This window comes from Melospiza melodia, chromosome 20 (genome assembly GCF_035770615.1).
Source record: "Melospiza melodia melodia isolate bMelMel2 chromosome 20, bMelMel2.pri, whole genome shotgun sequence".
NCBI lineage: Eukaryota > Metazoa > Chordata > Aves > Passeriformes > Passerellidae > Melospiza > Melospiza melodia.
This window is the reverse complement of record NC_086213.1, coordinates 4,704,053-4,807,820: the sequence shown is the minus strand read 5'-3', so window position 1 is coordinate 4,807,820 and position 103,768 is coordinate 4,704,053. Positions and strand designations below refer to the sequence as shown.

At 46.6% G+C, this 103,768-nt stretch overlaps 8 protein-coding genes and 1 long non-coding RNA gene across 15 annotated transcripts; 5 read left to right on the top strand and 4 right to left on the bottom strand.

Annotated features, from left to right (window-relative positions):
- Nucleotides 1-31,912: 31,912 nt before the first annotated feature.
- Nucleotides 31,913-35,980, bottom strand: LOC134427407 (uncharacterized). Its single transcript, XR_010030150.1, has 3 exons — nucleotides 35,946-35,980; nucleotides 33,520-33,578; nucleotides 31,913-33,315 (listed from the first exon to the last, which is right to left on the bottom strand). It is a non-coding gene; the product is annotated as an uncharacterized LOC134427407 (long non-coding RNA).
- Nucleotides 35,981-44,551: 8,571 nt separating this feature from the next.
- LOC134427221 (cytochrome c oxidase subunit 6A1, mitochondrial) lies at nucleotides 44,552-46,153 on the top strand. The gene is made up of 3 exons (XM_063172870.1): nucleotides 44,552-44,696; nucleotides 44,979-45,118; nucleotides 45,884-46,153. The coding sequence occupies exons 1-3, from the start codon at nucleotides 44,591-44,593 to the stop codon at nucleotides 45,962-45,964; spliced, it is 327 nt and encodes a 108-aa protein (XP_063028940.1). The 5' UTR covers nucleotides 44,552-44,590; the 3' UTR covers nucleotides 45,965-46,153.
- A 1,687-nt stretch (nucleotides 46,154-47,840) lies between these two features.
- Nucleotides 47,841-49,375, bottom strand: TRIAP1 (TP53 regulated inhibitor of apoptosis 1). Its single transcript, XM_063172871.1, has 2 exons — nucleotides 49,189-49,375; nucleotides 47,841-48,489 (listed from the first exon to the last, which is right to left on the bottom strand). The coding sequence occupies exons 1-2, from the start codon at nucleotides 49,333-49,335 to the stop codon at nucleotides 48,406-48,408; spliced, it is 231 nt and encodes a 76-aa protein (XP_063028941.1). The 5' UTR covers nucleotides 49,336-49,375; the 3' UTR covers nucleotides 47,841-48,405.
- Nucleotides 49,376-49,420: 45 nt separating this feature from the next.
- Nucleotides 49,421-51,783, top strand: GATC (glutamyl-tRNA amidotransferase subunit C). 2 transcript variants are annotated; one of them, XM_063173217.1, is made up of 4 exons: nucleotides 49,421-49,564; nucleotides 50,309-50,472; nucleotides 50,855-50,958; nucleotides 51,339-51,783. In XM_063173217.1, exons 1-4 carry the CDS (start codon nucleotides 49,421-49,423, stop codon nucleotides 51,395-51,397), a joined length of 471 nt encoding a protein of 156 aa, XP_063029287.1. In that variant the 3' UTR covers nucleotides 51,398-51,783. The 2 variants fall into 2 exon arrangements, with proteins under 2 accessions (XP_063029287.1, XP_063029286.1); XM_063173216.1 differs by having other exon boundaries at nucleotides 50,306-50,472.
- A 3,213-nt stretch (nucleotides 51,784-54,996) lies between these two features.
- LOC134427591 (dynein light chain 1, cytoplasmic) lies at nucleotides 54,997-57,339 on the top strand. Of its 2 annotated transcripts, none has more exons than XM_063173585.1 (3): nucleotides 54,997-55,152; nucleotides 55,693-55,833; nucleotides 56,950-57,339. In XM_063173585.1, the coding sequence occupies exons 1-3, from the start codon at nucleotides 54,997-54,999 to the stop codon at nucleotides 57,085-57,087; spliced, it is 435 nt and encodes a 144-aa protein (XP_063029655.1). In that variant the 3' UTR covers nucleotides 57,088-57,339. The 2 variants fall into 2 exon arrangements, with proteins under 2 accessions (XP_063029655.1, XP_063029656.1); XM_063173586.1 differs by having other exon boundaries at nucleotides 55,089-55,152; nucleotides 55,696-55,833.
- LOC134427592 (dynein light chain 1, cytoplasmic-like) lies at nucleotides 55,127-67,571 on the top strand. 3 transcript variants are annotated; one of them, XM_063173588.1, is made up of 3 exons: nucleotides 55,127-55,152; nucleotides 65,050-65,190; nucleotides 66,965-67,571. In XM_063173588.1, exons 2-3 carry the CDS (start codon nucleotides 65,059-65,061, stop codon nucleotides 67,100-67,102), a joined length of 270 nt encoding a protein of 89 aa, XP_063029658.1. In that variant the 5' UTR covers nucleotides 55,127-55,152; nucleotides 65,050-65,058; the 3' UTR covers nucleotides 67,103-67,571. The 3 variants fall into 3 exon arrangements, with proteins under 3 accessions (XP_063029658.1, XP_063029659.1, XP_063029657.1); XM_063173589.1 differs by lacking the exon at nucleotides 55,127-55,152 and adding an exon at nucleotides 64,417-64,540; XM_063173587.1 differs by lacking the exon at nucleotides 55,127-55,152 and adding an exon at nucleotides 64,437-64,540 and having other exon boundaries at nucleotides 65,053-65,190.
- On the bottom strand, nucleotides 57,453-62,340 carry COQ5 (coenzyme Q5, methyltransferase). The gene is made up of 7 exons (XM_063173584.1): nucleotides 62,193-62,340; nucleotides 61,653-61,802; nucleotides 60,940-61,167; nucleotides 60,123-60,229; nucleotides 58,473-58,561; nucleotides 58,161-58,272; nucleotides 57,453-58,044 (listed from the first exon to the last, which is right to left on the bottom strand). Exons 1-7 carry the CDS (start codon nucleotides 62,338-62,340, stop codon nucleotides 57,943-57,945), a joined length of 936 nt encoding a protein of 311 aa, XP_063029654.1. The 3' UTR covers nucleotides 57,453-57,942.
- Nucleotides 67,572-70,535: 2,964 nt separating the features above from the next.
- On the top strand, nucleotides 70,536-90,495 carry RNF10 (ring finger protein 10). Of its 2 annotated transcripts, none has more exons than XM_063173373.1 (17): nucleotides 70,536-70,722; nucleotides 75,709-75,911; nucleotides 78,416-78,615; nucleotides 79,593-79,683; nucleotides 80,697-80,881; nucleotides 80,958-81,094; nucleotides 82,416-82,576; nucleotides 82,901-83,029; nucleotides 83,185-83,443; nucleotides 84,073-84,206; nucleotides 84,735-84,852; nucleotides 85,143-85,244; nucleotides 85,722-85,856; nucleotides 86,696-86,793; nucleotides 87,018-87,078; nucleotides 87,229-87,387; nucleotides 88,276-90,495. In XM_063173373.1, the coding sequence occupies exons 1-17, from the start codon at nucleotides 70,563-70,565 to the stop codon at nucleotides 88,350-88,352; spliced, it is 2,409 nt and encodes an 802-aa protein (XP_063029443.1). In that variant the 5' UTR covers nucleotides 70,536-70,562; the 3' UTR covers nucleotides 88,353-90,495. The 2 variants fall into 2 exon arrangements, with proteins under 2 accessions (XP_063029443.1, XP_063029442.1); XM_063173372.1 differs by having other exon boundaries at nucleotides 70,583-70,722; nucleotides 86,681-86,793.
- A 322-nt stretch (nucleotides 90,496-90,817) lies between these two features.
- On the bottom strand, nucleotides 90,818-92,336 carry POP5 (POP5 homolog, ribonuclease P/MRP subunit). Of its 2 annotated transcripts, none has more exons than XM_063173376.1 (5): nucleotides 92,283-92,336; nucleotides 92,072-92,214; nucleotides 91,786-92,001; nucleotides 91,276-91,359; nucleotides 90,818-91,096 (listed from the first exon to the last, which is right to left on the bottom strand). In XM_063173376.1, exons 1-5 carry the CDS (start codon nucleotides 92,300-92,302, stop codon nucleotides 90,993-90,995), a joined length of 567 nt encoding a protein of 188 aa, XP_063029446.1. In that variant the 5' UTR covers nucleotides 92,303-92,336; the 3' UTR covers nucleotides 90,818-90,992. The 2 variants fall into 2 exon arrangements, with proteins under 2 accessions (XP_063029446.1, XP_063029447.1); XM_063173377.1 differs by having other exon boundaries at nucleotides 91,852-92,001.
- Between the last annotated feature and the right edge of the window lie 11,432 nt (nucleotides 92,337-103,768).

Here is a 103,768-nt window from a genome sequence, read left to right as displayed (position 1 = left end):
AGGCTGCAGGACCCGGGGCAGAGCTGCTGCCGGGCACCGCGGAGCCCCGTAGAGCCCCGCAGCACCAGGTATGCACAGCCCGGCCGCTCTTCTCTGCCCGCGGCTCACTGGGAAGGGGGTAGGCTGGTCCCCAAGGCACCGCGCAGTTTCTTACTCATTCAGGCTGACAGACTCGTGCTGAGCTCCATTCGAGTTCCACTGCCACACAAGTTCATTCACATGCTGCTTCTCGAGCAGGTCTGTGCACTCTGCTTCTGCTCTTGGGCAACCTAGCCTGGGTGGCTGGAGCAGCTCAGCAAGGAACAAATGAAATACCTGTGAAGTTGGAGTCAAGAAGAGAGCTGAAACTTTGCCTGACTGTACCAAGCATCTCTGGGAGAAGGCACTTGTTTGCATCTGTGGCAAATCAGAACAGAGCAGTGCTCAAAACCTCTGGTCACAGTGCTGTGACCCCTTCTCATGCCAAGAGTGTATCATTGGATTCCAGGCATATGCTACTGTGATGCCAAATACTTCCCACGGGCATCCCTGGTTCTGCTCCTTCCAGCATGGGTCCCCCCTGTACCCTCTCACTGCCTAAAGCAAGGTACTGACAGCTCAGGTCAGTGCCATCCTCATTTGACCATTCTTCCCCTTCTCTCATGACTGTTCTACACGTCCCGGTACACATCCTCTCCTTCCCCGAGAGGAACCATTACACCTTTGTTATGGCAATACTTTGCAACAGTATCTTTTGTTACACGGGCTGCAACTCTGAGTTAAATTCATCCTCTGCCCATTAGCTCTGCCAAACCACCATTCACCCACCCCATTTCCTGAGCTGGTTCAGGATCCTGTCCTGGCCCTGTGCTTGGGCACAGCAACACACCCAGCACCAGAGCCTTGGTAGCTGCCCCTGGGAACTGAGCTATGCAGCATCCCAGCTCCTGCTGCCACCAGTCCAGGCTGAGCTGCTTCTCCAGAATAACCCACTCTTCATTCCACAGGGCTGAAGTCATCACTTTGGGTGGAGGTGCCCTGGGAGGCAGCAGGGCTGGTGCAGCAGGGAAATATAAATAATGACATGCAGAGGTGGTACTGCAGCAGTGCAGAGCCAGTGGAAGCAGCGGTGCTGGGGCAGCACCCCAGCCATCTCCCCCTGCACCTCCTGAGAAACCTGGACAAAGCTGGGCCACCACAGCCACCTGCCACACTGCCCAAACTCAGGGCTGTTTTGCTCCTTCCCAGCACTTGCTCTCTCACATTTGGAGGGCAAATACTTTAAAGGGGGAGCTAACTAAAAATTTCAAGTCACCTGGCACCGGTTTTATGTTTCATTATTGCCCAACCTAGGCACACTACTAATGCTAATTAAAAACAAGAGAAAAAAAAAAGAAACAAGAGCTCAGTGTTGGACTCACTAAAGGATAACATCTCTTGGTTTGCTACCAGTGCATTACTATAATTTTAAACGTGTTATTTTTAAGACAGTACAAGTTGAACACTCTGAGGGACACTGTTAAGATGCTTAATTGTCTTTTTTTTTAATGTTTATTATTTTATTTACTTTTTCTGCACCAAAATAATATTGGAGAGGGGAGAACAGGATCAACATGAGTTAACATCTGTGAAGACCAGAAGGAAAAAAATGAGCCTTCAGAAAGATTTGGGTGGAGGATGTGGTTGGACTTGCATCACTGGCAATGACACAGTAACCTACCATGTAACTTATTCCAAGGTTGTTTCCAAAACATACACATGATATTTTGTATTTCCACCTTGGGACCCCCAAGTGCTTTGTAAGTATCAATTCATTTATCTCTGTAACGCACAGGACAGTGGGTTTTGAAAAATCCTCTGATTAGTGACAGTAGGAAGCTTTCCTCAGAGAGAAGTAAACATATAAAACATTCCAGACCTTATGATTGGAAAGATGATCTGCCGAATATAAAATAATGCAGCATTGTGTTCCTGGGGCTGCAGACAGACAGCTGTAGTGCCTCTGTGGCTGCTGCTGAGAGGTTGCCAAACACCAGCGAGATTAACAAAACTGCTCAGTTTTCTTGCTGCTATTCAGTGTCTCATGTGTGGTAGAGTGACACTATCAAAATCATGTCCACTTCCTGCTGAGGAGGATGATTGGCAAAGCTCTGCCCAGCACCAGTGGCAGACACTGGAGTTATTCATGGTGAGAGGGAGGTTCCAAAAACTGGAGGTTAGGGGAGGGTCAGGGAGAGCAGCCGCCTCTTTTCCTCCCTCATCATATAAAGCTTAGGGAGAGATTGTCTTGGAGACCTGTCTCTTGCTGGGAGATTTTGGCAGTCAGGAACCACGAAAAGTTTTGCTTTTCATTTCATTTGGACAGTTAATAAACAAATTTGAACTGGAATTGAAATGTTTTTTGTAACACTCGCATTACAGTGCTGAAGATGCAAACCTGGAGGGTATTAACTGTGGCTGCATGGGCAGCCTGGGGGCATTGCCTGGCTCTGGCAGTGCCTTCTGGTGGTTCCCATGCCTGCTTTAGGAAGGATGCTGACCCTCTGGAAAGGCTGATGGCAAAACTCTGCCAGCCCATGCATGAGGCAGCCAGGGGTGTCTACCTGGAGGGGAACTCACTGCTCCAGCAGCAAACTGCCTGGCAGGAGCTGGCTTGGGGCAAGAGTCAGGTACACAGGCAGAGAAGCTATTTAAGGAAATTAAATTATTTAGATTCCACTCAGGTAGGGGGAGGGACAGAGTCAGCAATAGGAAGAGGCGAATGACTGCAAATGCACCAAGGACTTCTTTAATTCATATAAGAAACCTCAGGAGCAAGATTCATGGGGGTTTACATGGTGCAGAGCACTGAAGAACAGGATGGGTGGGAATACAGAAGAGGAACAGGGTGGCATGCAAGAGAAACATAGGTGTTAATAAAGAGCAGGAGAAAGGGGATAGCACGAGTAAATAGAGACAACTGGGATAACTGGAAAAGGAGTGAGGAAGGAAGGAGGAGACCACCCCAATTACCACAAAGCAGCAAGAGGAACTGGAGCCTCACGGGGAAAAAAAGGAAAGAAGTCTGCAGGGGATGAAAAATAAAGCATCAAGAGAACTTGCAGAGTAGTAAATTCAGTGTAGGGATTCAGCATAAAACAGCAAACCCAGAGAGAGGTCTCTGAAGGACAGTAGGAGATTGCAGGCTTCCACCCGCTGTCCTGGAAATGATGGCTAAGGGAAAAATCAGAGAGCCCTGCCTGCTATTCTCCCTCTCTACAAACTCTAAAAACTACTACGTGGCGTCTAGTCTCCATGATCCTATCTAAATCAGTCCAGCAAAGAGGGAGGAAGCCCTGGCTGCTGAGCTGTAACACAGGAGCTGTTCCATACATGGAGTGTGCCCAGCAGCCAGGTCCCACCTCCTGCAGCAGCCTGAAAAGGACACCCCTCCCCAAGGAGCAGATGGAACCATTTTAATTTCACCTTAATTTATTTTTTTAGATACTCCAAAGACGCATATCAAGTGACAGAAAGCAACAACAGATTTAGAAAATGAGACCTCTCTCCTTGAAAGTGCCCTGAGCTCCACCTTCCCTCTAACCTCTTAGTTTGTCCCAGCCTTCCATCAGGCACTGCTTTCTGCTCTGTCCTTTCTCCTACCTAACCCCTTCCCAGTCTTCACTTCCTATGGAAAAGGGACCTATCTTAGAGCATCCACTGTCAGGAAGCTCTTCCTCAGCTGAGAAGCAGAGCATTGCTTCCCATTCTTCCCCTCCTCACAGGGAAGCTCAGAGTTTCCCATGGTGGGATACACAGGGACTCATTTCCCCACCATTAGAAAAGAGAGATGAGGATGGATGCAAGCAAAATCCACCACATGTGCTGGACTCTTTTAAAGAAGATTGATTAAATTGTTTCTAATGCTTAGTGAAGGTAAGGCAATAGGTTTAGTTGACACAGAAAGAGATAAATGTTACATATCAGGAGAAACTAGCAACTGTTAGGATGGCTAAAGATGGGAGAGGGGAGCCAGGAAGGCCAGGGAATTCCCATTCATAAAATTTCGAAGAATAAATTAAACAAATGTCAGTTTGGTGATTATATCCTGTTTTGTTCTTGCACATTACATGCATAGATGGTGCCTAGAGAAGAGGAATAACAGAGAAATTTAAGGACTTTGGTCCCTGGGTTCATACCAGGGCAAGTGACAGTGCAGCATGGGGCCAGGCTGACCAAGTACCACCAGACTCAGAAGACATTTGAGAAAGAGCTGGGTGAAGAGGGGTAACAGAAAAAGATCTGAGTCAGGTTTGATAGCTGCCAGACACCTTATACAAAAGGGATTTTCATATTAACATTTCAACAAAGTATTAAAGTTCTGAATTAAAAATGAAATCCTGTATCCCAGTGGAAGAGGGGCAGGGTGAGCCCCAAACACCCCAGCACAGCCAGCACACATTTGCAATGTCTCCTTGCAGGGACAGGGCTGTGCCCGGGGTGCTGGGCTCCAGCAGCAGCTCCCCAGGCAGGGATGCTGCACTGCCCTGCACCTGCACATCTCTGCAGGTCTGACGTGTGTGTGAATTATTAATCTGGGCATGGAGTCAGCATCATGTCAGGGACCTCTAAAATCTGCCTTAAAGAAGGTCGAGTCCAAAGGAATAGAGGAACAAGGGGAGAACAGGACTCAAGGGAAGTGCTGGATTCCCTGCTGAGATGCTTGCAGGAGGCAGAAATCTGGGTCCTGGCAGTGTCCCAGAGCAGCACCAGAAGGAAGCACTCAGAGGAGCAAACAGAGAACTTTTGGCTGAACACATGAACAGGAGCTGAGCAAGCAGAAGCTGTTTCTCCATCCCCTCTCTTTCAGGATATAATCGATTTCCTACTCTGCTACAGCACTCGCACTGGCTTTTAACTCTCCCATTTCTTCAAGACTTATTTTCTAATCTAAGATTATGGGACCTCTGCTCCACAAATCCCAGTGGCACTTCTCAGAGGATGACATTATAGCATCCAGGTACTATGATGGTGTAAAGTAACTGGGGCTGAGTAACTGTTAAACTTAACAGCACAACATTGAGAAGGTTTGCAGATTATTTGTAGGAAAGAACAGAAAAGAGTATCTTTAAAATCCAGGGTGCATGCTGGAGCTCCTGAGATGAGAAAGGTTCAGACCAAGGCAAGTATACAGGACAGAAATACACACTGTAAATCTTCCTAAGCAGCTCAGCCTGTCCTGGTTCCTCAAGGTTTTGCCAAGGTATTTTGTTTGCACTTGTCACATAACTTCCATCAGGCATCACATCCTAATCAAGATGGACACCAGTGTCTTCCCAGGCAAAGCTGCCATGCTCAGATTGCAGGAGAGGCTTAGCTGCTCTGTACACGTCACTGCTGCCTGAGCCCCCTCCCTGCTGGAGGGGAAAGGAGGTGAGAGCCTGCCAGGGTCCAGGTGCACGCATGGTCAGCCATCTCTGGTCACTCTCCTGTTTGCTGTAGAACAGGCTACTGCAAGGCAAACTCACCCTGTGTGTGCTATACTCAGAACTGGTTTTCTACACCAGTGCACCCAGCACAGATGCTCTGGAGCAGGAGTGGTGTCCACCAGAGAGGAAGGGCTTCCCTCACCCCAGGGCACATCTTTACTCAGGCTTACAGGCTCCCAATCCTTCCAGGCTAGGGAATGTGAAATGAGATGGCTGTTACTAAACACTCTAGTTTCAGCAACCTTCACAAGCTTTTAAACGTGTTTGGAACTAGAAAAGGCTCAAGATCTGTTCTTTGGTCCCAAGACACAGCGATTCCCCTGCCCACACACCCTGTGAGCTGACTCTAACTGAAGAGAATCTCTCATTCTGCACTGCTCAAAGTCTAGTGGGAAGTACTTTGCTCATGCTGCTACTTGTCCATCCTTGCTCATCTTTTTCTCACTTTTCACAGCCTTAAAGCATTTATCTTTTCACGCCTTTGCCTGCTGTGGATTTCCCTCAAGGCTGATTTTGCTGCCTTAGGGTCCTTATGCCCATTTTTTTAATCTGGGGTTTTTTTTGTTTGGTTTGGGGTTTTTTGGGGGGAAGGGGGGGTGGTTTGTTGGTTGGTTTTTTTGTGTGTGGGGGAATGTTTGGAGGTTTGTTGGGTTTTTGGTTTGTTGGGGTTTTTGTGGTTCCAGGCAGAAATTTCCCCACCTACCTCATGCCCATGCAGTTCCATGAGCTGAAGTAAACTGAGTCACTGACCCTTTTCCCACCAGGAGTAAGCAGTGATTCACAAACTGTTCCTCAGAGCTCCCAGCTGGCTGGTGGCCAAGGCACTGCAACAGGGCTAAGGACCAGCCCCCTCCAAAGGAGCTGGCCAAGGCATTATTTAGCACAAAGCTAGGACAGACAACATGGAGATACTCCTTCAAAAGCAGGGACACAGAGGAGCAGCAGGAAACCTCTCACAGTGGAGGTGTGAAATGTATACTGAAACCATCCCTTTAGTAAAAGTATAACCTCTACAATTCAAAGCTTCTGACAGATACATTAATCAAAATGGAGAATAGTAATGTTAAATATTTAAGTAATATTAGTATAGTAACATTAAAAAATGCTTAAGGCTCAGACAAAAATGTGTTTAAGATTTTAGTTCCATCTCTATGCCATATTCCCAATTATTCAATGAGCAATTCTGCACTCCTTTGTGCAGGAATGATCAGTGCCTTTTTAGAGACATCACAGGAAAGGACTCTCAAGAGTTACACGTGAAATAGAGGGATCATACTCTGGTTTAAGACATCTTGACTCACTGGGCTTGTAATCTGATTATATGGGTGGTTTTGGAATCCCTGTGCAGTATGTCCTGCCCTGCTCTAGCCTTTCCCTTCTGGAGGTAACCACGTGCACTCCTTCACAGACACCCTGGGCTTTGGAACCTGCCCACTTGTGATGGATGGAAACAGTGAGGCGTCTTCCAAAACTTCCCACTGATTTTAAATGTTTGAAAGAAGCTGGGAAAGAGTAAACATTCCTCTTCCAAAGAAGCCCTGGGAAAGCTCTCAGCACACAGCATTTTCTGCAAAACAAGCTCATGGTGTCCCTTGGTGCACACACAAGGTCTGGGATTGTTAGTGGCACAGGTGACCAGGCTGAAAGCACAAGGCTCAGTAATTTACACCCTCTCTATGGTTTTATCTGCCAGGCATCCTGGCTCTGTTTACTGCCACTCTGCTGGACACCCAGGAAACCAGTAGGAGCGTTTTGCTCTCTCAAATGCTACAATGATCCTGTAACAGAAAGTGTATTTAAATCACATTTTCAAGGGTGAATCTAAAAGGGCCTCTCTGATGTTTGAAGAAACCTGGGAATAGAACAGACAGCAGCTAGCAGAGCAGCTCTGGAGTAAAACAAGGTTTTGAAGCAGGAAAGCTGCTCTTACACACTCCTGCTGTCAGGCAAAGCATGCTCAAATGTGCTGGTCATTCTGGAGCCCTGAAAGCAATGCAGTGTGTGGCAAGGTCACTCCCAGATGCTGGGAGAACAAGGGATTGTGGGAGACAGTGTAAGATGGGGAGGGATTTACAGAGAAAAAGCAAATCAGTGGAAGTTTGTTGAGCCTTACTTCCCTTTTGGTTTGTTTTTAGTGAGGCTGCAGTAGGGAAAAATTTAAGATTTTATGCCTGTGTTGCTTTAAGGACAGGAATGCTGGAAACAGAGGTATTTGATACCTTTGCTGCTAATTACAGTGCAAGCTCCCAGTGTCCTGACAATGCCCTTGTCCCTGACCTGGAGGGGCCTCACTGTCTCAGGGTCAGCTGTAATTTAGTTTCAGGTCAGACCTGGGACTCTCCTGCCAAACCAACTGCACTTTGTTTTGAAGTAGAGACCATTTACTAGTAAGTCTGAGACCATCAAACTCATTTCACTAACAAGAAACAGGAACAAAGTGCAGGGCCCCTGAGATGAAGGTCAGTGTTTGACACAGGGAGAGTTCAGCTGCATCATGAAGGAAGGGGCTGTTCTGCCCACTGAGCCTCACAACCACGGCAGCTCAGATCTCCTGCTCTCTCCAATTAAGTGAGTTTATTACACACAGGCCTAGGGACCAACCAAGCTGTGCCAGGCCCTGGGCAGGCAACAGCAGTGTCAGGCCCCACCTTGGAGCACTGCTCACTGCTCCAGGGCTGCTCCATCTCACAGGAGGCTCCAGAGGAGTGAGCTCTTCAGTGAAGTCATAAGTTGTTTGTGCTGCTCCTACCTTTCTCACAAATTGGCCAGGTGATTTGGGCCAAGAAGATTCTCTTTTTCTACTTGAAAACCAAGGGGATTTCGCCCTACCTAAAAAAAAAAAAAAAAAAATTCAAGATCTTCAGAGAGACCATGCTGCAGAAAATAACTCAAAGCTGGAAAGGGAAATACTTTTTATCTTCCCCAAATAATCAGCCCTCTCTAACTCAAGGGAATGCAGTATTTTTTCAACAGACAAATAGATTTTGATTCTGATCTTCTTCCCCTTCACCATACTGATGGAGAGATTCTACTGTCATGACACCACATGGCATTACCTCAAATTAACTTGTCATTTAATGAACAGTTCTTTACAATTTATGTCTTAGTCTGAGCACCTCAAGCATTTTGCATGTTGTCAGACATTGTTCTTTTGCTTTTATGTAGACATAGGGCTGGATATGCTAAGGGATAATCCATCCACAGCACATTTTCTTTACTTTTAACTCTGCACGTCACTGCAACAAGAGGCCAACTTAAAGAAAAAAAAATCTGGATGAAAAATTGGTGCCAATTTACAAAATAGTAAGAGGTTTTTGACATCAAAAGAAGGTTCCATGTCCAAATCTATAAATACATGAGTGAGACAGACAAGTATAGACCCAAACATACTTTGTGGAAACAGTAAAATATATTCGGCTCTAGTTGATAGCCAGAGTCGGGGTTGTCGGTAAGATGTGAGAGACCACAGCTATAGCAAGGAACAGGACTTCTAAGGGGTGTTCAAATCTTTCTTTCATAGAAGTTGACTAGAAGACTGCAACACACCTTGAGGTACATTAACACTTGTTCCCTGCCATGCTGGACAGCTGAAAGCAGAGTGGCAGGAAGAGTTACCAGCACCACAAACTACAGATGATTCAAAATGCAATATTTCTGCTGTCAGACATCACAATTCCCTAACTGCCTGTACAGTTAGCTCTAAGCATTGGTGCCTCTAGAAACCTGAAACCAGCTTCCAAGAGCTCATCTCAGTTGCCAGAGCTCTTTGTGGGACAGGTCCCAGCTACCCAAGAGCTGGCTCTCTCCTTTCTGGCTCCCTGAGAGAACCACGTGTTCCAGGAGCAATGGAGCTGCCATCCAGCAGAACAAGGCTCTGGAGCAGAGCAGATAGCTTCCTTGGCAGCTGGCCTGCAGTGGAGGAGCTCACTCCCAAGAGAGATTAGAGGCAGAAAAAACCTCATTGCCATCACAGCAAAGCGCTCAACCTGCTTCTACCAGAGATTTCTCACAAGAGCAAAAAAAAATTCAAAAGTATCTCTGCAAATAGGAGGCTGCAGGAACAGAGAAAAGATAACCCAGTTAATGTCATGCACACAGCTTTGCTACCAGCTCAGGCAACCCTGATCAGTAAAGGACAGGCAGAAGCTCTGAGCAGAGCCTGTTACACCTGGAAGATTACCTGGCTAACATCTGGACAGAGAATTACCTCCTACTTAAAGCCACCCAAGCTCCAGATCTGCAGCTGCAAAGCTTATGAGTGAGGTTTTTAAATTTGGAAGTAGAATAGCATGAGGTGTATTCTATCCCCCCGATGACCTTATCCAAGCCCATTTTCAGGGCACAATAAAGGACAGAAATTACCCTCAGGTTCCCAGGTAGTGCAATTTATACCCTGAGGAAGATGAAAGTACAGACTACATGGATTCACATAGACTTTGTGTGCTTCTGGACTTCCCTGCTACTTCAGGTGTCACTACATTGGCATGACCCCCACAGTGACAGGAAAAAAGAGAGGGTTTTCACTCATTTCAAGGAAGGCTGAGCTCTGACCACAGACAAGGCAATTTTCTGTCTACACACAGAGGACTCTGCACATAGAAGCTGTTTCCCAAGGGCACAGCAAGAGATCCTTTGCAGACAGCTCCCAGGGCTGGAGCTCCTGCAGGGCACCACGTGGGCTCATGCCCAGCCTAGGAGGCTCCTGGGAACAGGGACACAATGGGCATGGACTGCCCAGTTAACCATATGGAGGCCATCTCCCATCCTCTGCCTCACTGCAGCAGGACTCTGCAAGGTGAAGCATGAAGCTCTGGGCAGGGCTGTGCGGGTGGCAGCCCAGCCTGGGAACTCAGGAGCAGCAAGGAAGGAGAGGATGCTGGAGTGGAAGTGATTTGAATTAGAACAAACTGGCTGCTGAATAGAAGCTTTTATTCCAGCATGGAGAAGGCTTTGTTAGTCAAGCACATGTGATGCACAAAAGCCTCCACTTGAATTCATTGAGTTTTAATTGGTTCTCAGGTGGGGGAGGAGATGGGTGTTAGGAATTAGGGATTCCTTAAAGAGGCAATATCATTAAATCTTAACGCCTCTTCCCTCTCACCCCCAGCTTCGGCTTAGGAGTCTGGCCTCATTCAATTGTCTCATGTTAGAGAATCAGAAAAACTGAGGGAGAGAAAGGGTGGGAGGGAGAGTCACTAATAAAGCCTAAAGGGAGATCAATGAATGAGGAGGGTGAGGGGCAGGAGGAAGACTGAAAAAAGAAAGAGCCTGGTTGGAAGAGGAGGGAGGTCACAGGCAGGCAGGGAAGACAGGAGAACCTCAAAGGGATGCTGGAAAGAGAATGATGCCATTCCAGTCGGTGCTTTCTTTTCTCCCCGCATTCCTTCCTTTATTGAACACTTAAAACTTCCCTTGGAGATCCTCTCTCTTGGCTCTGTAAGCCTGTGCTTCAAAATAACAGAGTCAATCACCAGAAGGAAGCAAGCAAATCCTGGGATGAGTATGGGGAGCATGGTGCATGTGCAAGGGGAATGACAGCCGTGAGAGAAACCTGCTTGGAAAGACCTTACAAGAGCTGCTGCTTGTTTTGCCAGACATAGCACTTTTCAAACACAAGTTTTGTTACTGAGAGCCTGCCACAGACATAGCTGACTCAAGGTCCTTGTGAGTGAAAAAAAGAGAGTAATCAGGAGCTGAGGAGATTGCACAGCCAATGCTGCAGGAGGCTCAGGACTCTGCCTGGTGCACAGAAGGGACCCTGGGTACCTGGGAGCCAGACCCTGACAGACAACTGCTATGCTGTGATGTGGAACACACATCTCCCAAATGTGCAATGATTTCCATCAGCCCAATACATCATAGGAGAATGAATTAATGTTGATTTAACTACTACACTTGGAATTTAGATAGTTAAGTGAATGACATACCAAATGCACTGCCAGCAAACACCAACTCAAATGCATTTTCATTTAGAGTTCCTGACAGAAGAACACTGTTTCTATATTTAAGCCAGACAGTTTATCCTGTAAAAAGCCACACGCAGGAGATATTTTTTGCAGGAAGCACTGCCTACTGTTTTATTATAATTCTTCATTACAAAATTAGACTGCACGATCTCTGCTGTAGACAGCATGGCACTAAAACAGTGGCACAGCAACCAATTACTATAAAACTCAAATGGGAGGTCTCTGCCTTGTGTTCAAGGACAGTGTGGGATGCTGAAAGCAGCATTCCCATGGTGGCTTCTCTCTGAGAGACTGATCCAAGTAACTTACTGTGTTGTGAAATCTGAAGGAAACACAAGATGCTCCACTGACATAGTTGTGGAACAGAGCAGCTCTCATACACTTTGGTTATTCATGTATTTCAGAGCAGGGGGAAAAATGAGTGATTGGTGAATTCTCCCATTGAAAGTGTCATAGGATTCAATTTTCTAAACCTCCTACCTGAAAGAGGAGCCTAAGAATCATTTAGAAGTGCCATAGAAAACAAAATCTCATTTGGTCCTTAACTCCAAGTAAAAGCAGACGTGGTCTCCACCTGGCAAAGGCATTTGTGAGCAGTGGGCCATGACAGTGCCTGGCACCAGCTACAGAGAAAGCATTTAACCACACATGGAGAAGAGCTCACAGCACTTGCCTTGATTTTTAGTACTCCAAAGTCTACATGCAGACTCTGCCAAGCTGCCTACTGTCACCACTTGACCAGTGACAACCCACGAGAGCCCTGCCCTTCAGCAGCAGCAGGGCTTTCCTCCAACAAGGAAGTCTCCTTTGGACAGCTCACATAGGAAAATACAAACAAAAAAATTCCTATTGCAGAGACATTATTTTTCCTTTTCAATAAATGTTTCCTGTGTGCTTCAGCTTGTCTCTTCTCAGAGTACACCTGCACTACAGGTAACAGATTTATTTCAGTTTTTATCTTAGGGGTTTTAAATACTTCATATAATTCCAGGCATAATTTCAAATCATATCTGACTCACTTGAAGCAACCAGCTGCTCCCCATCAACAACAGTAACATGGGTGAGTCCATCTCATTGTGCATAGATCCCTGCCCTGTTGGAAAGCCACATCACTCTACACAGGACTGAGCAATTGCACTGTTTTCCTACAACCCTGCATTCCACACTAGAGATAGAACAACTCCTGTTAGAATCTTCCCAGCAGCAAAATGTAGGAAAAGGCTGTTGTAGTAAGGATGGGCAAGGTCATGCCTCCAAGACTGTTCCTTATATTTATCCTAGACTTGTTGCCCTGGATGCATTTGCCCTCTTCCCAGCAGTTTGCTAGTAACAGCCTTTCCTGTAATTGTTTTCTTCTTTTTCAGATATGTTAGGTTTATACTTGAGTGCTGGAGTATTAGTTTTCATGATTTCACCTTGTTTCTCAAGAATCCCCTATTTTGTAGCTCTCAATAGAATCAGACTATTTATGCCTTTGGAAAGAAAAATAACAGGGGAAAAAAAATGTCCCAGTACTCTCAAATATCTCATTGCTCTCCTATGGCTTTCAGTAGATGCCTTTGGTAGTTGGGATCCTCTTGCAACATATTTCCTAGCAAGAACCATTTCCACAACCTCTTGGTATGCGACAGCAGGCACTTCTGAACTGCTTCACTACACAAGCCACAGATTTGTCTGTCACAAACAGTGTCAGTTATCACAGCATCAAATTTGCTGTGTGCAGCAGGTCTCCAAGACTGCCATGAATTGAAATTTTTTTTGCTACCTCTTCTCAGTGCCTGATGGGACAGGTATCTCAGCAATCAGCAGTGGCTTTGGGGCAAAGTGTGACTGACACATCTGTATCAGCTATCCTGTTAATTTTATTCCTGGCCTGTTTCATTACATTAAGCCTCACGATGCTCACCATATTTCCTCCTTTCCAGGCAGGAGAGATAGCAAAACCATCCTTTCAGCTCCAGAAGCAGTTTAGCTACGGCTGCTCCACGATTAGACTGGCTTCACCTCACAGGTCCTCCTGCAACCAGGAGATTGCCTCTTTCTTTTTGAGTACTAAAACCACAAAATGAGACCAATCCTAAGCAAAACTTAGCCTTAACAAGGTATCACTGACAATTTCAGCAGGACCACAACAGAAATATCCTGTGCCAAGCTACTGGTCAGGCACAAACTTTTACTTTCTGTTATCCTCTGTGAAGAGGTCGATTTCTGTGGCTGCTGACAGTTTCAAGAATATGAAGGCCACGTACAGCACAGGTCTTTACAAAGCTGCTCAGAACGTTCAAACCAAAACAAGCCCTGCCATCCTTGGAAATCACTTGTTTCTGCTCCACTGGACAAGCCCTTGGAAGGACACTGGGAGCACCCATCCTTTGCTCTGTCAAGGGCCACATTAGCATCGAGTGCTGAGCCCAAGGGTTTCCTGCAGATTGCAGCTTCTCATGCTGCTTCATTTGAAGCTCCAGTCCCCAGGCAGGCTCCATACACAGGCTCCTGCTCCAGCCCATGCCAGGGCCGTAGTACCTGCAGGACCAACCACCAGGGCACTCACAGCTTCTCTGGGCCCACAGGCCACATCCAAGTTTGTGCAGGAGGAAGGGAGAGCTGCACTGGAGCCAGGCACTCTGTGTTACAGACAGAATGAGGCTAGGATGACTAATGAGAGAAGCCAGCACTGCAGAAGCTTTCCAGCCCAGTGCCCTCACAGGTTTCTGTGTGAGATGATAGCATTTGCACATTTATCAGTGTGATAGTGCACACTTACTCTTCTTTAAATTTGAACAAACCTGCACCTCCATTGCTCTGCTGGTCAGTGGACCTTGCTTGGAAAGAGCTTTACAAATGCACATCAGTACTGGTAACAACACACAGGTTTCCACTGGGAACTTCAGGGAAGAGCTCTGCACTTTGGTACATTCACTCATTGTAGCTAAACATGTTATTTCTCTGAATGACACCAGTGCTGTGTCTCCTGTGTTTTGACAGGTAAGTAGATGAGGGGCACTGTGACTTTAAGAAGGTCATTTCCACTGTCCTGCCGCTGTAATTAGCCTGCTAAAGAAAGGGCAGAGGCTGGAAATTGGATTGAGCAAACCAGGCTTTAGCCGCAGGATGAAGGCAGAGCTCCGGGATTGTTATGTTAATCACCTGAGCTCAGCAGTCCCTGCCCTTCAAACAAGCACAAACCCGGAGCAAACCCAGGACCTCTCTGCAAAGCAAACCCAAAGCGTGGCTCAGGCTTCAGCTGCCCCACGACATCTCCCTCCAACGCCTGGGATGCAGGGGTCACCCCTGTGAACAGGCCTGGTGGCACCTGGAGAGGATCCTCTGCCTGGCCACAGCCTCAGCCCGTGGGCATACAGCTCCTCTGACCCAGAGCAGGACATAACTGCAGCGGTGGGACCATTGAACGGGGTCACAGGTGATGCTGTGAGCTGATGGGCCAGGGCTGCTTTGCACCATCGGAGCATCCAACCCCAGCAGTGCTGAGGCAAAAGCATGTCTGAAAGCACAGATTGCTTACTGCTACTTCACCGATGAAAAACAGTCTTAAGAACAATAGGCCAGATTCGTATTCGGCATAATAATGGCTGTAGGCAGCAGGACTGCAGGCGGGTGTCAGTCCCTCTGCAACAACAGCACAAGCCCCCCAGGTCCCTGGGCCACTGGCTAGGTGCTCCAGTCCAATGTCTTCAGCACCAGAACCACCCCAAGTGAATCCCTGGAGCAAGTCCTGGGGGTACAGCCCCCAGCCTGCCCCTGAACTCTCCCCAGGAATGCAGCCACACTGTGTGCCAGAGCTGTCACCTGCACCAGACAGTGGTGTCACCTCAACAAGGGGTGCTGCACAAGCCGGCAGCAGTGGCAAGCTTGGCCCAATGTGCCCCGTGTGCTGTAAGGACATGTTTGTGGCACAGCCAGTGAGAGTTGGCCATGAATTGCTCCCAGCCAGCTGCCTGCTGCCTCCTGTTTTGTCCTCTCCACCTCTCCCCTCCACGGGGAGGGTTTACCTCATAGCACTTTACTAGCTTGTATCCCTGGGAAACGTACCATTTTGTCTCCTCTCTGCTCAGAAACTTTGGGCTAACAGCCCTCACCACCACCACCCACCCTCTTTTTAAGGCAGCAGCCCAGGCTGGCCATTGTCCCCTCCTTTTGCCCCTATTTTCTTAGGGCAAGCTTGTGCTTCTCCCCCGCATCGGGACAGCTGGGGCTCCGCGTTACCTCCCTTGTTCTTTGGCACATTTTCTCACTGCACCCCTGCGCTGCTGGGGAGGGGGAGGGAGGGGAGGAGGATGGGAGGGCAGTGTCTGGCTCTGCACCCAGCACGCCGGATGGCATGGTTTTGGAGAGGCCTGGCTTAGTGAAGTTATTCAAGCCAACGGCAGCCTGGCAACCGGGCGGCCACAATGGGAGTGCAGGAGGAGGAATGTTTCCACATGCCTGATCAATGGGAGCAAGGGAGACAGCAAAGCAAACAGAAGCTGGGAAAGAGACACAAAGAGAAAGCAGCCTTTTCTCTGCTCAGTTCCTTTCATTTGTCACAGCTCTTTGTGCGGCTGATGACAACGGAGGCCCTTCGGAGGCTAGTTTTGGGAGTTTGGTTTTTCTAATTAAATAAAATGCCGTGTCCCTCTTATTCACTTGTCACCTTCCCGCTCGCCAAAAAAACCCCAAGAGCAGCCCCATCAGCACCTCAGCCTCCAGCTCCATGCACCTCCAGGAGCCCCAAGCACCACTTTCTCCCTGGGAAGGCGGAAAGGCACAACCATCACCCCCTCACCCACTCAAGAGCAGCTCCTGGATGCGCTGCCCTGCCCAAGCGCCGCCAGGCCCTGCTCAGGGCTGCAGCTCAGGCCACCCGTGGCCCCCTGCCTGCTCATTACGGGAATAAAGAGTCCAGCCAGGACAGCTCCTCTGGAGGTGGCGTGCTCCTGCAGCAGCTGCTGACCAGACTAACGGGCAACTTTCTATGGGAACCAGGCAGTTCAAAACAGGGTGAGGGGACAGTTGCCTTGGAAACTGAGGCCATTTCTGCTGCGGAGCTACGATTTCCCTCCAAATGTCCCAGACAGGATTTACCTGGGAGCTGACTGTGGGACAGAAACTCTTCAATCTGCAAAGCAGATGCTTAGAGAATGGATGGAGGCAAACGAGGGGTGTCAGAACAGAGGCACCAGCGTGTTGGTGCTGGGTTGTGTGGTGACAAACAATCCAGCCCTGTTGCATAACCAGTGGTGGGAGCCCAAAGTTGTTTCCTCTAATTACTATGCAAGAGTTCACAGCGACAGGCCTCCTCTTGTGCAGGAGTTTACAGGAAAGGTCCTCCCTGGCTCGAAGGCATCACCAAGCAAAGTCGCAGGACAGAGAGTTTAGGGGTAAGCTTTCCTCCATCGAGGCCAGAGGAGAGATTATTAGGTCACTTTTTTAAAAAGAAGTCTAGCTGAATGTATGTAGCCCTGAAGAGCAGAGAAACCTCCTGGATGCTGAAGAACAGGAGGCAGGACATCTGCCTCCTCCACACCTCCACAAAATCACAGGCTTGCCCCTCCTGTAAACAACTCCATCCCCAAGCAGACAGGGCTGCAGCAGCTCAGCTCCAGCTCCCTGAGCATCATGAGTGCAGGAAAAGGACTGTGATGCTGCATGTGTCTTAGGAGGAGGGAATTTCTTTAATGATCATGGCAACATCTGGGATCTCACCAGGCTTTTGCTCAGAGTTAGCATCGAGCTGCCACCAAACCATGAAAATGAGCTCCAGCAGTATAAGTCAGTGAATGACAGCATGAGCTCAAGGACATAGAATGAACCTTGGTCCTAATCATGGATGTAGCCTTGGTTCAACAGCACAGGAAAATCCCTGCCCACTTTCAACATCCAAAGACACAAATAGCTAAATACAGGCTTCCAGTCCTCATGGGCAGGTCCAGACTGCCCAGGAGGACAGCAAGTTCTTCTGTCAACACCTCCTTCTATTCCCAGGAATTACAGTGAGCTCAGGACCTTTTGGGTCCTTAGTAGTCTTGTGTCTCAGTCAATCAGTGGGGGCAATATTGGACCAGACATTTTGGCTGGCAGGATCTGAAGTGCTAAGGACAGGATGCATAGCCTTATCTGCTTCCATCATCACTCCACCTGAATTGCACCTCACACCTTGCTTCTCAGCCCAGCCCTCTCCTTTGGGGGTTCAGGCACATCCATATAGGCAGGTTAAGGAGAATCCCACAAACCATTTTTCCACAAAAGCTGAATTTCAGTAGTGCTGGGGTTTCTTCTGCCTCATTCTGGAGGTATCAAGGAGGTGTCATGTGTCCCACAGCATCACACGTAATGCTTTGAGGGCTAATAATGTTTGTGGTTTCATTTAACAATGTAATTGCCTCTAAATAATAATAATTACAATTACTTAAAAAGAGGATTCTACCCTACCCTTAACACCAAGTTGTTTGCTGCCATATAATCAGCAAACTTGCTTTTGGGAGGTGTCTCAATTTCCATAGTGACTTTATCATTGTTGTCCCAGTGCTGCCTGGCTCTGCCACTGCCCCCAGACATGTGCTAAATGCCAATCTCCAGATGAATGAATGGGAGCCTCCCCTCCACAACTTCAGAGAGAAAACTAACTCCACAGACATCACCTACACCTTCAAACTTATTCTGGTGTTCCTTGAGCATTTTTGTAAGGAGGGAGAAATCCACCTTCACTTCTGCTCAAAGGATTGCTTTCATTAAGGCCTCTGTAGATTTGCAATGGCAACTATTTGACCTGCTTCAAAAATATTCATGAGACTCACATGCATTCTGTAAGGGCAGACAAGCAAAATCCTCAGCTCATGTTCTCCTGTGGTCTCAGGGTGCTGATGGCAATATACATCCTAATTACAATATATAACACATTGAGAATGAGACCTTGTCAGCTCTGGTGATGCTTTCTTTGAGTCAAAGAATCTGGAAGTGATTGTGATTATTTCTCAGTAGATCAGAAAAAAGTCTAACCACGTGCAAATATTTTTAAGTAATTGCCCTTTTCCCTGGCCTCAGTGAGAGGCTTTCAAGACAGGCCACAGGTAACATTTGAACTGTACAAGAAAACTTAGACAAGTCTGTAACTGGAGTTGTGCAGAACAGCAAATTGGGCTGCTACTATGCATTAAAAAAAAAAATTCTCAGGTATGCAGACTGCCAAGGCAGTCCATTACAGCATTTATTAAGCTCCAAAACAGAGATTGCTCTTCTTTACACCCAATGCATGGTGTAATGTGTGTGGACAAAACAAAAAGGAAAAGCAGCATTAATTCCCCACAGAATTCCAAGCAGTTACTGCAGACTTACAGAAATATTGCAAAGCAGTACAAAACAAATGCAAGTGGTCCCTTGTGAGGAAGAAAAGCAAAGTGTACTCCCTCTTAACATGATCACTGCAAGGCAGAGCAGGTCTTGCAGAGCTGGTGCTGCTCTTTCACTCCTGCACCTGCTGTGAAGACACCATCCCAATAAGTAGCAGCACTCTACAGCTCCCTGCTCTGCCTCTCTCAACAAGATCCTTCTGTGCTGCCTATGGATTCATCTCAAGATAGCATTCTTTGATAGAAGGACAACCTGCTGATGGACACATGCAATTAGTAGCCTGCTGACAGGAGCCCTTTCAGCCTGTCTGTGGCCCCTTCTACTCAGGTAAAGCTGGCACAGTGATCCAGCCACTCATCCTTTGTTACAGCTCTATAAAGCGGAGGAAATAATTTAAAAAGTCTTAAAGGGAACCTCAGGGAAAGAGAAAACCTGACAGGTATTCCATAACTGAGGGAGAGGCACCATTTTATCACAGAGGCATCATTTTATGACACAGCTCCCACTACTGAATCAATAAGTGCTTGAGCTTTTTATGATCCTCCTTAGCACAGGTAATACCACAACAAGGCAAAGAGCTACCTCCTGCAACCACATAAACAAGCAAATCTCAGAGGGGAGAAGGAGTGGGATGGACAGAGAGCATTTCTCTCAGAAAATACTGTGCTCATCCCAACTGAAAGGGGAATACTTCCTCCAATAGCCTTTCTTTCATTTCTGTGACAATGTACCCTGATGCAGACAGTGCACAGGTGATGGAGAGAGCACACATAAGACACCTGGGATGGTGGGACAGCCCCACCAACCTGCTGGCCTCCTGCAGGTTACAGAGTACACACCACACCCGGTGACCAGATCTCCCTGCAGTCTAATTACACAACCTTGCCACAGGGGTCAACCCCCAGGAAAGGAAATTCCTTCGGACATATCACATCAGATCTTCTTGAGATCCTTCCCACTTATTTAAGTCTCAATCCCACTGGCACACATGTGCCACAGCCTTGTATAGTTGTTTTCTGAACAAAACTGGAAGCAAAATTATTCCAACTCATTTTGGTATGCAGCAAGAAAAACAACTTCACGTGGCTACAGGACAAACTGCAAATGTTTACTATAACACCCTCTTCCACCCACAGCCCCACATCCTGCTGAAAATCAGAGAAACCCATGCCTTGGGTACAGCCTGTTCTTGGCCACAGCACATGTGGGTGCCAGAGACAAAGCACAGGGCAGATCCAGCCCTGTTTACTTCATCACTTGAGACCCTGACCTTGATCATTCCCTTGGCAGAGGATGCATGTGGTGCTCAGAGGTTGCTCTTTGCAGTGTTCAGGCTTTTTCTCTTTGCTCACAAATATGTTACACAAAACACAGCCTAAAGTTACACCAGGTTTTCACAGTTGTGAAAACCAAACATCCTCTCTATGAAAATCCATCAGTTTCCCTTTAGCCTACCACAGCCCGCTCAGACATTCCTACAAACCTAAGGAAAGTGGCTTTTAATCTGTTCTCATTTGCAGACCCTTACAAGATTTTCCCTAGAAATCTGGACCTACACACGGTGACTTCCAGCCTGCTGCAAATACACCACATTTCTGTTGTCAAACATGTAGCAAGAATCTTTACAAGCTGCAGGAGCAGATATTAAGCTGGGTCAACCAGGACAACAAGAAAAGATTACAATTCATTCTCTTTACTTGGGAAAGGAATGCTCCTCAGTTCCAGTAAAAAAACCTGAGAGTTGCAGAGAGTTTAGGCACACTGACTTATGTAGCCCATGCCTCATTTTGCAGTGATCAGCCAGGCAGTGCAGTGCAAAGGAGGAATCTCTGCTGGTTTGCTCTCTGTCTTAGAACAGGGGACCAAAGGGCAGACATGTGAGTGCTATCCATAAACTCCACTGAAATAAAAAGCCACTCGTACAAAGCCATCAGTACCCTCCTATACCCTGCCAAGGTCTATGGCCAGGCACAGAAGTGCCTTCCTAATGGCTCTGCAAATTCCCCTTCAGAAAGGCTCTGACAGCTGATCTGTTACAGCACTTAGCACCCGATGAGCAGCAACCCGGAAGGGGATGCTTACAGGCCACCGCGGTGTGCCATGTGCATCTCAATACAGGGGCCCTGCCAGAGGCAAAGTCCTGCCCAGATCTGGGGGGAAGTGGATTTCATCACTCCGAAACTGTGTCAGTGCAGCAGGTGAGCCCTCTTCTGCACTGTCACTCTGTCCAGCTGTTTACAGACAGCGGGCTTGAACACCAGGAGCAGAAAAGCCACTGTGTTATTTCCTCTGTCATCTGTATTGTCTTGGCTCTAAAAGCCACGTGAACTCACAGAGACAAATCCACCCATCTCTGCAATTCCAGAAGTGTTTGCATCCCTCTATCATACTAAAACTGCCACACTAATGGTGCCTAGCAGCAATTCCCCATCCTGCCTCTTGGCCAAGGTGAAAATAACTCTGTCATGCTAGAGGAGTTTGTCAGCTTGTCTCACACCCAGTTCTGGGGATACTGGGTATGGAAAAGGCATCTCTCAACAGCCCATCATAAAAACAACCACAGGGCTGAGTACCGAAACCGGCCATGGGATGTCTGCCCACAGCTCCAAGGAGCTAATTTGAACCAGGCCGAGCTGTATGGACTCAATAATTAAGAAAGAATGTACATGAAGTCAGTATATTAAGGGGTGAGAATGCATTTCAGGTCTAGAGAATTAAACCATTGTAATCAGAGAAGAAAAAAATATGAAGTCAAATCCTTGCATAGACCTTGACTATTCCCTCGGCAGGACAAACCTGATGACTAGTTGTTGTTTACAACGATAAGGTCAGAGGAAAGGCCATTTCCTCTCAACAATTGTCAGAAAGGATTAAAACCTGCATTCAGGCTCGCTTTGAACTAGCAGGTACTCCATTCCCCGATGGTATCAGGATCCATTCAGCGAGGTCTCCGGCAGCCTCCGGGGCATGTCTCCATAATGCCCCCATTGTGGAAGTATGCACAGCCCCGCTTCCTGCGCTCACTCCATCTTTATGAAGCTTCACCCTTGTGGTCTGATACCCAGGGCAGGAAGCAATCCTGCAATCATTGTTTAATTAGTCATTTCCCAAGTCTGCCTCAGTTGAGAGTTGCTGCTGCTTGTCAGCTTCTGGAGAGGGAGGCGGGGAGACAGAAACATCACTACCAGATTGTGAAACAAGGCTTGCTCTTAGCTTTGAGGCGCACTACACCACAGATCGACAGGCTACACTCTCCATTTCCACTTCTTTTTTTCCAAGCAGAAGGATTTGAGCAGATGAAGGAGACATTGCACCTTCTGCAAGTCAATACAAAAACTGATTTATAACAAAAGTGACTTTTCTTTTGTTGATTTGTTGTTATGGGCTGGGCTTTGGTTGGCTTGGGCTTTGTTTTATTTTATTTTTTCCTTGAGAAATAGCGTCTTTGATACAAAGCACCTACTGCAAGAGAGGTCTGTTCCAAGAATTCCGGTTGCATACTTTCCTTTGTGGAAGTCAGTACTGACCTGAGAGATTGGATACACGCAGCCTCGGCTTTTCCAAGTGAGATCACTGCAAGAGGAACTTCTTAACACACAAAGTCACCCATTTGAAAAGAATGAGAGTTACATAGTATTAAAATATTTGTCTAGATAATGAGTGTTTGTGCGTGGATGAATGCTAAAGGAAAAAATTTCTTTGTTGAAGCCCAACTGTTTTGAAAAACTATGATCTCTGTTTAACAAAATTAATGTGCTATTTAAATAATGTAAAAAAGGCCTATTTTGGCATTTTTGATGTACTGCACATATTTGAGGAAAGCTTTCCAAAATAAAAAAAATATATACAATTATATAAAAAGCTAGACTTTTTTTTTTTTTTTTCAGTTTAAAGACACTGAAATCAGAGGAACTGTTCTGATCAAAAGAAGACAATGTTTCCAGAGTTGAATTTTGTAAGAAAGCTTGATCTAAAATGTAATATACTCTGGAATGATTTTGAAATCTCAAAATTTCCCAGTAAAATGAGAACTTCTCTCTTTCTTTAGTCCCAGTTTCCTTTACTGTAATAAAATAAGTGGAAAAGTTGTGTATGCAAAAAATTTCCTTGTGACAGTAGGACAACCCTGCTTTTGGCAAGTGTGTTGTGAAGCAGGAAAAAGAAAATCAGAAGAAGAAAAACCCCAGATCAGTGATCCCACTGAGGAATTTACATAAATTTCAAGAAACTGGAATTCTCAGAAGACACTGGAAACTGACTCCAATGGGGAGTAGAACTGGTGAGGGAATTATGAATTTTTGTTGTTATCATGTGAAAAGTTCCCACTCTCTCTGCAGTTCTAGCATGTAACTTCTTATAACCTTGCTCAAATCACATCCTGTAATATGCTGGATCAGTCTCAGTACAGGGCTAATGCACACAGCTTCCAGCAGCTCAGAGTGCAGGCAGAAACAAAACTTATTTGCTACAAAAAACAGTGCAAGTATGTCCTCAGAAGGGATTCCCCCCCCTTCTTTTTCCCACTAAGACTATACTAACCTTGGCAACAAAATTGAGAAGATACGGGGATGAGACAATTTCACATGAGCACCCTCTCTCCTTAGCCACTCAAGGAGACAAGTGGCATCTTCTCCATGCTCCTTTCCTCTGATTCCATGACACTTTCCCTTTCTGCAGTGATGTTTCTGGGAGCACGCTATGCTCCTCTGCAATGTGATCTCCCTCTTAAGCTGAGGTTTCTTGCAAAGTGCCAAAGCACAATAAGAAAAATGATTGTTAAGACTGACATGGATGAGAGAAGGGTGCACAAGAGAGCTGTGAGAGAGGCCAGGAACACCTGTGAGGCTGTGGGCTCCATCCCCTCACCTGGGGGAACAAAGGCTCAGCACCCAGCATTGCCATAACACCAGCAGCCATCAATAAATTGCTCTTCTAAGAAAAGAACAGATGTGACAAAGATTATTCCAGGGTCTGTAGCAGACCACAGCCAAAGCAGAAGAGTCTAAATGTGCTGGGCTGGGATGGCACGGGAAGTCACAACTGGGTTCAATCTAGGGGGAATTATTCTTACACTCAATTCATCAATTTATGGGCAAGCAATTCCACAGGCAACGTTGACTTGATTAAACAGAGCCATAATGACAGTGAGTGTAAGGAAGCATCCAGCCAAGTATGCAAACTAGCCTCCTCAGCCTAGAATAAAAGCTTTCCAACCAATAATTTCATGCTTTTATCTATACGATCATTAATACAGATACCAAACAATGCCAGCTCAACGTGGTGTCAAAGGCTCTGACAACCTCTAATTGATAATAAATAATTCAATTTCTGTCCCAGTCCAAAACTGCTGAATCTTGGGACATGTTCCAAATAAATGATTAAAAAGAACTTTGAATGTAATTATATCTAACACAATTGGGGATATTGCCCAGATGAAATTTACAGCAACTATTCAGAGCTACAAAATTTCAATGACACTGACAACTCCTCATGCCCACTAGAAAATGAAATGTTCTTTACCCAGGCAATGGCACAGAGTGCATTTTTTATCAACAGCTTTATGCCAGGAACTCACCCAGGCCAACAGTGCTTCCCACAGCAGCGCAGTCTTTCCCAAAAACACCAGAGAAAATTTGGGAGCAGGGTTTTGACACAGCCAAATCTTCATTATTCTGTACAAGCAGAACTGGATCTTCTTTCTGACACGGCTGAGTCTACCCCTCTCCCCAGACTGCTTACTTTACAATTAGCAGAAGTTTCTTAAGAAATTAACACTCTTAGTTCTTGGAAGGAAATTAGGGCAAGGTATTTGAGCAAGGAAAGTAACTATCAGCACAGTCCTGAAGGGGTGAATGCAGCATCTCAGTGGCACTCGGATTGTTCTCAGAAATTCCCAAACTCCAAAGCCAGAAGGATCTCTGAACACTTACTGAAAACATAGGACACATACTTACAGAAACATCCTTATATAACATTTGACTCCTATATTTCTCTCATATGTATAAATCCCTGCTGAAATTTTACTTTCTGAATCTGTAAACAAGGGATGAAATTCACTTTGAATTATTTGGATGCAAATTTTTTGAATGCACATTTTTAATGTTCTTTGGAGAAGGGGGGATGTAACTCACCTGAAGAAGCAGTGGCTTCTAAGAACTTTGAAGGTTCATCATCGATTATAAGTTATATAAATTAAATTATATAAAAGTGCATATATATATATATATATATATATACACACACACACACATACACGTAAGATACAAAAAGGAATGACTAACAGAATATTTAAATATCAGAAAAAACAAGGATACTTTCCTTATGCAATCTCAGTTGTACACACAAACTATACAAAGATCTCACATGTCTTCAGAGCCTTGGTGAGGTGGTTGTTGTTTTCTAAGATAATGGAACAGTGGAACCCAAGAACAAAGTACTGTAATGTCGGAAATCACTCTGGAAGTTGCTGAGAGAACTGGATTGAGCTCTGTGACCCTGAAACATTTTCACTGCCAGGTCACAGGTACAGGATGTTTGTTTGCGAAGTAACTTTTTATACTTTGTGGTTAAGCCATATATCTATAGGAAAAGTGTTCCTAGCACTTTGTTATGCAAAGTTCATTAAAAGGGAGTTTGCAGCAGTTCATTCAGAAATTCCACATGGTTGCGTCCTTTTTGAAAACCCAGAAACCAGTGGCAACAACAGAGGATTCAAATTAATATTCTGATTTCTCATTGCACACCTGCAGGTTGGAAAGGGCATGGGATAATACAACAGCTGTGTGCTTCCCCTCTAGCAAACCAGGCAACACATCCCTGCTGGCAGCTTTTCTGCAGAACAGAAGGGACAGCACAGGAAGACTCCATCTAACATCTCTAATGTTAACAGAATTTCTCTACTAAAAAGCCCATAAAAACAAAACAAGAAGGAAAGGCATTTCAGAGCTCCAAGAGGGGCCAGAAATGGGATAAGAGAGAAGTAGAAATACAGATGATGTATTAAAAAGATGTCATCACCTCTTTAATGTGTTTTGTCTTGTCAGCTGTTAACATCCTTAGCTGCTCCATTTGCAGTGGTACAGAAGATGGGGAAAGGCTGAGCTTGGAGCAGCAGCTGTACTCTGAGGGCTGGGTAACTGGATCCAGCCTTCTCAAGCAGACACAGGGCGAGTGCTGCTGAGGTGAACTCAGTTTAATCGGTTGCTACTTACAGGCTTAGACCGATTTACAGGTGTTTGCCCTGAAATATGACCATCCATGGCACCACTGCTAATCCTCTCCCCTTCTGAAATACTCCCACTTCAACAGGTAGCTATTTGGGGGAAGAAAACCCACATACATACCAAAAAGCAGCAGTGCTCTCTAAATCCCCTCCCACAGGCAGGGCAGCCTGACTATCACACCAGACAAGTTGTCTTTGGTGTACAGCACAACACCAAACCCTTGGTTGCTTCTGTCATGGTGGGTGTCAGCCACCTGCAAGTGACAGTAATAACAGGGATGTCACAGGGAGAGCACACACAGACCTCACAGCCTCCTGCCTGGCAGCCTGGTAGAAAACCTCCTGTTGGCAATGCAAAGCCTGGGAAGCATAGCTGGCTGCTCCCACTGTGTCCAGGGGAACAGTGTTTTCATCTTTCTCTGCTGAACACTTCCCTTTTGCCTGCTCTTTCAGGCTTCTGACCTCTTTTCTACAACTGAGTTTCCATCCAGCCTGCAGCCCAGTTTTGGATCCTGACACACTGCTGGAGACAGGATACTCTGAGAGATCCAGTGGCCAGGGCACTGTGATGCTCTGGACCTGGTGAATCAGTTCCTATTCCCCACACACTCTGCTCCAGCACTGTGCTAATGATTTGCAGACATACATGAGGACAGGGTTCACAGTCTAAGTATACCAAACAAAAAATTATCTTGGGAGTGAATGTAAATTTACATAAGTAGATAACCTTTTTTTCCTTAAGTAATATATCATATAGGTACTGACTGTGTTGCATACATCTGTCTCTTGGCTAAGCTTAGAGACTGCTGGGTACAGTTTCTAGGAATCCACCACTCACAGCAAAATGCAGCTCCTAGGAGTTCAAGGCCATGCCAAGTCTCACATACTGAGCATAAGATCTGGTATCCTTGCTGCTGTTCTCAGCTCCATACCCACAGAACCTGCATTTTAGCTATTCTGAAGCATAGCAACCCTCCCTCTCTGTCACTTTGGGATTTTTATGGGGCAGATATTTTGGTATTGCAGGGCATGCTGTGAGAGAGGTGCACCACAGGCACCACAGATGAACCACAACCAAAACTCTTGCCAGAGGGAAAAGCCTGGTGTTGGGGACCCCCTTGCCCATCATGTGCCCAAGTGGGAGATACACAAACCTATCTCAGAGCCCAAACAAGGATCTCAGTGTATTCCACAGCTGAAAGAATCAGATGCACAGGTACAGGAGCCAAACTTTTTGCCCTGAAAACATTGTCCAGAAATCTGCTACAAAATTCTGTGGACTTTCTAAGCAGAAACCAAGCAGGAAGCCAAAATATACAAGTTGGATACAGGGATAAAGCTGGATGAAAGTCCATAGTGGATGTGAGTTTCATATCCAGACTAGCAGGATAAATGGATCTCTGCTGCTGTAAAACAGTCACATTGGAGCTTCCAGCACAGCATGGACAATTCTGTTTGGGATTCCCCACTTCTTTCCAGTACTACAGAACAAATACCTCCTGCAAAAGCTGCTGGTGACTCTAAGTGAGGTGGGGGGGTGGGATCCCATTCCCTGCAAAAGGGACCCCTCACATGCTTCACCTCCCTCTCTCCTATTCGTGGCCCTGAAAGTACCATAATATTTTGAGGTATTTAAGTGTGTGCCAAGAGACTGACATTGCCCTTCAGTTTCTGTGGATGCCACCGCTCTCCAGAAGTTTTCCTTGGTATAGACAATTGCATATGTGCATTTCTACCCTTTCAGTTTTCCCAATGGCTTCCTCTTTCCATTCCAATACAGCTTTTTCCAATACATCCTGCTTCTGTTGTTCCTCTGCTATGTAAGCAGTTCTCTGTCTATTCTTGCTTTTTTTTTTTTCCCCTAGCTCTGCACAGCAGCTACTTGCTAGTTACTCAGAATCCCAATAATTTAGGTCAAAAAGCTCAGTGAATCTGATGTGGTTTGTTTCACATAAAAAGAGTGAAACTGAAAACCACCTTATTCTTCTCAACTGAAATGCTGCATCCCTATTAATTCAGGTGTATAAATAACACTCTCTAATGCTGCATCAAGGGCTCTGCTGTGTGATTAAACCTGCCTCCCTGACCTGTAATTAGAAACTTTGGTTTTGAAAGGCAGTTTGCAGAGAGAAAAGGAGAAAGAAAAAGAGAAGGGAACCAGCTCTCAGACCCAACAATTTTGTTCTTAATAAATTATTCAGAGTTTTTGAAAGTTGAGCTGGATTTCCATCTGCTAGCATTAAAGACCCAAAAGGAAGAAGAACTGAAGGATTCTCACAGCACAACACAACAGCACAGAGCACAGGGCTGGAAACCAAAACCCAGCAGAGAAGCTCACTGTGTCCTCTGCCTGTCCCTGCTGCCTGTGCACACCTGGACTTGCAGCAGCTCTCAGAGTAATGCAGAGTGACCTGCACCAGAGTCCCACTGAGCTAGTCATGTACAGTTTGGGACATAACATTAGAAGAAAGCCCCCAAATTTCATCATTGTCCTACAAATGTCAGTGCAATCGGGCAACAAACAAGTAAAATAGTGATGGTGATGAGTAGAGAAACAACACAGACACCACTGCACGGTCATACAGCAGTAATATACAGCCTTTTCAAGACAAGTAATTTAAAGATGAATTATAAATGATTGAACTGGTTTTTTGCTCCAGGGGCAGTCAGACACTACAGACCATTGTACTATTAGAGATGCTAATCACTGTTAGCTGCAACCCCAAGGTACCTCTGCTGTTGCAAGGTGAACTTCTCACTTGGAAGTGGGAAGACAGTAAATACCTTTTTCTTCTGTAGTCATAGAAAAAATATTATTATTCCTTCACCAAATGTTGATTCATTTTAACATTAAAAAACAACAACAACAACAAAACAAACCCAAAAACCCCACTAAACACAATGCACAAATAAAGCATTCCAATTTTTGCAAAGGATGTCAGTAAACTTTCCTCCTTCCACAAACTGGGGATAGAACAAGCTTTGAGCCCCGGGTAACACAGGTGATGAACTGGCCCTGGGATGAGAGGTCTCTCTCTGGCCTTGGGTATTTGGCAGCTGTTTCCAAAGCTCTGCTTGACTTCAGATCAGAGAGATTTTGTGATGAATTCCTCCTCTGGTTACACCTATAATCTTTGTGTTGAGGGTGTGACTGACATCAGTTTCTGTCTTTTATGTTTTCAGGCTCAAGTTTGCAAGGCCTCACACCAGGGGAATCAGGGGTCGGCTAATTTTCTGCATAACTGTTTTTCTCTAGGAACTTCACCAGGTTGCTCCAAAGTTTCAGGGCAGCCTTATTGAGACATCAGGTTTAAGGAGACTGAAGTGAGAGAGGGAAAACCTGAATTTCACATCTCAAGGATCCTTTGGTCAAAATACCTGACCTCTGAATTCTCCAATATTTTTTATCTCCTACAGTGTTTTTTTACATGCACAACTTTAACAAAAAGAACAGGCTAAATCTACCAAAATAATAAATTCTCACTGCTGGAAATGTCTTCATTCCAGTTTGCCTAAGTTTGTAAATGTATAAGGTACAGAGCCATTGGGGACCACAGGCTTGGTACGAGGGTGTGGATCCATGAAACAAAGGAGTCCTTCAAATTCAATAACAACAAGTTTAAGTAATCTTTTGTGTTTGCAGTGAGGTAGAGTCCAAGTTTATCACAGAGCTGCCAGAACATAAATCTGATACAAACTACTTTGGATTAGATAGCATAGCAGAAAGAGCTTTACTAGGGTACTGTGACAAGTTTTATGAACTTTTTAAAGAAACAGGACTTGGAAATACTCACTGTTTTTAAGTTGTTGTCTTGAGGGCTTGAATATTCAGCACTAAAGAAGGGAAGAAGAAAAAAGTTAACAAATTCAGAAAAAAAGAGCAGTACTTGGAACTTGTATTAAGACACATTTGTTTTTCAACTGGAATTTTATGTCAGTTACACTTGGAGCTGAGTCCTGTAAATGCAGTATGCCCTGCCTTCCTTGGATGCAACCATGGGGTCTCCTCCCTCCCCCCGTTTTTGCAAATCCTCAGTGAGCACTGTGTCACTTCTCTAAGCTTGCCTTTGAGGATCTCTCATCCTTTAACATTGGTATGCAAGCATATGAGCCAGAAGAGGTAAAGAATTAGGAACACATCAGCTTCCAGGGGCTGTCTCTGCATGGTACCCTCAGGCACAGCGAGTGCCCCGTAGCCCCTGAGAGGCACCAGCTCTGCCCAGCACGGAGGGGAGCAGCTCCAGCTCTCTGCAGGGACCACGGTCAGGGTCAGTGACTTGTGTGGCTCCCCTGGGAGCTCTGTCCAGCCCTGGGCACCATGTTGGCCTGCTTGAGTTACCAACCAGTTTCTCTGGTTTCCAGCAAGTCATACACGGCCAGAACCAGCCCACAATGGCTTGAAACCTCTTTCCCACATGCTACCATGGTCCTCCTCACTCTCCACAGTCTTTAGCAGAGCTGCTCAGGGTGAGGTGGCAGCCTGCCCTCCATTTCTCATTTCTTGTGGGCAGTTTATTATCTACAGCCATTCCCTTGAAGATTTTGCTCTCCCATACAGGGATTTATTCCATAAGCCTCACAAACCCCCTGTACGTGTTCCTCATATGCCACCTTCCCAAGCTCCTCAGCTCCCCTGGCCATGTCTGGGGCACGTGCATGCCCTCAAGCAGGCTGTGTATGTGTTGCTGTGATAGCAGCGTTTTCCTCTTCAGGAATCCCTTATTCTCTCTTACAATAGCATTTTAATGCCCCATCTACCTCCACTCCCTGAGTAAATGGGTTCTCTAAATGTCAGTGTCAGTGTTCCTGTGCATGTGTACATTACTCCTCTAGCAGAGCACCCTTAACTCCTTCACATCAGGGTTTCTTTTTCCTTCTAACTTAGGCTACAGGCCCTGTATTTATCTGGTGACAGATCTTTCTGGGTGCTCATGTAACTTTTCTAGAATAATAGACAGAGATGAGATAAAGGTATTGGTATGCAAGAGCTATCACCCAGTTGCTTCACACCTTCAAGTGCAGTGGTACCTAAATCACTGCTGCTTCATAAGTCTCTCTTTTTGATTTCCCAGTATTTCCACAAATTAGTGATGTTCTCTCTCACAGTAATGATAGAAAGTCACTGAAATTTTTGTAGATGATCAGATGAAGCATTTAGAAGTCAAAGAGAAACAATGACCAGATGGGCACACAGCCTCACAAGTTTAACCTTAGACATAATGAAAATCAAAGGGAAACTTTCATCATTCAAACACTGAGCTGAATCACAGTGCAATAATGTTCAGTTGGTCTTTGGAAAAAGAGGGTTTATGTGAGGTTTTCTTGGTGACATCCCAAGTGATTTCCAAATCTCAGAATAAAAGGAAAGATGGATCCAATGGTTTGGATTATTTCCAACCTCCAGGCTGAAATAGGGTACTACACTGAAAAATAATTCTCAAAAAAAAAAGGAGGAATTGTTCAGCATCTATTAAACTCCAGTGACTCTGAAGAACACCTTCCCTGTTCCTTAGTCCAAATGTTTTTCTAGCTTTCAGAATGCAGAGAGGGTTCTAAAAATCAAGCTGGGTTTCTGAGCATCAACAGAGGTGCCATTTCTACAGTTCAGCTTTGAAAATATGATTAAAGCCTGAAGCACAATGCTGTGCTCCATGGGACATATCTGACCCACACGCTGCCTTTTCAACCCTCTGCGTTTTCTAAATCATGTACATTATGAGTGAATAGGAAGAAAACGTGTAAACAAGAACAGAAAAGGTCACTGCAAGTTCATTAATTCTGATCACTTAATAAGCTGTAAATTGAAGTGCATGAATTCCATTCTCTTGAACACCAGGATAAATTTGAAGAATCTCTATTGACTTAATTTACACTGATATGCATTAGAATAGTTTCTGGCACATTCAGAATCAAAATAATTATTACAGCAACATTCAGGACCAGAAGGCAACCAGCTCCCATTTAGTAACTAAATGAGGAACAGAGTTACAAAAGCAAAGAATTCGCTAACTTAAAAAAAAAAAATCTTAATTATTTTTAAAGGTGGTGCAGAGGCACGACCATGGGGATTGTGAAATTCAGGGCTGCAGGATTGGCCCTAAGAAGCAGAGTGACACTTTGCACCTAACTAATGAGAACACTGTGTTGTGCAAAAGAGCTACAACTGTCCTCTGTGCCCGCTTCTCACAGAGGACAAAGGTGAACTGTATACAGGGAGGCAGAAGTGCTTGAATAACTTTGTCAAGCCAATACTCAGAGTGGTACTGATACATTTCAGAGCTTTTTGCTTGGAGGTCCCCTCAGAGGTCATGAGGACTCCAGGAGGATATCTTCCTATGCTAAGACAAACATTGTTTTTGAATTCTTTAATCCGTGGTTAGGATGCTGTCCAAGAAATCTTACACTAACTTTCTTGGAAAATAAAATACTTGGCTGCTTCTAGGGACTAAAAGGCATCCTCAGCATCTTCCTGAACACCTTAAGTATCTAAACTAAGGTAAAAGGTAAAAGCACGATGGCGGGAGAAACAAGCTGAGAAAAGTCTAAAACACGTTTAGTATAAATCACTGGGGCTGCTCGGCTGCAATACCACGAAGTTTGCTCTGCCTTGAGCTGTTGGTGGTTTGTCTGCAAGGAAGTCCCAAGAAGGCAGATCTAACGCGATGCCCTTGAGACGCGTCTGTGAGTGCCTGGGAGCGATCCAGCGGCGTGTCCAGCGAGCTCCTCCTGCCGGCTGCTCTCCGGCTCCTGCTGACAGGCCTGGATTTCGCTTTGGCTTTTCAGGCAGCTGAAGGGAGGCAAAGCTAATGCCACATCTTCCTTCTTGTCATTGCAATAGTGTCTCTCATGTCAGTGCCCATCTCCTCCAGGAGTCTCAGGCACTCGGAGGGGCTGTGGTCCGTGCCAGGAGCTGGGCAGAGCAGCAGCTGCAGAGGAGCTTGGGGAGCCTGAGGAGCAAAGGTGAGCAGGGCTGGCAGTGAGGACAGCAGGGACTTGGTAAAGGGACACACAGACACAGTGCCCAAGCAAGAAGAGCAGAGCAGGTCTGGTGACAGTGACCACATAGAGCCAGGAGATCAGTGAGCCCACAGGGATGAAGTGCCAGGTCTGAAGCAAAGCAAGGGAGTCAAGTCAGGATCAGCCACAGCCAGGCACAAACAGCCTTAGAGCCCACCCCACATGAGGACTGAGGACTGAGGACAAGGGCAGCTCTGTGCCATGGCTCCCATGGAACTGGGGAGGCCCCAGCTGGCTCCCAGCTCTTCTCACAGCACTCTGATCCCAGATGACATTCCACTGTATCATGACAGACCTCAAACACAGGCAGCCAAACCTGTAGGACAGGGGTAGGAGGTTGCAGAATCAGCTGGTGCTCCCAGGGCCCTGTCAGCACACTGCCCAGCACAGCCAGGGGAGAACATAAAAATTATTCCAGGTGCTGACAAAGGAACCTGGGTACAAATATGCCACAGAGGTTAGCAGTGTGCAAGACAGACAACCTGTACTTCAGCTGTTTCAGGGTCTGGTAAGGAATTACCTTAGCAGGGCACTGTATGTGTGCTTGTGTTTTGCCAGTCTGTTGGGAAACTCTTCTTTCTAGGCCAAAATAAAGAAAACTGCCACTGAGGTGTAATGACAAAGCCTTTCCACATTTTTAGCTTATAACTGAAACCAGAAGAAATGCAAATGTAAACTAATCCTGGATTCCCATAAAAAAAGGTCACTCACACCATATATTCATCTGTGACATTTCAGTTGCTCAGCTCTTTGGGGAAACTGTGTCCCAAAAGAAGAACACAGACAAGACATACTGGTACCCCACTTCCTGCCTCCTCATAGGTGACATCTGCCATGGCCCTGTACTGGCAGGTCTTGTAGGTATCTGCATCAGTCCAACCCTGCCTGCAGGGAGAGGAAAAACTTCCTGAGGCAACAAAACCCAAGTGGTAGATAACAACTGTCTTTAAAAAGATAACTTCTTGAATCAATAAGGGAAGACTAACCCTTTAGAAAAGGGTGTCTGTGATTATCTCATTGAGTTACACTGGGAAAAATCAAAGAAGGAAAGGGAAAAATATGAGGTGAGCATCCCCAAAGTGTTCCCAGCTGCACTGACATGATACACTGCTCTGATAAAAGCCAGCCTGCCTTGCAAAGTTTACATGGATACAGCAGAGAGCAATGATCTACTGAAAAAAGAATATATTTTATCAATATTGATTTAAAAACCTTCCAAATTATGTAAAATATTTTGGAAAAACCCACATTTATGAAGAGAAGCCCATACATTTGCTGAGGCCAGGGATATATTGTGTGTCCTTCCATACAGAGCACTGAAAGTATACAGGACTGTTACTAAATGTGGCTTCTCTGCCAAGTAATTGTATTCTTGTACTTTATATTTCCAGTGTGAAAACTCTAATGAAACATTTTAAACCAAAGCCGTTTCCTTGGAGCTGCCTTTGACCTTTTTTTCCTTCTCTCTCAGCCAAATCTCCCTGCCAGGATGAATTCAGACCTAATGTCTGCTCCTCCCACCAGGCTTTTGGATAAGTGACAATATCCCAGTCACTGGGAGCTGTGCCTGCTGGTGTCCATTGTCTTGTGTCCACTTTGGGAGAGGGCTTTTAAGGAAAAGCCCAGAATTACATTTATGAAGAGTCCAATGATTTACAGGAATGACCAAGCCTGTAGCTATTTTCTGCACACATCTACCAAAAACTTGTGAGTCCTTACTAACTCAGCATAGGAATGGTTCAGGGTCTGAGAAAAAGCTTTTGAAAGTTTAAAAACCAAAACAAATAAACAAAAACAAATTTGAAATGAGGGTCCAATCTAAAAATACTACAAGCCTGTGCATCAGCTGGAGGTGTGGTAGTGAGACTGCCTACCAAGCTGCTGTGCAGAGCCTGTTACATTCCTGACAGGCACCAAAAAGGGTTACACAGAGCCCAGACAGAGCTGCTGGCTGTGCTCTGTGGAATGCATCTGTCCCAGCAGTTTGGTGACAGGCACAGCACAGACCTGCAGCCTGATCACAGCCACTGCTGAGTACAGCCAAGGCTCTACATGGTGACACTGAGGTCCCAGAGCAGTGACAGGACATGATGAAGGGACAAGAAAGGTGCTGCTCAGGATGGAAATGCCAGGTGCACTGCCCAGGTAAAAGAGGAGTGGGTCTGTGGCACAGGGGACACAGGCAGCAGCCAGGTGTAGCAATGTGCAGCTGATGCAAGGCCCTGGATAACTCATCAATGCTGTTGATGGTATGGTTGGACAGTACCAGAAGGAAATTACATTGCATGCCTTATTTGCAATCAGTCCAAATCTGTAGAAACATTGTATGTTTTGTGTGCTGTCATCTATACTGCCTGCCCTGTGTAGTTTTGGTACATGAACAAATCCATACCCTGGGAGAAAGCAAAACTGCTTTCTCTGTTAAATCTCTTGTAATCACACCAAAAACCACAAAACCTTTGCAGATACCTATCCAATTCCCACATTAAATCAGTATGTTACTTGACAAACGTTTTCATTTAAAGACCAAGAACCTGCTAGGAATTCACAACTAGGCTTGAGCCCATTGTCTACAAACTCTTAACTTTTCTTCTTCAGCCCCCTGCTCCCCCTTCCATCTCTGTTCTGCAATTTGCCAGCCTCCTTTATGTCTCAGTTATGTCTGCACCATGTGAGGCAGGCAGACCCATGTGCCCACAAACAGCAAAGCTCCTCCAGCTCACAATAACTCAGCAGGCTTCTGTGATTTCCAGAGCCTGCACAACTGTGTGCCCATATCTGCTGTCAAAGGACTGCCTGGACAGAGGCTCCACAGCCAACCTCAGCCTTACCCCAAACTGAAATTGTCTCTGAGATCTCAGGAACATTCATCTTGTCCTGCAGCTCTCCCTACATAAAGTGGTGTAAACCCAGCTGATGCTTCAAGGAGATAAAGAACAAGCTTACCCCTCCAAAGATGTGTTATGATTTTAGGGCCCCTTCCTGCAACCTGCTGAGAGTGGATGTGCTCCATATCATATATTTAAAACACATCAACACAGATTTGAAGGGTGTACAGTTCTTCTGAGGTTTCTAAAGGAAAATAGAGATGAAAGCCATAAAAAACAACCCTTCACACACAGCAGAGTTTGAGAAGTAAAATTTAAACATAAGTTCAGGTTTCCCTTTATTTTAAGTTCTGGCAGTCCTAGGACTGTTCTAACTTCTAGCTGCTTGTCATGGCTGTAACATGACAGCAGTGAGGGAAAACCCTGAGTACACTGACTCCAACCTTAGCTGCCTTCCCTTAAAGCACTCACCTTGCCCTACTCTGAAGCTGTGAAAAGACAATGATAATAACAGGAAGCTGCTCCTAGAGCTCCCACAAAGGAGACAGTTATTTTCATGTCCTGCCTCATTGCAAATACCTGTGCAGAGGAAAGATGGCATGCACAGATCACACACAAACCTGTAATCGAGGCAAGTCAGGATGTTGTTGACTGTAATTGCTGTTGTCTGTTGTCGGTCTCGACCTTCTCCTCGAGGTGTCTCCACCTCCCATTACAATGTCACAGCTGAAGGAGTTCCCTGGTGGTCTGCAAAGAAACAAAACAGCAAATAGCAAGAGAGAACTGACATCGTTTATGTAACATTAAAATTAATTCTAAATCAACAATTCAGAGAAAGTAACGTTGCATAAAAGTAGACTAAAAGAGATTTCACTGACAGACAGTGCTAACGGTGATATTTTGTATATATAAAGCATCCTGAACCCCAAATCCTCAAGATATTACCAAAAAACCAAAAAACAACACTACCTCTCTTCAGTGTTTTGCAGAAAAAGTGAGGCATAGGCATTCACAGGGCTTTGCAGAGTAACTGAAAATTTACCACCAGAATGAAGAACAGAGTCCAGGCTTTTTAATCCATTAGTCAGTTATGGGCATTATTTTAAAGCAGCCCTTGGATTTACTCATTTTAGTGTAGGCTGGGTAAAAAGGAGCATTAAAGCAGAAATATCCATGTGTTCTACATCTTGAACCAAGACTTTCCTCTTGGACAGGCAACAAGGATACCCTACAGCCCAAGGTTTTCTATGCAGCCATAAAACCTTCATCCTCTTGAGTGTGCTGGTAGCCAGGATAACCCCCAGTCCCTGCTCTACACCCAGTGCATGCTGCAGGAGGAAAAGATAACAAAGGCTGTTTAATGGAGACAGAACTCCATCAGGGAAGTCCTTTTGGGCCCCATTTCCATTAGGTCATAAAAGGAACAGCCTGGACCCACATGCTGGGCTCTGCTAAGGCTGCTCCAGGCTGCAGCTCCTCATTTGCAAAAGAAATGACCCATTCATTTCCCTGTGACCTCTGCAGATACTTCAGACTGCTGACCTCATCTGCCCATGGCTCCCACCACTATGAGCCAGCATCTTCAAACAGGTGCTCCAGACAAACCCCTCCACCTTCCCAGGCAAGCTGAACTAAGACAGCTCCAAGAATCCTGAATCAAGGCTCCCACGAGGCTATTTGTGCATGGGCTGGGAATGTTCAGCCCTCAATGCATTTATTTCCCATTCAGAAAAGCAGAGGCACATATGAAAAGGAGGGACAGATGAGAAAGTGTAAATTTTGTCAAGTGAAGTTAAAACATGTAAGTGCACACTCACATGCTTGTATGAGTATGCACTTAACACAGATTTCTTCCCTGCAGCTGCTGACAGCCACACTTTCTGTTAGTGTGTGGTGGCCCAAGCAGGCCCTGGAGTCCCTCTGGACAACTCAGTGCCTTGTGACTGGGAGTTCTCACCTCTGCAGTGGATTTCCAGACTCAGTTTTATGACCAGAGAGGAAAGGTGACAATTCTACTTCAGCAGAAGAATCCCCGTGCTTGTATTGCATCCCAGGAAAAAGACACATCTCTTCACACACACCCATTTACCTTGGCATTCACAGCCTTATTCCAAGAGTAGCACAATACATATTGACTTTTGTTCTTAACAGCCCCATTCCAGAGAGATTACTCCATTCCACAGCTAAGGACACAAAGGCATTCTGTGGCTGAACTGGGAATTCAGTGCTGGTTTCAAGTTCAAATTCAGAGTCCTGCTCACTGGACTAATCTGGACAGCCACACAGAAGTGTGAGTTTTCAGGTCAGAAAGAATACTGAGGATGGAGTCACAGACACATTATCACAGACTAATATCTTTGTCAATAAAAGTAGCATAAAACCAAAGCAAGCTGGGTCAGCTCTTCTGTTGGTCTCCAAAGAACACCCAATTAGTAGAGTGAGCATAACCATCTCTAATAAGTAAGCTGTTTTGGAAGCTGAACTGTTTGTTCCGAGTGCCACATAGGCAGCTCTTGCTACTGGCAGAAGAGCCCTGTGAATCAGAGCCCCAAGTCTGATGCAAGAGAAATTTGGGCGTCTCAAGCTGATCTCCCCAGCAGAGAACAGCCCTATTAGTTTGAGAAAGTCCCCTGCCTGCTTTCTCTCTGAGTAATTAAGAGTGAAATCCTCCTCTCAGTGACCCCAATGCTCTCAGCCTAGGCTGATTTACACATGAAAGGAACCCTCTGAGGGGCTTTCTCTCTTTCACATTCACAACCAGGCAGGACCTATAAATAAAACCTTTCTGAGAACAGGAGCTTTCAAAAAGGTCTGTGTATGTGCACAAACGTGTATGAGAGAAAGGGAATGGCTGTGTGCACTCGAGGATGTGTGTTTGCATGCGTATGTGAGGCGTGGGTGAGAAGAATGTGCATTCACACACTGGCCCTGATGCAAACAAGTGCACTGAGAAAAGATCTGCATGGGCACGGAGCGTGCACAGGTGCTGGGGGCACTGACAGGAGCCAGAGGCCACGTCCAGGCTGGCTCCAGCCAGCACCATTCCAGGGCTTCACCCTCAGCTGAGTCATGCTGGAGTTACACAGGGAAAACCAGAGCAGGCTCAGACCCAGCTGTGCATATGAGACCAAGTTTGTGGAGCACTTTCCCCCCACACAGCAGTAAAGTACTGCAGGACAAACACCAGTGGTTTACACTGCTTGGCTTTCGAGGGAGGTAACACAGAATCAGGGTGTGTGCTCCTACTGTTTTGACAGAAAATGAGATTTTTAAGTGGTCACATCTTCTCAGCTATCCAGGAGAGAGAGTGAGTAGTGTTCCATTTTCCAGGGCTGTCATTGTTCAAAAGTAAATTTTAGTTTTCTGGAGCATTAAACTCTTAAAAATTTGAAAACATAAGGATGAGACAGATGAAAATGAAGGTCAGGAAATCAAAAGGACTGTGACTACCTTTACAGTAGTTATAAACACAAAAATGCCTCGATATGCATCTGAATTGTCCCTGCCCCACTCTCCTATTCACCCATGTGGCTACAAGTCAGGCCAGGATATCTCCCCTTCCACGAGGCCTAGGAGGACCCAGGATAACTTCCAGGAAAGCTGGCAGTCCGTGTGACCCTGCCCTAATACAAACCAGGGGACACGGAGCTCGCAGCCAAGCCAGGACAGCCCACAGGGTGTCACAGAGCAGGTTCTGCTCTCTGGGGCTTTGCCCCTGTAAGAGAAGGCCTGGCTACAACGCGATCATTTCAGAACTGCAAATTATTCTACTCCACTACTCCTGACCAGCTGAATCATTTGCTTTGCTGAATCTGTGCCTGTGCCACATGCAAATGCCAGCAATGGGATGTAGGTGTGCTAGAAGCACCGCAGCTGCTCCCTGTTTGGTGGGAGACCCCAGGGTGTGAGAGGGAGGCAGGAGAGGTGCTGCACCCTGCGCCCCTCGGACTTCACCACTGCTAATCGCAGCTCTTGCATCTCTGCCCCCCGCCCCCAATTCTTATGCAAACATTTATAAGAAGTAGGCAGAAAAAAAGGCACAAAACAGGAGACATAAAGAGTGCAAAGCCTCCCAGGAGCGCACAAAGCACAAAATGTCTCTTCTGCTCGTTCAAAAGACTCTTCCCAGCTCCTTGCGCTGGGCAGGAGTGCGTGAGCAGGGATTCAGAGCTCCCCTCCCACCGAGCTCGCAGCTAAAGCCCTCCCCCAGTTCCCAGGGTCTTCAAATGAAGATTTGCATAGTAGTTCCAGATCATTCCCGAGAGAAGGGACAATGGCTCTCTCAACGCCCTCTTCCCCCCATCCCTCCCTCCCAAAGCTGATAAAGCCCTGGTGAAAAGGGGAACAAAGGATTTACAGATGTCAGAATATTGATTTCTGCCGTTCCAGGACTACAGGGAGAAGATGAAGAAAACTTTTGCCCCCAGAAACCTGCGGAGTTTGAGACACAGACGCTGTCTCTGCAGCACGAACTCCGCGTTTGTTTAGACAGTCTCTGATGGAGGCAATGTTGCTATTCGAGAGGGATGAGCCCTGAACACGCGAAAACGCAGGGGATGAGGTTACAGCCTGCAGTCCCGGAGAGGCATTTGCTGTTCCCAGCCGCGCTGAACGGAGGCGTTTGCAGCGACAGCAGTTTGCCCCCAGGCGGGCCGGGCCGGCATTGCTCCCGCCCGGCTCATCCCGACCCCGCTGGATCCTGCCCCGCTCTGCCCCCCTCTGCCCCCGCCGCTGCAGCCGGGACAAGGATCGGAAAGGAAGCGAAATCTTTGAGTCTTTGGCAGGCGGCCTCTGATTCGGAATCAGGGTGTACATGGATCGCCACTAAACTCACTAAATTTAGGGCCGTTACCTGAAAGCCAAAGCTTTCTGCTCCCACATTTCTGTGCCCAGCCCGTGCAAACCCGAGCTTGCTTTCGCAATACAAAAATTCCTTTTCACTGTAGTGCATCAACTCCACTGACCTCCAGCTCCACCAGCTCCCTGCAATCGCTCAGTTCGTGCTAAACAGAGCGGTGACACGATCCAAAGTGTCACCTGGCACTGCTGCACACCCAGCACGGGACTGGCACTGGGCAGCCAAGGGAGCTCCTGGCCTGACCTCCCCCGTCCCACCACTGCTCTGAAGCAGCTTTCTCTCTGGGGCTGCCTGCTGCCACTTTATAGACACATATACATATATTATATACATTTTTCCCCCTCCCTTTTCAGAGCTATCTCTGTAGCATTTCTGCACTCAAAAAGTTCCTGGGATGCTGGATCTTTTGTAAAAATGTACCTGATTAAAATTTCTCTATGTTGGAACTCAGTGCATCCCTCCGGGTGTCCAGAGTTGCCGAGGACCCCGCCGGGGGACTCAGAGACCCTGGCACACAGCCCAGAACACCTGGGCATTTGATTTTGACCCCTGGAGCAAGTTGCCAACTTTGTATGAGGACCTGAAAGTCACAGAGGTTTGAATAGTGTAATAACAAAATAATCACAGGGTGAAAATGTAGATTGTAGGATTTTTGGTATGGGGGTTATGGGGACAAGATGGAGGAACTTGGGCGTGTCTAGCCTTTCTTCTTCTCCTCCTTCTCCTCCTCCTTCTTCTTCTTCTCCTTCTCCTCCTCCTTCTCCTTCTTCTCCTTCTCCTCCTTCTTCTCCTCCTTCTTCTTCTTCTCCTTCTCCTCCTCCTTCTTCTTCTTCTCCTTCTCCTCCTCCTTCTCCTTCTCCTCCTTCTCCTCCTCCTTCATTTTCTGCAGTGATGTTGGCACTTTGGGATTGGTTTAGAGCAGACGTGCACTGTCTAACACAGGTGATAGGTATTGGGAATTAAGAGTAAATATGTTATAGTAGTTTGTAGTATAAAGGACAACACTGCCTCGGGGATGATCAGAGTGCCTGTGGCTGCCTTGCTGAGCAGATCTCAGCTGGGCAGAAAGAAAATTTTATAGATAAAAATTAATAAACAACCTCAAGACTGAAAAGTGCAGAGTCCAGACTCGTTCTTCAGTTGCACGGGCCAAAGCAGAGACATCCTGCACATCTCGGGGCAGCAACTAACAACAGCAACCTGAGGTCTCTAAATATGGCATTTAGGCCATTTTTAAAGGTGATAAGTTATTTTCTAAATCAAGCTCTAGGCCCCTCATATTTTCCCTGGGGGAAAACCCCACCTGAAACCCTTTCTGCAGGGCACAGTGGTGAGTACAAAAGGGTTTCCCATGCCATGGGTCAATAACTCAGACAGAGCTGCAGAGCCTGAGCTGACTGTTCCCTCATTTTGCACACAGCTTTGTACAAACACGTGCCGTCAGGAGGACTGCAATCATCACAGTGATAACAACCAGCACAGATTGTAGAGTTAAACACATTTCACACAACTACATCAAAACATTATGCACAATACTCTTAAAATCTAGGTTTCTTTCAATACCTGCCTGTCTTCCCTCAGCTGAAAGAAATTATTCTTATGGAATCTTTTGTGTCTCCCAGCAGCCACTCCTAATTTACATTTAAAGATGTGAATCACACCCACCAGACTCCTGATACAGCTCACACAGAGATTATTCACAGCTGTTGGGATGGTGAAGACTAAGGCAGGCCCATTTTAAATCAGTGTCACTCAGACTGTAATGAACCTGCTCCCACACTCAGCTTCAGCACAGACTTCAAACATTTCCAGGTGCTCTCCATGAGCCCCTTGGAGCTACTTGGGTGAGCTCCTGGGGAGCTGTGCTGAGGTGCCTTCTCCAAAGGGCATTTTCCAGACTGTCAGAGGAGTAAAGGTGTCAGGGAGAACCTGGGAGAAGCAAACCTTGGCTGCTCTCACCTCCTGCTTAACACTCACATGTTAACACATGCAGCAGCAGCACAGCTCACAAACCTGTTTTATTTTACAGAGAATTTTCCCTCATCCTAGGCAGATGTTTGCTTATTTTGCTGATTCTTTGTTTTCTTTTGTTCATAAACATTAGTTTCTGTTGCTTACTTAAAGGTTTTTTTTTTTTTTGCTACAAACAAGAGTAGTTCTGTTTATACAGTTCCTGCTACAAATTTGCTTTAGCATACAGAATTCAGTCGTAGTTTTATCACTGAAATACTGTACCAAATAATTCTCAGATCTTCTGTTTCCCCCCAAACCCCACATGCAAATTTCTTATATATTAAAAGTCTGGTATGTTAGACATCTCACAAGCCTGAATCCAAAGGATGAAGGTGTGCAAAGGCAAAATCTCCCTCCAGTGTGGGTTTAGCAGAGCAGGTGTGTGTGCACATGGCAAGCCCCAGTGGTTTGAGGGCTGTTTTGTACAAAATGCATCCTGTCCATGGTGACAGAACACTTGTGCAGGTACACACAGTACCTGGGAATAACTTCTTCCAGTATGGAAACAAAGCAGTCCTCAAAATATTCATTAAATAAAATCATACAAAAGCAAAGTACTGGAAGATGTAATTGTAATTAAAAAAAGAGAAGAACAAAGAAACCAAAGCACTTTTAACAGTTTACAGTGCCCAGATAAAGAAAATAACTGAGCAGTATTTTTATGCCAAGGTGTGTTCACAACAGCCTTCCAAGGTTCTGGCCATCTTACATTCACACAGTAAACTGGACACCAGCCCTGCTCCAAGTGAAAATGGGTAAAGAAATCCTGTTCCCCAGCAGCAAACACATCTCCCCACCATCTTACAGCCACGGCAGACTGCATTCCTTGGTCTTGGCAACAGAGAAGTGACCAATTCCATGGGACCGAGGTGTGCACATGACCAACCAACCCCTTCCTTCCAACAGCAACCTTGTTTGGAGTAAAACACAATTCCTTCATGTCATTCCTCTCAGACCAGCCCCTACCATTGTCCTTCCCAAATGCTCAGTTTCTTCGCCTTTTTTATTGTAAGAGTTTCTATATGGACCATGGGAATCCTCTCATTTTGCTGTGGGGTTTTAAGTGCTGATAAATATACTGTGCACCTACACCAAAAGTCAAACAGCCAACCACCAGGCCCCAATAAAGAACTGAAAGAAAACCTAGATATTTGTAATATTTTTTTAGGAGATCTTATGTTCATTCAAGTGATGTTATTATTTCAGTAGAATCATGTCAGGAATCCATGTAATTAAAAACACGTTGGTGGTAACAGAAGGGCACCATTTGAGGGCCCCTTTGATCCCCTCATGCCTGGGACCTCCCCAGACTCTCCCTGACCCCACAGCCCGAAGACTTTGCACTCTCTGAACGACTCATCACTCTCTACCTGACAGGAGGATGGAGGCGGGTGAGGATCGGCCTCTTCTCCCAGGCAATAGCAACAGGACAGGAGAGAACGGCCTCCAGCTGCACCAGGGGAGGTTAAGGTTGGACATCAGGAGTAATTTCTCCACAGAAAGTGTGATCAGACATTGGAATGGGCTGCTCAGGGAGGTGGTGCAATCACCGTCCCTGGAGGTATTTAAGGAAAGACTGAGAGCCATGGTCTGGCTGACACGGTAATGTTCGGTCATAGGACGGACACGATGCTCTCCGAGGTCACCTCCAAGCTAAGTGCGTGTCTCTGTCACACTGTGTCCCCTGTCACCGCCCCCAGCTCCGCCCTCAGCCCCAAGATGGCGCCGGGCCGCCCCTCAGCCCGCACCGCGTGACGTCACCGCCCCCGCCCCTCCCGCGCAGGGCGGCGCATGCGCGCGGGCGGCCCCGCTCAAGGTCAGCGGGGCCGCTGCTGCCGCCGGTTCCGCCCGGCGCGGTTCCGGTTCCGGTCCCGCCGTGCGGACAGTAGGACATGGCGGCGCTCGGACGGGTGTCCCGCCTGCTGCTCGGCGCCGCCGCCCCGCGCTCCCTGCCGGGGCGCGGCTTGGCGGCGGCCGCCACACACGAGGAGGGCGGAGGTAACGGGGCTCTGCGGGGCGAGGGCGGAGCCGGGGCCCGCCGCTGGCGGGGCGCTGCCCTTGACAGCCGATGCCCTTCGCTGCGGGAACGGGGCACGGCAGGCGCTCGGTGGGGCCTGAACCGGGGCTTAAACCATGAGCCGGGATCCCTGTTACAGACGGGTTGGAGCGTGGGACGCAGGGTCATTAGCGCCCCGTTAACGCGCGAATTGCGGTGACGCGTGTGCGGTCGGTGTCGCTGCCGGGAGCCGTGCTGGTTCTGATGCCGCTGTCCCTGCCCAGCCCGCTTGTGGAAGACGCTGACGTTCGTGGTGGCGCTGCCCGGCGTGGCCGTGTGCATGCTCAACTGCTACCTGATGGCGCAGCACGAGCACGAGCGGCCCGAGTTCGTGCCCTACGCGCACCTCCGCATCCGGACCAAGGTACCTGTGCCCGGTCACGGCCCTGTCCCCCCGCACGGCTGCAGAGCCTCCTCGGAGACTGCCGCATGACACGGCTGTGATACCAACTCGCGGCTGTGTCTGAGGCAGTGAGGGTTTGTCACAGCTCTGGTGGAGTACCCATGGTACTCACAGGCCCTCCCACCCAGAGTGATCCTCCCAATGTATTGCTGAAAGGTGTTTCAGTCCTAGAGCTGCTTAAAGTAATACAGATCCCAAAATACTCAAAATTGGGGTCCTCATAATACTGCACAGTGTTTGTTTAAGAGCAAAGATTGTGCTGTTTAGAGACTGTGGCTCCCAGCTAAGAGAGACAAGAGTTTTCCAGCTCTTGCTTCCCCAAATCCTGGGAGCCAGCTTGCCTAATTCAGCCTGTCAAGCTGATCATAGAATCATTTAGGTTGGAAAAGTTTTCTGAGATGGAGTCCAACCTTTGACTGATCTCCACCTTGTCAGCCAGATCATGGCACTAAGTGCTGCATCCAGTCTGTACCTAAACACCTCCAGGGACGGTGACCCCAGCAGCATGGGCAGTTTGTCCCGATGTTTAGCAACCCTTTTTGTGAAGAAATTCCTCCTGATGTCCATCCTGAACCTCCTGTGGCACAGCTTGAGGCTGTTTCCTCCTGTCCTGTCACTAATTGCCTGTGAGAATTGATGTTTGAGTGTGTGCTGTTCCTGGTTTCAGGTGCTTGTAGAGATTGTTCAGCAGCTGCCACTGGCTGATTCTCTTTCTTCTTCCAACAGCGTTTCCCCTGGGGTGATGGGAATAAAACTCTGTTTCACAACCCCCACGCTAACCCTCTCCCAACTGGTTATGAAGATTAAAACCAAGATCCTGCCAACAGCCAGAACTTTGGCTCTCCCCATCCTGAACCAGAATGTCGAGTGGGAGCCATCATTTCTGGGGTCATACTTTCAGAAACTCTGTGTTTCTTCTGTGATGAAGCTGAGTGGTGTTGTGGCCCAGTGTGTACGTGTGATGGGGCCCTTTAAATAAACAATTCTGAACATGAATTTGGGATTTGACTTGTTTACCTGAATCCTTTGGAGTTTTTCAGTTCAGTGTTGGCAAAAAGCATCATAAAGCATGAAGATTTCCCCCAGGACAGAGTGCAGGAGCAAAGGGGTTTGACTGCCTGCATGGTAACACGTGTTCCTGTGTCTGATAACACAAACAACAGGAATGCATTTGGCATAGGACATCAATCAATTTTGTGTTCTTCATGTCTGGTTTAACTGATGGCTCTAAACTCACAGCCAGAACAACAGATACATAGATTAATATTCAATATATACTGAAGCACATTCTCCATTATCAGCTCTTGCAATATTTATTAACAGTCATGAAGGTGATTTTCTCTTGGTCCCTTCTGGCACAGGGAGGCAGCAAAGATGTTGAGGTAAGCTCTGCCTTCACACTGTTCTCAAATTTTCAGGTACATCAGCACATATCTTGCTCACCACTCTGCTTTCCATAAAGCTGCAGTCTGTACCAAGTCTCTCACATAGGTTTTGCAGAAGAAAACACAATTTTGGTTCTACTGCTTCTGTCTGTATAGCATGTACTGTGTCATGCAGAAGCTGCCTGAAGCAGAAGGGATGAGTGAGCCACCAGCCTGAGCCTGTGCCAGTACAACTTTCATTTTCAAGGTTTTGCTCACTACAAGTCAACCATTTTCCAGTTCTTACTATAACTTCTGTATTTTTTGCACAATGTGAGCTCTATCTCAGCTGTCATAATGTGGTTCTTCCCAAAAGGCAGAACACAGCAGCTGCTTTGGCATCTAGCTGTGGAAAGGAGTGATGGATGGCAGAGAGAATCTCACAGTGGCACTGCAGGATGCCCTTCCCCATGTTTCCATGGGATTTTTTGTCAGTTTACCAGTAAAAGACTGCTGAGAGAGGTTTTCCTGTGTTGAAAGTACAAGGCACTGAAGGGCACAGTTGTTTTAAAGCTGACAGTCACATTACATTTACCCCTACACGAAGATCACAGAAAAGCAAACTGGTTTTGTGTGTGATTCCTTAAAACACAAAAGTTAGAGTCAACTGTCTCCAAAATGCTATTTACAGATCCTTCCCTCAGACCTGCTGCACTTTGCCAACAGCCTGTTTTCTCAGTGCTGTACTTAAGCCCTGTGCTGGCACTGCAGGAGCTCTCTGCACCTGAGAACAGGAGTGTGGCTCACCTGGCTCTGACTGGCACAGGACCAGCCTCAGGCTGCAGCAGCTCCTGATCCTCTGCACAAGGACTCAGGGTCTGGGCTCTGTGAGGGGCTGTGCTGCAGACAGGCCAGCTATGATGTTGGAGAACTGCACCTTTTCAGTTTTGTTTTTTTTTAAGTAGAACCTTTAAATAATTAGTAGTAATTAAAAGCAGAGAGTGAAGAAGCTTCCTTTTTTCCTCACTGTAATTCCAAAATTATGAAGTTATCTTTTGTCCCCAGTCCATAATATCTTTTACCCCTGTGTTGGTGTAAGGAGAGGGACAAGCTTTGCCCCATCCCTGGTGAGGATCAAACCACAGAAATGTGTAATGCTAAAGGAGAGAGAATTCCAAGTTCATGGATGTGTCAGTACCTCAGAAAAGACCTCAGATGTGTCAGTACCTCAGAAGTAGCCTCTGCATTAAAAGTCTTCTCAGGGGCTGATCAGGCACTTCCATCCCTCCCAGGGGGCACAATCAGACTCTACTGCACAGTTACCTACTTGAACAAAATAAACCTGGTTGTGTTTATTTTAGCCAAGCTGTTGCAGGTCCACTAGTGCTCTTAAACCATCTCTGCAGCTGACACAAAACAGTGCTTAAGCCCTTCAGGATTACATGAAACTAATTTCATCACCAAAATTCAGCAGCATAGAGATGATAGCAAGTACATCAACCCCCTTCATATTCTTTTTAAACACTTTGAAGTGTTATATAAATAAGCAAAAGAAATCAATCACAGAGAACCCATCCCAGCCCACTCCAACCAGCATTCCCCACTGCAGAGTACATTCAGTAGGAAGCTCACATGGATTTTTAAGCTGTCAGATGCTGAACCACCACCAAGTTTCACTGGCAAGGAGGCAGCAGTTACCACACTATCCAGTTTTTTGGGTTTTTTTTTTTTTTTTTCTTTTAGCTGTTTGTTTTCACAAGCAGAGAACATCTGTCACTTCCTAAAAAGCAGTTAACAAAGGTCTTCTGGTGGCACCTGTGGCACACCTGGTGCTGGTGCTCAGTCCAAAGGCTGCTGTTGGTGACTCCACCCATACTGCCAACATCAGGAGGAGTTCTCAGTTTTTCCTTTACTTGGGCCCATGAACTCCAGGCCCTCAATGGGTATGTCCTTTTCTTTGATTGCTTTCTGAAAAGAAAAAAACCAAATACTTAAATTCAGCACTTCTTTATAGGGCTACATGAGGTTATCTTTGGTACAAAACACAGAAGCACAGACACTGTAAAACACCTCTGAGATCATCCAGTCCAACCTATGGCCCATGAGTAATACCAGACCAAGGCCGTGCCCAGGCTCTCCCTAAACACTGCCTACACCTCCCTTAGCAGCCCATTTCAACATCTGATCACCCTTTCTGTGAAAAAACTCCTCCTAAAGCCCAACCTAAACCTCCCTGGTGCAGCTTAAATCTGTATCCTCTTGTCATATGGCTTGTTGCCTGAATAGAAACCATATAAAAAAAATAAGTGATCTAGAAAAAGTAGTCTTAAGGGCTAGTTTGAATAAAGTTTCAATGTTAAAGTGGCTGGTTTGAATAAAGTTTCAATGCTGCTGAAGGATGTACTGAGAACTCACTGAGCGACAGTCGCTCTAATAGAAACGCGCTGCAGCCTCTACAGATCCGCCTTAAGAAATGTACAATAAAAATAAGAAACGCCTGTAAATTATTCATGTCATGACAGACAGACACGGGGCGGGACAAGCCCAGCGCTGCGTGTGGGGGTCCGTGTGAGGCCTGAGGCTGCCGGGGGCACCGGGCCGGCGCTGGGAGCGATCAGCGCGGGGAAGGACGCGAGGGGCAGGGAGCGAGGGCCGGCCCGGACGCACCTGCACGCAGAGCTGGTAGCGCTTGAAGAGCTGCCCGCAGGGGTCGCCGGCGCTGTCGCCCTTGAGGAACTTCTCTGCGAACCAGCGGTTGAAGCACTGGTCGTACTCGCGCTTCAGCTCGGTGCACGCCTCGCCCACGCTGTTCATCGCGGCGGCCGCGCCGGACGGGCCGGGCCGGGCCGGGCCGGGCGCGCCGCCACTGACGCACATCCGGCGGGGCCGGGAGGCGGGGATGCGCGCGCTGCTGCTCGGGGCCTGGCTCCGCGCCGGGCGGGGCCTCCCGCGGGCTCCGGGGAGCGGCCGCCGGCACCGGGAGCACCGGGGACACAGCGAGCACAGCGGGCACAGCGAGCACCGGCCGCAGGCACCGCTGCGGGTAACGCCGCAGGCACCGCTCGGGCACCGCCGCTCCGCCCCCCGCGAGGCGGGCACGGGATACCGCAGCCGTTAATCGCCCCAGAGAGGGACAGCGATCGGCGGGTCCCTGCATTTGGTGACCTTAAAGGTCTTTTACAGCCGTAACGATTTTAGGATTCTTTGTAAACTTCGTTTTTTACGTGTAACAAGTGTGGAAACCCAGAGCAGCGGGAGTATTTCTGTGTCTGCTCTGGGGTGCCCTGACCCCCAGGGCAGCTCTGACTTTGACCCTCATTCATGGAGAAAGTTTCCCGGACTTTAAGATAGACCAGAACCCACAAAACTGTGAAATAAATTATAGAGAGTAGTGTAGGTGTATCACTTGGTGAGAAATTTAGGTTTTGGGATTTTTAGTATGTTGTGGATGGAAGCGAGATGGAAGGCACAGGGTGCTGTCCTGGGTTTCTTCTTCATGCTGGTTCTTCCTTCTTCATGGGTTTGGGTGGCATTTTGTAATTGGGCAGAAAAGTCTGCATTGCAGCTCTTGGGGATCAGTTATTGGGTTAGAAGGGAAAATAATCCAGGTGTCAGCTCTGAATTGGATAGTTTAGTCTCTAAAGACCTTGTAACAAGAGATTGTTGGCCATTTTGTGCCTTCTAATGAAAACCTGCCGAACTCACAGTAATGGGTAGCAAGAACGTAGCACTATTAAACTTGCTGGTTTTTGACTGTTTTGTCCGTATTGATGTTTTTGTACAGCAGAAGGTGTCGGTGGAAGTGCTGCAGCACCTGGAGCACCTGGCCCTGGTGGATTTCCGGGATGCAGAGGGCGTGCAGCGGCTGCAGAAAGCGATCCAGTTTGCTGATCAGCTTCATGAAGTGAACACTGATGGCGTGGAACCCATGGATTCAGTGCTGGAGGACAGGTGGTGAATCACAGCAGCCTCCTTTTATCTGTTCATGCATCAAAATGTTTGCTTCTGTCACCTTTTCCCCCTGGGAATCACCGTGCATGTGACCCCTTTGCTCAAAACATCCTCGTGGGGTTCTGTGTGGGGGAAAGTTGTCATTGGCTGTGTAATTTTTATGTGTGAGCAAAGCAAAGGTGAACTTCAGTTCTTTAATCTGCCTTAATTGTCACACTGCACCCCCAGTGCCTGCCAGTGCCATTTATTGGTGCTTCAGAATGTTCCAGTACTTGTGTCAGTGTTTATTTAAGAGACCAACTCCAGATCTAGAGATAAGCCACCCTTCCTACCTCATATTCACACAACAGCTTGAAGACAACCAGTAACCTTTGTCCTTCAGGTGTCTGTATCTCAGAGAAGATGATGTGACAGAAGGCAACTGCACCAAAGAACTGCTAGAAAACGCCAGAGAGAAAGTAGAGGAATATTTTGTGGCTCCACCAGGTATTGACTTGGTTACAAAAATCTCTTAATCTCACCTGAATTAACCTGAAGAAAATAACCTGCCATAGCTGCATTTACTTTCAGAAATACTAGTCAATAATAGGGAGCACTAAAAGAAATGTCTGTATCCATCTGTGGTAAAACAATTCACAATTTATGGTCCAGAAGCAGCACAGAGGCTGACCTGACTCTGGAGTTACTGCACACCTTGGGAAATTCCTTACAGGAGGTCAGGCACTTCCTTACTTCCCCGACTTTCTCAGGATATTTAGGCAGCCTGTACATGGAGTAAACTGCATAAACACTTCCATGCCGAGGTGTCCTGCCCACAAGGTAACTTACAGCTGGTCTCACACAACCTGTTTTTTGTTTTCTCTCAGGTAACATCCCTTTACCAAAGCTGGAAGAACAAGAGACTTTTCTGCAGGGCTCTCAGTGACAGCCCAGAGCCCAAATGTCCTTTCAGTATTTTATTTGGGGAAAATGAAGTTTTGTGCAGTCACACCCTGTGTATTTTGGTCAGAAGAAGAGCACTTGCAAGACAGAAGAAAGGAAGTGTAAAAGTTTAGTAATGCTGCTGAAATATTCAATGTCTCTGAAGCTGGACAGCAGCATGGCAGATGACCTGGGTGCTTTTATTTGGCAAAGTGAATTTGCTGTCTGGAGGTGAGAGCAAACCCTTGTACCACTCTTAATTGTGCAATTACCTCATTATTTGTTTAAGCATCCATAATATACTCACCTAGTTGCATAAAACATGTAATTACTGTGATACTTGAGTTCTTTCAAGGGTATTGAAATAAAGCCTGTATTTAACACCACTAATCCAATCCTCTGCAAAGCTGTAACAAAACTGTATTATTATTTTAGTCTGAGATTTGTCAAGATTCAGACCCTGCAAATGCTGAAATTTTACAAATATACAAGCTCAGCCTGTAAGGAATTTAAGATGTGTATAGAAATCATAACAAGGAAAGACTTCAAATATCTATCAAACAATATGATCAATACCACAATCATAATATCAGGTAATTCCCACTTTGAGAAGTACCCCCTTGATCTATCCATTTTGGCCTGTTTGACCATTAGAGAGAATGGGGACAGTATTATTTACACAGAAGAAGGAAGAGGAATTTGAGAGGGAACTGACTGCCTGCAGGAGCTTTTAACCCAAAATAGCATCAAGTAACTATTTAAAGGCAACAACTAAACCAGCAATTTGGACAAGATGATCCCACATTGCCAATGCAGCACAGGCTAAACTTAAAACTGCCAGTTCAGTGCTGCTCCCACACACTCCAGGGAGAGAACAGACTGCCTGATGCTTGTTCCCTGCAGCCCAAACTGCATTTAAAGTGGGAAACACATCTCCCTAATGAAGGGGTTTGATGCAACTTCACCACAAATAAGGGAATTACAACCTGGACTCAGACACCTGCAACCACCAAAAAGAAAAGCTCACAGAGGGCAGATGAGGTGCCTGTGGGGCAGGGCATGTCAGTGCCTCTGTGGGTCTAACACTGGTGGTGCTGAGCCCCAGGGGATGGTGCTGAGCCCCACTGGGCCCTGGCTGCACTTTGAGAGAGGGAGAGAGACCCCCCCATGTGCTGGTTCCCCTGCATTCACTGCAGCACTCAGTAAATGGATCCAGTTTCTCTGGGGACCATGGAGATAACCGCACTTAGAGCTGCTGACATTTTTCCACCACCACAAAACTGTAGATCTAAAATTAGATTGGAAGCTCTTGCATATAAATCCCAGGTTTACAAAGAAAATTTCAATGTGGAGATTTCTTCACCTTTGTGGGAAGAAAAAGAAGATGGAAGTTGTTTTATTGTTTCATTAATAACAATGATTATTTTATGTTTTAGTATTAACTGGGAGCCCCAGGAAAAAGCTCTGTTAGTACAGAGATAGGTTGTGCAACACAGAGTGAAAAACCACCTCATGAAAAGTGCTTACAGCCTAAACTGGAGAGCAGTCTCATGAGATGCCTTATCCATTACCCAGTTTTCTTCAGCACCTCCTCTACCCCTGCTATCATCTCCTGTGTTTATTTGTTCTGCCTTTCCCTGCAGCTCTATCCTGAGGGAAACTCTACTTTTATACTCTTAATTACCAAGTAGGGCTGTGATGTATCCCAGGCTTTAATGTTTCTCATTAACAACGTGTATCTCACCCACACTGCCATTTCCTGCAGTCGTCATCACAACTGTTCCTTCAGCAAACCATTTCTTAATAAATGCAGAGAAATTTGCCTCCAGCTACCAAACACAGCCACCTCCTCCGAGATCCATGGGTGTTTCTGAAGTTCAGTGGGAGCATTTGGAAGATTGTTAAATGGTTCCATTCTGTCAGCACAAAACTGTCCAGTACTCAAAGAACAACTGCAAGTGCTGCAGATACTGAACACAGTTCTGGAAATTAATTACTTACTGTGGCCCCAAGACCACTCAGAACTTCTTCATGGTTCTAGCACATAAGCAAAGTTGTGAACTGTATCTCTATTTGGAGTGTTAAAACCTGTGAGTCAGGAGTTATTTCTGAGATATTCTAGACTGACAAAAGTATTACATTATGCAGTTTCAGTATTTCTGGGGGCAGTGTATTCTTCTGAGGTTGCCTTAGAGTTTGCAAAAGCACAGAGTTCCTTGCAGTTGTGCTGCTTTTGCTCTAAATAACACTGAGTAGTGAATATGCAAAATATTTGCGTTGCAAGTGAGGTGAATGACTGCTCTTGAGGTGGGTTTTTTTAAATTTCTACAAGGAAATGGGAGTCCTACCAACCAGTATTTAACAACCTCTTTTAAATCATCCTGTGCTGTTTGCTGTAGACATGGTTCAGAGTCCTGTTATTAACAGATCAGCAGTGGAAGACTCAACAGCAATGTTCTATCTGCTGACAAGAGAGTAAGCAGAAAGTGCCCCAGGGAGAGTGAAACTAAGAAAACAGAGCACTGAGGTTCTACCAAAACATCTTGCTTCATTTAAACAAAAGGAAAAAAAAAAACCAAAACCAAAACAAAACCAACCCAACAACCAACCAAAACAACCCCCAAACCAAACACAAGCAAAAAAAGGCAAGGGTTGCAGAAATAGTGAGGTCTGCAAAAGATGGTGTAAAAGTCTGATAGGTTTGGTTCATTAAAGGAACAAAGTTTGGAGCTGACTTATACCCAGTAAACATGGGTCAGATTTCTGTCAGAGGTCACTTGAAAAGACACAAGAGAAAACAGACAAGTGAACAGGACAGGTGATCAAAGGCCATTCACAAGCTGTGGAACTCCTTCCTTTGACATGGGTGGGCTTCACTCCAGTAAAGGCCACACTACTGAAACAGCTGCCCCAGGTAATATCCCAGTATTCTTTCAGTAATATCACATACAATTGAAAGGGATATTTCCAACAAGAGCTTGTTCCAAAGAGAAACAAAGTCTGTTATTGGTTCAACTCAGCATCTCTGTGATCCAGGCTGGGGCAAGTAATAAAATGGCTTTTGGGGCCCACACATCACCTATGGAAAGGTGTTTTACAGAACCTGGTGGACACATTACAATGCCTCGGAGACTGGCCATACTTTAAGGAACTAGTTTTTTACCCAGGATCACCTGATGATGCCACACAGAATTAGAGTAGAAATGACCTCAGAGATCATTGAGTCCAATCGGTGACTGAACACCACCATGTCAACCACACGACGACACTCAATGTCATGTCCAGTCATTCCTTAAACACCTGCAGGGACAGTGACACCACCACTTCCCTTGGGCAGCCCCTTCCAATGTGTAATCAACAGATCTGTGAAGAAATTCCTCCCAATATCCAACCTAAACCTCCCGTGGCGCAGCAGACCAGTAGCACGGGAGTCGGGACTGGAAATTTTCCATACCCAGCCCAAACCTGCGTGACCATCCCAACGCACGCGCCCCGTTCTCTCCCGCATCCCGCCGGTTGCCATGGGAACGGACGCGGCGCGGGGCATCGCGGGCCGCAAGACAATGCCGCAGTAAAACCCGGCCGGGCGCCGCGCCTCGGCCAATGGGCGTTCAGGGGCCGGCAGCGCTGACCAATGGACGCCCGGGAGGCGGTGCCGGCGGCCAATGGGGGCGGTCAGCGCTCAGGGGGCGGGGCAGAGGCGCTGCGAGGCGCGTACGGACCAGAGCGCAGCGCCGTCCGCTCCGCAGCGCCCGCACGGTGAGGGACGGGACGGGACGGGACGGGACGGGACGGAACGGAACGGGAAGGGGTGGGGTGGGGTGGGGTGGGGTGGGGTGCGGGCGGCTTCAGAGGCTCCGCCATCCCGGTACCGGGGACCCCGCGTGTCCCGGAGGCGCCACCGTGCCTGGGCTCTTCCCCGACCGCCGCCTCCGGTTTTCCCGCATCCCCGGCAGCCGCACGGGGCTCAGAGCCCTTGGCCGTGCGTGCCGGGCTTTCCTCGCCTCCCCCGGGGCAGGGAAGGGCGTCGGGACGGGCGGTGGAGCGGCCGCGCTCTCTCGCGGGGCTCCCGGGGCAGCGCCGGGCTGGGGAGGGCCGGGAGGGCGGCGGTGCTTGTGCGGCTCCGGCCGGAGAGCGGGTGCCGAACGTGAGGCGGCGATTGAGCCCCGCTGCTCGGGCCGTGCCCGGCACTCCCGGCCGGGGCGGGGGCACCGCGGCGATACCCACGGGCGGCTGGGCAGCAGGTGGTTCTGGCAGGTGCTCCTGCGACTTTAAATTTCCTTCTTTTTTTCCTCCAAGCAGGCAATCATGAGTGACCGAAAGGCAGTGATCAAAAATGCGGACATGTCAGAGGAGATGCAGCAAGACTCGGTGGAATGTGCAACTCAAGCCTTGGAGAAATACAACATCGAGAAGGACATCGCTGCTCACATAAAGAAGGTAGATGTTGGCTTGTGATGTGCTCATGAAAAATCAATTGGGGAGAACGCTGCTAGGCAAGTAGCTCTAGAGAAACGAGTTCTAGAGGCACCAGATAATCAAGTTAGACTTTCTCTCTTTCTGTTCTGTTCCCCACCCTCTACATGGACCTTTCTAGGTCCTTTTGCTTTTCTCTTGTAATGCCTTACACCATTTCTGCCACTGTCTGTTGTCCACGTGAGGACAGAGCGGCACCTGGCTGTCCCTGTGACTGATGAGCTGGTACAAGACACGGGCTCTGTGCAGCCTATTTAAAGTGTTGCTTTGCCGACCATGTAATAAGTGGGTTTGGTTTTTTGCCTTTCCCACCACATGTAAGACAAGCTGTTCATGCTAATGCTGAACAGATGGTTCATAGCTTACAGTTTGTCACATTTTCTCTCTTGACTCCTACTGGGAGCCTGTCTGAGCTGCAAGGAGCTGAAGGGTTTGGTTGAGCAGAACAGAAACTTCCATGTCCTCACAAAATTCTCTTCAGCTGACAGCTGTTAGGTACTGCAGTATAAATCCATTTACTGCATGGGTTTGCTCACTGCAGACCTGTACACAGGAGTTTATTTGTAGCAGGCTCCTGACAGCAGCATGTCACATCATCAACATCTCATGACCAGGTGTCAGAGATATGGCAGAGAATTTTCCATCAAGTGTTCTTTCAGCATCCTTACTGCAAAAAGAAGCTAATGAAGTCCATTAGCTTCAGAAATAGAAGCTAATATAGAAAAATACCAGTTCCATTGGAGATTCAGAACAAGCACACAAATTCTTAGAAGTTATGGTTTGAGATCATGGCATGACTGTAGGGGAAAAGTTACCTCCCCAAACATATGTTTTAAGCTTATTCCTGCTCTGCTTGGAAGCACTTGTTTTTTTTTTGGTATGACTAAGCAGCAGATGAGTTATAAAGTGACAGATGATCCTTATGTGCTTAAGAGCATATGCTGCTCCTTAATTGCCTTCTTCCAAAAGTGATACTTGTTATCAAGTGACAACTCATTGCCAAAAAAACCTCCCCAACTGTTAGACAATATTAGTATAATTACCATGAAAATGCTGACTTTCTAATTCTCTATTCTGTAGGAATTTGACAAGAAATACAATCCCACTTGGCACTGCATCGTGGGCAGGAATTTTGGCAGCTACGTGACTCATGAGACCAAGCACTTCATCTACTTCTACCTCGGCCAAGTCGCTATTCTTCTGTTCAAGTCTGGCTAGAGCCATGGACTGTTACTGAAACTTGCATCCAGTTACAGGACTGCACACTGATTCCCACCTTCAGCCTTCCTGGGGAAACACATCTTGATCTTCAGGTCTTGTATTGTATTGTTAATGTCAGGGATTTTGCTGTAGCGGCTGGTATTTTCATTGTGGCTATATAAAAAAGCAAAAATGTCTTCCTTGTATTTATTTTCTTTCAAAAGATGGCTTCTTTGCTAATAAAATCGTTTATCCCTTTGCCCTCTTGAATTACCCTCTTTATTGCCATGTGAAGGATGAACAACCCCACCTCGATTCCCACACCCCAAATCCATCCTTTCTTAGGAAACCTTCTTACAAGACTGATTTAAGTGGAAAAAAAGTTGATGCAGAGCCCTTTTATTTCATAAGCCTTCCATTTGCCTTTGAAAGGAGTCATGGGAAAAAATCCTTCAACTCCACATGACAAAGATAATAACAGCTTCATAAAAGTCCACAGTTACTTCATAAATCCAAGTTACTTCTCACAAGTATAATATCCTCCTTTAAAGTTAGTAACAAGAAAGGCATCTTATTTGGAGACTAATCAGTCTGTCTTTATCCACACCCACTGCCAACTTGCTTTGCTTGTCAGCATTGCTCGGTTTTGGCCACATCCTTTACATTGCACTTGAAGGGAAATGCAAGTGTAAGAAACACCACTGGAATCACTCCACAGGTTTCTTGGTGGGGAGAGGTAACTTGTGTTCTTCTGAGCCCAGCTGCTGAGCAAGGATTGGCTGCACAACTTCTTAGGACTCCTTTTGATCCCGTTAAAATTCCACAGCTTTCATATCCCTCATGAAAATACTTTTGGTGTTTTGGTACCCAGACTCAGAGTTTGAAACCTGAGTGAATGGCAACAATGCCAAAGTTCAAATTCTCATAATCCACTCTGAAAAAGCCTGCATCTTCTATCATTGCCTTCAGCTCCTCCTGAAAAATAAATGCCATAAGTATTAATAACCTGAAGGCCCATAAGCCAGCTGGCCACAAGATTATGCTGGAATTGTGGTTTGTGTGTCAGTGAATTTGGGGAAATCCTGCCTTACCTGAGGGGGGAACTGTCGGATGCTTTCCACAAGGTACTGGTAAGACCTCCAGTCACCAGCAATAACCTCACCCAGAACAGGGATAACCTGGAAACTGTAGAGATCATAGAGCCTGCACAGAGAGATGGTAAATACAGATTAACAGAAACACATTCATCCCTCTCCAACATGAGCTGGTCTCTGTGCCACTAGGCTATGCAGTCTGTAGCTGCTTTAAAAGTGCACCAAGACGTGGTCTCAGTGTCTCCACCTCTTATTGAGTACAAACAAGAGAGCCCTGTGACCTGGCATAAAGCATCACCATGTTCCTACCTGGAAAGAAGAGGGTTGCTGACATGACTGAATTCAAGGCAGAGAAATCTTCCTCCTGGTTTCAGCACACGATAGGCCTCTTGGAGTGCCTGAGACAAAGCAGATAAGTTTGCTACTGTAGAACAGCACCTGCCTATTATCATGCCATGTGATGTTATCATGCAACTCTGATGAACTGAGGAGAATGAAGAGCATCCTGCCTGGCAGTCTGCAAGATTTACACATCCCAAGACAAATATAAAAAAAAAGCCCCAAATGTGCCACAACCCAAAGCACAAATACTCTTGCTGTTACATAAATAGATTTTTACAAGGCTTTGTGTCAAAACTGTGATGTCGGGTTTGCAATTTTCTTTCCCTACTTGCAGTTGATGAAAGTTTGTTGGCAGAGCTCTTATAATTACAGACCAAACACAAAAGGGAGAAGGTGACTCAGGGACAAGAAATTGAAAATCAAAAACAGGCAGGATAATTTTTTTTCAATCAAAAGATTTTACTGTGAGGCACACCCAAAGGTTCAAAGCAGGAACGATACTGGGTTTCGGATGAGCAATGTGTAAGAACAGGAAGGAAAGAGAAAGAAGAAAATCTTTGGCTACTTTGAAAATTCCATCCTGCATCAAAATGGAATACCTAACAAGAATCTAGACAAAATCCTGTTTAAAACTGTTTATTCTTTCATACAGGAGCAGAGTTGTATTCCAGAACCTCTGAAGGTTGTACATTTGCTTGACTTCAACTGTTCTGTTCCTATGGGATAAAATATCAACACTACACAGGAGCTCTGCACAAGAGTTGGCAGCTTGGCTGTGTTTTGTATCAGGTCTCCAGGGAGCTCTGCGACCAGGCTGCTCTATGCATCAAGGCAAAGAGCCTGGGCTTTGGAAGGGTGCAGACAAAGCACCAGGAAAAGCCCCATGCACATTAAGTTCAAAGGAATATGGTTCAAGGTGGTTTGGATCCAAATGTTTCACCTTCCACAGGAGCTCTGCCAAGGTTGTAACACTCCTCCAAAACAGACAATGAGTGCCTCCAGACAGGTGTCACCCCCACAGCAGCCAGTCCTTCTCAAAGGACAGAGATAGTTCACAACAAAGAGGTACTATTTATCCTAATTAAAATCAGACTTGTTCTTTCTAGGGAGCTCTGCCACCAGCCAGTGCAGACACTCAGCAGCAGTGGGGGCAGCAGCCTCCTCCCCACTCTGCTCTGGCAGCTCTGTTGGCTCAGGCAGGGAGGCAGAAGGGGACAGGAAGCACTGGAGCCACTGTTGGTGGGATATAGATCAGGTACTGCAGGAAGGTTTGAGATGTGCAGCCTGACTGCCCTGTGCATGTGCAGATCCACCCATGCCATAGGTCAGGAGAAGGTGGGGAGTGACTGCAACATGCAGCCCTTTGCCTTAGGAACCTGAGACTGGGTGGCTTGCCAGGCTGGAAGGATTGGGTGCAACTGGTATAAATCTATCTTTTTATGACAAAGGTGGGGCACTTAATTGCATTTTTTATTCACACAAGTTACATGCCACTTATTTTAAATGTTTCAGGAGTAGACTAGGATCTTCCTTTATCCAAAGGAGTTCCTACTTTGCTTCCTTTGTAGAGTAAAAAATCATAAGGACCCCATGTCAGGATACACTACAGTAACTCACCAGATCAATACGAGTTACATTTCGGATTCCAAAGGCAATTGTGTAAACATCAAATTTATCATCATCAAAGGGCAACTCTTCAGCATTCCCCAGTACCCAGGACAAGCCTGTAGTGAAAGACAAGTCATAGAACTGAGCTCAGACTGCTCCAAAAAGGCTAGAACTTACCCATTCTAGAAGGAATTGATTACATTAAAGTGATATTGAAAACAAATGTTTCCATTTTGCAGTTTTGTTAGAGGAAAGACACCTTGGCCTCTACTAGCCAATTTTTCAAGACAGAGTAGTTGATTTTGCAGATCAGCCAAAACACCATTCTGCACATACACATAGTGAGTATGTGCCACAAGGATTTTACCCAAAACTTGCATCAGAGTGGAATGCACTGTTGGTTGCCATTTGTGGCAAAATTGTAAAAAGAGAATCCCTGCTCAAAGTGTAGCTATGGACAATTACTAACATCTTGCCATGCAACAGTGGTCAGAACACTTAACACATTTTGCTAGAAATCTCCCACAGGCTGAGGAACATGAAAAGCCACACTCCATCAGGACTATCAGTATGTGATGCAGTTGCAGATGTGTTGCTTCCTAGTCCCCAAAGAATCAAGACCATGTCTGTCTGTGGAGCATGGATGTCCAGGTTATTGACAAGCAGATAAAATGCACAATCAGTGACTGTGCAGCTCATGCTCCTTTTCCCCATGCACAGCTCCCACTCTTCCTGAATGTACACAGGGAAACAGCAAAAAAACCTCTGTCCCTTACAACTTCTTGCTATCAGGAAGGTTAGTGCCACAATACAATGCATTATTTACCTTCAGAGTAGCCAAGATGCTGTGCTTTCTGCTTCCCAACTTTTAACATTTCTCTGTTGATGTCACAGACCACCACTTGGGAATCCCCTAGTGAGTTGTTAAATTTGTCATTCTGGTAACTCTCAAAAATTTCCTGCCATGACAAATTCTGATCGTGCTTGAGCTTCCTCTGGAGCTGGCGTTGTCGTACAGAGCGAACATAATTAATGAACCGAAAGGCAATGTCACCTGCAGTTATTTCAAAGGAAAGATACACATTTTGGAATGGTTTCTGACTCCAGGAAGTTGAAACATAAGGCTTTAAACATCCAACTAACTTACTACTTCTTTTTAGTCATATATATTTATAAAAACACCCCCTCAGACACACTGTAATAGACACAGAAAGAGTGTGTGTGTGTACATGGATAAAGACAAAAAGGGAATTTATTAAAATCAAAGAGTCCATCACATTCTACAAATTCACATAGTTTCCCATAACATATCATGGCAGGACTATAACACTTTCAGACCCTTAAAGCAAGATATTACAAAACACAAAGATATCAGTTCTCAAACCTTCTCTGGGAAAATTAAGTAGATGCTTCACCAGTTTTAAAGACAGGGAGCTAAGGGTGAGAAAAAAAACCTAGCAGGAAACATAATTCTGAGCAGACTAAAACAGCTGAAAAAGAGTGTGGCATTGTCATGTGGAACTCACCAAAATTATTTACCTGTTCCCCCAGCAACATCGAGAAGGAGTGTTCCTGGGCAAGGGTTCATTTTATGCACGAGGATATCCTTCCACACCCGATGAATTCCCAGAGTCATTGAATCATTCATTACATCGTATTTCCTGGCCACATTTTCAAAGACCTGATAAACTGCAAAGAAAGGACATGGGAATAAGATGCAATTTACTTAAAAATGCTTATGTCTAAGTAAAACTTATCTTTTATTGCACTGTGGAGGTCTCTCCACTATGTGGAGCTGAAAAATACCACAAGAAAACTCATTAAAAAAAAAAAATAAAAGATTGAATGGACTGAGTCTGTTGCCTGACAAAAGTGTCTGGAGAAGCACAGCCTTCCCGAGCTGAGGGAAGTAGCAGCGATATTATTCACCGAGACTCCAGGTAACACCCTACACAAGGGCCCAGCCCCACACACGTCCCCAGCACTGTGGATGGAGAACGATCACCGGCTGCCGGGAGCCCGGCTCGGCCCCGGGCCCGGCCCGCCCTCTCCCGCCGCCGCCGCCGCCGCCGCCCTCACTTTTCTCCCTCCTCTCCTCCTCCGTCACGGTCTGGAAGCCGAAATGCATCTCCGGCCCCGCGGCCAGGCCGCGCCGCGCCCGCAGAGCCCCGGCGGGCCGGGACAGCAGCGCCCGGCAGCGGCACCGCCACAGCCGCGCGGCCGCCATCTTCGGCACGGCCAGAGGGGGCGGCGCTGCGCCCGCGGAGCTCCTGCCGGGACAGAGCCGGGACAGCGCTCCGCCCGCGGAGCTCCTGCCGGGACAGAGCCGGGACAGCGCTCCGCCCGCGGAGCTCCTGCCGGGACAGAGCCGGGACAGCGCTCCGCCCGCGGATCTCCTACCGGGACAGAGCCGGGACAGCGCTCCGCCCGTGCCCGCTCCCACCAGGGACGTTCCCCGCAGCCCAAGGCGCCGCCGCTCCTGCCGGACGCGGTTACCGAACCCCCCGCCCCCGGTACCACCGCTGCTCTGCGGTGGAACCGGTGCTGTGAGGGCAAACGTGATGGGGAAAAAAAAACCCAAACCAAACGCAACCCTCGTGGTGTACTTGAGTAATTTTGCAAATAGTTAAACTTCGTTTTATTTAGCTTTTCTTTAGATTTCTAATTTTGCAGTTTTCTTCACTTAAAGTGAAGCCTCGTGAGGAAGGGGAGGGAGGGTTTGTGGGTTCTTATGAATTGCAAGGAGGAGTGAAAGATGCTTTGATTCCGGTTAGGAGCATTAGGACACATTAGAAACTTAACTTTTCTTTTCTTTTTCTTTTCCTTTTCCCAAAACCTGTCCTGCTTATCACACTCCTTGAATCATCCAGGAGTTCTGCCAGCTTTGTAGATACAAAGAAGTTACTTAACCCATTCTCAGGAGAGATGACATCATGCTATTAAAATCAGCCCAGGGACTGCATTCCCAAGGCATGAGCTGGGCTCCCTCACCCAGGACCTTCCTGCCATATTGGGACTTTTAGCACCATCATCAGACCACACCACAATTTTCTCTTATTTTCCTCATATTATATTTTTAAACTCTATGTTCTTTGCAGTAGGATGCCCTCCAAAGCATCATGTTTGGTTTTGTTGGGTATTTTTCTCAGCTATAGTGACAGATGATCTTTGCCTACCAGAGCAGTGACTGGGAGTCCCTCTCACGCTGTAGTCATGGACACTGCATGGACACCAGTGACCAGCTGCATTCACAGTCACAGAATGGGTCAGGCTGGAAGGGACCACTGTTGGTTACATGGTCCAACCTTCCTGCTCCAGCAGGGTCATCCCAGAGCACATGGCACAGGATTGTGTCCAAATGGTTCTGGAATAGCTCCACTGATGGAGATTCCACAACCTCTCTGGACAACCTGTTCCAGTGCACAGTCACCTGCACAGTGAAGAAATTCTTCTTGCTCAGGTGGAACTTCCTGTGCACCAGTTTCTGTGTGTTGTCTGCCTCTTGTCCTATTCTCAGCACCACCGAGAAGATCCTGGTCCATCTCTGACCCCCAACCCTAGAGATATTTGTACACATTAATGAGGTCCCCTGTCAGCTGTCTTCTCTTAAGGCTGAACAGGCCTGGCTTCCTCAGTCTTCCCTCACAGGAGAGATACTCTCATCCCTTTATCATCCGTGCTGCCCTCCACTGGACCTGCTCCAGGAGCTTTATGTCTCTCTTGTCCTGAGGAGCACAGAGCTGGACACAGCGCTCCAGATGTGCTGAGCAGAAGGGCAGCATCACCTCCCTGGCCTGCTGGCAATGCTCTCCCTAATGCTCTCCAGGATTCCATTTGCTCCCTTGGCCCCCAAGGCACACTGCTGGCTCAGGGACAGTTTGTTATCCACATGGACCCCAAGCTCCATCTCCGCAGAGCCGCTTTCCAGCCGGTCAGTCCCCAACCTGCACCAGTGCTCGGGGTTATTCCTTCCCCTTCTTCCTTCCTGCGTTCAAGCAGCTCAGCCGTGAATAAAAAAACAAAGCGAGGGGGAACGGCTGCGCACGGCCGGAGAGCCGCCAGTCGCGGCCTGTCCCGCGCTAGGCAGGCGGGCCCGGAGCCGCCCCAAGGCCGCGCCTCACGGCGGCCGCCGGTCGCCATGGCAACGGCCGCAAGGCATGCCGGGCTGAAAGAAATTGCTGCGGCAAAACCCTGCAAGAGCGCCGGAGCGGGGCCAATGAGATTTCGGGGTGATGGTGGCGGTGACCAATGGCTGACGGCCGGTGCTGAGGGGGCGGGGCTGGGGGCGCTCGGAGGCGCCGGCGGCGCGCGCGGGTCGGTTAAACAGCCGCGGCGGCGGAGCCGAGTGCGTTCCTCGCTCTGCGCCGTCCCGCACCGTCACCGGCTCTGCATCCGCACCGCGCCCATACCGCGGCGCCCGCTCGACGGTGAGGGCAAGGCGTTACCGACTTGAGCATCGGGCAAGGGCAGCTGCCCAGAGGGGTCGGGTCCGGCTCGGGAAGTCTGGGACTGGGCAACCCCCCCGTGCCTGGGCTCTTCCCCGGCCGCCGCCTCCGGTTTTCCCGCATCCCCGGCAGCTGCCGGCGGCCGCACGGGGCTCCGAGCCCTTGGCCGCGCGTTCCGGGCTTTCCTCGCCTCCCTCGGGGCAGGGAAGGGCGTCAGGATGGGCTCGCGGGGTTCCCGGGGCAGCGCCGGGCTGGGGAGGGCCGGGAGGGCGGCGGTGCTTGTGCGGCTCCGGCCGGAGAGCGGGTGCCGAACGTGAGGCGGCGATTGAGCCCCGCTGCTCGGGCCGTGCCCGGCACTCCCGGCCGGGGCGGGGGCACCGCGCGGCGCCCGAGAGCGCGCTGGGAATGGCGATACCCACGGGCGGCTGGGCAGCAGGTGGTTCTGGCAGGTGCTCCTGTAACTTTGAATTTCCTTCTTTTTTCCCTCCAAGCAGGCAATCATGAGTGACCGAAAGGCAGTGATCAAAAATGCGGACATGTCAGAGGAGATGCAGCAAGATGCTGTGGAATGTGCAACTCAAGCCTTGGAGAAATACAACATCGAGAAGGACATCGCTGCTCACATAAAGAAGGTAGATGTTGGCTTGTAATGTGCTCGTGATATCTCTATGCACATGAAAAATCAATTGGGGAGAATGCTGCTAGGCGAGTAGTGCTACAAAAACAAGTTCTAGAGACGCTAGATAATCAAGTTGGACTTTCTCTTTAGGCTGATGTCCATGTGTTGTTTTACCCACCCTTTACGGGTCCTTTCTAGGTGCTGCTTTTGTCTTGCAGTGCTTTCTGCTTACGGCCTTTTTTGCCACTGTCTGTTGTCCACGTGAGGATAGAGTGGCACCTGACTGTCCCTGTGACTGATGAGCTGGTACAAAACACAGGGACTCTATTGAGCTCTCCTGTGGTTTTCCTCTGAGAGGTAGCTTGTTCTGGGTTTCGTCTGTATTTAACTTAATCTTAAGGATCTCTTTACAATTCTTGCCAGCTGGATCAAAAATAGCAGTGGAAAAGTGGTTTTCTGTAATTCTCTGTAATCACACCTCTCTTTACGTAGTGGTATAAGAAAAAAAGAAAAAAAATCCTGGTGGCTCTGCTTATCTGTTGTTTGCAACGTCTGTGTCATCCTTTATGTAGGATTAACAATACATGAGAAAGATCTAGTTCAGATTATATTTCCTGCTTCGTCAGCTCAGGAGAACAGAGAAATGAAAGTGCGTCAGTAGAAGTTGAAGTGATCTGAGAGGAAGAGCTGTTGAAATGTTGAGGCCGATTGGACTGAAACTGTCTGAGTTAACTGCTTGGCACGAGGAGCTAAGTTTGATAAAGGTTTAGGCCACAAGCTGTGAATTTTCACATAGATATGTTAACTTTTACCTAGCACTGTGAAAAAGGGCCTCAAGAGCTGGTTCAAGCTGGAAAATAAGGAAGTTATAAATGTCAGCAGAAAACACAACGTGAGAGATAAAAAAGACTGTCCAGCGACAATGAAAAAACCCCAGTAAAGAGCAAGAAGTCCCCAGACCCCGATGTTGTTATTAGTGAGAAGTGTGAGGGGTGGGGAGCTGAGGCTGGGACGGTGTGATTGCCTGGCAGTTTCTTTGTCCGGGTCCTTCTGAAGGCACCCAGCTGGAGCTGTTCTGCTGCTGTACCAGTGAAAGCCTGGGGCTCTGCTCCGGGATACCTGGGCTGGAGGTGACTTTAAAACTTGGGATACTTAGAGTGGAGAAGTTTCTCTAATATGTGAAGTAATTAATCCATGCAGAACTACTGTTTCTGTTAAAGAAATACTTGTTTGCTATGACCAGAATACTGAAAGGCTTTTTTTCTCCAGACACATAAGGTACCTATGAAAGTTGAAAAGAGAGTTTAGTACTTTTCACGTGTCCTTTGTTGCAACTACTGGGAATTAGTAGAGGATTTGTTTGAGAACATGTAAATTACAACTGCTTAGATTTATTGATCATACTGTTGTTACACAGCAGGTGGCAGAGAATTTTCTGTTTTGTAGCTGTGCTGCTGATAAACAATGAAGTCTAAATTATGGCTTTGTCTCTGTGGGTACAAAACTAATGATGAATCTTTTATTTGAGAATTGTAGATTCAAGAATGTTATGAGTTATGGGGGAATAGAAGACTACTTTCCTTCAACAAAAGTAATGTTTTAAACTTAGTACTGCTCAGTTATCAAGCACTGTGGGGTTTTTGTGTCTGACTAAGCAGCAGGTGAACAATAAGATGTAAATAAAATAATCCTAGTACTTAAAGAGCATCTGTTCTTCCTCTGATTGCCTTGCTCAGAAGGTGAAATCTATTAGATGAGTTCTTAATTTGTAGTGATCTGTTTTGCAGGAGTTTGACAAGAAATACAATCCCACTTGGCACTGCATCGTGGGCAGGAATTTTGGCAGCTACGTGACTCATGAGACCAAGCACTTCATCTACTTCTACCTCGGCCAAGTCGCTATTCTTCTGTTCAAGTCTGGCTAGAGCCATGGACTGTTACTGAAACTTGCATCCAGTTACAGGACTCTGACCAGTTACTGCAGCCTTCCTGAGGACACAGGCCTTGATCTTCAAGGGCGATGGCAGGGATTATGTTGTAACAGATGACATTACATCGTGGATATAAAAAGGAAAAGTACCAAAAAAGTCTTCCTTGTATTTATTTTTTTTCCAGAAGGCTCCTCCTTTGCTACTAGAGCTGTTGGAGCAGTTTTGCTTTTGCAAGTTTTATAGCCATCTACTGTATTTCTGATTACTGCTAGTGCTATGCAAGTACTGACAGTGTGTTTAGCTCTTTATGTTCCAAACTTCTCTTATTATTTTGATTTTACTTTTATAAAATAATTTTCCCCCTCTTGTTTTGCTGGATGTGCTGTCCCAAAATCTGAGCTGTTTCTTTTTTCTGCTGTCTCTGGAGAAGTGTACTGGAGAATAAAAGCCAAGTTCTACCCCAGCCAGGTTGTTATTTCTGGCTGATTTGTACGTTGTGGTGACGGTGGATGACTGGGTCTGGGTGGGTCATGGGGAATGCTGCCTGAGGGGTGTGTGGGGCTGCAGGGGCTGGGGCTGCACCGCGGGCACGGAGTGGAGCCACCCCTGCGGGCCTGGCAACAAAGGACAGCAGCTGCACTGCTCAGGGGGAGTGGGAGCCCCAGGGCGGTGCTTGTGCAGCGTGGGTGGCAGGGCCTGGCTCCCAGCCAGAGAGCGGCTGCTGAACGTGAGCTGGGTTTGAGCAGCTGCTGCCCGAGCTGTGCCCCTGCCTGGCACACCCGGCTGATGCTGCTCAGTGGCACTGGTGGCACGCTGGGAGTGGCAATACCCGTGGGGCTGCTTGGCAGGGGGATCCTCCTGCAAATAAACCCTCTGGATACAAACATCCATGTATGATCAGGCAGCTGTGGTACAGGATACACACATGGCAAGGAAATGCAGCAGCAGCTTCTGCAGGGTCCATTTGGGCTGTGGAGAAATGGGAAGGTGAAAGACAAATCAGTCGTTACAAAGAGGATAAATGGTTGATTGTAATAGCCTTTCATTAAACACTATCCACACCAGACATAAACAGGGAATACTTGGAATAGTGAAATACTGTGATTATGTGATACTTTGGACTTTTCCTGGGGCCTGGTGTCACCTCAAAGAAATCTCTTCCAAAATCCAGAATACCTGAAAGCTGAACTAAATGCATGGCACTGTGGTTAGACAGGCCTGTGCTCTGTCAGGGACAAGGAGGAGCTGCAGTTGCCTTGCCCTGGGTCGAAGGCCGTCTGTCTGTCCCATGTCCTGCTCTTGGTGACGTGTTGCAGGGAAGGAAAATATGTGGAGCCTTGAAGATAAGCTCAGTGTCCTCTGTGTTTTTCCAGTAACCCCAGACTCTGCTGATAGCAGCTATCTTGCTGAGAAAAAACTCAGAAACTCTTCTCAGCGTGGGCTCAAAGCTCCCTGACCAACTAGAAGTAATGGCTAACCAGGCCAATAGAACGACTCGGGATCTTGTTCATCGAAGGGTGCTTTCAGGAGCCGCAGGAGGCATTTAGTCGATCCTCTCCCTGTTCATTACAGTGACCACAGCATTACAATTGTTTTAGGCAGGGCTAGGCCGCAGCCGCTCTCGCGGGTGTCCCCGGTTACCGGGGCCGCGGGACCTGCGGCGTTCCCGTCGCCATGGGAATGGCAGCGGGCGCGCGGCACGCCGGGCGGGGGAAAGCCCCGCCCATCATCCCGCATCTGACCAATGAGCTGCTGGGGAGCTCCTGGCGGTGACCAATGGCTGGCGGCCGGCGGGCAGGGGGTGTGGCCGGCGCGCTCCGGAGCAATGGCGGCGGAGGCGGAGCCGCCGGGCGGGGATGGCGGAGCGCGGCTGGGACCTGAGGGGACTTGGGGACTTGCCGCCCTTCCCGTTCCCGGGGACACTGCATCGCACACCCGCCCAACGCTGCCCTCGCCCTTCCTCTGCCCGGCACACCGGCCAACGCTGCCATCGCCCTTCCCGTGCCCGGCATACCCGGGTGCCAGTCGGGCTCGGCAGTGTTGAGTGTGGCACTGCAGATCATGTAATTAGGGCAAATGTTTGTTACTAATACCTTCCTATTGAGCACTATTTGAACTACATGGTTGTTTTTATTTGAGGGAAGACTTCCTTGTATTTATATTCTTTCCACAGCAAGCTAGTTTGCTAATAAAAATGTTGTCCTTTGCTTTTAAAAGTTTTGTGTCTGTCTACTCTTTATCTGGTACTGCATATGCTCTTTCTTATTTATTTTCAAATGTGGAGGAGCAACTTCATTAGAAAGTTGAGGGGTTTTTCCCCCTCAAATCCAGAAGATCTAAACACTGTGGTAGCTACACTCAGTTTGGTCAGTAATTCTGAGAATAATAGACCTCAATAGGGAACAATCAGGTGTTCAAATAAGGCCTTTATGAGGCTTTTCTTAATATTTATAGAGGATTGGTTTGAAATGTGTACAACACAAATTCCTGAATTTGTTGATCATGCTGGTGTTACAGAGCATGCGGCCTGTGCATACAAAACTAGCAGTGAAGCTTTCGCTTGAGGGCTGTACATCCAGACCATGGTATGGATTACGGGGTAAAGATGCCCTTACACGCTCCACCTGTACTTTTTTTTTTTTAGAAGCTGGGAATTGCTCTCCCACAGAACTTGAAGCTCCCATCCCTAAAACAATGGAAAAAGCATCAGGAGATGCACTCAAGAAAGCATTTTAAAGGTTAAAAGAATTGTCTTTAGGATCCGAGTTGCCTTGTGAGTTTTTTCCCCTCTGAGGGAAAAGTTAAAAAACGTCACTTCAAGTAGGCCTGATAAAGTACTTTTTTTCTTTTTCTTTTAACTTTTACGGTTATTTGCTACAAACCGGTGGCAAGGATTTTATACCAGATGATTTTCCATCTTGCTGAGGTGGGGGCGATCCCGTCGGTGCCGGTGAGGAGGGAGGGGCGGGCTCCGGGCTCGGTGCAGGCCCGGCCCCGGCTCCCGGCACGCCCCGCGCGGCCCAGGACTACAAATCCCGTCATGCCCGGGGGCCCGCCCGGACCGGCTGCATCCGGGTCCGGCCACTGCTGCGGGCGACTCGTCGCCATTACGGGGCAGCGGCGGCCGAGCCGGGGCCGGTGCGGCGCCGAGCAGCCGGTGGGTGCCGGGGTGGTGCCGACCCCTCGGGCGGCAGCAGCGCCGGGCCCCGCGGGGCTCCGTGAGCAGCTCTTCTCTCCCCCGCGCCCGGAGCCCCGCAGGCCCGGCCCGGCCTCCCGCGGCCTTCCCCGGTTCGAGCGGAGCATCGAGAAGATGTCGCCATGAAGGAGGCCGAGTCCGCGCTGCGCCGCCCCCGCCGGTCGCCCCCGCGGGCCATGAGCCTGGGCCCCCGCCGGCTCCGCCAGCGCCCGTCGTGCCCCCCCGCCCAGGGCCGCCGCTCTCCCGGGGCGCCCGTTGATGCTGCAGAGCCCGCCCGGCGCGACCCCCGCCGCCCCCGCCATGGACAAGAGCAGCCCCTGCGGCTCCGGTGCGCCCGGATCCTCGGCCGGCAGCAAAGGGCAGCAGCCGCGCTCCGCCTCGGCCGGGCCCGCCGCGGGGGAGTCTAAGCCCAAAGGCGGTGAGAGCGGGGCGGGGGCTCGGCGGGGAGCGGGGGTGAGCGGGGACAGGGGCCCTGTGCCGGCCTCGGGCTTGTGCTGGAGCTGAACTTGGCCGTGCCGGGTTGTTTGTGTCTCAGCTGCGTTTCATAGGCGGCGTTTCAGGTCACTGCCTGTTTTTGGTTTCTTTTTCCTTCCTCTTCCGGCTCTGCTCGCTGTTTGGCCAGCTGGGATTCCTACTCTCTTCTTTTCAGGATTAATGCTTTATCTTCATTAATGGGGTAATCAGCTTGAGCGCTAAAGTCCTGGTGCTATAGTAAGAACATGCATTCCCCAGTACCTGTGAATAGAGCCCTTCACTTTATCTTGTACCTGTGCTGTTACCCCTCACCGAGGGGTCTGGGATCCGTACACAGCATTCCCCTTGCCCCGGGGTTTCGGTCACCTCCTGCTCTGGGGGAGCTCAGGGTTTGCTGGCTGTTGTTTGCTCATCTGGCTTTCAACCCAAAGTGTCTCACCTGGGATTGCAAACAGAGCAGTTTGTCACAAGCCAGTGTGGTTCCTGTCATCATTGCAAGGTAATACCTAAGCCCACATAGCTCTCTAAACTTCCTTAGGAGAGTGAGTGTCTGAGTGTTCCTGGCAACCTTTTTTTTTTTTTTTCCCTAAAACCTAGAAATGGGGTAGTAGCGATTAAAATTGGTGATTTTAGTCCTGGAAGTATATGAGAGAGTGTCAACAGGTTGCTACACCAGCATTGCTGTACTAATTTCCTTCCTCCTCAGTGGTTTGTTTCAGCTGTGTTACTTGAGGCCTCTGGGAAGGCAGCAGTGCACTCCAGAAGGTTAATGAAATAAGTATCTTGGAGGTGTTTGTTGGCTCCTTTTAGGACCTTCTAAGCATGGTCATGTCCTGGGTAACCAAGTAATACCTGCTCTTCACCTGTGTTAGTTGGCCTTCACCAAGATTGACAGAAGTGGGACATGGGAGCTGACTCACCCACAGCTCCCCAGGTTGTGGTGTAACTGTGCAATTAAAATTAAATTTTAACTTTGAATTCAAACACTTGGAAGTCTTTTTAAGAAGAGCTTTTTCTGTCCCTGTCTTGCCAAGAGACACCTCCTCACTCCAGCTTCTTTTGTAGTGGTGTGTGATGCTCTGTGAAGGATTGCTCATATATATATATATGTATATATATATATATATATATATGAATATACAGGTATAGGATGTGTTCTGGAAATCTTGCATCTCCTCTGGAAAGGAAGGTAATCTATGCACCACAGACCTTCCTCAGATGGTCACTGGGTTAAATCCAGTCAGGCACTTGCCACTTGATGCTTTCCACAGTTACCTGCTGTAGCTGTGCAGCTGAGGAGATAAAGAAATGTATATTCCTGAACCCTTATGGCAGCTTCTGTTTCTCTTGCAGTGCAGCTGGAAATTGGCTAAATAGAGTATTGTATTCCCTTGTATTTGTGGAAGTTTGGTTCCTCCTCTCTTTCAAATTTGGCTTCAGAGACTAAATTAAACTGAAAGTTTCTTTATGTTATATTAGTGTGTCAGCAGGAATCACATCCAATTAGAGTGGAATAAAGTAGCTGAGGCAGAATAGTCTTGTTGGGGTTCTCTGCAGTCTGTGGAGCTGATGGGCAGTGTTAGCTGTCACAAACCTTCCTGGGCCTTATCACACCCATGTGAGCCTGCTTGGCTGGGCTGTGGGAGCTCGGTCACCTCCTGCTCACTGGGATGTTTGCCTTGGCAGCAGCACTGGTCTCTCTGTGTTTTCATGAAACCACTCTGTGGCTTTAGTGTGATCCAGACCCCTTATGCAATGCTGCTGGCTTCAGCACAGCTCAGCAGAAAAGAGGGGGGAAAAAGGTGGAAGGAAACAGCACTTCTCACCCCAGCAGCAAGGCAGTATTGCAGCTCCAGTGCCCAGGTGGTCACCTGCAGCTGCTTCTAATGCTGTGAGCTGCTTCTTCCCTCTCTGGATCTTTGGAGAAACCACAAATCTCAGGGCTTGCTCCAAAATGATAGAACAGTTTTGTTGCTAGTGTTTTTAAATTATGCAGACAGTATTTTTTAGAAGTCTCTTGGAGTGTGAATGGGTAGATAAATCCACATAATCTGTATATGTATATCTATATATACACACATACATATATATAGAGAGAGGTTAGATGCCATGAAAACAGGAAAAGGACTAACTGAGGACCTGAGTGAAGAGTGAGTACCTCACCAGCACACTCTGCCTGTTGCTAACTCCTCATTTGCCAAGAAAAGAAACTACCAAATCCAAACTTACCCTGCTTAAAACTGGGATTTCACAAGAGAGGATGGCAATGAGAATCTTCTATTTTTCTCTATGCCAGAGTGCAGCCTCTCCTGCCCTGTGCTCTTTGTGGGAGTGCTGGGATGGATGATAGAAAGCAGAGAGCTCCCTGACATGTGGCATGCTGGGAAGGTTGGAAGGGACAGCATTGCTTAGATTCAGAGTAGGGAGAAGCTGTTCCAATTTACAGATGCATTTTCCAAGCTCCTGGCTGTCTGCTGACCAATTTCATTACTGCTCTCATGGACCAGGCTTCTGCTGAGGTCAGTTATTCTGGTGGTGGGGGGTGAAACTGCCCATCTGTAAAATCAGGTGTGAAGCATTGTCAGACTGTTGCAGGGTCCTTTTAAAAAAGGCACAAGTGGAATTCTTTCCTATAAAATGTGGGAGTCACTGAAGTGACTCCCAGAGGCTCTAGGAGGTGCCTTAAAAGGAGCCATAGTATGAGAGGAATGTGTGTAAACCATCTGACTGACAAAGCTGGTGGTGAGTAACTCAAATAAAACTTTAAGTGGCTGGAGATTCTTCTGTCAGCTCCAGGGCTGAGCTGTTCCAAGTTCAGGGACTTGTAAACATCCACTTTAGACTGACTTTGAGTTGTGTCTTTTCCCTATTTGAAAATGGCAGAGCAACTGCAAAGTGGTACAGGCACAACAGGCATGTGCCCCTCAAGTGCATTTGCAGAAATTACAGATAGCAGAGGGTGGCTGAGCTCTAAGCTGACAAGTTCTGCTCATGAATAACTTAAGGACTAGTCTAAACTGCTTCAAAACTACTTAATTTTTACCAGAGACTCTGAGGTGTTGGTTATTCCTTCTTCCCTACAAACATTCTCAAAAAAGGTCTGTCTAATCATTGAGCCAGACCTGGTCACACCCTCAGTGCTTGGCAGCTCCTGGTGTGTTTTTTCCTGATAACACTCAAGCCATGTCCTTTCAGCCTGATGTGCATTAAAGCACTGCCAGCTCTGCAGGCATGTGTTTGAGTTACACAGCTGTGCTTCTGACAGAGTTGGTTTAATTCTGAATTAAAGGATCAGCCTTTTGAATAGCAGAGTAAATTACCAGTTGTGATGATGAAGTTTGTCTGCAATCTGGGCCTGTCACATCGTGTGAAAGTAATGGTAGTGTCCTGTTTTAGCTGTAACTGCAGCCAGAGGAGTCTGACAAGTGCAAGAAACAGCAGACCAGCACAGAACCTGCTCCAGCCACTTTTATTGCTCAATTTATTCGTTAGAAGTTGGATCCTCAGTGATACACAATAACACACAAACCATCCTGTTCTCAGCTCACCTTTTCTGGGGGATGCAGGTGGAAGAAAAAACTTAAAAAAACAACAACAACAAAAGATACTTTATGTGGATGATGCCATTCCAGCTGTTTTAAATGCTTGGGTAGATGGGAAGTGGTGCTGGGAAAGGGAAAAACTGGGAGCACTGGCAATGAAAGTGCCCATATGAGAAATGTGATCCTGAATCACAGTGTTGTGTTTGCCTGCCACGTAAGATTTATGTTAAGGGGTGGGGAGGAAGACTGCAAAATGGGAAAAGGGAAACTAATAGGCTTTTATAAAGTGCAACTGGATATTGTGTGAGGTGTTGCTGTTTGTGTAATGTTTACTGAGTATCCAGAGTGACTTTGGGGCTGGTGGTGTGGGTAGATGTCTTGTGGGCCGGAGGAGTTTTGTTTCTGGGCTTATCACCATCCCTCTGCTACAAATAAACCTTGGGGCAGGTGGTGGCAGTGCCGGGTTGAGCACCCAGCCCACAGCCTGTTGTGTGCTTGGGCAGCTCTGATCTCGTGTGAAGACTACTGGAAATGCTTTCATAGCATTAACTCTGTTCTAGCAGTTTGATTTAGCAGCTGTTGAGGCACAGAACACCCCTCTGAAGAGCTGGATTGATTTTTCTGCTCTTTATTCCTGCAGTTTTTTGCTTTGTGCTTCATGACTGTGTCCTGTGCTGGGGTCAGTGGTGTGCTAAGGACAGTTTTTGGCACACAGTTGTTGTGGCATAGGTTGGTAGACTTTGTACTTAGATCTTAGGTATGAGCCTTGCAAGGCCACAAAGCTTTTGGTTTGTGCTTCGAGATCAATTAGCATTTTTTGGCCTGATAACATAAAAGTATTTTTAAAACAGAATTACATCTGCTGGGATCTTTTAAGCAAAAAGTGCAGAAGTGATTGAAAACAGGCAATGGAAGCCTTTAAGAAAAATGCAGGTAGTGGTGTACTTATACAGTGTATTTTATGTGTGAATAAATATGATAAATGGTGTGTTTTAGGTAAATTAAATGGAAGAACTAGTTTTTGTCAGTTCTTGTAATGGGGTATGAAGATGTGGTATGTGATGTTTACATATTTATAACTTAATGTACCGGGTAACACACTGCTACTTGGTGGTGGCAATTTCCAATCTGGAAAAAAGAAATTCAACTTTTTTTTTTATAACATGTAGAGCACAGCAAATATATTCTTTTAAACTCTTTGACCAACTCTTTGGACAGTGATAGGAATGAAGTGGTTTGGGTTGCTGGGGGATTTAATGTCCTGATAAACACTAATCTTAAGGTGGTGGCTGAGGTGAGCTCATCTCTGAGGTGAATTTAGCTGAGGTGCAGTACATGGGGCCAGCTCTGAGGCTGCTGATCTGATTCTTCTTTTCTTTTCCTTTCAGATGGAAAGAATGCCAGTGGATCCAAACAGCGTTATAATCGAAAAAGAGAAACTTCATATTCCAAAAATGAGAACTTTTCCTTTCAGTCCCGTCGCTCCAATTCACAGAAAAGCAAAGCTTTTAACAAGATGCCCCCTCAAAGGGGAGGCAGCGGCGGAAGTGGGAAATCTTTTAGCTCTTCTAATGGTGGAAGACGAGATGAGGTGAGAAGTGTGATGCCCTGACTCCAAGGCCTCCTCTCTTGGGATGAGAGGATCATCCTGCCCTGCCTGGCTTGGTCTGCTGTGTTCAGTGCTGGGTTGGGAAGGGAAAGAGTAAGAGGTGCTGACATTGTTGAGATGCCAGAGGGAGTGTGAGCAGAGCAGCTTGGCAACTACAGAAGAGAGGTGCTCTTTGCTGTGCTCCAAGAGAAAATGCCATCTGAGGAATGGGTGCCAAGACAGGCCATGTACACATGACATGGGTCCTTTTGTGAAAATATATAGTGACACAGTTTCACTGCCTTGTCCCTGCTGACCACGCTATTTTTAGTACAGCCCAGGTGCCACTGGCTGCCTTGCCCACCTGGATACACCTGGTTCATGTTCAACTGCTGGTTACCAACACCTCCAGGTTTTTCCTGATGGTCTTTTCCAGCTGCTCTTTCCCAGGCCTGGAGCATTCCAAGAGGCTGTTGTGACCCAGGTGTAGGACCTGGCACTTGGTGTTGTTGAACCTTGCACCATTGGCCTTGACCCATCAGTGCAGCCTGTCCAGATCCCTGTCCTGCCTTCCTGTCCTCCAGCAGATCTACATTCCCACCCAGCTTGGTATCATCTGTGAACTTGCACAGAGCCCTCAGTCCCCTTGTCCAGATCATTGATAAAGACATTAGACAGGTCAGGCCCAGATACTGACCTCGGGTGAACCCCACTTGTGGGAGCCCAGCTGGATGTCACCCCCTGTCCCTCTGCTCCCTGGGCCCAGCTGGATGTCACCCCCTGTCCTTTTGCTCCCTGGGCCCAGCCATCCCCACAGGGTTTTTACTTGCAGTGGTTTGCTTATCCAAGGCATGGGCAGCCAGGTTCTTCAGGAGAGTGCTCTGAGAAGCTGTGCCAGAGGCTTTTCTAAGGTCCAGGCAGACAACATCCACAGCTTTTCCCTCATGGACTGTCACCTTGTCATAGGAGGAGATCAGGTTGGTCAGGCAGAACCTGCCTTTCATAAACCCTCCTTGGCTGGGCCTGTCCCCTGGTTGCCTGTACACTGTGTGATGGCTTGAAGGATAATCTCTATAACCTTGCCCATCACAGAGGTCACACTGACAGGCCTGTAATTCCCCACATCCTCCTTCCACACCTTCCTCTAGGTGTGTGTCACATTTGGTGACTCCAGTCAGCTGGGACCTCCCAGTTTGCCAGGGCTGCTGGTAAATGCTGCTCACTGCTGCCACCTCCCTCCCTCCCTCCCTGTGGGTGGGTCCCATCCAGCCCCATGGGCCTGGGGATGTCTGGGTGGCACTGCAGGGCACTCACTGTTTCTCTGGAGTGTGCGGGGGGGCTTCATTCTGCTCCTTATCCCAGTCTTCCAGCTCAAGGGGCTGGGGACCCTGGGGTCAACTGGCCTTACTATTAAAGGCTGAGGGCAAGAAGGCATTAAGTACCTCAGCCTTTTCCTCACCCTTAGCCACTATTTCCTTCTGCATCCAGTAAAGCATGGGGATTTTCTTTAACTCTCTTTTTGTAGCTCGTGTATTTATGGAAGCATCTTTTTGTCTTTTACAGCAGTGGCCAGATTAGGTTCTAGTCAGACTGTGGCCCTTCTCTCCCTGCACACCCTCATGGCATCCTTGTAGTCCTGTTGAGTTCCCATCCCTTCTTCCTCAGGTCATAAATTCCTTTTTTCCCCGAGTTCCATTTAAAACTCTGTTGAGTCAGGCTGGTCTTGCCTCATTTTTTTGGCACAGGGAGACAGCATGTTCCTGTGCCTTTAACATTGCTTGAAGTAGGTCCAGTCTTTTGCACTCTCCTGCCCTTCAGCACTGCCTTCCAAGGGACTCTGCCAACCAATCTTCTAAACAGGCCAAAGTTTGCCCTCTGAAGATTGATTGTGCCCAGCCAACTCAGGGGCACAAATTTACAGGTGATAGTGGTATTGCAAAAGTAAATGTATTGGCAAGGTAGAACCAGATTGAGGCTTTTATGCTGATGTGGATCTAAAATACTACAGAGTGTTTGTGGGCTTTAACTGATACTCTGGTTTTTCAGTGTTGGTGGGTGAGCAGCTTTTCTCACCCAGATCACTGGCTGAGAATTCACCTGCTACCTCTGTTGGATTCTGATTTGTTGCTTCATTACAGGAAAACTAACCAAAGCAAGTGCAGCCTGTGCAGTCAGTAATCAGGCTTGTATTACTGTGTAATAAAAGAGTATGGTCAGGATATGACTAACTTCTTCTTGACTATGTTTTGCCAGCTTTTACACGTCTTTGTGGTTGTTTTAACTCTCTCCTTTTGCTCAGCATGGGGTCAGAGCACTGAGTTCTGACTTTGAGGTTCTCATGCATTTCTGACACTGCACTACTTGATTTACAGAACAGGGATGGGAGGAGGTGAGTGAGTAGATGCTGCATGTGCTGTGTGCTGTCACTGATGGGCCTGGATGTCCACATGTGCTGATGGCTTTGCTGTGAACTCCAGCAATTTGTAACCAATGCTGTTCTCTCTTAGGTAGCAGAGGCTCAACGGGCAGAGTTCAGCCCTGCCCAGTTCTCTGGTCCCAAGAAGATTAATCTGAACCACTTACTGAACTTCACCTTTGAACCCCGTGGCCAAGCAGGACATTTTGATGGGAATGGACATGGCAACTGGGGCAAAAGGAACAAGTGGGGACACAAACCATTCAACAAGGAGCTCTTCCTGCAGGCCAAGTGAGTGGGAGATCTACGGGGCTCTTAGACTTCTGCAGAGACATGGAGCTGTAAGGGGTGACAAGCCAGGGAATTGTGTTTGGGCTTGACTAATTGTCTTTTCCAGGATGAAATTACCTTTCTGTAGTGTTTCTAGTGGTAATGACTATATTGTCTTTGCCTATTTGCAAAGGTATCTGTTGGAGTGAGTCCTTTAGATACAAACAAAAATCCTCTGCTTCAATTTTCCAGCACAGCTTTGGGACATGACACTCCTATTTGGGAATATCTGTATAGTTCCTTATGGAATATGGTTGTTTTTTCCAGAAGTTGCTTTGTTGAGATAGAAGGGATAGCAGTTGCTAGGTGAAAGTTGATCTGAATTAAGTCCCAAAGGCAATTGCTTATATGGGTCTTAGTTCTTAAAATGCTGATTATTTTATGGGCCCCAAAGTATTTAGTATAACCCAAATGATGATCAATATAGTAACTTAGCAGCAGGATTCCTTTTTGACTGGAAATTTCCCCAGAATTTGAAGTGTGTTCAGAGCATCCCATCTCTGATAATATTAAAAAGTATTTTCAGCATTGATGCTTCTGATTTCTCCATAATTTTTATGGTTTATTGTAGTGAAGTCTATTTGCAGGAACCCCAGTAGCTGTAGATTTTGTGACAAGATTTTTCCCCTTGTGGATTCCCTGTTTTTTAATAGAACCCCATTGCAGCTGACTGTTTCCTACATGTTTCTGGAAAACCAGTCTGCCTGGCTCGTTCTGTACTTACTGTGTGATGTTGTGTCTAACTGAAATTAGACACACCTGTGTCCTGAAAATCTGAGTGTGAACTGAACTCTTGGTTTCTTGTTGATAGAAGTTACTGACTGCATCCAGCAGTTTGCTGCTGGACAAAGAAGAAGCTGAGAGAATCCTATAGGATAGTTCTCAAAAAGTTTTTAGAAACCACTGAGTGGATCATCTGTCTCTTTGCCTTTCCCCAGCTGCCAGTTTGTTGTCTCTGAAGAACAGGACTACACAGTCCACTTTGCTGATCCAGATACCTTGGTCAACTGGGACTTTGTGGAGCAAGTGGTCAGTTGTGATGGGCTAGATTTTTTTTTTTTTCCTTCTTAAGAACCTCAACCTGTCTTTAACTACCTCTTTCCCTCTGTGATGTTACATAAAACTCATCTGTTTTTGAGTTGAGGCCTTTTCTGTCACTCCCACAATACTGGGAAAGATCTGTCATGGAATATATTATGAAATACTTTCATGACAGAAAAAGAGAAGTGCTAAAATCTATTAGGAAAATTAGCAGCTTCTTCTTGCTTTCGCAGATGGGAGCTCATCAAAAATAGTATCTGACATTCTGTAGACAGAGTCCTTGTGATCGAGATATTAACAGAAAACTTGGGCATGAGTCCACAGAAGAGGACTAGAGTGTAGAATTTTGAAGAAATATTCTGTGCATAGGTGGCCTATCTTGCCTAGCAACAAAATGGAAAATCTCTTGAGAATTGTGGTCAGAAGTTTTGGGTTGCCTCAAGCAGCAATTTATATCTGCCAAGACAGTCTGGTGCATGGTGTAGGTGGAGAGGAGGTAGGCTTACTGCTACCTGTCACTACAAGAGAGCAGAAAAATCTAGGTGCTTGCTTGGCAGTTATGTCTCTGCCACACAGGGAAGCTACCAAAGTGTCTGACTAGACCTAGCATGTTGATGGAAGTGGGTAAGTTCAGTCTCACAGTTACACAGGGCTGCACAAGTCTGCTTGTGGGAGAGGCCACAGAGCTTGCTTGCCTTCTCACTGTCTGAATTCACATGATGGGGATGCTGCTATCTCTTAGAGATGATGAATATCTAAGGGGAAACATGAGAAGACTTACTTTTTAATGTCATTAGAGTAGAAATAAGATGGGTTGCTTAGAAGGTTATTCTGTGTGCAGTCTGAAGGTGTTACTTCACAGTGCACTAATTTCTTGGTAAATAAACAGAGCCTAAAGAGCTGGAAGATAATATGTTAGAGTAGATCTTACAGGTGGCTTATTCTGGATCCCAAGAACTGATTTCTGAGTCTTGTATTGTTCTTCTCATGTGCCATTTCAGCGGATCTGTAGCCATGAAGTGCCCTCTTGCCCCATATGTCTGTACCCACCAACTGCTGCCAAGATCACCCGCTGTGGGCACATCTTCTGCTGGGCATGTATCCTTCACTATCTCTCCTTGAGTGAGAAGGCCTGGAGTAAGTGTCCTATCTGTTATGGCTCTGTCCATAAGAAGGATCTCAAGAGGTGAGATGGTATTAATTAAATCATGCATCTTTTTGCAATGTTATTTTTACACTGCTAACCTCCTCGTACATTGCAGTGTTGTTGCTATGGAAACACGTCAGTATGCAATTGGTGACACCATTACAATGCAACTCATGAGGAGAGAGAAAGGTGTTCTGGTAGCACTGCCCAAGTCCCAGTGGATGAATGTGGTTCAGCCTGTTTACATCAGAGGTGAGTATCTCAGTCCTGGTGGCTGGAATCCTGTTCCTGACTGTGACCAGGATTTGTGTTGGGACAGTTGACCCTGGCTTAGCAGCAGAAAAGCTTGATGACCACATATTAACAGTAAACTTTCTACTCACACTGTTTTTCTGTAAAAGCTTTACCTTGTATGCTGTGTCCCTTCAAGTGACTGAACTCAGACTCCTCCCTTCACAGTCACTGCTTATGGTTTGATGTGTCCTTTGTATCCTGCAGTCACTGGTGTGACTCTTACTGCTTTTATTGGCTCTTCAGTGTCCTTAACATTTTTCCTCCTGACTCATTATACAGCTTCACAAAAATAACTGTCTCTGTGTCTAAACTATTTCAAGGCTGTAATCTTCAACAAGGTTTTCATCATCTTCACTTATCAGCTGAAGTCAGTGAATGCTATGGGGAAATAATCAAAATTATTGCAAACCTTATTCCAAACATCTGTTGCCTGACATCTTCAGTTTTCTCCAGTCAAGAGTGTGACTAACTCATCATCATCTTATCTGTTAGTATCGCAAAAATTTTGTGACTAAAGAAATAATTTTACTGAACATTGCTGCTTTGTGGGCTGTCTTGGCTCACTTCATTTTGCAGTCACATTTAGGAAGGGCTGCATGCATTTAAACTCTCTGGAAGAAGTCTTCCAACATGTGAGGGATATCCAGCATGCAGGTTGTGGTCTTACATGTTTCTCAGTATTTGAAACTAGGGGACTTAAACAGAAGAATAAATATTGGATTTGAGAACACTCTAAAGCCAGGAAATTCACCATTAACTTGGTGTCTGTAGATAATTCTTTAGCTTACTATTTCTGCTGTGCTTCTTGTACAAACCTCATAATGATGTTTTATATGAATTTTTAATACATATGGGCTTATGAACTAGTTTGAGCCAAGCTAAGGTGGCTTTGCAGAAATTTCCAGCAGCAGTATCTTTGAGAGAAGAGGAAGCAGCTGCAGACTGCATTGTTTCAGGAAGCTTTGATGCCCTCAAGGCTTCTCAAAGGTGATGCTCCTACAATGTGAAAGTTGAGGCTTCATTTCTATTGATGTGTAGCAACTCGATGGTGAAGTGGCAGATGAACTGCTATGTGGGGGAGGTGTCAGAGCAGCTGTGTGACACCAGCTTGTGATAACAATGATAATTTGTGGAGTCTGTATCAAAGTCTTGCTGAGTGTTGTCTACCCTGAGGGATTAACTCCCAAAAGTGAGCAGTAGCAAAACTTCAGAGGAAGCAGCACTCCAGATTGGTGGCTCTACATGCAGATATTAATGATTTGGTGCTCCTTCTCTGCAGATGACCAACACAGTCAGTATTCAAAGCTGCTTCTGGCATCCAGGGAGCAGGTCTTGCAGCTGGTGATCCTGGAGGAGAAAGCAGCATTACTGAAACAGTATGAGGAAGAAAAACACACCCCAGAAGCCTGTTTCATTGAGGCAGCTATCCAGGAGCTGAAGGTAACAGCCTCTTAGGAGCCTTCTGGTAGCTTTAAGAGTGTGCTGAGCACCCTTGTTCTCCTGTATGGATGGTGGTGGGTGATTATTCTGGTCTCTAGCAAATTGCTGGTGTTTGCTGCTGGAGTAGCATTTTACACCTTGGAGGAGACTGTAGCCTTTAGGCCCCAGGTATCTGATGTGGTGTTCAGGATAACACAGCAGAATGGTTTTTATGGGATGGTATTCCAGTAAAGGAATGCCAGGGCAAGGCTAAAAATAACTGTAGGGGTGGTCTCCTGGTTTAAAGGGGCAAATTGAAACCTGATCCCTTTGGATGATTTCCAGGAGCGAGAAACAGCCCTGTCTGCTGACCAGGATAAGAACAATGGCATTGCTGGAATCAGTGCAGCTCTGGAAGAATTGGTCCTAGAAAGCTCCAAAGCTGTGGAGCCTGCTGCTTCCCAAGAGAAAAAGGTGGGTGACAAATCTGCTCTGGCAGATCCTGTTAACACTTAATTCTGCCACCTCACACTGCAGTGTGTGGGGAGCTCGTGCCAAAGATTTTTGCAAAGATGATAATCTTTGGAGTAGGTGGTGTGGTACTAACTCTATCCTCTCTGCTGTGGTAGTGTGATGTGGAATATCTCTCTGCATTTGATGAGGAGCTTGTGGAACCTTCCTCTGACCTGGCAAGTTCCTTTTCACCTCCTGTGGAAGTAGAAGAGGCAGTGCTGGATGAGGAGGAAGCACCTGAGGTGGACACTGTAGGAGAGCCTGTTATGAACACTGTAGAGGAGCCAAATCCAGCTGAAACAAGCTGCCAGGAATCTAAAGATACAGTTAGCAGTGGACATCTTGGCAACTCTCCTTTTTACTATTTTTATCAAGGTCAGTGCAATGAAATCATAGGGGCAGAGATGCCTCCTTGGCACCCTCCTTGAGGAATGTGTTTGTTAGTTCATTAGATGCAGCCAACCCCTGTGAAACAAAAGTCCTACAGGAACTCAAAAAGGACCTTTAATTTTTTAGTGGAGGATGTCCTGAGGTGGGGAGAAGAGTACTGAAAATGAACAGGCAAGAAAGGAGTGATGATGATGAGTATTGTATTTGTGGGGTGCCCTTGTGGCAGGAAGAAATGATGAATCTGACTCCATGTTCTCAGAAGACTAATTTATTATTTATGATACTATATTATATTAAAGAATCCTATACTAAACTATATTAAAGAATATAGAAAGGATACTTACAGAAAGCTAAAAGATGGTAGTGAAAACTCATGACTCCTTCCAGAGTCCTGACACAGCTTGGCACTGGTTGGCCAAAGAGTCAAAACAATTCACAGCAGAAACCAATGAAACAGTCTTCAAACACATCCCAAAGGAGCAAAACACAGGAGAAGCAAATCAGATTATTATTGTTTTCCTTTTTCTTTGAGGCTTCTCAGCTTCCCAGGAGAAAAATGCTGGGCAAAGGGATTTTTCAGAAAATGTGAATGTGACAGATGTGTTGCCTTTCAGCGGAGGATGGGCAGTGCATGTACCTTCACCCTGTGAACGTTCGCTGCCTTGTGCGTGAGTATGGCAGCTTGGAGAAGAGTCCAGAGAAGATAACTGCAGCTGTGGTGGAGATAACTGGCTACTCCATGACAGAGGTAGTTATTTTATCTTTTTGTTAATTAAGGGCCTTGTTTTAGCAGGTTGGTCATTGTAGAAGAGACTTAATTCACTTCAGTAGTAAGAAATTATAAGCATGAATGAGTAGGGATGCTACTCTGTTAAGGGCATCTGTGGAAGGTGCTGGGCCTTATGTTGCTTTTGATAAGTAGGCTGCAGTTTAGATTTTTTTTTTGGTAGAAGGTCCACTATAAATAGCGTTGCAAGTCTGGTATTGCAGAATTTTGTTCCAGTGATGTGAGTGAGAAGGGAGGAAGAGCATGAAAATCAGTAAGCAAGCTGATGTAACTGCATCTAAGTCTGATTATGATGTAGCTGGTGGAGATCTTGCAACATTTGTTTCTGACTCAGGGCATCTATCATGTGTTTGTAGTTTTTAAAGTAACCATTGTGTCACTGCTGCTATTTATTTTCATTTGATTTGATGACTATTGTGCATTCTATTTCTGTTCATCACCATGGCTGCCTCTAGTCCTTGTGGTGATAAATCACTCTCTCTTTATCAGGATATAAGACAGCGCCATCGCTACCTCTGTCACTTGCCCCTCACCTGTGAGTTCAGCATCTGTGAACTGGCTCTGAAGCCCCCTGTCATCTCTAAGGAGACTTTAGAGTTGTTCTCAGGTTTGTAGTTGTTCTTACCCTTTTAATGGTAGAAAAAAGAACATGCTTTAGAGCTTTACTCCTCTTGCACCACCTGTCTGGTGACTGCTACACACAACAGCCCCAGCTCACTGTTTCATAGACAGCAGTTACAAAAAGAATAAAAAATCCCAAATGCTTGGAAGAGCATATGTTGCATGTAAGCATGTTTTGTTACTGATGTGTTATAAGGCTGTTCTCAGAGCTGGAGGAACCCTTGCCAGAGTATTGGTGTGGGTTTTTTGATATCCAACATTGTGCATTGCTCCTAGATGACCTTGAGAAGAGGAAACGTCTGCGGCAGAAGAAAGCTCGCGATGAACGGCGGCGTGAGCGCAGGATAGAGATGGAAGAGAACAAGAAACAGGGCAAATGTAAGTGGTGATGGCACACAACTGGTGGATTTCCAGTCATATTTGGTTGCTGAGCTGATTTCTTGAGCTATGGGATGAACTCTGAGGCCTGTAGTGTGTACTTAGAACAAGATTACAAAGTATTAGGAACAATGTCTGTGTAATGAAAAGCATAAGCTGTTCTAGTCAGGATGTTAAGTGATGTTATGCAATTGCTGCATACTTGTGCATTTTGGGAGGGATGAAGGGCATTCAAGGGCACAGTTATCTCCATGGTGTACATAGCTCTCTGTTTTTATAGTAATCACGATGTAAAGTGAAAGTGAAGAAAGCAAAAAAGGCCCAGAAACTGCTTCCATCCAGCAGCAGGACTTGTACTGGTCTCCAAATAGAGGGTGGAAAGAAATGAGTTGGCACCTCCTAGACTCCTGAAATGACTTGCATATTGGCAGTCCTCCCCCACATTGTGTAGTGCTTTAATTTAAAATCTCTTTCTAGATCCAGAGGTCCATATTGCTCTGGAGAATCTGCAGCAGTTCCCTGCTTTTACCTCTTGCACCGGTGAAACTACCAGCGTCGATCATCAGGGCTTCTGTCAGTCTCCTCTTGGCAGAAGCCCTGTGTCTCAGACAGGTGAGCATCTGGAAAAACACATCACATCTAGCTCTTGATCATCATTTTGGGATCTATTGCTCAGGCCATCATGCTAAACTTTCTCAATATTGATCAAAGACAGCTTCTTTTCAGAGCAGCTCAGCTGCTCCATCCCTGAAAGTGATCAAGTCAAAGTTGGATGGGGTTGGAGCAATCTGGTGTAGTGAAAGGTGTGCCTGCCCATGGCAGGGGGTGGATTGAGATGGTCTTCAAGTCTTTTCCAACCCAAGCCATTCTATGATACTGATTCTTTCCTAAACTGCCTGTGAGTTAATACACAAAAGGCAGACATAGTTAAGAAACATTCTGTTCCTTTGTCTGCTTTTTGCTGCCTCTACCGTGACAATATGAGATTTGCACTGTAGTTACCCCATTTTTTACATGAGGCAGAAGAAAGGGAACAATTGCTCCAAAAAGGGACGAAAATTGTGTTTGCCAGGAAAACACTACTGGCATTTTTTCTTTTTGTCATCTCCATCTTCTCAACACATTATTCTAGAATAAACCTGACAAAATGTGTCCTCCTCAGCTTTTCAAAATAAGTAAACCAACCCCCCCCCCCAAAAAAAACCCTACTCCCCAACCCCCCCCAGCCAAAACCCCAAGAAACCCCTCCCCCAAAAAACCACAAGCAGACTTAAATTTTCCTTAAATAAAAAGATTGAGGAAATTTGAGAGATCCCACTGTGTGACTGATGGATAGAAGCAATGAGATCAAAATGAGTAATTACATAGGATAATAACACTTCAGTTCTGTTACATCCTGATAAGCAGCATAATGACTACCTGGCTTTAATTCTCAGTTCCTTTCTCTGTAGAGTCTATTCCAACTCCACTGTCACCTGCTGCCAGCCAGGTCAGCCCATTGCTCTGTGGAAGCTTGGAAGAAGAATCTCCCTTCCCTTCCTTTGCCCAGGTAAACCATGTAGCAGAGTGAATCTTGTCAGAATTACCTCTTAGTTGGGGGTTAGGCTGAGACTGCAATTGCTTCCCCTACAAAAACAATGCGGGATAAATCTTAGGGAGACACCGTAAGGTTTGAGTGCTTGAAGGGGTTTCTAGATTTTCTTGCCATTTAGGGAGTCTGCAGGATTGTTCAAGTATGTGAAAATTAATCATATCCTACAACTGTTTTGATAGATGCTGAGAGTTGGAAAGGCAAAACCAGAGACGTGGCCTAAACCTGCTCCAAAGACAAGAGGTAAGAAAATTCGTTATTAGTTCTTCAGGTTCTTTACCATGCACCTAAATGTGAGAAATCTTGTAACTTCAATAGAAGGACCTGGAGTATGGAGGGGCATTTGTGTGGTGACAGTGTTATACAGCCTTCTTTACTCCTTCCCTCTTTCAGATGAGAACACTCTGGCACTGCCTGTGCCTGGAGAGAGTGATGGAGAGAGTGACAGCTCTGACCGGATACCTGTGCCCAGCTTCCAGAATTCCTTCAGCCAAGCTATTGAGGCAGCCCTCCTGAAACTGGACAAACCGTCCACAGCTGATCATTTATCAGGTGAAAGGCAGGGGGAAGGGCAGGAAAGCTTTCTCAAGTGAAAAAATTGAGTATTTCCCCTTCTTCCTCTGGGAGAAGTGAAAGCAGCAATTTTGAGGACCAAGAATTGGCCAGAGAGCAGTTCTGAAAATTGTTAGGTTGTGGTTTCTGAACAGCTTGACCAGGGCTTCTGTCAGCTTACAGCTCTTAGTGGGAGCTGAGATCTCCAACTAGCAAAGAATCCTGTTAGGACAAAGATGGCTTTTTACAATCATGTTGGCCATGTCTCTACTGGAACCTAAATTAAGCTTTATCTTAAGGAAGTTGAGGTTATACATTTCTAAACTGAAATACCTGAGCTGCTGAACTACCACTTCAGTTTGACCAAAATGTCCAGGTAACTGCTAGCTGAAATTTCAAATTAGGGAATGTGAAACAAATTGAGATTAACTTAAACCTAGTGCTGGCTGGTGAAACTTACTTTTAATGCTCAGTTCTGATGTTTAGCTTTGGCTTCTGTTTGGAGACTGCACTGAATGATGGAGACAGTTGGATGGGAGGGTCTGGGAGTTTCAGTGGGGTGTCTGCTCCACTTGTGGTTTTTTTGGACACATACCAAGTGATACTTGTTGGAAAGGCAAACTGCTGGATGCTGCAGTCCCAGGATCTGCTGTTGCAAGAGCAACTTTACAATCATTTAGGCATATTTATAACTGTGTTCAGGTGTGATGGAGTCTCCCTTAGTTCATCTGCAGTAATTTTTTTGCTAAACTACCTGGTGTTCAGTAAATTGATAGTAAGTGTTGTGGATCTGTGGAAGCCACTAAAGCCAGGGAAGACCATTTATAATATCTGTGTGATGTTCCTGTTCCATGAGAAGAATGACAGTATTGTTTTAATTCTCCACAGAGGAAAAGGGAGGCAAGAAAAGAAAGAAACAGAAGCAGAAGCTATTGTTCAGCACCTCTGTTGTTCACACAAAGTGATTCTGCTATTCAAGAGAAGTTTCCTCTCCTGGTTTTCTTTTAATTTTGCTTTGTTTTGCTGCTATAGTTTAAGTATTTAAATTTGAACAGCCTAAACTTGTTTTTCCAGGACTTCTAGGGGCTTCAGGAGGAAACCATGATAGTATATGTTGAATAACATGTTTTGATTCCAACTGCTTATCGAATTTGTACTGAAACAGAGTTTTGGAAGTAACAATCTGGAGACAAATCTGCCAAGGCTTCTAGTTGCTGAGTCAGTCCTTTGGGCCTGATAAGCAGTGTGAAAGTCCTTACAGGTGTGTGGCACTGCCAAAGTACTGCAATATTACCCAAGAGAGAAGGCAGAGAACCTTTATTTTCCTGTAATTATTCATGGGCAGAAGTCCAGCTGACTGACAGTAGTGCTGTTGCAGTAAAGCTGTCAAACTGCTCTCTTGAGAAACTGGTTTTGGCTGCACTGGATACAGGCAAAACAGCTTATTGGCTTTAGAGTGTTAGCTGCTATATCTGTTCTTTCTCTAAAGAGCAAGAATTCCTCCTGTTCTCCTGGCTTGGAAAGATGTAAAGCTGAGGTGAGTGTAAAGCAGAACTTGGCTACTTGGATTTAAAGTGGCTTGATGAATTTGTATTTCAAAATGGCACTAGTGGTAGAAGGAACCTCCTGACTTCTCTCAGTCTCAGTTGTTCGGGTCTGTTTTAATGTGGGTGAGTGAGGCTGCTACTTTTTGTTTGTTTTTTGCCAACCATGGGCTACTCATTCTTTTTAACCTGGTCATCTAGAATAAACACTCCCCTCTAGGGCTCCTGGTAACCCTCTGAATGATGGTTTGACACTGGCTGCTCTTGAGTTGGAAGAACAACTGATAGCTGAAGTCTGTAGATAACTTTTACACCCCAGCAAGAAACTGGGGTTCTCTTGTACTGGGCTAAGGGCCTGGATGTGCTTGGTTCTGGGATTTAAGTTGATCTGTGCTATGAACATGTCTCCTCTGGACCCCTCCCTGCTCTTTCTTTGGGTGGTCACATTCTGCACTGCTTGTGGTTTGATTTGAGCTACTGAGTTAAGTGGTGTGGATTTTGTTGAATAAAATGAATTTTAGGTGTCAAGTACCAGTCAAGGCCAACAGTTGCAATAAATCAAACGCACACACGCTCACAGTGCTGCAGCTGAACTGTCACAGCAGCCTGGAGCCCTGGAACATTGCACAGGGTCACATTTTACCTTCCTGCTGGTGGAATTAATTGCAGGGTGCTGGTAAAAAGTGCCACTGAACTTAGGGAGGGAGACTGACAGTGTCTTCTGTTGTCTTCAGCCCCAGTGGCCCAGGCTTCAGTGTGCTCTGTCCCTCTGGTCTGAGGCACCTGGAGTCAGGTATTCCAGCACCACTGGCACTCAGTGGCTGTGTCCCTGTTCACAAAGCTGCTGACAGTGCATGGGTGCTTGATTTCAGAGCAGCAGGCTCCACACGTGTGCCTCATGGGAAGCTGGTACCAAAGAGTCCATCACATGTGGCTGTCAACCAGAAAGAACAGGAGAGGGGGAGGTAAAGAATATTCCAACTGCTGCAGGAGGATAGAGGAAACACCTGCAAGACATTCTTTGAAAGCAGCTTGACTTCACGCTTGGTCACAACTAACCCCACTCAATGAAAGACAGTACAGCTTGTCAGGGGACTGCAAAGAAACTAAGACAGGGTACCTGACAGTGTAACACATCTTCTGTCAACACTTTAAATGCATATGGGAAAACAGTTGATGAGGGCAGAGAAAGCAACGAATAGGGATTCAAATATGCATTGAACTGTGGTTAGAGCAAGTCATTTAAAGCTAAGGAACAGGAGTAACAAAACTTAAGTGTCTAACCAGTATGTGTTGTGTTCTGTTATCTCTGCACATTTATAGTCAACTTTTCTTTGCATTGGGAAGAGAGAATAGCTGGAGCTGGTGTAACTCACCTCCACATGTCACAGGCACTAGGCTAAGGGAAGTGATGTGGGCAAGGCAGGCTGTCCCTGTTGCAGGGCTGTCCCTGCAGGGACAGCATCTTCAACTGTATCTTGTTTTCCTATGGATTCGAGATAATACCAGCAATGCTACTTTCCTGTAACTGATTGGTGTAAACTTAATAAATATCTAAGCAGTACTTGTACCTATGAGTTTTGTAATGGGGGGATGGAGTTGAGTCTTGCAGCTCTGCCACACATTCCATGAACTCACTGCTCCTGTGTACACAACTGGTGCTTTTCTCACTCAGAACAGTGACAGCCCTGTGGCTAACAGGGCACTTAAAGTAAAAAGCAGATATTAATGCTTTTTGTATGCTGAAGGAGAATAACTCCATTCCTTGTCTGTGCCAACTGCCTAAAGCTCCCTTCTACCTCAGCATGAAGAACACATTGAGCTGCTGCACTCCTGAGGAGTGCAAGTGGTTTTGACTCCTGGAGTGAAACAGGCAAATAACCTACTTAAGTGAAATAATGTTTTATTTTTTTTGTAAATTTAAAAACGTTTGGAATGGGGAATGAAGTCTAAATATGAACAAATGCTTTTCCAGTCCCCTGCACCGCTTAACACTGAAGATAACCAGTCACATCATGAGTAAACAAGCACAGAATAGAGGTGAACAGTAACCAGTGACATTCAGTCTGTCTCTGTGCCATCGTCATCCTCCTCATCTCCACTTTCAGACTGCTCTTCTGTAAGGGAACAGCTCAACAAGGACTTCTGTATACATTGTCTTTCCTCTGCAATAAAGAAAGCAACAGACAGTTATTACTTGATCTCTTCACATACACTGGACTGTCCTCCACTTCTAAAGACAGAAACATTTCTCAGGCCAAGAATTCAGAAGGAGCCCAGCATATCCTACAAAAACCCCAGGACCTGAGGCTACATTTTTAGGAAAGTGGCTGGAGAAACTCACCTTCATTTGTACAGTTTTGCAACAACCTCAGCAGCTGTGTTCTGTTATACTGAATCAGGAATTTCTGACATGTTCTTATGGTACCTGTAGAAGTCACAAGAACAGCATCTAACAATCTACACAACCAAATGCTTCAGAGCTGCATGTGTATTTCACAAAGAGCATTGTATCAAGTGATAAATGCCCCAGGAAACAAGGTTGTTATTGTAAATGCTACAATGCTGCAGACTTCTGCACTGCTGAGGTTAAATGGTGGAGTAATAATTTCAAACATGCAGTGCCTGTTAGTTCCCCTGGGGGTTAATTTTCAAAATACAGAAGATACTGTACTTTGAAAATATATTTTAAATTATGTAAAGTTGTATTTGCTGCTCTGGTTTTTGAGATAAATATAATGAAGCTTCAAGCAAAGTTAACGAGGCTTTCAAAAAAAAAGAACTGCTGGTGCCTGTTTCTTATTTGGATCTGCTGAAAGCAGATGTTATTAACACAGAGGAATGTCTGTCGCACCCAGAGCAGCATCATGGCCGGTGTGATTAAAGCTCCGTCCTCCCCCCGCGCCCGGGCGCTGCTGACCTCCGACGTGCAGGGTGTTGAGGGAGCAGGGGTAGCGCTGCCCGCGGCTCTCCAGGTGCCGCACGAAGGGCAGCGCGGAGCACAGCAGCCGGTACGAGTCCTTGCGGCAGCGCAGCAGCACCGTCCCGGTGTAGGCGTTCAGGTACTTCACTGCGGGACACACGCACGGTGAGCGGAGCCGGCGGGACCCGCGCCCCGGGGCCGCCCGTATCCCCCGCACCTGTGAAGGAGATGGAGCAGCACGCCAGGCCGTAATCCCCGTGCACCCGTGTGATGGCGTCTCTGACGGCGAGGCCCAGCACGCGGTCCTCGATGCACTGCCGGCACCGCGGGTCCTCCGAGATCACCTCGCAGAGCACGTACCTGCGGGACAGCGCGGCGTGAGCGGCGCGGCACCGGCCGGACACGGCAGCGCCTCCCGCCCGCCTCACCTGTTCTTGAAGCGCACCATGGCGGCGGCGGCGGCGCGCGGCGCGGACGGACGGCAGGCCCGACCAATGGGGAGGCACCTCCGCGCACTGTAGCCAATGGGCGGCGTGCAGGGGCGGGGACAAGGGGAGGACAGCCTGGCCCCGCCTTCCTGCATGGGCTGCGCGTGCGCGGTGCTGCTGCGAGCTGCCCGCGGGTCACGGAGCCAGAACCGCTGAGGGTGGAAATGGCCTGAGGTCACCGTGCCCGTGCTGTGACCTGTCACCACCGTGTTAGCCAGACCACGTCCGGTCTTTCCTTAAACACCTCCATCACCCTGGGTAGCCCATTCCTATGTCTGATCACACTTTCTGTGAAAAAGTTCCTCCTCACGACCAACCTAAAATTCCCTTGGGGCAGCTTAACACTGTGTCCTCTTGTCCTGTCGCTTGTTGCCTGGGGGAAAAGCCCGATCTCTACGGTCTCCGGTTCCCTTTCAGGTACTTGTAGAGAGCGATAAGGTCCCTCCTGAGCCTCCGCCAGGTTAAACACCCCAAACTCCCTCAGTCTGTCTTCACAAACACATACGCTCCAGACCCTTTCTTTCCCATCTCCGCAGCCTCCTCTGGACACACTGCACTGTTAGTGGAGGAAATCCTGGCATGCTCTGGCTGGGGTATATCACACCTCAACATCCTTCCTGAACTGGGGGGCCCCGAACTGCACAGAGCCCTTGAGGCGCGGTGTCAGCAGTGCCGAATCCGGGGGTACGATGCTCCCCGGTCCCGCTGCCCGCCCCGTTCCCGCACCCGCCGGGTCCCGCCGTCCCTCCCGCCCTCCGCCAGGGGGCGCGCGCGGCGCGCGGGCCGGCCTGAGGGGGCGGCTGAGGGCGGCTGAGGGAGCGCGGCGGCTGCCGAGGGTCCGATGCTTATCTTCAGTCCCTTTCGCTGCGCTGCACCGACCCGCCCTGGCCAAATCCCCCCTTGTCTTGTGCCTAAAAAGTCTGAATGAGGGAGACGGGACGTATCCGTGCGATGGGAGCCGCGGGAGGTCCGGAGGAGGCGGGCGAGTAGCGGCCCCTCGAAGGCCTCAGCAGAGCGTCCAGAGCCTCCGCGGGGCTCCTGGAAGGGCTCTGTCTTTGCTACCCTCAGAAAACTGCTCCAGTATTTGTAGCTCCTCAGGCTCCAGGTATTGGGGATTTGGGGATATGTGCTAATTAATTACAACAGCTAAGAAAATTGTGGAACAGAGCTACTTCCTATAATTATTTCTGTAGTGGTGTCCCAAGCTGTGATGTGTGACACTGTAGAGGAAGCAGTGAGGCCTCATTGAAAAGATCTGGTAGGAGAATTAACTGAGGAGAAGGGAATGAGAGGAATAAGGGAAAAGATGTGAGGTAGATATCTGAATGTGAGATGGGAGAAAGCGTTTCGGCGAGGTTCTTGGAGCCAAGTCACATAGGAGTGCTAAGACAGTATAGATTAAGTGGGAACTCATTGCTAATTCAGAGTGGAAACATCTTTAATGACCTTCATTCTAGACACAGAAAACAATGATAAAGCCAGTGGAAATCCTGTCCTGGGTGATAAACTTCTGCCCTCTGAAACAGATGCCTGTTCTGCTGCTCTCTCCCCTTGGCTATTAACTCCTCTCCTTCACCTGTGATCATGTTTTTGGGTCGTGTTTTTTTCTAAGAACTGCAAAATGTGAGTTGCCTGGGGAGAAAAATGCACGAAGCCCAGCATGGACTTCTAAGAGACCTTTTCTCTTGGACCAGGATCAAAGGGACTGGGGGCAGTTTTGAAGCTAATGCAGATAGAAGCATTTTCTCGATGAGAGGGCTGCATTGCATTGATCTTTGCCATATTGCTCTGTGTTTTAGTATCCAAATGGGGATCTAACTGTAATCTGTTCCACTTGTCAATACAATGAGCTCCTAGGTGATAAGCTAGTCTCACATTTTTGAACAATATTAAAGTTTATGAAGATTCCCATTGATTTTCTTTGTGGAGTGAGATTCCAGTTTAGGCTTGCAGTGTGCCTGCCAGGTATGTTTGTTTCCCTGCTGCCCCTGTGCTTGTGGTGGCATCCCCCATCCTGCCTTCCGACAGGGCTCGGGTTGCCCTGTGCTGCTCAGGTTGCTTTTATCCATCCCCTCCTTTATTTCTTCCTTGCAGAGGCACGCTGGGCTCTGACAAGCAGAGCATGTGAGTGCACTGTGCCCTGTAATCCAATAGGACATGTGCACTGTGCATGCTGCAGGCTGGGCCTGTGTACAGCACAGCCCCTGCTTTCGCTCCACAAGGCTGATGAGGAGAGACATGGTGCAGAGAGCAGAGCTGTGAGATAACCCTGTGCTGTTTCACCCAGGGTATTGCCTTAGCTCCCTGTTGTTGTTTGGAGGATGCCCAGAGCACACCTGGGTGGCCACAGCTCCCTGCACAGTCACTGTCTGTGTTAGTATAAGGTGTGCAAGTGCAGTCAGGCATCCTGATGTGCTGAGCTGACAGCCCAGCACTGAAAGGTTACAACATCTTCACGTTTGTTTTCCCATCTCCTCACTCCCATCCTCTGCCAGCTCTGCTGTGTGGATTCCAGTGTCAGGATTCAAGGAACTGTTGCAAGTGATGGTGAGTTATACACTTGAGGTGGGAAAGAACTGTCTCCTAAGAAAAGATCTGAGAGAAAAAAATAAGAAAATGCTATTTAAATGGAAGAGTGGGTCAAGAGACCTGCCAAGAGAGAGGCTGGATGTCTCTCCTGCAGACTGGGAGAGAAAATGGCCTTGGGATATCTTATCAAACAGGGGTTATGGAGGACAGAGCGTGCAAGGACAGGGGAAATAACATGCACTGTCTATACACATTAGAGACAATTTGTAAAGCAGTTTAAGAACCTTTGATAGAAGATTCTCCATCAGTGTAAATGTTCATCAGTGACTGTCCGATGAAGTGGTGGTGCTGGGGAGGTGCAGGAGGAATGTGAGGTCTCCTTTTCCCAACTGCTGTTTCCTGTTTGTGGTAGTGTGCCTGCAGAGGAGCTAGTACCAATCACTCTGGGTTGGTTTTTTTACCATTTTGGGTCATTATTTGACATTTTACTACAGGCTTGAAGGTTTAGATCCTCACTTTGGATTTACACACCATCTGTATCTCCTGGTGGCAGGTCAGAATACATTTGTATGGAATTAATTGTGCTAATAATCTGCAGTAGACTGTGATGAATGCATGTTTTCTTGTGTGCAGCCAGCTCCTAGGGTTTGTATGTGTTTGCTGTAATTAAGATTATTAGTAAATGTATTCAATAACACACAGACACACATATTTTAGTGAATCCTTGCACTCTTTTTCAGTAGAATGCATCCATTTTATAGATGAGGAAGCTAAGGTACAGTGGAAATAAACAGGTTCTTCATGGTAAATAGCTGTCAGTCTGGAGATAGGGATCAAGGGCATAAAGTGAGTAGAAAGAACTGGCACATCAGCACATACTGTGTTGGAGTGTAGGTCTGGTATGTTGCTTGTGCATGAAGTAGCCAAGTAATTACATTCTGGAGTAAAATGAGGATGCATTGTGATACTCTGTCCTTGTGATACCACAATTATATCTTCCCTGTGTAGCCAAAATAATGATTTTTGCTTCTCCCTGGAAGCACAGAACTGAATTTGCCATCAGGTGTGGCAGCAGAGCAGGGGGAGACAACTACATTTTGTTCCACCGTGTGCACATTGCATCCCCAGATAACCTCAGTGCTGAAAATACAAAACAATCTGGCTAAAATTAAAACTGCTTCTTAAATCCTGTCTGATGTTGCCTGAAGCTTTTTGTTCAGTTTATCTTCACAAGGTCACTGAGACAGAAGAGTGCATTCTCTGAGCATGCTGGCCTGGAGCTTTTCATGCAGATGCTTTCATTTAACATTTGGGACAATCTTCTTCTCCCTGAGGTCTCTTCCTTTGTACTCCCCCTGATTTTCTCTCTCTACTCCTCTCTTTTGAGTTCAGGTTCCCTCAAATCAATACACATAAGGCTAAGAGCTATCCCTCTTTTTTATCACCCTAACATGTAATCATTAATCATAAGCTTTCTGTACACCCAAGCTGTCATGGGTCAGAGCCTGCTGCTCTGTCAGAGCTGCCCCATGAGCTGCCCTGTGTGCTGCCTGCAGCACTGCCTTCATCTTTGCCACGTGGAGTAATTGTCCTGCAAAACCATGTGTTTGAAGCAAATTCTGCTGCAGCCTCTTTCAGTGCTGGCAGTGCAATCTTGGACTGCTTGCTTAAGTTCAAAATAGTAAATTCACATTTCTTTGATTTCTTTTTTAATAGTCAGGAACAGGATGTGCTCTGAGAGACACCCCATGTGTTTAAAAGGTGAGCTTCCATTAAGATATTGGAAATTGGAAGCCACATTGGAAGATTGAAATCAAATATTAAGATCTGATAAAGGGCATTAAGTGTCTGTGAGTTTGGCATGTGCTGCCTGGCATGAGCACAGCATCAGGAGTCTCCCTGTGCAGCAAAAACCAGTGTGAGAGAAGAGCAGTACAAAAAGGTGATGTGCCAAGGGAGAAGCTGGACCTGGAATTCTGGGTTTCATTTTCTCCAGCTCTGTAATGGGGATAATTTCAAATACCTTATATATGTTAAAAATAAGTAAACTGTCCACTTGAATATTACTATTTATCAAATATGGTAAAACTGCTGAGATCTGTAGGCAGCACACTTCATTTGCAGCAAGCTGCTGCAAGAAATTAACAGCTGCTTCCAAACTAGTTAATTAAATTAATCAAGAACTAGAATATTAGTTCAGGTTGTTTAGGATTTTCTTCTCTTTCCTTTCCATATTAGGGAACACAGACTCAACTGTAAACCAGATAACTTACTATGTAATCTGCTGTGTAAAACCCCCATATTTAACACCTCCTTAACGGGGATGTTAAGATGGATTAATTATTCTTTGTTCTGGTCTCTGAAGATAAAGGGTAATTACTATTAATTATGTGTAATTGAAAAATTGCTCCTTCAGAAAGAATCCAGCAGCTTTAGCAGGATTTTAACTTATTGCTGCCTATAGGGAGTCTTACAACATTCCATAATGTTGTGGCAAAGACTGCCATAAACTTAAGAACGGTCTCAGAGAGTCTTACTCACTTCCCAGCCCACACCTGAACCAGGATTTTCAGGCACAGCAGATCTCAGAGCAGCCTGCAAGGCAGGACTCGTGTTTTGTTCTGTGCTGAATGCACTCAAACAGGAGGTGCAATTTGAAGGGGTGGTTGTTATTGAGGATGCTGTAAGACTTTTCCTCTGTAAATTTCCACAAATCTGTGGAATAACCACCAAAGGGAAAGTATTAGAAAACAACAAACAGCCCCAACAAAGTGAGAGATTGCTTATCTGGGAAGGAAGCTTATGAAAAAAAGAAAAAACCCACCCATGACTCTTTAGTAACCAGTACATCTTGGACAGCAGAGGTGTCTGACAGAGTGGAGACTGTGTTGAGATATTTGAATTTAGCTGAAAAAGAAAAGAAAAATTGGAATTTTTACAAGAGCTGAGCACTTTCAATTACATAAAATTAGTGGATAGGTTTGTGTGCAGCCTGAAATTCCTGACATCCCCACTGATTTCTGTTGCCAAAATATGTGGGTATATAACTTCCTTTAATTATAGGAGGAGCTGGGCACCTTCCTATGCATAAAAATAGGGGCTTTAAGCTCTCCATGCCTGAGTTTCACATTGGCAAAATGAGGATAATGACATTTATCTGTTTCAAGGAGTGCTACAAATAAATTATTGAGTTATTATGCACTTAGGCAATATAATAAATGGGATAACAGAAACTCGTATGGCATAAACACAGCCTTGGTGTAGGGGCCACTGAAACAAAAATGATGTCTCTGGTGCTGCTGTCATCTTGCAGATCTTTGCTCTCTGCTTCTCCTTTCCCCTGAATTCCCATGAGCAGATTAAGCCAAGGCCCTATTTTACAGTAAGATGTATCTGCTTATGTTGCTGCATATTGAATAATCCTTTCTTTCCATGGCTTTATGTTTAACTCCAGCAGCCTTGGAGCAGCGTGGGATCAGAGCCTTCCACAGAGCACTGCTCTCCCTGATGAGGGAGGCAATGAAAGACACTTCCCATGTATCCATCCCTCAGTGCTGAGGTGCCAGGACAGGCATCCTGGAGCAAGCTCACATAACATGTGCCTGCTGCCTGGCTCTGCACGTGCAGGGGGCAGGGGGCTGTGCTGGAGCTGCTCACTGGGTACAGCCAGGGCCCCCCTTGGCAGCTGCAGGGTCTCAGCTTGTGCTGCTGTCAGCTTGGAGCAAGGAGTGTGTCACTCACTGCCTGGCTGGGGCACACGGCTCTCAGCTCTTTGCCTGACCCACTCTGACAGAGACCTCCCCACCCGTCTGTTCTTGCCTAGCTCCAATTTTAGCTGCAGCACCCCACAGCCCAGCACAGCAGGTGAAAGCCCCTCAAAAGCAGAGCAGGGCGTACTGTGTGGTGTGATTTGGTGGGGAGAATCAAGAGTGATTTTGTTTCTGCTGTGCTGACTGGGGGTGCTCACAAAGACCAGATTTCCAGAGGCAATGGCTGTTACAGATCAGAGAAGACACAAAGCACTGGGAGCATCTGGTCTATTTTGGGAAGGTTACTAGGGCTTTTTTTAAATTATTTTTTCCAGTTTTTTTCTAAAGATGTGCTTGCATCTGAGTCAGAGTGTCAATATTTGCCACTTTTTTAGCTGTATGCACCATGAAGACTGAAGCAAACAAACAAAAAAATCTTGCTGGATTTCAAAGCTGCTGCCACCAGTTACCTTGAGGGCACGGGGGATTGAGCTACATTTGAGATGCCTTCTGCCTGCTGCTGGTTGGTTCCAAGCTGGAGCTCCTGGTGATGCACATAAGAACCTTTTCCAGTGCTTGAAGCATCTGCCACAGTGAGATGACTGAGGGGAATTGACCCAGGGTACATCCCTCGGGCCTCCTCAGTAAAATTCCACAGTGTTCATGCTGGAACTCAAGGAGTTGTTTCTGTGTGACCTTCTGTGTTCCTCTTTCATACCTGTGATGCATAAAAGATCATGTTTATCCCCCTGTAACATTAGTGACTTAATTAGAGCTGAATTTGGTCCTACTGTCTCTGAACATGAGCAGCTTCCATCAAGTCATCGAAAGGATCATATCTGGTTTCTTCTCTCTCTCAGTATTGGTGGCATCTGGTTTCATTTTCCATCTTTCCTAAGGGAGCTCACTTTCCCCCACATTTCAGCATATGCTTGTTGTGTGTCAGCACCCTGGGCTGCCCACATGGCCGTGCCAAGCCAAGAGCCACTCTTGGAGCCAGCAGGGCACAAGGTGGTGTAGAGGCAGAATGTGAGACACAGCAGGAATTGTTGTGGACTGTGTGTAACTTAAAACCAGAACCTGCTTACAGGTCAAGAAGCTAAGCTGGAAACAGTTAAATGTGGGGTTTTTTTCCCTCTGTGTAGGATTGTAGAAGTAGGAAGACTTTTATCCTGTTGAAGCCAGTGGTTTTGCAGTGTGGCTCCTCTTTGCCAAGACCAAAACTGGCACTGTAGGGACACCATTTTCAGGGTAAGTGCAGGGAGGGACCCTGTTGATGGAATAGCACCACACTCACAGCATTGCAATTTAATGTGCAGCACTGTCTGCAGGACATCCCCATTTATTTCTGAAGATGCTGGCATGGGAAATTTTCTGAACGTGACAGTTTGTCTCCAGAAGATGCATTGGTTCTTTTAACTCGTTCTGTCTCTTCTACCTCCCTGTTCCCACCCCAACCACTTGGCCAAACCAAAAATTTTCTTAGCTTTGTTTGTGGCACACAGAGGGACAGCTATTAAATTGATGAGTAGTATTAAGTCTTGTTTTATAAGATGTAGGATTTTTAAAAAGCATGCAATGATGATTTTGAGTAGTTATTACATTCCAATAAAATATACATTCAACTTCAGCTCTCAACATTTTATGTATATTGCTACACTGATGAACTTATTGCTTGAAAAAGAGTATGTACTCTCTGTTGTTTCTCTATTATAATAATGTTACCCAGAATTGTAAGATCAGCACCTGTGAGTCAGATCACAGACAGTAACAAAATCATTTTAGAATGATTTTATTTAATTAATTTACTTAAATTATACATACTAAGCTCTTTTATTTTTGGGACTTGCAGGTTGCAGGTCTTTCTCTGTAAGTGTGGGGGCAAGCAACTTCATTAGTCTTTTAATAGTCTCTTAGTATCAGAGACGGATGGTGTCATCTTATATTGAAGCTCGTTTTTAAATAAAATTGCAGCAATTTATAACATGGATACAGAGCTCCTGCTCCCGTTAATGTTCCCTCCTTCTCCACCCCATATTCTCCAACAGAAATCTACCACAGTGACAAAGACAGGAAATTGAAGGACAGGTACTGAATCTCGAGCTCAGTTCTTTGGTGCCTTTCACACATTGCAGCTGTATAGAGGAGGTGATGTTTTGAGGACAGGGTCTGAGTAACTTCAGATTAAGTAATGGACTTAAGAACTCCAAATGCAAGCAGGCCTCTCTCTCTCTGTGGCTGCCAGTAACCGTGTCAGTGTTGCAGTCTGCTGTTCTCTGCTGTTCTCTGTATCATTATTCATGAGCTCCCATGCCGAACAGCAATCAAACTCCTCAGGCTGTGCTCAGGGGATTATCACACTCGCAGGGCGCTTAAAGTCACTTTGCCTCGAGTCTTCTGCCTTTGAAAAGTGCCCAAGGCTAATCACTGTGAAATGTGACGCCTGTCATGTCTTCTTGTTCAAGTATGTGCAGCAGGCCTGTCATTCACTGAGAGCCTTAACATCTGTTATTACATGGTAATCCTCATGCATCAGGCTTCCAAATAAGAAACTGGTGGAGTCCAACAAGGTATGGCTGAGCCTTGGTTTGCATAATTCCCAGAATGCAAGGCAACTTGCTCTCCCTTCTGAAATCATTAATAAGCAATAAGAATATTATATAAGCTGGCATCTTTTTTTAAACCATGATAATTTCAAATGCTATTATAATTAGGATGAAGATGAGAGTTTGAGCTGGGGGAGGGAACAGAGAAAGGATTAAGCTGATCTCCACCATGACGTTAGAAGGTAGCTTTGTCTGCTGTATCCTAGTTTTGACAATAATGGATACGCTTTAGAAACATGAAGAGGCAAATAGACAATTTATTTAAAAGTATTAATCCTTTTCATCCTGAAATGTTATCTCTCACCATAAATAGGATCACAGCTCTCCAGTCCACTTACATCCTGACTAATTGACCCTGTAGAAAAGCCTGAAGAGCAATATGTGTTTGTGTTGCACCCTGGTGACTATCGGCTCCATAGTGGGTCACATAAAGTGTACAAAAATATTCCGTGGCCAAGAATATCTTTGCTTAAGCCAGAGTGATTACTTGGTGACTGAGACTGCAGTGCTATCACATCACAAGATGTGGCATCTTGGGTGGCAGGTCCCAAGCCTGACTGATCACATGTGATATTTTAATAAAAAAAAGTTTAGTGTCTTAATCGAGGAGGTGGGACTTGCTGGAGAAGGAAAACCAGGTGCAAATACGGTTCATAGATGTAACTAATAGGGCTGCTTCCTTTGGAATAGGGAAGATTTAAATAGGCACTTGTCAAAATCATTTTCTCTAATGCTGCAGCAGCCCTTGGATCTGAGCATGTTCCTGATGTTCCCCCTCACTCACATGCACGAACACGGGGAGGCAGCGGGAGGAGGCAGCTGCACTGACACACTATGGGGTTTGCAAGAACACCATGGCAATTTAGAAGAGCGATTAAAAGATTGCAAACATTTATTAATAGCTTTGCTGCTGCAGCAGCTCTGCCAGAGAAGCCTTGCTTCCTCTGGGATGCTCTTACCTCCTGCCTGTTCCCTTCCAGAGCTTTAGAAATTGAAAAGTCAGGTTTGGACTGGGTTTCAGTTTAAAGCCATCACACTGCAGAGCAGATTAACCCACTACCCAGGTGAGGGGACAAGGGGAACTCGAGTGTGGGAAGGAAACAAGAGAAGATACACAGAGAAAAAAGAAAGACTTTTTTCCCCCAACTATTTATTGGTCTTTCTTTTCTCCCCTGTGCTACTTTCTCTTTCTCACATTGTTCCTCTGTACCTATTCCTTCTCTTCTCCCTTGGGACAGACAGAGTGACTTTCTGTTCAGTGCATTGGCACTAGATTCAGATGGGGGCCTACAGTGCCCTTTTGATACTGTATAACAAAATCAATGAAGGATGGACATAAAAGCAGAACTGGAGAGCTTCTGCTGAAAATTCTGCAGAGCGATCTAATTTCCTAACCCAAGCATAATCAGTTCCTTTGTGAATCCTATGACTCTGTTGATGTCTCTTCAGAGTTTTAACATTGGGGATAGGGAGGAGGTGAACATTCAATTATTAAAAAAAAAAAAAAAAAAAAAAAAAGAAGAAGAAGAAAAAGAAAAATAAAGGAAAGGAAAGAGCAATTGACAAAAGCAAGAAATCATCTTAATCTTCATGCTGGTCCTGCTGAACAGCAATGAGCACTGTAAATTAGATGGGCAATTCTGATGTTTGAGTGCACAGTGTCTGAGGCATTTTTATCCCGCAGAGCAGATGATGGTGACTGACTGATACAAGTTTGCAATAGGAGGATATTTATCCTACACATATGGTGACCTCCTCCATGTTCCTACCCACAGTAGAATAATCAGTTTCTTCTGCTTTTTATTTTTCTTTTCTAAATAGCATCTGAAGAGAAACCAAAATGCCCAGACAGGCTAAAAGGAATATACTTTTCTGTTAAACAACAATGACAGCAAATATAAATGCTGTGTCCTGGTCACTGTTTGAAGTCCTGCCGTAGCTGAGTTGTATGACAGTGCACTTCAGCTCTGGCATTTCCTGTACACTATGGACAAGCAACTGGATATACATTTGGCATCAGCACCTTTCTAACTGTGCTTAACTTTTTAGTTCCATCAGGAGCATTTTTCTTCTGTTCGTACACCCATTTTAATCATTGCACCTTGCAATTTAAGAAAAATCTTGTTGCATAATTACTACATCTCTGCTCAATGCAGTAGAATAAGCAGAGGGGAAAGCAAAGTGGATCCAGTGGATCAGAAAGAAGAAAAAATCGTGATGGTCAAAGAATGCAGGAATGAAATTAGAGTTGAATTATGGGTCCTGCATTACCGTTACCTGAACCTGCTGTGGGCTGAGTTGGAAATTTTTAACTGCTTCCCCCGTTCCTTGAAATTTTCAGTTTAAATATTTTCTTGTTCAGTTTTTAAGTTTAGTGTTCAATTTGGAACTTGATGAGTATGAATTTTTGTCTATTGCAAGGGAACATTGCTTATGAAAAACTCCTGGTTATCTCTGTTCACCTTGTACACCATGCTCTTTGTGGGAGACTGCACAAGCTGAGACATAACAGAAAACATCCTCCCATGGGATGTTTAGGAAA

Excerpts from the sequence above, each read along its gene's own strand:
- RNF10 (XM_063173373.1), top strand. The coding sequence starts at position 70,563 with ATGCTGCAGAGCCCGCCCGGCGCGACCCCCGCCGCCCCCGCCATGGAC. Across the intron at positions 80,882-80,957 it reads CATAAGAAGGATCTCAAGAG|TGTTGTTGCTATGGAAACAC; the intron begins GTGAGATGGTAT and ends CGTACATTGCAG. Across the intron at positions 82,577-82,900 it reads CAGCTATCCAGGAGCTGAAG|GAGCGAGAAACAGCCCTGTC; the intron begins GTAACAGCCTCT and ends GATGATTTCCAG.
- GATC (XM_063173216.1), top strand. The coding sequence starts at position 49,421 with ATGCGCGCGCTGCTGCTCGGGGCCTGGCTCCGCGCCGGGCGGGGCCTC. Across the intron at positions 49,565-50,305 it reads GGCCGCAGGCACCGCTGCGG|CAGAAGGTGTCGGTGGAAGT; the intron begins GTAACGCCGCAG and ends GTTTTTGTACAG. Across the intron at positions 50,473-50,854 it reads GATTCAGTGCTGGAGGACAG|GTGTCTGTATCTCAGAGAAG; the intron begins GTGGTGAATCAC and ends TTTGTCCTTCAG.
- LOC134427591 (XM_063173585.1), top strand. The coding sequence starts at position 54,997 with ATGGGCGTTCAGGGGCCGGCAGCGCTGACCAATGGACGCCCGGGAGGC. Across the intron at positions 55,153-55,692 it reads CGCTCCGCAGCGCCCGCACG|CAGGCAATCATGAGTGACCG; the intron begins GTGAGGGACGGG and ends TTTTCCTCCAAG. Across the intron at positions 55,834-56,949 it reads TCGCTGCTCACATAAAGAAG|GAATTTGACAAGAAATACAA; the intron begins GTAGATGTTGGC and ends TCTATTCTGTAG.
- POP5 (XM_063173376.1), bottom strand. The coding sequence starts at position 92,302 with ATGGTGCGCTTCAAGAACAG. Across the intron at positions 92,215-92,282 it reads ATGGTGCGCTTCAAGAACAG|GTACGTGCTCTGCGAGGTGA; the intron begins GTGAGGCGGGCG and ends GCTGTCCCGCAG. Across the intron at positions 92,002-92,071 it reads CTGCTCCATCTCCTTCACAG|TGAAGTACCTGAACGCCTAC; the intron begins GTGCGGGGGATA and ends TGTGTCCCGCAG.
- LOC134427221 (XM_063172870.1), top strand. The coding sequence starts at position 44,591 with ATGGCGGCGCTCGGACGGGTGTCCCGCCTGCTGCTCGGCGCCGCCGCC. Across the intron at positions 44,697-44,978 it reads CACACACGAGGAGGGCGGAG|CCCGCTTGTGGAAGACGCTG; the intron begins GTAACGGGGCTC and ends GTCCCTGCCCAG. Across the intron at positions 45,119-45,883 it reads ACCTCCGCATCCGGACCAAG|CGTTTCCCCTGGGGTGATGG; the intron begins GTACCTGTGCCC and ends TTCTTCCAACAG.
- COQ5 (XM_063173584.1), bottom strand. The coding sequence starts at position 62,340 with ATGGCGGCCGCGCGGCTGTGGCGGTGCCGCTGCCGGGCGCTGCTGTCC. Across the intron at positions 58,562-60,122 it reads ATGTAACTCGTATTGATCTG|GCACTCCAAGAGGCCTATCG; the intron begins GTGAGTTACTGT and ends GCTTTGTCTCAG. Across the intron at positions 58,273-58,472 it reads AGCAACCCTCTTCTTTCCAG|GCTCTATGATCTCTACAGTT; the intron begins GTAGGAACATGG and ends CTCTCTGTGCAG.
- LOC134427592 (XM_063173588.1), top strand. The coding sequence starts at position 65,059 with ATGAGTGACCGAAAGGCAGTGATCAAAAATGCGGACATGTCAGAGGAG. Across the intron at positions 65,191-66,964 it reads TCGCTGCTCACATAAAGAAG|GAGTTTGACAAGAAATACAA; the intron begins GTAGATGTTGGC and ends TCTGTTTTGCAG.
- TRIAP1 (XM_063172871.1), bottom strand. The coding sequence starts at position 49,335 with ATGAACAGCGTGGGCGAGGCGTGCACCGAGCTGAAGCGCGAGTACGAC. Across the intron at positions 48,490-49,188 it reads GCTACCAGCTCTGCGTGCAG|AAAGCAATCAAAGAAAAGGA; the intron begins GTGCGTCCGGGC and ends TTTTCTTTTCAG.